This window comes from Lissotriton vulgaris, chromosome 7 (genome assembly GCF_964263255.1).
Source record: "Lissotriton vulgaris chromosome 7, aLisVul1.2, whole genome shotgun sequence".
Classification (NCBI taxonomy): Eukaryota; Metazoa; Chordata; class Amphibia; order Caudata; family Salamandridae; genus Lissotriton; species Lissotriton vulgaris.
Window position 1 is genome coordinate 1,763,818,146 of NC_141695.1, and position 124,465 is coordinate 1,763,942,610.

Consider the following 124,465-nt stretch of genomic DNA (forward strand, 5'->3'; position numbering starts at 1 on the left):
CAGGGTCACACTCATTCACCCACCACTTCATCCCTGGTGGCTAGCCCTAGTCACAAGCGAAAGAAAAAGAGTTGCGTCACAACTCGGAATCATTCCAAGTTTAATGAGTCAGCTCAAACTGACCCTTACCCCATCTGTGTAGAGGGAGGCCCATCCCCAGTAAGTAGTTACTAACTGAGCTTAATATATTTCTGATTAAGAGTCGTGACCCCATTCTGGCGAGGCTCTCCCACTTCATGGCAGGGTGTGGGAGATTCTGACTCATATAAGTTTGGGGAGGGGGTCGCAACAGGAGCAGAGCCTACCGGTGATACAGCAAAGGTCCACTAACCTTATCCATCCTGTCAAAGATCCCAACATCAGAGGTGAGCCCGGTGTGATGGTTCCTCTCTGAATTGTCCTGGTTTGGAGAGCTTGACAGAGGCTTCCGTGGTATAGTAGCCCGTCCCCCCTGTGCAGTCTCAAGTAAACTGGACAGTTTACATACACTGCCCCGCTCCATTAATCCTGGTGCTGTGCTCAATCTACTGCAGACTCCCTATGTTGCCATGCTGGGCAATGTTACTCTCCGGTCCACCCTCTTTGGTAAAAACGTCATCAAACTCAAAGACACGCTGGTGCACTGGCTAAAGTTTCATACTCACCGAGGCTGGGGGTCTGTGGAATCTGTCAATATGACCCGTAGAGTGAGTTGGGTGGACTCTGGCAGCAAACTATGGTCAGTGGATTGTGTGATGGTTCATTTTAACAATCCCCGGATTGTGGCAGATCTACTGTCAGACCTACCCCACTGAAGATATGTGACCTACCCAGTATAATTGCACTCCCCTTGGGATATTTCTATAGGCCTGAGAGGGTTGGTGGACTCCTGGTGTCTCAGGTCACGGTGGGCTGGACTCCCCGACTGAGCTCCCGGCTGGCTTCTAGGCACTCCCCTCTCTGGTGTGCTACAACCAGATTTGCTCCTCTGAGTGATCTGGAGTCATGCTATTGACTGGGCTCTCATGACCCCCTTTGTTGCCCCCGGCCCTGCCTACGTCTTCAGTAGCCACTCTACAACCTTCAATAGGTTGGACACTCCTGTCATGGAATATTGTAGGACTTTTTTGGTATCTTCCTGAATTATAAACTGTTACCCTCAGATATTAATAAGTATTTTTATCTTATTTTACTAGCTCGAAGAGACATTTGTAAATGTTGGACCAAATGTACCCCCCGACCTTCTTAGCAGGGCCGGCCTTAGGCATGTGCAAGCTGTGCACCTGCACAGGGCCACCAAACCCCAGGGGCCACCACACCAATATATATCCTTAATATATTTATCCTCTGAGGATGGATACATATTTGTGTGGCGGCCCCTGGCAGGGATTTGGCGGCCTCTGGCACAGTTCCACTTCTAAACAGCCTGACCCCCCCCCCCCCCTTTACTGGCCTCTGCGCTCTGCCCCACCCGGACCCCCTCTTCCGGGGCCCCCTACCTACACTCCCTGCCCAGGGCCACCATGAACCTAGAGCCGCCCCTGTTCTTAGATTGGGTAAATGCAATCAAATATGTAATGAAATTGGATATAGCTACAAGAAAAGATAATAGTAAGAAGAGGGCCTTTTGGGCACCATGCATAGGTTGGTTGGATAACCTTTAAACTAAATTGGGGGTATGTCTGGGGGTATGTCTGTCCAATGATTATGCTTCTACATGGATTTACTTCATCACTCGGGTCAGTTCTTGGGCCTCACAGATAGAAGAAAGGTACAGACCAACTTTTAGAGATTCTGTGTAAAGTGCAAACCATCAAGATCAGACCGCTTTTGCTGGTGTCAACAAATAGGGGGACAGCAGAGAAAACTAATATAGCTCTCGAAAGATCTAATGGCGTATGAGGACAAAAAAAAACACTGTGTACTCTGCAATGTGTTATTTTGCAAAGTTAAATTTATAACCAAAGTCTGCATACATTACTATGATGCAGCCATAATTCGTCGTCTGTGAGATAAATATAATCAACATAAGAGTACGCATCAGGGTCGATGCTGTCTAACAAAGAGACAACACGTGCGGCAAAAACTCCTGGGCTGTTTTTATAGCCCATGGCTAATCTTTTGAATTGTTTTTGTTTGCCGCTAGAAGTAAAAGCTGTCCATTGACTACTAATAGAGGACAGATTATGACTAAAAAAGCCCTTTGAAATGTCAGGTGTGGTTTTAAACCTTTTTCTCACAATACTGCCAACTAGGGCAGAACTGTGGGTATTCTGTACCGATCATGTCCAACAATGAGAGTTCAAATGCCGATAATCCAAAACTAGGCGGTACGACCCATCAGGTTTGGTTACAGTGAAAAGAGGATTATTCATGGGTGACACACATGTTTCAATCACACCTTGATATTTCAATTGTTCAAGGATTTCTGCAATGGGAGCTTTCGCTTCTCGCCGCATGGGATATTAGGGTTGAGGCTGTGGCATAGACCGTAAAGGTATCTCATTCTGGCTTGAACGTTTATCCCAACCGACCTGAGTACAGTACAACACCGGTGCAAGCATCAGAGCCCACTCTTCTGCAAAGTTATATGCCTGCTCCTTGGGCACTGTGTGTGCGAAACTAGGGAGGATTACCTCCTCCCTTCTTGGAGCGGCCAAAACGGAAGTTGGGGGCCAGTCTGCCTCCACTAACAAAATGTCATATGTAGTGGTCAGATTTTCCCAAAATATCCCTTTTATTTTACGTTGTATGTCACCTTCAATTAAAAGAACTATTTCATATAGTCTGTCAGGGGGAGCCACTCTAGTGTCAGCTATTTCTACTGTGATGAACGTGTCAGTTGCTGGCGCCTTCAGATATGAACGCAGTGCTTGCCGCACTATTGTATCCTCCGCTGCGCTGTCTAGCAGCGTTAGTACCCATGTCAGGTTCCACTATCTCTGGCATACCTTGCGGTTATTGCAGCAACTTTCTTTTTCTGAAACTGAGGGCGTTGACGTGGAAAGTCGTCCTGCTTGCCTTTACCGTCATCCGGGCCGGGCTGCTCACGTCCTTGCGGGGCACCCCGACCTCTGCCACATTCTCCTCCACCGGCTTGTGAGACCCATGTTTCCTGTGAAGAACGGGGAGAACGTTGATCAGGAACCTGAAATCTATCAGGAGACCTAATTCTCGCGCGGTCGTGCAAATCATATGTGCGCTCAGTAGACACTGGTATCGGTGACGCAGGACGTGACCCTTGTTTCTGTTATTGCTTCCCCTGTTTCTTATTTTTCCAATTTTGTTTAGGAAAAACTGGACGGTCGTCTTTAGTAGACTAAGCCGTCTGCATTTGCTGTTGAGCTGCTGTTTTAGCAAAAGGCTAAACACCCAAACTATTGCGGCCAATGGTCTCATAAGCCTCCGCAATAATTTTCGGTAACACTCTGGGTTTATCTACATCGGTGACAATGCGCAAAGCATTAGACACGTGAAAGTTAACCGCATCTCTCTTTACATTTGCAAGGCTGAGATCAGCAACTACGTCAAACACTCCGACAAGCCTCATTCCCAACTCGACAGCCACCTCCGGACCATGCTCATTCTGAACATGCTTGATCACGGTGGGCAGTGCAGACATAGACGGTGTGCCGAAGTACTTCACATATACTGCTGCAAATACTTTACCCCAAATCTCATATTCGGTTACCTCCGGTATCAAGTCTTTCTGCAAACTAATAGTTAGGAACCTGCGTTTCTCAAAAGGAGTAGTATTAGGAAATACTGCCTCCAGTTGGTCAAATTTCTCAGCAAGCCAATAAGGCATATCGTCCTTATTGTGGGGGCACTTGCCCATTACTGAATTAACCATGACAGGACTAATTGACATCCCGGCAGGTCCAACTGGTTGCAACACAACCCCAGGTGCCCCCACCTGGAGGTTGCGAGAAATGTATTGTACAAAAGCCATATGCACCGCAATTAAAGCGGTATGTAGTTGACGTAAGTCATCTATGGGGGCTTGTAGATAGCGTGGATGTGGTGTGAACCCAGCCAAGACTGGACAAGTGGCCCCAGGGATAGACAAAGGGCCTAACTGGACTGTAGTCATGGTGTGGGGGAGGGCAGATTAAACCAAATATGATGCTGCCATGCCGAAATCGGAATCTCTTGTGTCCTATATGGTGTATAATTCGCAGGTATTTCAGTGGGAGTGTAGGAATGGAATGTTTCATCTTCCGCATTAATTGCAGGAAACGTAACCTAAGAGTAGAAAAGCTCAAAGGGGAACGCTGCATCGGCACTCACCACAAAAATTACTGGCATACCATTATCAGGCACTCCAAACTGCGTCAGATGACGCCGGAGCGCTGCGCGACTATGAGAAGCTATAACAACATCACCCATAAGGACATAGAAAAAAAAACAAGTTATATAAATTGTAACACCCGATTGGTAGTAATTCAAACTGTGAACCTTTTTAAATCTCAAGCTTGAATGAACCCATAACACAATCATATAGGTAGGTTAATCCGTCACTTCTGTTAACCGGAAACAGAAGTGAGGGTATTGTGGACTAGTATAAGCACTACTAAAGTGTCTCGAAAACTAGACCAAACATTAGGTGCGCCATGTTGCGGGGATTCTGTTCATGCACAGAACTAAGCGCAGGAAACCAGGGCCTCAGTGAATTGTGGTGTACCTAAAACCCACCTCAGTACCCAGTACCCCTATCCAACTAGCATCAGTGTCTCATTCATTCTCCGTACTACAGCACAGCTACCAATGATTAGACAACCCAGAACAAGCGACTTAGTAAACTCTCAGGAATCAACTCTTTTGTTTTTATTCTCATACAAGTCCACAACGTGAGTAATCAGAGACACAGTAAAGTTTAAGATGTTTATTTTAACTACGTGCTCTAAGATGCAGTATGTTGGATAACGTAAGCAGTTTCAAATGATTAGAAATAAAACAATCAGCATTGTTACCATTCCATAAACACAAAGGGAGAAATCATGTTATAATGAAAGTGGAAACAGGTCTTATAGTGCCTTATGTACCACCCTCCCCCGGCTATGAGCTAGATTTTATAATAATAGAAGATCTCTAGGTTTAAACGGGGAACCCCATACCTCCAAGATCAGATGAGGTGAGTCACATCACAGGTTCAGCACTGCTCTCCGTAGATGGAAAGGTTTTCTCCAAGTCCCAGAATCATGCATGCAATACAATATTTAAGGGACCCGAGTTTCAGTAATTTGCATCTGTGTGCGTGTTGCGTCTAGAGCGTGGGCTGATCAACCTGAATCAACAGCATACATTGTGATTGTTATTTGACCTTTGAGACTTCTGCACACAGTGTACAGATTGAGGTCGCGGTGTAAGTCTAGGGATGTGAAAAACAGACCGTTCTCATGTGAAGAAAAGCAAGCAGTTTAACTTACAACAACAGATACATGTAGTGTGTGCAAAAGCGGCAAAATGGTGTTTAAACTTCTAATATACTTACGCTAACTTAGCAATGTGTGCAAGCAGAACTGTGTCTTCACCACAGGATACTTGTATTAGAGAATCCAAAGTGAAGTTTTTTGTGCACTTTAACTGTGAACTACAGTGACGAGAGCTAAGGCAGAGAGTGAGAGGAAGAGAGGTGGAAGTGAAAGAAGAAGAAAAGAAAAGAGTGTAAAAAGGGAAATCGAAATAAGATAAGAAGACGAAGAAAGGTAGAACAGAAACCAAATAAATGAAGGAAGTTACAACAGGCATTTAGCCACAAAAAGTATAATACAGAGGATCTATCTTCTCATTATGTCGGGCAAGTACTATTTAGCAAGGATTAGTACACAGCTTATTAGGTATTAAACGGGGTTCAGGTGAAATTTGACTGAGGTTTTTAAATAGAAACCTTACTCCCGGTGCTGGTTAAGAATTAATTAGGACAATAATCTTTTTAAAAAACAGTATTGTATGTTTCCCGTAGAGGTCATCCTGGCAGTTCATCATATAATCATGTGCTTGTGGAAGGTACATTCCGCATGCATATTATTTAAATGAGAACATTTCATTGTGCGCCTCAATTCCCTCATTTTAGACTTGACATGCCTGTCACCATGGACACAAACAATCCAATGTATAACACCTGTGTTAGATACTGGGGTTCATGAAAGACTGCCTTCATTCTTAGCAGGGCCTTGTAGACCATGGAACTAACACCCAGGGCCACAATGTGATCTTTTAATATTTATTATTTGCAGACTTCTTTACACACGTTTAATCTACTCGACATGTTCACATTCAGGCAGTATCAGCCTGACAATTATGGCAATGAAATGTTCTGCAAACCGCGGTTAGAGCATGAGACACCCCCCTTCCTCCAGCCATTGGTTACCGGGGAGGGGAGCCCCCCGGAACCATCGAGCGGCTGCTCCTCGCGGTGCGCGCACGCGTGGTTTTCTCCTACATCTAACGTAAGACTGCTCGGCCACACTAGAGAGGTAAGACCGGAGCTTTTATCGCCCTTGCCATTTTAATATACGGCACTTCCAGACGTGCAAACTAACCCTCGACTCTGTCTGTGTATATTCTGTGAGTCACAGCTAAGAACGGAAGTGGAGTGATTTTCTTCTCTTTTAGCCTTGTACTTGAAAGGCGACAAGGTTAGTATCTTTTGCTCTTCATCAGTGTAAGCGCACGCTGCAGAAGCAACGCTCATCATCCCTACGACTAAGGATGTTTTCTCAGAGTCCATGTCTGCGCAAATGCGCCCTCTGCCTCCACCGAACCTTCCTAGATACGAGGGAGGGTCACCCCCCCCCCCCTCATACTGCAGGGAGCGCTAAGGTCTCCTGACAATGGGATTCCTTATTTTTAACCTCCCCCCCCTTTTTTAAACTTGTTCGTTTCCATGATAGAATATTCAGTATGCCGCAGAATACCTTCTCTGCGTTGTGTTTATCTGCACCACGTTTACTTCTGGGCGCTTTCACCCCCCCTGACGTAGCCTATGTTTCTTCTCTCCTCAGACTCTTCTTTTGAATTTACAATTACCGACACTGGGAGATTGTTTCCCCATGTGGTGCCAGACTGCTAATTGAAGTGAGTATACTCTTTGGACTTTCCTATTCCTTGGGAAACTCTCCACCTTGACATGTACATTCACACATCATGTCTTCTCTCCAGTACTCACCAGGAGCCCCATGAGTGCCCATTGAGGAGCGAACGTTGCGCGATGTTCCCGACCCAAAGAGGTGCAAATCATCCCTACCTACTTTCCTCACCACGCCTAAATGATTTTTATCAGGTACTGAACCTTATTACTTAGCCGTAGGTGCTCTCTTGCCCTGATGACGACCCCGTTGTGAGGAACCCACTCACCCTCCTTTCTGCTGGGGCCGAAACATAGGCGGTCCCATCAAACGCCCACACGCTCATAGCAAAAAGGTATCAATTGAAAATGTACCTATGAGCAATGTGTACATATAGGAACCAACTGACTGTATTTAGGCTGGAAAGGTCAATCTGTATATATTGTGTATTGTATTTTGTCACAAACACCTTTACCCTGTCCCTCACACGTCAACTCACTACCACTGCCCTAATTTCCCTTTTTGCTTCTTACACCTATGAGCACTGTTAATAGTAATGGATAGCGACACATTAATGCCTTGACTCTTAATAACATTTAATGCTGGTTTTATATTGAAGTTACATTTCCGTTCTTGAATTTACTTTTGCATTTATCAGTGGCAGGGCCGGACTGAGACCAGCAACCAGCCCTGGCAGGTTGCTTCTCCACCGGCCCTGATAACGGAGGGGAGGGGGTTGTTAACCGCAAAGCACTGCTACCGCTTTTCTTACAGAGGGCCGATTTTACAAAACCGGCACTCTGTAAGAAAAGCAGCCCCCTGCGGCCACAAAACCGGCCCCCACCCCTCCAGCCCACCGGGGAAATGCCCGGTGCCCGCAAATGCCAGTCCGGCCCTGATCAGTGGTGATCTGTTTGCTGTTGTTTTGTATATTTTTTTGACTTATACTAAATATTTGACAACCTCGACCAATCTCTTAAACGTACTGTACTATTGACCCAGGCCGGGTAGCTTCTACATGGGCATAGCCCTGCAGAAACTCAACAAGATTTATCCAAACACAGAGCAAATAAAGCACCGTTTTTTCTGACCTTGTAGGAAATGTTCTGTCTAAATCCCAGCAGAAGAACCGAGTAATAAAATATGTACAGACTATTTCTAAAATAAATGTATAGCACAAAAACAAGCCTCTTTAACCAAAAGGTTGTGGAGAAGTGTGGCTCAGTGGTTAGAGGCGGCAGACCCGGAGGCTGAGAGCGGCCGTGGACCAGGGTTCGATTCCTGACGCGGCAGGGTCTCGGGCTCAAAATTCCACGGACTCGATAATTCTCGCGCCGGTGCCTACTCAACTCACGGGGTCACACTCTGCGACTCTGGGCAATAGCTTGTTTAATCTCCACTACGGCCCCTCGCGGCGGGATGCCTGGCTTTCACCTTGTGGATACCCTGCCGGGGTATCTCACAAGGGAATACCAGGATGGGTTCCCTAAGCAAGCGCCCTGAGACCTTCGGGTGATTTGTGCGCTATATAAGTCAAATTACATTACATTACATTACAAAGGCAGCAGACTACCTTTAAGAAATACACAGCAGGGGTATTCTATGTATCAGTGAGGGTTGTGCATAGTATCAGCCGTGGGATCTATTCAAAGAATCAGAGCGGGTTGTGCATATTGTCAGCCATAGGACGTATTTAACCCTTTCTATGCTGATGACGGAACCGCTCCGTCATCAGCTTCGGTGGCGCTGTGCTGATGACGGAGCGGTTCTGTTCTGTCATGGCCTGGCCGCCGCGCCTGAGCGGTGCTCATTTTGCGCCTGCGCGCGCGTTCTATTGAGCGGGCGGGGCCATGACGGAACCGCTCCGTCATGAGCACAGCCCAACCACGGCTGATGACGGAGCGGTTCCATCACCAGCATGCAGCCGCCGCGCGGCCGCCCGGCACCGCCCCCTTAACGTTGCGGCGGAATAGCCGCCACAGCAATGCAGTTAATGTATCAGAGAGGCTGACACCTAGGGAAACTGCCTAAACAACGATTTTTCAACAACTAGTGGCCTTAACAACGACTCATCAACAACGATCCGGAACTGAACCAAGACCTCCTCTACAACTACTTCATTAAACAACAAGGGGCATTAACAACGACTCTGACCTATAAACACAAACAAAAATGTAGTTAATTTAAAACTCACTTTGAATGAACACTATTTTTAATGAACAATCTTGAACAGAGAGACAGTTTTAATTTTCCTTGTGATGACAGTAGATGACTCTGTAGGATTGTTTTCAACGAATATTGTTATGCTGACGTGTATTTTATTTAAATCGATTTCTGGCATTTTGCACTTTTTTACTCAGATTCTATAACTCAGTGATCAGAAATAAACTAAGTTGATGTGGCCCGCTGCATCAAACAGCTACTGGAATATATATTAATACTTTAAGAACAGACCACCCGGCACTCCCGCTTTCTTTATCTGATTCTAGCAGGCTCTTTTTTTATACTAAGATCGCACTTTTTGTGGGTTTCCTTGCTTTCTTTCTCTCTTTTCTAGCATTATTTCTGCAGCTCTAGAAATGCCTACTGTACGAGTATTTTCATGTTTGATGACAACATCCTAAAACAGCGCTGCCCAGTTCGCAAAGTGAAAATATATTTTCTGTAATCAAACGTCAATAGCAGCAATATTTTTCTTTAATTTAAGTCTGGAGATTAATGGTTAGTAGCATTGTAGAAAATGTAATTAAAATCTGAGGTAAGCGTCTACGTGCAAATATTAGTATTATAAAAAGAAAAACACTGTAAGAGTGGCATTTTCAAAGATAGCAGGTTTTCATTTCCAACAGTTTAAAAAAGGGTTTACTGAAAGCGAGCGTTGGACTGTAGCAGGGCAGAATAGTGAACTGGGCCACCTGTCATTCAAGCAGCATATATTGTTTTGTAGATTTACATAGCATGGTAGATTCGGTTTGTACGTCAACAAATAATTTTTTTTATGGTTCAGTAAGTCGTGGTTGAATACTTAGTGGTAAGGATTTGGTCGTTGATTAGCATTTGTGGTTTAATCAAACAACCTCATACATAGTATCAACCGTAGGATCTATTCAACGTATCAGAGAGGGTCACGCATAGTATCAGCCGTAGGATCAATTCAACGTATCAGAGAGGGTCACACATAGCATCAGCTGTAGGATCAATTCAATGTATCAGAGAGGGTCACACATAGTATCAGCCGTAGGATCAATTCAATGTATCAGAGAGGGTCACACATAGTATCAGCCGTAGGATCAATTCAACGTATCAGAGAGGGTCACACATAGTATCAGTCGTAGGATCAATTCAATGTATCAGAGAGGGTCGTACATAGTATCAGCCGTAGGATCTATTCAACGTCTCAGAGAGGGTCGTACATAGTATCAGCCGTAGGATCAATTAATCGTATCAGAAAGGGTCACGCATAGTATCAGCCGTAGGATCAATTCAACGTATCAGAGAGGGTCGTATATAGTATCAGTCGTAGGATCAATTCAATGTATCAGAGAGGGTCGTACATAGTATCAGCCGTAGGATCTATTCAACGTCTCAGAGAGGGTCGTACATAGTATCAGCCGTAGGATCAATTAATCGTATCAGAAAGGGTCACGCATAGTATCAGCCGTAGGATCAATTAATCGTATCAGAAAGGGTCACGCATAGTATCAGCCATAGGATCTATTCAATGTATCAGAGAGAGTCACGCATAGTGTCAGCCATAGAAGGAATGCAATGTATCAGGGGGTGATGCATAGTACGAAGTATTCCGTTCATCAGAGAGGATCAGGTGCACACATGTGGAATTCTGTTCTGGGGCCTGTGAGGAAGAAACAAAAGACAGCATGAAGACACTTCTCAGACTAATTTTAGGGTAAGTCAGGAGCTTAGTTAACAACATTATACAGCTTGTTCTTTAACAATTAATTTACCCATTTTGTGATAGGAGGGCCCAACTACTCTTTAAACACCATACCCCTGAAAGGCTTTAAATCTATTTAATAGAATTCTTAACTTTGTGTTCTTGTAGGCTGAGTGGAAAATAGGAGGAGTATAATAATCGAGACACCGTTCCATGTCTTCAGACTCTACTGTTCCATAGTGTGTGTAACTGAACCTGTGTAATTAGACTACTTGTTCTCCAGGCGAAATTCCCCCTTCCCTGGAGTTTGAAAGGACTCTGGGGCATATTAGCAACAAAAAGCGATAATTATCGCTAAATGAGCTTAGCGATTTTGTTTTTATCGCCGCGCATTGCCGGATTTTATCCAGAGATAAGGTGCTATTAGCAACGTTTATCTCAAATGCGATAAATTATCCGGCGATAGCGGCTCAATGTATGAATATCGCTGGAAATCCATTGATATTCAGACATTATCGCCAATAGGGTCTTAACCTGAATATCCACCTCTCATAGGATATACAGATTAAGAACTGGTGTGAGCAGGCGTTCGGTTTTGGCGATATTCGTGCTTAGCGTGAATTTTTCAGTCGCTTCACCTGCGTTGATAATAGGCGACGTTAGCGACTGCTTTCAGGCATGTCATTAGCGATAAATATTGCTGACATGCAAAGCAGGCCCCAAACCGGTCCCTATCGCCTACAAGCTGTCGCTAACTCCTGTTAGCGACAGCTTGCTAATAGGGCGATATTATTATCGCCGCTTTAGCGGGAAAAAGTCCCGCTAAAGCAACAATAATGCCCTTGTCTGCAACCTGAATGTTCTCAATGATTTAACTTTTTTGTGCCACATACATCTGCTTTGTTCAAATTTTTATTTTGTCCGGTTTTATTGGGATCTCATTCTGAATAAAACTCCTGAAGGTGTCTATATTTCCCTCCATTAAAGGTTAAGGTCCTTAGATGGCTATAAAAATGATAAGACAACCTGTGCCCATCAGGACCCTCACCAGGTGATAGCTTCTTCGCACAGTCAGTGAGAGGTAAAACCCTCTGAAGCCTGAAGCTGTTGCATTTTCCTGCTTCCAGCAGTTCCTGCTCTTGCATACAGGAAGACCACACAGATGGTCCCCCGGCAGTGCTCACTTTCAAGAAGTTATCTGTTTATTAAAACCATCATAAGCGCCTTTATCTTCCATCCTCAAATTCCAAATTCTTGCTACAGATACTAGGGGCAGCTCCTTTCAGCCTTTACTATCAGTTTCTGCTATAATTTACTTATTTCCTTGCAGACAGGATGACTTTGTGTGGTTTAGAAAAACATTACTGCACGCAAGTTTCCAAATGAGGTTTTCTCTTATGGTTTAAACAATGGGTTATGCATGATTTTTTCTTATGCCTGTAATGTTGGGTATAGTAGGCAAATGAATATATTTTCTATAGTATACATACTCTACACATGCATAGGATCTTATCCTAAATATTGATGACAAATATTTTCCTCATTGTAGTCAGTGGTGTAACAATGGTGGGTGGTCACCCTGCAAGGCACCCTCAGGGCCCCCATGCCCAGCCCCCTCTACCCATTGTTCAAGTTCCTAACCACTGCAAGCTAAGCCTGTGAATCAATAGTCATTTCTGTGGTGACAAAATCATCTTCAAGGAGACCAACATGCAGAGAGGCAGAGGGCATACCAGAAGCAGTGCCCTGTGTTATTAATATACACAATGGGAGTTGTGGGGGTGACTGTCAGTGTCCCTGGCATCATATAACTTGAATAAATGCAACCCTTGAGAAGAGAGTCTTTAGGGGGTTGCAAGGGATGTACTGATGACCATGCAATCCATTCAACAAGATGGGAAGAGTAAACTCACCGACTGACTATTGTTTTACAGCATCCGACAACTCGGTGTTGTCATCATCACTGTCTTCATCACTAAATTAAAACTGGATTTCACTTCTTTTCTTCCTATTTTCAATTTCCTTGCTCTGTATTGTAATTTTACTTGGTATAATGCTGCCCACATGAAACTGGAGCAGAAACTCTGTTTGATGGCATGACATAGGAGCGAGGCTGCTCACAGGCACTAAAAACCGATGTTCAGCTAAGCCTGCCCTAAGCTCCCTACACTGGCTCCCAATCCATGAGAGAATCAACTTGAAATCACTCTGTATTACACATAAAATTCTACAAGACGAGGGCCCCCGATCCTGCGATCCCTGATCAAACCATACAAAGCCAACAGGAATCTTAGATCCGACCACCTTTCTCTAGCAAACGTCCCCAAAGTCAAAAGGGCGCAGTCAGGGGGACGCTCATTCTCGTACAACGCCTCCAAACTCTGGAATTCCCTTCCCCTCAACATTCGCAGGGAAAACGACCTATTAAAATTCGTAAGCTCCTGAAAACATGGATGTTCCCCTAGGTCCCTCCTGCTCCTGAGATATGTCTATGAGTCCAGCGCTGGGACGCCCCCGGGTAGCTATGCGCTCTATAAATCCAATTCCAATTCCAATCCCAGCTACCAGTTCAACAATGTTTGTGATCCTGGGAAAAATGAAGGGACCTCCCTGTACATTGGTTTCATTCTCTCTGATACTGGTGATGCCAAAGGTGATTCATGTTGAGGCACTTCGGGCATAAATACCAGTCTCCTTCCAGGAAAAGGGGCAGAGTTTGGGCCTCTTTTGAAAATATTTGGAGAACATGGGGCCAGATCATGATTTTTACAACACAGGGCTTGATTTGGATCTTGGCAGACGGGTTGGAGATGGATATCTGGTCCACGAAATAAAAATCCCACAATATCCGATGGGATTTATATTCAGACGGACGGGATCCGCCACCGTTGTGACAGAGTAACCCGTCCGCCTGGATCTAAGTCAGACCCATAGTTTTTCTATACAATCAACTAGTAATGCATAGGCTTTCCAGATTATTCTGAGAGGGAAGACATTGAACAAAATTGTAAATTGATACCTGTATAGCGCACTACTCACCGCAAGGGTCTCAAGGCACTTGTACGAATACCGCTGTGGAACCCGTCCAGGCTTTCCCTGTGAGGCGTCCACTCCTGGGCACCCCCAAGGTGGAGGCCAGGCATCCTTAGCGTTGGGGGGGCCGTTGTGGAGATTAAGCAAGATATTGCCTAGAGTTGCAGAGTGGGACTCCATGATTGGAATAGGCACCGAGGCGAGAATTATCAGGTCCAAGGAATTTTGAGCCCAAGACCCGCCGAGGCGGGGAATTGAACCCTGGTCCAGGGCTAGACCTCTGCATCAGGGTCTGCCGCTCTAACCATTGAGCCACACTTCATTGAACATTAAAGGCCCAATGTAGGTAATCTCGATTTACCTACTCTTAAATACCGAATCATACTGATTCGGTATTTAAGAGTAGGTAAATGGGATGTAGGTAATTTCACTTTCAAGGCCCATAGGAATCAATGCCAATTACCGAATCGGTAAATACCGATTAGGTAAAATTACCGAATTTGCAAGGGGGACAGGGTGTCACTTTGACACCCTGTTGCACCCCTCAATTGTGCATGGGTGCACATGTTGCTGACATACATGCCCTTAGAGCATGTATGTCTGCAACATGGCACATTTTTTAAAGCAAAAAAAATGTTTTTTGAAGGGTTTTCATTATTTACCACCAACTTCTAGTTGGTGGTAAATAACGAATTCTTAACCCTTGTAGCACTGATTACAGTTCTACCTACATGTTAAATTACAGAATCGGTAATTTTACCGATTCAGTATTTTAAAGAATCGGAAAAATTACAGATTCGGTAAAATTACAGATTCTATAATTTAACATGCCCCTACATCTTATTTTCCAAATACTGGTCGGTAAAGGCCGAAATTACCGAAGTTCGGCCGTTTCCGACCGGTATTTGCCTACCTACATCGGGCCCTTAGTTACTTGAGTATCTGCCATGTACCCCAAACCATTACTTTTCAGCATCAGCAAATCATTGAAGTGCACATGAAGCACTTGGATTTATCATTTTTTCACGCAACGCAGCAATACAACTTGCTGTGCCGCGCTGCGTGAAAGTTGAGAGGGCAGGAATGCCCCATATCTTTCAAATTATGGTACATTCCTGTCCTCTGCTCTGACTGGCGCACTCAGTGCATCCTAGCATCGAAGCAGGCACGTTAGTGCTGCGGTGCAAGGATGCCTATGCTCTGTTGCAGGCAGGATTGTTTTTTCTGTAGAAAGCACAAAGGCTTTTTTTGACCACTTTCTGAGTGTCTTGCAGAATGCAGCATGCTTAGAATGAGGAAACAAGGAGGAGAAATTAAGATATTTCTCCTCGTTGCACCTCCCCTGTGAAGGGGTTGTGTTTTGATGCATTCCTAAGTTTAGCAGTCTTCCTAAATCTGGGAATGCGGCAAGATCCATAGGTGGGTGCGTGAGAACCAGCCATGTAACGCGGTTGTATTCCCGAGTTAGGCTCCTGTGGCGAAGCAGCTTATTTCTCTCATTGTCCCCAAGAAGATAGAGATGACATTTGACGTAGAATGAAAATAGACTGTGTACATGATGTTCAGGGCAATGTGATAATGTTGTGTGAAGCTAGATGTGTAAACAAGTTTAGATTCAGGGAAAGTAATCCAACATTGTCGCACATACAAATATGCTGAAAAGGTCACAGCTAGAAATTTTATTTGTGGGGAATAATAGGAAGTACACAACAATGCCAGATCCTATGGAGTAATAGAAAGTACACAACAATGCCAGATCCTATGGAGTAATCGAAAGTACACAACAATGCCAGATCCTATGGAGTAATAGAAAGTACACAACAATGCCAGATCCTATGGAGTAATAGAAAGTACACAACAATGCCAGATCCTATGGAGTAATAGAAGGTACACAACAATGCCAGATCCTATGGATTAATAGGAAGTACACAACAATGCCAGATCCTCTGGATTAATAGGAAGTACACAACAATGCCAGATCCTATGGAGTAATACGAAGTGCACAACAATGCCAGATCCTATGGAGTAATACAAAGTACACAACAATGCCAGATCCTCTGGATTAATAGGAAGTACACAACAATGCCAGATCCTATGGAGTAATACAAAGTACACAACAATGCCAGATCCTCTGGATTAATAGGAAGTACACAACAATGCCAGATCCTATGGAGTAATAGAAGGTACACAACAATGCCAGATCCTATGGATTAATAGGAAGTACACAACAATGCCAGATCCTCTGGATTAATAGGAAGTACACAATAATGCCAGATCCTATGGATTAATAGGAAGTGCACAACAATGCCAGATCCTATGGAGTAATAGAAGGTACACAACAATGCCAGATCCTATGGATTAATAGGAAGTACACAACAATGCCAGATCCTATGGAGTAATACGAAGTGCACAACAATGCCAGATCCTATGGAGTAATACAAAGTACACAACAATGCCAGATCCTCTGGATTAATAGGAAGTGCACAACAATGCCAGATCCTATGGATTAATAGGAAGTGCACAACAATGCCAGATCCTATGGAGTAATACAAAGGACACAACAATGCCAGATCCTATGGATTAATAGGAAGTGCACAACAATGCCAGATCCTATGGAGTAATACGAAGTGCACAACAATGCCAGATCCTATGGAGTAATACAAAGTACACAACAATGCCAGATCCTCTGGATTAATAGGAAGTACACAACAATGCCAGATCCTATGGAGTAATAGAAGGTACACAACAATGCCAGATCCTATGGATTAATAGGAAGTACACAACAATGCCAGATCCTCTGGATTAATAGGAAGTGCACAACAATGCCAGATCCTATGGATTAATAGGAAGTGCACAACAATGCCAGATCCTATGGAGTCATACGAAGTGCACAACAATGCCAGATCCTATGGAGTAATACAAAGTACACAACAATGCCAGATCCTCTGGATTAATAGGAAGTACACAACAATGCCAGATCCTATGGAGTATTAGGAAGTGCACAACAATGCCAGATCCTATGGAGTATTAGGAAGTGCACAACAATGCCAGATCCTCTGGATTAATAGAAAGTACACAACAATGCCAGATCCTATGGATTAATAGGAAGTGCACAACAATGCCAGATCCTATGGATTAATAGGAAGTACACAACAATGCCAGATCCTATGGATTAATAGGAAGTGCACAACAATTCCAGATCCTATGGATTAATAGGAAGTGCACAACAATGCCAGATCCTATGGATTAATAGGAAGTACACAACAATGCCAGATCCTATGGAGTATTAGGAAGTGCACAACAATGCCAGATCCTATGGAGTAATACGAAGTGCACACCAATGCCAGATCCTATGGAGTAATACGAAGTGCACAACAATGCCAGATCCTATGGAGTAATACGAAGTGCACAACAATGCCAGATCCTATGGAGTAATACAAAGTACACAACAATGCCAGATCCTATGGATTAATAGGAAGTACACAACAATGCCAGATCCTATGGAGTATTAGGAAGTGCACAACAATGCCAGATCCTATGGAGTAATACGAAGTACACAACAATGCCAGATCCTATGGATTAATAGGAAGTACACAACAATGCCAGATCCTATGGAGTATTAGGAAGTGCACAACAATGCCAGATCCTATGGAGTAATATGAAGTGCACAACAATGCCAGATCCTATGGAGTAATACGAAGTGCACAACAATGCCAGATCCTATGGAGTAATACAAAGTACACAACAACGCTTTACCCGGAAAGAGTCATGCAAGGCAGTGACTTGAGATGTCTTGCGTTTCTCCAGGTTATTAAGCCACGCAGGAACATGCAAGGTGGCCTGGAGTGACGTGGGACATCTCATTTAGGATTGAAGGGACCCTGCATCGCCTTGAATAGAGCAGGGGCGATGCAAAACCTGGATAAATCCGTTCCTGGATGCCTAAATGACAATTAATCATGGTGCTCATTACCATGTGTCTGATGTTAAAATAAGTGCCACATGAGAAGCTGTTCCTGATGCGGTGTGTTCATTACTGTTGTTTTGCCAGTTGTGACCTCATCAAAATGCCTTTAGGAAACAAGATACCATGAGACAAAATAATGTATATTCCTATTTCTCACATTTTCCAGGGTGCCGCTCAGATATCTTGAGGTGCTGATAATAACATCACACCCTAAGTGCAAACCGCCTGTCTGGGGTTTGGCCTGATAAAGGAAGGGGTTTCCAATCTGCCAGGGGTGTTCCTAAAACAAGCCTGCAGTATGCATTGTTTAAGGATTGTTATCAGTCCACCCTTGTGCAACTTTTTTACATGTTAAACCAGAGATTTATACCTCAGAGTTCTTTATAATGCTGTGATACTCGCATAACACTAATAAAAGCACACATTTCCACGCAAAGTTCCACACTGCAACGGTGTGCACGACATGCACTAGGCAAAGGTCAAATCAATTTGCCCCCCCAAAATAAATAAATCACAGACAGAGTTTTATTCTCTTGGTTTCCAATATCTTTTATTCTTTAACCTTACCTCTCAGATTTTACCTCCTGCCTTCCTTTGAGTGCATCAAAGTATGCAAAGCATCAAATGTTAAAGTCAGCTAACACTAAAAAATGTGGTGCATATAAACATAAAGTGACTACCTTGGTGGGAATATGAGCTTTTTATTGTTTTACCTTAAAAAATGTGATAGGAAGACGGGTGGATACACTTTACAACTCGACTCTCAGTTTTCTTTTTTTTTTAGTTTAAAATAAAAAATTAAAAAAAGTTGAGGATAAGTTATTGTTACGAACTCTATGCCACTTCAACCCACTCTACTCTATCACAATACACAAGAATACTTTACAACACTCCACTCGACAACACTCCACTTCATGCTTAAACACATTTTTTATAAAAACAATAATTATATCAATAAAATTAAATAAAAGTTAAAGAATAATTATAGTTATCAATCATTCAATCAGTATTTGTAAAGCGCAGCACTGTCACCCCTGGGAGGTATCTGGGCACTGGGATGCGAGGTATCCATCAAAAAGTCAGGACTTGGGCTTCTTTCTGAAGTCTGCCGGGGAGTGTGCTGTTTGGAGGTGGAGGAGCAGGTCGTTCCAGGTCTTGGCAGCAATGTAGGTGAAGGTGCGGCCCCTGCTGCAGCTGTGAACAATGTGGTGGGTGGTCAAAAGAGCTAGTGAGGGAGAGCGCAAGTGTCTTGCAGGTAGATAGAAGTGGAGTCGGTGGTTGATGTAAGACGGTCCTTGACCGTGTAGGGCTTTGTAGGCATGCATGAGGATCTTGAACTGGCATCTCTTCTGTAAGGAGAGCCAGTGGAGATTTCCGAGATGGCTTGTGAGTTGGGTGCATTTGTAAAGGTCCAGTATGAGTCTGGCTGCAGCATTCTGTATGGTCTGTAGACTCCTGAGGAGCCAGGTAGAGATTCCGGCATAAAGTGTGTTGCCGTAGTCAGGCGGCTAGTGGCGAGGCCCTGAGTGAGGTTCTTTCTGATGTTGACTGGAATCCATCTGAAGATTCTGCAGAGCGTGCAGAGGGTGTGAAAGTAGGAGGAGGCCACTGCATTGACTTGGTCTTTCCTGGTCAGTTCAGTGTCGAGGATGCTGCCTAGATTTTGTGCATAATCTGTTGGCCTGGGTGTAGGATGGGTTCCGCTGGCCATCCGCTGTGGTTCCATAAGGATGTGTTGTTCCTGAAGATCAGCACATCTGTCTCATCAGAGCTGAGCTTGAGGCAATTGGCTCTCATACAGTTGGCTACATTGGTCATGGCATTGCATACGTTTGTTCTGGTGGTGGATGGGTCTTTGGTGAACAGGTGGATAAGTTGAGTGGCGTCTGCATAGGAAATTATGTTGAGGCCGTGGGATCTGGCAAATGTCTGCTAAGGGTGTCATGTAGCTGTTGAACAAGGTGGTGCTGAGGGATGATCCTTGGGGTATGCTGCTTACAATTCTCTTGGGTTCATACGAGAAGGGAGGCAACCAGACGCTCTGTGTTCATCCAGTAAGGAATGAGGCAATCTGCTTGAGGGCCTTTTGCTGTATGCCGATGTTGCAGAGTCTGTTGAGGAGGTGTGGTCGGATGTGATGTCAAATGCAGCCGAGAGGTTAAGGAGGATCAGATCTACAGTCTTCCCATTGTTTAGAAGGGTTCTGATGTCCTCTGTGGTAGCGTTCAGCGCAGTCTCTGAACTGTGGTTGGATCGAATCCTGATTGGGAGGTGTCAAGCAGGTAGTTTTGTTTCAGGTATCCAGTGAGCTGTTGGCCTTTTTGAGTACTTTGTCATGGTAACGGAGCAAGGAGATTGTTCCATAATATTTGAGTTTTCTGGGGTCAAAGCACGATTTCTTTAGGAGGGGTCTGACCTCTGAGTGTTTCCAGCTACCGGTGAAGGCTGATGTGGTGATGAAGGTGTTGATGATGCTGGTGATTTCCTTGCTGATTTGATTGGTTCTGAGGTTGAAATGTCAATTGCAACAGGGGTCAGTGGGTGCCCGAGAGTGGATGGATGACATGATGGCCATTGTGGTCTGTGCGGTCAGTGGAGACCATGTGGTGATCGTTTGGCTGGAGTGCGCTGGTTGGCCGAGACTGTTGATGTTGAGCACAGTGGGTTGGGCGTCAAAGTTGTTGGTGACGATCTTGCTGTGGTAGTCCGAGAGGGTGTAGGAGAGTTCTTGAGAGGGGTGTATTGTGTTCTATGTGGCTGCTGGGTTAGAGAATTTCTTAATTATTTTGTATAGTTATTTCATGGTGTAGGCTGCTGTATCGATGCAGGCTGTGATGGCTGCTCTCTTGGCTTCCTTGATGCTCAGGTGGCTCTGGTGGCTCTGTCGCAGGGGTTTCTGGAGGAGTACCATCATTTCTCAAGTCAGTAGCAGTTGGGCTTAGTGGTTCCGACCTCTGAGGTGTAACAGTTGGTTTGTTTTGAGATTTTGGTGTTTTTTGCTGGCTGTGTCGGGGTGACTCTTTTGATGCATTTGGTGATCCACGCAGAGAAGTTCTGAGTGGCCTGTTCTAGATCTGATGAGACATCAGGTTGGGTGTCGCAGAGGGCCTAACTCCACTGTGTCTCTGTTACCTTACGCCAGCTGCGGTGGGAGCTGTGATGCTTGCTGATGGTGTGCTGAGCACCGCAGGTGAAGTGAACAATAGCGTGGTCAGGCCAGATGAGTTCTGTGATATGGCTGAATTTGACTCTGTCTCTGAAGGTGGAGATGGGATTGAGTGTGTGCCTAACTTTGTGTGTGGGTTCAGTGACCAGTTGGGTGAGGCCAATGTTGTTCAGGTTCTCCAGTAGGGTGGTAGATTTAGCGCTGTTGGGCTCATCAATATAGAAATTGAGGTAGCTGAGTAGGACACAGTGGTAGTCGTTGGCTAGGGGGCGAAGAGGTTGGAAAGGGCATTGCAGAAAGCTGGTCAAGGTCCCGGGTGTCTGTATACGAGGGTGCCTCGTATTGTTGTCTTGGCATTGGTCTGTAGTTGGAAGTTGAGGTAATCTATGAGAGGTGTGTGGTCTCACTTTGGTGGCAATGAATCGGATGGTTTACTTGAAGATAATGGCAATGCCTCCACCGTGTTTGTTAGTGCAGTCGCAGTGTATCATCTTGTAGCAGTCAATCAATCAATCAATCAATCACAGACATTTATATAGCGCACTACTTACCCGGAGGGTCTCAAGGCGCTAGGGGGGGGGAGTGCTGCTACTGCTCGAATAGCCAGGTCTTGAGCTTCTTCCTGAAGGAGAGGTGGTCTTGGGTCAGGCGCAGGTCGGTCGGTAAGGAGTTCCAGGTCTTGGCGGCCAGGTAGGAGAAGGACCTTCCTCCTGTTGTCGTTCTCTGGATGCGGGGGACGGTGGCGAGGGCGTGGCTGGCTGAATGGAGTTGTCGTTTGGGAACGTGGAAATTGATGCGGTTGTTGAGGTAGCTGGGTCCTTGATCGTGTAGGGCTTTGTGTGCGTGGGTGAGGAGGCGGAAGGTGATTCTTTGCTGACGGGGAGCCAATGCAGGCCTCTCAGATGTCCGGAGATGTGGCTGTGTCGTGGGATGTCGAGGATGAGTCTGGCTGAGGCGTTCTGGATCCGCTGGAGTCTCTTCTGGAGCTTGGCGGTGGTTCCGGCGTAGAGGGCGTTGCCGTAGTCCAGTCGGCTGGTGACGAGGGCCTGGGTGACCATCTTCCTTGTCTCGGTGGGGATCCATCGGAAGATCTTCCGTAGCATGCGTAGGATGTTGAAGCATGACGAGGAGACGGCGTTGACTTGTCTGGTCATGGTGAGGGAGGAGTCCAAGATGAAGCCCAGGTTGCATGCGTGGTCTGTCGGTTTGGGTGCGCTGCCCAGGGCGGGGGGCCACCAGGAGTCGTCCCAGGCGGAGGGCGAGGAGCCCAGGATGAGGACTTCCGTCTTGTCTGAGTTCAGTTTCAGGCGGCTGGTCGTCATCCACTCGGCTACGTCTTTCATCCCTTCGCGAAGGTTGGCTCTGGCGGTGGCGGGGTCGTTGGTCAGGGAGAGGATCAGCTGGGTGTCGTCAGCGTAGGAGATGATGTTCAGGTTGTGTTGGCGTGCGATGGCCGCGAGGGGGCTCATGTAGACGTTGAAGAGGGTGGGGCTCAGCGAGGATCCTTGAGGGACGCCGCAGATGACTTCGGTGGCCTCTGACTTGTATGGTGGTAGGCGGACTCTCTGAGTTCTTCCGTCGAGGAAGGAGATGATCCAATCCAGTGCCTTCTCCTGGATTCCGACGTTGCTGAGACGCTGCACAAGGGTGCGGTGGCAGACAGTGTCAAAAGCTGCAGAGAGGTCTAGGAGGATGAGGGCCGCTGTTTCTCCGTTGTCCATCAGGGCTCGGATGTCATCGGTGGCAGCGATGAGGGCGGTCTCGGTGCTGTGGTTGGCTCTGAAGCTGGACTGTGAGGGGTCGAGGGATCCATTCGTCTCGAGGAAGGCGGCCAGCTGCTTGTTGACGGTCTTCTCGATGACTTTGGCTGGGAACGGGAGGAGCGAGATGGGGCGGTAATTCTTGAGTTCGGTGGGGTCAGCTGTAGGTTTCTTGAGTAGGGCGCTGAGTTCGGCGTGCTTCCAGCTCTCCGGGAAGGTGGCGGTGTCGAAGGAGGTGTTGATGATGTCCCGCAGGTGGGGTGCGATGACCGCGTCGGCTTTGTTGAAGATGTGGTGGGGGCAGGGGTCGGTCGGAGATCCGGGTTGGATGGAGTTCATCATGTGGATGGTGTCTTCGGTGCTGATCGGAGTCCAGGTGCGGAGGGTGGTGGTGGGGGGCGGAGGTTCGGTTGTGGCGTGCGTCGGTTGAGTGCTGAAGCTGTTGTGTATTTCCGCGATCTTGTTGTGGAAGTAGGAGGCGAGGGAGTTGCAGAGGTCTTGCGATGGGGTGATGTCGTTGTTTCCGGCGTTGGGGTTGGAGAGCTCTTTCACGATGTTGAAGAGTTCCTTGCTATTGTGTGCGTTGTTGTCTAGCCGGTCCTTGAATGTAGTTTTCTTGGTGGCGCGGATCAGTTGGTGGTGCTTCCGGGTGGCAAGCTTGAGGGCGGTCATGTTGTCCGGTGTTGGTTCCCTTCTCCAGGCTTTCTCGAGGGCTCGGCAGTTCTTCTTGGAGCTCTTGAGTTCGTCGGTGAACCAAGGGGCCTTCTTGCTGCCGGGTCTGTAAGGCGGGGTCCTCAGTGGGGCGAGTTCGTCCGCGCAGTTGTTGATCCACTTCGTGAGGTTGTCGGCGGCCTGGCTGGGGTTCGCTGAGCTGGCGGGGGGGTGCTGGCTCAGGGAAGCAGCGAGCTGGTCGGCTGTGATCTTGTTCCAGCTTCTTCGAGCAACCGGGTGCTGGTGGTGGTGGATCGTCGTTCTTCTGAAGGTGAAGTGGACGCAGCTGTGGTCCGTCCAGTGGAGTCCAGTGGCGTGGCTGAAGGCGATGTCTTTGCTGGATGAGAAGACGGCGTCGAGTGTGTGTCCGGCGAGGTGGGTGGGGGTGGATACCAGCTGCTTGAGTCCGAGGTTGGCGAGGTTGTCGAGCAGGGTGATGGTGTTGCGGTCGTTGTTGTTCTCCAGGTGGAAGGTGAGGTCCCCCAGGAGGATGTAGTCGGCGGAGGGGAGGGCATGCGGGCTGACGAAGTCGGCGATGTCCTCGCTGAATTGTGTGCGTGGTCCCGGGGGTCGGTAGATCAGGGTGCCTCTGAGGTTGGTCCTTGGGTCGGTGCGGATCTGGAAGTGTAGGTGTTCGGCGGTTTTCAGGGTGTCGTCGGCGTTGGTCGTGGTTTGAGGAGATTGCCATGGCCTATTTGAAGAGAGATCGGACTATGTGCATTGGAGAAGTTTGGGGTTGACCTTGGCCTTTAAGCGAGGTGTGGTGCGGGATCTTGTGTAGATTGGTGATCTTGTATTGCATGAGAAACAGCAATGGCAGCAGGTGAAGGGTCCTTTGGTTGCTTGTGGGGAGGCGGTGCAGACGTTGTTGTTTCGGTGTGTGAGGTCTAGGTTCAGGAGCTCCTCGGAAGTGTAGTGGAGGGTGACAGGAGGGTCAAGGCTTCTGGTGCTGGGCTCGATCCAGGCACCGACAGACATGCCTTTTGCCTGCTGTGCAGCTGTACTGCGGCCTCCATTAAGTAGGTCCTGGGGGGAGGGCCACGTTCTGGTTGGCAGAAGAAGGGAAATGGCAGAAGGAGTAAAACGGTGGGAAGAATGAAGAAATGAGCAGAAAAAGGCAAAATAGAGCAGAAAAAGGCAAACTAGAGTGTAGAAAAACAGAGCACAGAAAAACAAGCAGAAAAAGCAGCAGAAAATAAAATAGAAGGCAAGAAACAAGCAGACGAGGTTCAAGCATAGGGCAAGTGGAGGGTAGCAGGTCTACAAGGCAGTAGTGGACTGCCGAAGAGCTGGACGGGAGTACTGTTGCAGAAGGAGCTGGCATGAGGATCTGCTCCTTAATTTATTATTTAAAACATAATTTAATATAACTTAATTTACTATTTCTAAGCAAAATATACCTAACATACACAAACATAAGAAATTCAAATGTTTTGGTTGCAAGTTAAAGTTAATTTGCACCCCGCCCAAACAGTACCATACTTCACAGACCTCTGTACCCAGTGTTGTGAATTCACTGGTCAGACTACAGTCTTCTAATGAAAGCCACAAGTGCCCAAATTTTAATATTCTCATAAGCACACTGCCCATCAGGGAGTTCTGTCCCCAGTGTGAGGCTGGTTCTGAGCCTTACTCAGTGCTGAGCCACTGAAGGGTGAACCAGTAACTTACAGTCTCTGTACGTCCTTTCTCTGACCCTCAGTGGATGCATTACGAGGCAGGTTGCAGTGTCCTTATTGTTGGAGGCTGCTTCTGCTTTGCCTCCTGCCTCTCCCTCAGTTATAGCCACTGATGTAAAGATGAACATTAGAGTCAGAGGCTGCCCCTAAGGTAAGTCTTCAGGACATACGTACAGAACATTGTCAGAGGATGGGGATAGCCATTCTGCTCCGTCTGTAAATTTTAATCCCCAAATCCAGTATCCCAAAGCCCACACATCTTAAGCAAAAGAGCATGCACACATCTGTGCACCATAGTGCAAAGGTTGTCTGGTGCACTAGGCAGCTTTTAAGAGCTTCAGTGCAGAGGAGGACAGCAGTAGTAGGCCATTTTAAATTATTTGTTTGGTTGGTCTGTTGCGCTGCGCTAAAAATAATATATCTACCCTCACCCCCCGCCCCCGAGTATTCTATCGCCTCAGTCATTCGTGCAATGCTGGACTTTTTTATGGCTTTTCTATGTGGCTGAAGGTAGTACAGATATTGCAGTGAGGAGAAGAATGTGACGTTTCCCATTTCTTACCTTTGCAGGTGGTCGTATGTTGCCTGATCTCCATGCTTTAATGCCTGCAAACAAAAGAGACAGTATTAAGACACCTTCAGAAGATACATGCCTGGATTGTACTGAGATGAGCAGTCTCACTCTGACTTTTGTTTTGAGGCATTTATTTTGCTTGTTTCCTCCGTTCTATTTGCTATATCGTTTCTCTTAAGTTATTGTTATGTTATGTTATTGTATTCCTGAAGTAAATGAGAGAAGGCTTGTATATCACACGTCACTGAATAGGTGTGATTTCAGTGAGTGGATGAACAGTGGACTGGAATCTCCTACGGTCCTTGATCATAGGCTTCTACCAGCATCAGGACAAAGTGAGGACAGACCCTCTGTGTGGATACGGCCCTCTACCTGGTTTATAAAGCCGTTCATTGAGCTCATCTCAAACTCATGACTAGATAACCCTTTGTCTGAGTAGGAGTCCACGCTCTACTACCATACAATGGAGATCCATCTGTTAGCTGGGATACATCTCATTGAAGATGTCATCTTGTGGAACATCTCACCTCTGAACATGCATGAGGTATGGTCCACGCTGTAGTTCCCTACAGCAGAAATCCAAATGTAAGCAGCTTTTAGTGAAGATAGCCATCTTGTGGAACATTTCACATCTAAGTGTACAACTGGTGCAGTCAACACTCTACTCCCCTACAGCAGAGACCCAACTGTAAGGCCGGATGCTTCTCAGGGAAGGTTGTCATATTATTCGACATCTCACCTTTGAGCGCACACTTGGTGCCATTTCTTTGCTAGTTTCCAAAGATCTTAATTCAGGTCTGGTAATATTTAGCCCTACCTATAAACAGTCCCTCTTTTATTCCTACAGGCCGGTAATATTTAGCTCTTCCTATAATCAGTCCTTCTTTTTATTCTGACAGGCCAGTAATATTTAGCTCTGCCTATAAACAGTCCCTCTTTTCATTCCTACAGGCCGGTAATATTTAGCTCTTCCTATAAACAGTCCCTATTTTTTAATTTTTTATTGGTTTCAAAAGTAACAATAAACATTACAGCATATAAGAGGCAGAGCAGACAAGGGAAGACATCGAGGCAGATAGGTACATAAATTCTGCAAATCAAACAGACGTCAGGTGATGCTCGATTTGACCATGGTGTAATGCCAGGCTTGTAGATGTCTCTTGTGATGAGGTACTGAAATTGTATAAGTAAACACCCCAACCAAAATTCCCGCCCCAATCCCCTACCCCTCCCCCTTTCCCACTCCACCCAGTGTGCCAGATCCATGAAACTAACATAGCTGTGATCATATAGCAGAGGGTGCAATCACCCAGATGTGCCTGGGGAGTCATGTGTGTGCTCTGTGAGTCGCAATATGCGGAGGTATCTAGGACATGTGACCTCGTTGAATTCCCTGGATAACAGAGACAGCAATGGAAGCCACACCTTCCGATAAGCAGCCGTGGAATGTGTGAGCGTGGCCTGGATGCGTTCCATTCCCAAAGTAAACCATATTTTATGCAGCCACCCCATGTGAGTGGGCTTGGTGTTGGAACCCCAGAGGGACAGAATGTGCTGTGTAGCAGCCTGCATGGAAATCCCCATCTGGCGGCCTCTGGGGGGTTTTAGGGGGAAAGTGAGTGCGTTGGGCAGACCCAGGATGGTGTATGCAGGGAATCTAGGGATTTCAGTGTCAAATGTTGAGTCTATGTCGGCCAGGACTGTCTTCCAGTATTCCTGGATTTCCTTGCATTCCCAGAGGAGGTGAGTTAAGGTGCCAGTTTCTCCGCATCCTCTCCAGCATAGCGCACTACGTGTGGGGTTACTTTTATGGAGCCGGGCTGGGGTAAGGTGCCAGTGTATAGATAGCTTCGTCACCGCTTCCCTGCTTGCAGTGTTTCGTGTGGTGTGAGAGGCTCTGTAGTACACAGCGCTCCATTCCTTGGGTGATAGGGTCTGCCCCAGTTCCGCCTCCCATCTTTTTTGATAAGCTGTCTTGCCTGGAGGGGCAGGAGGTGTGAGCATCTTGTAAAGTTCTGTGATAAGATGTTTGTCCGATTCCTTTGTTACGAGCCACTTTTCAAAGACCGTCATGGGCCTGCTGACTAGAGGGGCAACGTCTGGGGGTGTGAGCCAGTGCCTAATTTGGAAATATTGAAATAAGTGTGGGGAGGCAACGTCGTAGCCCTGAATTATGTCCGGTAGGGTAAGGAAACCTTGCAAATCAAAGAAATGGCCGGCAGAGAGGCAGCTGACGCCGCGCCATTGCAAGAACGCCCGGGGGTCATTACCAGGCGGAAAGTCAGGATTGTCCAAAATGGGGGTGAGTGGAGAGGGGAAGGTGGTAAGCCCTCTTTTGACCGCCACCGCGTCCCAGATCCGCATGACAGTACGAGTGATGAGGGATCGCAAGAGATAGCGTGGTCTATGTCGCTTTTTATCAACATCACTCGGCGGTGGGCGCCATCTTGAATGAGGAAGGTGAGGTCAGCGCTCTAGTCCCGCCGTCCTCCCGCCCTCCCATTGTATTTAGGTGAGCCCTTCCCAGCGCTCCGTGCCTTACAGATGCTCTCCCTGGTGAGGGGAACTGGGGCTGCGAGCTGCTGAAGAGCTTGGATAATCGCGATTTGAGGCAAATTGATTTTAGCCTTTCCTGCATTATATTTGGAGCGTTTTTATACCTATTTTAAAACTGCCGTATTTTACCTTTGGGGGCTGTAAGATTAAGGGGAATTGAGAATACAGGCACTCTGACACTCCTTACACTTTCTCTTCCCCTCCTTTCAGCCCAGCCGCTTTTTATCAACATCACTCGGCGGTGGGCGCCATCTTGAATGAGGAAGGTGAGGTCAGCGCTCTAGTCGCGCCGTCCTCCCACCCTCCCTCCTTCCCATAAAATGTGCTATCCATCGAGACGGCGCAGCGGGCTGGTGCAGCGGGCGCGCCGGTTGCGCGCCGAAGCCGCGCCTAAGCCAAGCCCGTCTGCGCCCGTCCGCGCCAGGATCGCGCCGGGCGCGGGCCATGCTGCCCTAAACCTCCCAGCTCTCAGGTACGATTCCAACACGCTGCTTTCTATGCGCCCGACAACAGCAAGCCACAATTGTAAAGTTCACCTCCCCACCGACCGCCTCTGGGGCCCGTTCTCCTGCCGTTCATGTAGATGGTCATCCCTGGGACCTACCAGCTCTATTCCTCTCCTTCCTCCCCCACCCCCTCATAAGCTGGTCCCCTTCAATTGCGGACTCATTAATGCCAGATCTCTAGCATGTCATGGACAAGACATCCATGACCTAATTTTATCTCACGACCTTGATGCCTTATTCATCACTGAATCCTGGCTTAACGATGCTTCTAACCCCGACCTGGCAACCGCCCTCCCCCCTGATTTTACCATCCTCAGGCGGGATAGGCCCAGCGGTCGGGGAGGTGGGTTGGCTATCATCGTTAAGAAATTCTTCAGGTGCCACACATTCGACTTGGCCTCTCTCAAGGACTGTGAGAGCATTGGCTTTGTGATCCACATTAACCCCTCCTCCTCCCTTTCAGGAGGACTCGTCTACCGCCCCCCTGGGAACGCCACACCATTCCTGGACTCCCTGGACGAGACTCTGGGATCACTCATGACACACTATCCCACTTTCACCCTCCTCGGTGATTTTAATCTCCATTTGGAATCCTGCACAGACCCCCACACCTCTAACTTCCTACACTCACTTGAGATCTTTGGCCTTTCCCAACGGGTCTCCCACCCTACCCACCGGGCCGGGCACACGTTGGACGGCATTTGCACAAACTTGGCTTCTCTAGATGTCTCTCCCCCGTCACCGCAAATATGGACAGACCATTGTTTTATTCCTTTTCCATCAAGATTAAACCCTTATTGTTACCGCACACCAAATGCCCTCCCACCCCCTTCCCCACCAACTGGAAGAAAGTGGCCGAGCGCATCAAGTTGAACCCCCAGCTCTCTATCCCCCCCCCCGCCTATTGTCGGAGAGGCATCACAAGACTCTAAAAACTTTCATTTGTGGATTGACAGAGTGGTCTCCGCCAACTCCAACTCCACTAACCAAAAATCAGTTCAATGCAAAAGGAAGCCCAATGCCCCCTGGTACACTCAGGCCCTCACCGATTGTCACCTAAAGTGTAGGGTCCTTGAAAGAGAGTGGAGGAAAACTTACGATCCCACTTAGAGATCCATATACATCCTTCAGAGGAAACAATACCTCTCTAATATAAAAAAAGCCAAAAAAGTATTCTTCACCTCAGCTATAGACGAAGCCAAACAGAAACAACAAACTATTTTTAATATAGTAAAGTCCTTCACCCACCCAAAGGCACTGGGACTTGAAATCCCCCCATCACAAACCCTCTGCGACCAAATAGCAGATTTCTTCATTGAAAAAATCAACAACATTCATAAGGATTTCCCCCCCCCCACCAAATCATACACAAGATACCGTCACTACTATACCTTCTTTGAATAATTTTACAACAGTTTCCCTGTCACAAACACAAAAGGACATTATGACCACGGATTCCTGCCCCCGATCATTCTACACTACCTTATTGAGGTCGTCAACCCGTCAATCAATGCCATTGTTAACAAATCCCTTAACTCAGGCATTGTCCCCGCTGAATGGAAGAAGGCCATAGTTAAGCCCCTCATGAAAAAACAAAATAAATCCCCAACTGATCTATCCAACATGCGCCCTATCTCCCTACTCCCAGCACTAGGCAAAATCACCGAGCAGTTAGTTCACGAGGAACAAAAAATTTTTGTGGAAAATAATCGCATCTTGCACCCACAGCAATCTGGCTTCCGCCCGGGCCATTCCACAGAAACCGCACTGATCGAACTATCGGACACCATTAAGTTCTCGCAGGATGAGGGAAGACAGGCTTTTCTCATCCTGCTCGACTTAACCGCGGCCTTCGACACCATCTCACATGCCATTCTCATCAATAGAATGCGTGAGATTGGTGTGTCGGGTACCGCTTTGGCCTGGATAACATCGTTTCTATCCAATCGATCACAAACTGTTTCTTTAGGCCCCTTTCTTTCCGGCGAAAGACCCACCATTTCAGGTGTGCCCCAGGGGTCCATACTGAGTCCTCTCTTTTTTAATATATATATGGCCCCCCTCCTCACGCTGATCGAATCTCACGGGATCCTCGTGACTTCCTATGCTGACGACACTCAGCTTGTCGTCACCATTGACAAAATACACCCTGACGCTGCCCTGAGATTTCAAAATTGCCTTTCCCAAGTCTTTTCCTGCCTCAACCTGAATCATCTTAAATGTAACAGCGCCAAAAACGAAATAATACCCTTAGGCAAAGGCATCCTCTTCTCCCCTAAAGACTGGTGGCCTCAAAACTCCGAAGCACCACCGAGTGCGGTCTCCTCAGCCCGCAATCTTGGAGTTCAATTTGACTCGTCCCTTAGCTTCGACGAGCATGTGCGCATTACTGCAGGGTGCTGTTTTAGCTTGATCAGACAGCTAAAGAAATTTTTTGACTTCCTTCCCATCTCAGCCAGGAAATCAGTCGTGGTGGCTCTCATCCTTTCCCGGCTGGATTATTGTAATGGCCTCCTGGCAGGTATAAAGAAATCTTCCCTCAAGAAACTGCAAAGTGTTCAACACGCAGCGGCCAGGCTTGTCCTTAAACTCCCCTGAAGGTCCTCGGCCTCTGCAGCCCTTAACACTCTTCATTGGCTGCCCCTCCACAAAAGAATTCTCTTCAAGCTTCTCGTCACGGTCTTCAAATCCACCAGGAACACTGGCCCTTCTTACCTGACTAAGCGCTTCCTGCGTTACATTCCATCTCGTTGCCTGAGGTCGTCAGGAGCCAATTTAGTTACTGTACCTCAAATAAAATTAAAAACAAAAGGTGGAAAGACCTTCTCATTTCTGGCTTCCAAGGCATGGAATTGTCTCCCCTCCAACCTTAGGCATGCCCCCTCAGAAAGCCTTTTTAGGAAACTTCTGAAGACCTGGATTTTCTCTCAGTCTGACTCATCGGTCCTCGCAGCCATCTGATCCTCGCTTTCCATTGCTGGTTTTCTGTTTGCTCAGCGCCAAGATGCTCCTTCCGGAGCGATAGTCGCGCTATACAAATTTCAATAAATATCAAAAATATGTCGTCGGGACATGAATGGAATCTTCCAAAAGGATGTGCGAGCCATTGCTCTATCCTGAAAAAGTCAGCGTTTCTCGGACTCTGGTCTGAACCATTCCACCAGGTATCGAAGCTGAGCTGCCTGAAAGTATTGGATAAGGTTGGGGCCTCCCTCGTCTGCGCTTCTAAAGGACAATCGTTTGTGTAAGCGCGCTCTCTTGCCCCCCCATATGAAATGGTGGAAGGCCACCTGTAGAGTTGCGATGGTACCAGCCGGTGGGAGCACTGGGAGAGTCTGAAAAATGTACAGTATTTTAGGCAGGGCTAACATTTTCACTGCCGTGATGCGTCCCAGCAGAGAGAGAGGCTGCTTGGACCAGCGTGTGAGGTCTGACTGGATCTGGGAGGAGAGGGCTGCATAATTGAGAGTCAGCGTAGAGCCTGTGGACGCGGTGAGAGTTACGCAAACAGTCCCTCTTTTTATTCCTACAGGCTGGTAATATTTAGCTCTTCCGATAATCAGTCCCTCTTTTTATTGTGACAGGCCGGTAATATTTAGCTCTTCCTATAAACAGTCCCACTTTTTATTGCTACAGGCCGGTAATATTTAGGTCTTCCTATAATTAGTCCCTCTTTTTATGCCTACAAGCCGGTAATATTTAGCTCTTCCTATAAACAGTCCCTCTTTTATTCCTACAGGCCGGTAATATTTAGCTCCTCCTATGAACAGTCCCTCTTTTTATTCCTACAGGCCGGTAATATTTAGCTCTTCCAATAAACAGTCCCTCTTTTATTCCTATAGGCCGGTAATATTTAGCTCTGCCGATAAACAGTCCCTCTTTTTATTCCTACAGGCCGGTAATATTTAGCTCTGCCTATAAACAGTCCCTCTTTTTATTCCTACATGCCGGTAATATTTAGCTCTGCTTATAAACAGTCCCTCTTTTTATTCCTACAGGCCGGTAATATTTAGCTCTTCCTATAACCAGTCCCTCTTTTTATTCCTACAGGCCGGTAATATTTAGCTCTTCCTATAATCAGTCCCTCTTTTTATTCTGACAGGCCGGTAATATTTAGCTCTTTCTATAAACAGTCCCTATTTTTATTCCTACAGGCTGGTAATCTTTAGCTGTTTCTACAAACAGTCCCTCTTTTTATTCCTACAGGCAGGTAATATTTAGCTCTTCCTAGAAACAGTCCTTCTTTTTATTCCTGCAGGCCGGTAATATTTAGCTCCTCCTATAAACAGTCCCTCTTTTTATTCCTACAGGCAGGTAATATTTAGCTCTTCATATAAACAGTCCCTCTTTTTATTCCTCCAGGCTGGTAATATTTAGCTCTGCCTATAATCAGTCCTTCTTTTTATTCTGACAGGCCAGTAATATTTAGCTCTGCCTATAAACAGTCCCTCTTTTTATTCCTACCGGCCGGTAATATTTAGCTCTTCCAATAAACAGTCCCTCTTTTTATTCTGACAAGCCAGTAATATTTAGCTCTTCCTATAAACAGTCCCTCTTTGTATTCCTACAGGCCGGTATTATTTAGCTCTTCCTATAAACAGTCCCTCGTTTTATTCCTACAGGCCGGTAATATTAAGCTCTTCCTATAAACAGTCCTTCTTTTTATTCCTACAGGCTGGTAATATTTGGCTCTTCCTATAATCAGTCCCTCTTTTTATTCTGACATGCCGGTAATATTTAGCTCTTCCAATAAACAGTCCCTATTTTTATTCCTACAGGCTGGTAATCTTTAGCTGTTCCTACAAACAGTCCCTCTTTTTATTCCTACAGGCAGGTAATATTTAGCTCTTCCTATACACAGTCCTTTTTATTGCTACAGACCAGTAATATTTAGCTCCTCCTATAAACAGTCCCTCTTTTTATTCCTACAGACCGGTAATATTTAGCTCCTCCTATAAACAGTCCCTCTTTTTATTCCTACAGGCAGGTAATATTTAGCTCTTCCTATAAACAGCCCCTCTTTTTATTCCTCCAGGCTGGTAATAGTTAGCTCTGCCTATAAACAGTCCCTCTTTTTATTCCTGCAGACCGGTAATATTTAGCTCCTCCTATAAACAGTCCCTCTTTTTATTCCTACAGGCAGGTAATCTTTAGCTCTTCCATTAAACAGTCTCTTTTTTTATTCCTCCAGGCTGGTAATATTTAGCTCTGCCTATAAACAGTCCCTCTTTTTATTCTGACAAGCCGGTAATATTTAGCTCTTCCTAAAACAGTCCCTCTTTTTATTCCTACAGGCAGGTAATATTTAGCTCTTCCTATAAACAGCCCCTCTTTTTGTTCCTCCAGGCTGGTAATATTTAGCTCTGCCTATAAGCAGTCCCTCTTTTTATTCTGACAAGCCAGTAATATTTAGCTCTTCCTGTAAACAGTCCGTCTTTTTATTCCTTCAGGCCGGTAATATTTAGCCCTTCCTATAAACGGTCCCTCTTTTTATTCTGACAAGCCGGTAGTATTTAGCTCTTCCTATAAACAGTCCCTCTTTTTATTCCTACAGGCTGGTAATCTATAGCTCTGCCTATAAACAGTGCCTCTTTTTATTTGGACAAGCCGGTAATATTTAGCTCTTCTTATAAACAGTCCCTCTTTTTATTCCTACGGGCAGGTAATATTTAGCTCTTCCTATAAACAGTCCCTCTTTTTATTCCTCCAGGCTGTTAATATTTAGCTCTTCTATAAACAGTCCCTCTTTTTATTCTGACAAGCCGGTAATATTTAGCTCTTCCTATAAACAGTCCCTCTTTTTATGCCTACAGGCTGGTAATATTTAGCTCTTCCTATAAACAGTCCCTCTTTTTTTATTCCTCCAGGCTGGTAATATTTGGCTCTGCCTATAAACAGTCCCTCTTTTTATTCTGACAAGCCGGTAATATTTAGCTCTTCTGATAAACAGTCCCTCTTTTTATTCTGACAAGCCGGTAATATTTAACTCTGCCTATAAACAGTCTGTCTTTTTATTCCTTCAGGCTGGTAATATTTAGCTCTTCCTATAAACAGACCCACTTTTTATTCCTACAGGCCGGTCATTTTTAGCTCTGCTTATAAACAGTCCCTATTTTTATTCCTACAGGCCGGTAATATTTAGCTCTTCCTATAAAAAGCCCCTCTTTTTATTCCTACAGGCTGGTAATATTTAGCTCTGCCTATAAACAGACCCTCTTTTTATTCTGACAAGCTGGTAATATTGAGCTCTTCCTAAAAACAGTCCCTCTTTTTATTCCTACAGGCCGGTAATATTTAGCTCTTCCTATAAAGGGTCTCTCTTTTTATTCCTACAGGCTGGTAATATTTAGCTCTGCCTATAAACAGTCCCTCTTTTTATTGCTACAGGCTGGTAATATTTAGCTCTGCCTAAAAACAATCCCTCTTTTTATTCCTACAGGCCGGTAATATTTAGCTCTTCCTATACAGGGTCTCTCTTTTTATTCCTACAGGCTGGTAATATTTAGCCCTGCCTATAAACAGTCCCTCTTTTTATTGCTACAGGCTGGTAATATTTAGCTCTTCCTATAAACGGTCTCTCTTTTTATTACTACAGCACCGAAAGGCCTTTGGATAGTTAATTAAAAAACATTGTGGGCACAAGCTTGTCAGCCAGAACATTACATTTTCTAAAACTATTCTCTAGTCTATAAGGGAGAGTATCTTATCATGTCAGTTCATGAGATTCTGTTTTGTAAGCTTAGAAATCCATGACAGAGTAATCGAGATTCCAGGCCTTATTAATCACCCACTGGATTGAGTTGCAGTTACAGAGGTGACTTACCATGTAAGTGTGGTCTGCATCAGGGGACTGCAGCTGTGGGGAAAAAGATGAGAAGTGGTCACCAGGTGACTAGATGAAGAGAGAACAGCCATACCCCACCCCTGGTCACCAGGTGACTAGATGAAGAGAGAACAGCCATACCCCACCTCCGGTCACCAGGTGAATAGATGAAGAGAGAACAGCCAAACCCCACCTCTGGTCATCAGGTGACTAGATGAAGCGAGAGCAGCCAAACCCCACCTCTGGTCACCAGGTGACTAGTGAAAGAGAGAACAGCCATACCCCACCTCTGGTCATCAGGTGACTAGATGAAGCGAGAGCAGCCATACCCCACCTCTGGTCACCAGGTGACTAGATGAAGAGAGAGCAGCCATACCCCACCTCTGGTCACCAGGTGACTAGATGAAGAGAGAGCAGCCATACCCCACCTCTGGTCACCAGGTGACTAGATGAAGAGAGAGCAGCCATACCCCACCTCTGGTCATCAGGTGACTAGATGAAGAGAGAGCAGCCATACCCCACCCCTGGTCACCAGGTGACTAGATGAAGAGAGAGCAGCCATGCCCCACCGCTGGTCACCAGGTGACTAGATGAAGAGAGAACAGCCATACCCCACCCCTGGTCACCAGGTGACTAGATGAAGAGAGAGCAGCCATACCCCACCCCTGGTCACCAGGTGACTAGATGAAGAGAGAGCAGCCATACCCCACCTCTGGTCACCAGGTGACTAGATGAAGCGAGAGCAGCCATACCCCACCTCTGGTCACCAGGTGACTAGATGAAGAGAGAGCAGCCATACCCCACCCCTGGTCACCAGGTGACTAGATGAAGAGAGAGCAGCCATGCCCCACCTCTGGTCACCAGGTGACTAGATGAAGAGAGAACAGCCATACCCCACCCCTGGTCACCGGGTGACTAGATGAAGAGAGAGCAGCCATACCCCACCCCTGGTCACCAGGTGACTAGATGAAGAGAGAGCAGACATACCCCACCTCCGGTCACCAGGTGACTAGATGAAGAGAGAGCAGCCATACCCCACCCCTGGTCACCAGGTGACTAGATGAAGCGAGAGCAGCCATACCCCACCTCCGGTCACCGGGTGACTAGATGAAGCGAGCGCAGCCATACCCCACCCCTGGTCACCAGGTGACTAGATGAAGAGAGAGCAGCCATACCCCACCTCTGGTCACCAGGTGACTAGATGAAGAGAGAGAAGCCATACCCCACCCCTGGTCACCAGGTGACTAGATGAAGTGAGAGCAACCATACCACACCCCTGGCCACCAGGTGACTAGATGAAGAGAAAGCAGCCATACCCCACCTCTGATCACCAGGTGACTAGATGAAGCAAGAGCAGCCATACCCCACCCCTGGTCACCTGATGACTAGATGAAGAGAGAGCAGCCATACCCCACCTCTGGTCACCAGGTGACTAGATGAAGGGAGAGCAGCCATACCCCACCCCTGGTCAACAGGTGATTAGATGAAGTGAGAGCAGCCATACCCCACCTCTGGTCACCAGGTGCCTAGATGAAGAGAGAGCAGCCATACCCCACCTCTAGTCACCAGATGACTAGATGAAGCGAGAGCAGCCATACCCCACCTCTGGTCACCAGATGACTAGATGAAGAGAGAGCAGCCATACCCCACCCCTGGTCACCAGGTGACTAGATGAAGCGAGAGCAGCCATACCCCACCTCTGGTCACCAGGTGACTAGATGAAGCGAGCGCAGCCATACCCCACCCCTGGTCATCAGGTGACTAGATGAAGAGAGAGCAGCCATACCCCACCCCTGGTCACCAGGTGATTAGATGAAGAGAGAGCAGCCATACCCCACCCCTGGCCACCAGGTGACTAGATGAAGAGAAAGCAGCCATACCCCACCTCTGATCACCAGGTGACTAGATGAAGCAAGAGCAGCCATACCCCACCTCTAGTCACCAGATGACTAGATGAAGCGAGAGCAGCCATACCCCACCTCTGGTCACCAGGTGACTAGATGAAGAGAGAGCAGCCATACCCCACGCCTGGCCACCAGGTGACTAGATGAAGAGAAAGCAGCCATACCCCACCTCTGATCACCAGGTGACTAGATGAAGCAAGAGCAGCCATACCCCACCTCTAGTCACCAGATGACTAGATGAAGCGAGAGCAGCCATACCCCACCTCTGGTCACCAGGTGACTAGATGAACAGAGAGCAGCCATACCCCACCTCTGGTCACCAGGTGACTAGATGAAGTGAGCGCAGCCATACCCCACCCCTGGTCACCAGGTGACTAGATGAAGAGAGAGCAGCCATAACCCACCTCTGGTCACCAGATGACTAGATAAAGAGAGAGCAGCCATACTCCACCTCCGGTCGCCAGGTGACTAGATAAAGAGAAAGCAGCCATACCCCACCTCCGGTCACCAGGTGACTAGATGAAGAGAGAGCAGCCATACCCCACCTCTGATCACCAGGTGACCAGATAAAGAGAGAGCAGCCATGCTCCACCTCCGGTCACCAGGTGACTAGATGAAGAGAGAGCAGACATACCCCACCTCTGGTCACCAGGTGACTAGATGAAGCGAGAGCAGCCATACTCCACCTCTGGTCACCAGGTGACTAGATGAAGAGAGAGCAGACATACCCCACCTCTGGTCACCAGGTGACTAGATGAAGAGAGAGCAGCCATACCCCACCCCTGGTCACCAGGTGACTAGATGAAGCGAGAACAGCCATACCCCACCTCCGGTCACCAGGTGACTAGATGAAGCGAGCGCAGCCATACCCCACCCCTGGTCACCAGGTGACTAGATGAAGAGAGAGTAGCCATACCCCACCCCTGGTCACCAGGTGACTAGATTAAGAGAGAGCAGCCATACCCCACCCCTGGTCACCAGGTGACTAGATGAAGAGAAAGCAGCCATACCGCACCTCCGGTCACCAGGTGACTAGATGAAGAGAGAGCAGCCATACCCCACCCCTGTCACCATATGACTAGATGAAGAGAGAGCAGCCATACCCCACCCCTGGTCACCAGGTGACTAGATGAAGCAAGAGCAGCCATACCCCACCTCTGGTCACCAGGTGACTAGATGAAGAGAAAGCAGCCATACCGCACCTCCGGTCACCAGGTGACTAGATGAAGAGAGAGCAGCCATACCCCACCCCTGTCACCATATGACTAGATGAAGAGAGAGCAGCCATACCCCACCTCTAGTTACCAGGTGACTAGATGAAGCGAGAGCAGCCATACCCCACCTCTAGTTACCTTGTGACTAGATGAAGCAAGAGCAGCCATACCCCACCTCTGGTCACCAGGTGACTAGATGAAGCGAGAGCAGCCATACCCCACCTCTGGTCACAGGTGACTAGATGAAGAGAGAGCAGCCATACCCCACCTCTGGTCACCAGGTGACTAGATGAAGGGAGAGCAGCCATACCCCACCTCTGGTCACAGGTGACTAGATGAAGAGAGAGCAGCCACACCCCACCTCTGGTCACCAGGTGACTAGATGAAGAGAGAGCAGCCATACCCCACCTCTGGTCACAGGTGACTAGATGAAGAGAGAGCAGCCATACCCCACCTCTGGTCACCAGGTGACTAGATGAAGAGAGAGCAGCCATACCCCACCTCTGGTCACCAGGTGACTAGATGAAGAGAGAGCAGCCATACCCCACCTCTGGTCACAGGTGACTAGATGAAGAGAGAGCAGCCATACCCCACCTCTGGTCACAGGTGACTAGATGAAGAGAGAGCAGCCACACCCCACCTCTGGTCACCAGGTGACTAGATGAAGAGAGAGCAGCCATACCCCACCTCTGGTCACAGGTGACTAGATGAAGAGAGAGCAGCCATACCCCACCTCTGGTCACCAGGTGACTAGATGAAGAGAGAGCAGCCATACCCCACCTCTGGTCACAGGTGACTAGATGAAGAGAGAGCAGCCATACCCCACCTCTGGTCACAGGTGACTAGATGAAGAGAGAGCAGCCATACCCCACCTCTGGTCACAGGTGACTAGATGAAGAGAGAGGAGCCATACCCCACCTCTGGTCACAGGTGACTAGATGAAGAGAGAGGAGCCATACCCCACCTCTGGTCACCAGGTGACTAGATGAAGAGAGAGGAGCCATACCCCACCTCTGGTCACCAGGTGACTAGATGAAGAGAGAGCAGTCATACCCCACCTTTGGTGACCAGGTGACAAGACATAGAGGAAGAGCAGCCATGCCCCACCTCTGGTCACCTGGCTGGCACGAGAGGTGAGCACAGAGTAGAAACTCTTCCTGGTCTTAGTTAAGAGACCCACAAACATCTCATTTTTGTTCAGCACTGAGTCCAGACTCATCCCAGATCTGTGAGATGATTCCTACACAACAAGAGATACTGTTGGCTCACAAATAACCAAGTTGCATTTTTATCAGCAAGTGAAATTAATGTTCTTAACAGATTAAAGACACAATTACCAAAGTCCTGACTTCCCAAGTCATAAAGAGTGGAGAGTTCTAGTAAATCTAAATGCTAAATTTAAATTAACACTACAAGGTGAGGGAATATACTGGAAACGTGTAGAAGATGTCTTGCTTCTTATTCTTTCAGGATAGTATCACACTACTAGAATATCTTCCAATTTTAATCCCCAGACAGGTCCATATTCCTTCATCACACGCATGTCCTCGCTTATATGATGCACACTTCCTCGTTCATGCGTGTGTGAACACTCTCCTTTCTTTTTTCACCAGAAAACCACCAATGCAGTAGGAAGTAGGCATACACACATCAGCTAACTCTGGACACCGAACAGCATCTCCCACTGAACATTTCATTATGGGACATCTTTCCTGCAATGATTATAATTCTCTTTCTAAATCTGAACACGATTGACAGGCCCCAACAAAGCTTTATTCTTTCAAGATGCTTCATCTCAACAGCAACGCCCCCAGACCAGGACAACATACATCTTAGAACCATCCAAATACAATTCATAGAAACATGTCACATGGTCAAATGAACAACATTGAATCACAGAAATGTACCTTCCTGTTAAAGTGCTCTTCTAGACAAGCAACAGAACTCAGACCATCCACCTCAATGAACCCAACAAACTCAACAAAATGGTGGAGCCATTGGAACACCAGTCTATGGAGAAAGCACTCCACAAATCTCTTTAACAGGGAGAAGCTCATTATAATTTCAAATTAGCAAACACAATCCATAAAGTAGATGTTTAACGAATACTAACTATAGGCAACCACATACATAACATCCAATTGACGAAAATTCAAAAACTCTACAAGCCCTTGCCAAGGTTAGGAAAGCATAATAGTGCTAGCCCACTACTAATAAAAACTTGTTTATAGGTAGCCTTTCACACCGCATTTCTACTGCTTCATTTCACTGTAAATATCAAGTGTTACCATTGATGCTCCCATGGGACCTGGGTCAGAAATATGTATTTTCAAGCTCAACTCTCTCCCAAAGTAAGCTGGAAAGATGCTTTAGTCTACCGTCCGCCTGGACCAAAAAATTCTTCAGTCAAAGCCAACTGGAATATACTGTGCCCCATGTGCTTGCAGCAAAACAGTACCTCTTGTTGTGAGACTTCAGTTACCGTGGGGAAGATTTCTTTAATTCAGAGACTAGTCAACTATTTTCCAACATAGCAACACTTGGGGGCAGATTTAAAAAGCCTCTTATTCCACATTCGTGCTGCCGTTGCATCACTTTTGTGACGCAACGGCCGCGCAAAGCCAGCGCCATGCTGCGGGGTATTTACAACATGATGCATATAGGGAGATGCGTCACGTTGTAATTCCCTGCACCACATATGGGCGTTCCGCTGCAGGAACGCCTCGGAAAAGTGACTCAGTCAAATATTTCACTCAGTCACTTTTACGGCCATGCTGCGTCAAAAACCTGTGCCTGCTTGAAGCAGGCCTAAGGATTGACGCAGCATGTTAGGCATAGGGGCACCCGAGCCTTGCTGGTGCTGCGTCACGCTTGCGACTCCAGCAATCCGCTGCCTTTCCGCCGGGGGATGCGACACACATCTGCCCATCCATTAGGCGCCACAAGGAACAGACTGGGGATTCCGGGCACCGGGCAATCACTCGGTAGGCTGGATGGTGTAGAGGCAGCTACTAAAACCTTGGTTACAGACTATACATATATATATATAGGTTTATTATAATGCACTCACTGCAGGCTGTGCTCGGTTTCCTTTCTCCACGTTCTCATAGTTTACTGCAGGTTCATAGATGAATCTACGGTTACCACCACGGGTCGCACCTGAAATAAGAGACCACATTATATCGCACCTGCTTTTTCACTGCTTTAAACTTTAAAATGGGACTTTGAAAAGACTCTTACCATTTGCTTTCTTTGCGCGTCTCTCATAGAAGAGAATCACACCAAGGACAGCGACAACAGAACCGAGGAGCATCCCTGAAGCCACCGCCAAGGTGACCCGCCAACAAGAACAGGAGGCATCCGAAGCAGGAGGAGCCCCTGAAGCAGAGAGACAACCTGTGAGTGTCAGGCTTGTCCGAAACTTGGCAGATGCAGTTAAACGTAGAAAAAAGAAGAATAGAAAAAGGAGTAGAGACAAAAAGGTCTAAGAGATTCTTTAAACACACCAGTATTTTGGAATAAAGGTTCTGAGCTGGTTATCGTCACTCCTCAACAGCAGTATATAATTTGTCAAATTCTGATTGTTGAAATGGTTTTAGGATTTGCATTATTATGGAAAATGCTTCTGAATAATGAATTAAATAATGTGTCCAATCTGGCAATAATAATCTAACATGAACGCACTTGAAATTAGTTTAACATAATGTATAGCAGAATGTTTATGAATGTACTTTTGTTGCCACATTTTGATGAAAAGTCCATTTTATTTAATATGGATGTTGTTTTCTGCTCATTCTTGTTATTTGCGCCCTCCCAATCCATTCTATATGTGTATCTTTCCCTATGCAGCTTTGCACAAGAAGTCTAAATTATGTCATTGTAAATTTCCTAAAGATGCATGAATTGTGAATGAACTTCGCAGTGTTTCTAACTTTGCAAGTGACCAAGGTCCTTCAGCTGCAGTTTCATTGCTGGGCTTCAACGGGTGCATAGTCTATAGTCCATTACTGGGCTTAGCTCTCTTCCGCTGGTGCATAGTCCATTGTCCATTACTGGGCTTAGCGCGCTTCCACTGGTGCAAAGTCCATTGTCCATTACTGGGTTTAGCGCTCTTCTGCTGGTGCATAGTCCATTGTCCATTACTGTGCTGATCGGTCTTCGCTGGTACATAGTCCATTGTCCATTACTGGGCTGATCGGTCTTCACTGGTGCATAGTCCATTGTCCATTGCTGGGCTCAGCACTCTTCCGCTGGTACATAGTTTATTGTTCATTACTTGTTTTAGCACTCTTCCGCTGGTGCATAGTCCATTGTCCATTACTGTGCTGATCGGTCTTCGCTGGTACATAGTCCATTGTCCATTACTAGGCTGATCGGTCTTCACTGGTGCATAGTCCATTGTCCATTGCTGGGCTCAGCACTCTTCCGCTGGTACATAGTTTATTGTTCATTACTTGTTTTAGCACTCTTCCGCTGGTGCATAGTCCATTGTCCATTACTGTGCTCAGCACTCTCCCACTGGTTCATAGTCCATTGCCCATTACTGGCCTTAGCCTCTCCCACTGGTGCATAGTCCATTTTCCATTACTGGGTTTAGCGCTCTTCCACTGGTGCATAGTCCATCGTCCATTTCCGGGCTCAGAGCTCTTTCGCTGGTGCATAGTCCATTGTCCATTACCGGGCTTAGCGCTCTTCCACTGGTGCAAAGTTAATTATCCAATTACTGGGCGAAGCTCTCTTCCACTGGTGCATAGTCCATTATCCATTACTTGTCTTAGCTCTCTTCCACTGGTGCAAAGTCCATTGTCCATTACTGGGCTAGGCGCTCTTCCATTGGTGCATAGTTCATAGTCCATACTGGGCTTAGCGCTCTTCTACTGGTGCATAGTCCTTTGCCCATTACTTGTCTTAGCTCTCTTCCACTGGCGCATAGTCCTTTGTCCATTACTTGTCTTAGCTCTCTTCCATTGGTGCATAGTTTATTGTCCATTACTGCGCTCAGCGCTCTTCCGCTGGTGCATAGTCTATTGTCCATTACTTGTCTTAGCTCTCTTCCACTGGTGCATAGTCCATTGTCCATTACTGGGCTTGGCGCTCTTCCATTGGTGCATAGTCCACTGTCCATTACTGGACTTAGCGCTCCTCTACTGGGGCATAGTCCATTGTCCATTACTGTGCTCAGCACTCTCCCACTGGTTCATAGTCCATTGCCCATTACTGGCCTTAGCCTCTCCCACTGGTGCATAGTCCATTGTCCATTACTGGGTTTAGCGTTCTTCCACTGGTGCATAGTCCATTGTCCATTTCCGGGCTCAGAGCTCTTTCGCTGGTGCATAGTCCATTGTCCATTACCGGGCTTAGCGCTCTTCCACTGGTGCAAAGTTAATTATCCAATTACTGGGCGAAGCGCTCTTCCACTGGTGCATAGTCCATTATCCATTACTTGTCTTAGCTCTCTTCCACTGGTGCATAGTCTATTGTCCATTACTGGGCTTGGCGCTCTTCCATTGGTGCATAGTTCATAGTCCATTACTGGGCTTAGCGCTCTTCTACTGGTGCATAGTCCTTTGTCCATTACTTGTCTTAGCTCTCTTCCACTGGCGCATAGTCCTTTGTCCATTACTTGTCTTAGCTCTCTTCCATTGGTGCATAGTTTATTGTCCATTACTGCGCTCAGCGCTCTTCCGCTGGTGCATAGTCTATTGTCCATTACTTGTCTTAGCTCTCTTCCACTGGTGCATACTCCATTGTCCATTACTGGGCTTGGCGCTCTTCCACTGGTGCATAGTCCACTGTCCATTACTGGACTTAGCGCTCCTCTACTGGGGCATAGTCCATGACCATTACTGGGCTTAGCGCTCTTCTGCTGGTGCATGGTCCATTGTCTATTACTTGTCTTAGCTCTCTTCCACTGGTGCATAGTCCATTGTCCATTACTGGGCTTGGCGCTCTTCCATTGGTGCATAGTTCATAGACCATTACTGGGCTTAGCGTTCTTCTACTGGTGCATAGCACTTTGTCCATTACTTGTCTTAGCTCTCTACCACTGGTGCATAGTCCTTTGTCCATTACTTGTCTTAGCTCTCTTCCATTGGTGCATAGTTTATTATCCATTACTGAGCTTAGGGCTCTTCCACTGGTACATAGTCCATTGTCCATTACTTGTCTTAGCGCTCTTCCACTGGTGCCTAGTCCATTACCATTACTGGGCTTAGCGCTCTTCCTCTGGTGCATAGTACAATGTCCATTACTGGGCTTAGCGCTCTTCCATTGGTGCATAGTTTATTGTGCATTACTGGGCTAAGCGCTCTTCCACTGATGCATAGTCCATTGTCCATTACTGGGTTCAGCGCTCTTCCACTGGTGCATAGTATATTGTCCATTACTGGGCTTAGCTCTATTCTGCTGGTGCATAGTTCATTGTCCATTACTGGGTTTAGCACTCTTCCACTGGTGCATAGTCCGTTGTCCATTACTGGGTTCAGCGCTCTTCCACTGGTGCATAGTCAATTGTCCATTACTGGGCTTAGCTCTCTTCTGCTGGTGCATAGTTCATTGTCCATTACTGGGCTTAGCTCTCTTCTGCAGGTGCATAGTTCATTGTCCATTACTGGGCTCAGCGCTCTTCTACTGGTGCATAGTCCATTGTCCATTACTGGGCTCAGCGCTCTTCCACTGGTGCATAGTTTTGACAGTACCATTATTGGACGATGCAATATAGTTCAAATGAATATTCTTCTTAAATTTCTTTATCTTTTTAGTGCAATTACTTTTCGGTTCCCGGATTCATTTTTTAGGCACCGCAAAGTTACCATTGGTAGTTTTATTTGGGGTTACAGGCAGGCAAGATGAGCAAACTTATAAATCTCCCATCTAATTCAATTCTCAGACCGTAAGTTGCATTTTCGGGCTGCGTTTGCAGGGCGCTTGTGCAGTTTATTAATCCTGGCAGACCCTGACCAAGGGAAGAATATAAGCCTTTTTTATACCTGCTGGGGGCCCCTAATTACTTCAAGAGGGTTCGCTTTAAGGCTGTGAAGGATGGTATTCGTATCAATGGCAGGAAATCTGTAATAAATGTTCAATTGCCTTTTTAAATGAAGAAACGCTGCTGTTGTATAATACTTTAATCCTAGTAGTGTTTCAAGATCCAATCGGAAAGGCCTGGGTGCGATATGGGGTTCAGAATATTCGACAGGTGTACGACTTAAATGGCTTCTGCTCATTTACCGGATTACAGGCTAACTATGGGCTCCCTAATCACTTAAAAAAAATATTTAGAAGCGAGGGACTACTTTTTGACAGCATCTAAATACCTGATTCATCTGGAAGGAACAGAGTTGTAGCGGCATCTTTATAAAGCAAGTAGATTGATAAGTTTGGTATATCAGGTCCTTTGTCAGTATGTAACTGAGGACAATGTGCTATTGGATTGAAAATGGAGACGGCTACTGGGGTCTGATGTTTACACGGATCAGACCACTCTATCAATCAGAACCTGCAACAATTCAAGACTATTTGTCTTCTATATTACACACCAGAAAGAATCTCTACATGGGGAGCCAATGTTTCTGGGGATACAACTAGGAGCAAAAAATGTAGGCAGATTTCTGCAGTTATGGTACATATGTTCACTGTATGTCCTTCCCGACAGGACTTTTGCACTGATGTAACCAAATTAATGTTGCACTGTCTAGGCCTCCAGGTTTCATTATCACCTAAAGAGATTTTGGTGGGATTTCAGTTTGAGGATGATGGTGGTAACAATGCCCTACGACAGTAATGATAGTCTTTGCCCGGTTATGTGTAGCTTGGGTTTGGGTCTCTGATGCCAAAGGCAGTGAAATGTTGGGCTCTTTTGAGACAAATCTATGAGTTAAAGTTGGCTCTTGACAAAGCTAGAGATCCTTCCTTACTGAGGAAACTCGATAAAATTTGAGCGGGTCTCAGCTGCGATTGATCAAATTATAATTTGATTGATGTTCTTTTCTTCGGATGACCATCAGGGTCAGGCCTAGCATTATTTATCTATGTTTTTTCTTTCTTTCTTTCTTCTTTTTTCATCTGTATGCATATTTTGTTCATTGAGCATTATATACTGAACATTTCCAACTTGAAAAATAGTAAAATATTATGTTAACAAAAAAGGTTTTTACAGTACCTCTTCTGGAGTAAAAACCCATCCCCCCTCCTGTGACGGGCCACCGCTGAGTCTCTGAGCCATATGACTTGGGTGATGCTATCTCTTATCAGCCCTCCCATACTAAAATTGTTTCCTGGAACTTAGCTGCCTTAGTGGCCAAACATTTGTGCCCCAACTGGGACTTGTTTGTTGAAAAAACACACAAAAGGGAGTGCCTCAAGAATCCAACAATTGCATTGTAGAGTTTCTTCTCTTTGCTTCGTCTCGCCTCCTTTCATCAATACACATAGTTCAATGGTGTCTATATCAATGTATTCTTCTCCAATATCAAAATAACATGGGAGCCACACTATGAAGTCTCAAACAATTCTCCTTATTATTCTTCAATACATCAAAGAACAGCCCGGCCAATATGTTTCGTCCTCTGAGAGGACTTCATCAGGGTTAATGTATTTCTGTTAAGCAATGTCACATCGAAGCCTACGTGTAAAATGGATCAGTTCTCCATGACATTCTTGGAATACTAGTACTGCTCATTTATTGTTCAAAGGTTAATACCAGGTGACCATATATAAATATCACAGCTTAATGTCCACACCCCATGGGTTCTGTAAGCTCTGACTGGATAATCCGACAGACCACCACCATCACTGACCTTTTTCTGGATTTCTTGAAGGCAATACTAAAACCCAAGGAAATTGAAGTCATCAAGAGTGTTGGCCATAAGGCTGGAAAAGAGATATTTATACTTAGCAATAAATATGCTAACCAGATGGCAAAATACTGTGCATTGCAAGAAGAGACAGTTGTCCAGGAGGTTGAAGATGAAGAATTGAGAATAAATTTGGTTCAAAATGCTGAAAATGTAAGTTGTTTCTTTAGGAGCGCAACCAGACTTCATTAAGTGAACTGAGAGATCTTCAAGAAGATGGTCCAGATAATGACGAAAAATGGGAAAGATTGGGTTTCAAGAAATATTAAAATTATATGTTTTTAAATGCTCAGACAAAATACATCTCGCCAACTCTATGCTGTAGCTAATGTTCAAATATTTCCACAATGGGTCTCATGTAGAAAGAAATAGTGTAGTCGGAATATTAAAAAAGTATTTAAAAATGTCAAAATTCAGAGAGGTTTGTTTATGCTGTTTGACTTGTAAGTTTAATAATCAGGGGAAAATGACCAAGGTATTGATGAGTCGTATTGGCAATTCAGAAGGCCCATTTATAAGTCTTCAAGCAGATTAGATTGAGATGCTAAATTACAATGGAATTGAATACACCGTTGTAGTTGTCTGCTTGTTCTCTCAGTATGTTGAAGCATGCCTCACCTGGAGATCAGATAGCGTTACATTTGTCAAATGATTATTGAAGGAGTTAATTCCTGGATTTGGCCTTCCAAATTCTAGTAAAACAGACCATGAGACACATTTAAAAATGAGCCTTTGGAAATCATATGTGAAGAAAATGAAAGAAGTAAAAAAGTTCCACTATAGTTATCAACCACATTCTTCTGCAGTACGGGAGAGGACCAATGGTACTTTCAAGAATACGCTGGCAAATATCTGTGTTGTGCCTGAAATGGCCCTAACCCCTTCCTCTTATTTCTATGAACATGACAAATACTCGCCCAATTAAATTATCTTCATCTTAGATCTTAGAATACGGCAAAGGTCTGGCTGATATCCAGGGTGGGCAGAGTACGTGGAGTGGCACTCTGCGGAGTTCCACAGAGTTAAAGAAAAAGCTCTGTAGAACTCTGCTCTGCTCCACCTTCCCAAATCACAATCACAATTTAAAAAAAGGGGAAAAACACTTACCTGCTCTCTGGCATCTCTGGCTGCCTTCCTCCTTGCCATGGTCTCTCCTCCTGACCGCCATCCTCATTGCCGGTCTTGCGAATACGCTGTTCACACAAGACATTCAAAGTAGGGGTTTGCAGCAAGGACAGCGGTGAGGAGGAGAGACCACGGCAAGGAGGAGGGCAGCCCGGAGATGCCAGTGAGCAGGCAAGTGGTTTTATTTTCAGTTAGGGCTGTGGCACAGGGGCTAACTCCGCTCCGCCACGGAGTCAGAGGTTTGCCTATCTGCATATCCAACAGAGTGTGGAGTTGGCAAAACTTTTCAAACTCCGCTGGCGGAGCTGAGTTCGCAGCCCGGGCTTACTGATATGAAGAAACATAGACTATCCAGTGCCATGACATCAATCCAAACACAAAAAGAACAGATGACGGACAGAATGCTGAATAAATGTAAATGTAAATGTAAATGTAAATGTGTCTATACTTGTAAAGCGCACTGCCGCCCCATCTCGGGGCATCCTGGCGCTGTATACCGCAGTGGAACCCATCCTGGCTTTCCCTGTGAGATGCCCCCTCCAGGGCACCCCCAAGGTGAAGCCAGGCATCCCAGCGCTGTTGGGGCCGTTGTGGAGATTAAGCAAGCTATTGCCCAGAGTTGCAGAGTGGGACCCATGATTAGAGTAGGCACCGAGGCAAGAATTATGGAGTCCGCGGCCGGGCCTCCGCTTCTAACCATTGAGCCACACTTCTCAAACGTTCATCCCCAGTTACAGATCTGGGTTAAATCCTTCATTTATTTACTCAACCAACCATTTCAGTTTGGACCCAGCCATTTGCAAATCAGTCTTGACCCTGTTCCACATGGGAACAGTACAGCCCGAACTGATAGGCCAGGTCCTACCCGGACTAGCATCAAACATCCTGTGACCGGTTTTGGGGTATAACCCCTAATCAGCCAGGCTAGCTTGAACCCAGTGGCATGGAGAGCACCGGACCCACGTCTGGGCATACCCTTCCCAGTTAGGGTGACAAATGCAGAAAGAACAGATGACGGGTGGAATGCTGAACAAATCAAATTTTCACCCCAATCGAGGATCTAGGTTAAATCCATCATTTTTTTTGTGCACCGCGCCATTCCTGTTCGGATCCAGTCAGATGCAAATCATCTTGCCCCTACTCCACATGGTAACAGTCCATCCTAAACTGCCAGGCAAGTTCCTCCCTTGACCAGAAGCAATCATCCTGCGACAGCTTTGAGAATATCACCCCTCATCAGCCAGGCTAGTTTGAATCCGGTGGTGTAGCGCACATTGGACCCACGTCTGGTCATACCCTTCTTACTTAGAGCACAAATGCAAAACAAATTTATGATGGACGGAATGCTGAACAAATCAAACATTCACCCCAGTCACAGATCTGTGTTAAATCCTTGTTAAAGCATGACTCCATTGGCATGGAGAGCACTGGACCCACGTCGGGTCACACCCGTCCCACTCGGGGTGACAAAGGCAAATAGAACAATTGATGAACAGAATGTGGAGCAGGGTTAATTCTGTTTTGCATTGGCTGGGTCTAAACTTGGGTGGCATGGTGAGCAAAAGAATGATGGCTTTAACTCAGATCTCTTGACTTGGGCAAATGTTTGATTTATTCAGCATTCCATCCATCAAACTATTATCATCTTTGATTGCTGCAAAGGTCTGACTGATATTCTGAAATCTGTCTCCCATCAGGTGAATGTGGCAATAGATGAAACATAGACTATACACTGCTACAACCTCCATCCAGGGGATGGGTCAGAGATACTTGTGTCAAGTACCCAGCTGCATTTCCAATATGGCCTGGCAACAATTCTCTGGTGCATGGATCATTGTTCAAATAAAGTTTCACATTGTGGTGTCTATTTCTAGACAGCAACAGCGTAGAAGCTGCTGCAGGATATATTAAAAGTAGGTTAATGCTAAGTAGTTTATTATTACATACTGTGTTCTGATTTGCATAACATGAGTTATCTCTAGATATCCAGACTGAATTTTCAGGCTTTGGTTATTAACCCCTAGCATGCCGAGGGCGTAATGGTTACGTCCTCTGCTGGTTATGACCTCGGCTGCAGGGCTGCTGTGCCAAGTACATAACCATTGCGTACTCGGCACAGCAGTCAGAAAGTCCTCTGCTGTAATCAGCAGAGGGATTTCTTTTTTTTTCTTTCTGCCTCTGGAGTTGGGGAAGAACTTCCCCAGCTGCCTGAGGCATTTTTTTTTTGTTTTAGTGTAGACAGCGCGTAAAAAGAAGTCATTTTAAAAAATACCCTCTAATTCACATGCTAATATGGCTACCCACAAATTCAGAGATGTGCAAATAACCACTGCTTCTAAACTCCATATCTTGTTCCCATTCCGGAAATTCATAGGTTTCCTTGATACCTATTTTTCACTCTTTATATTTTACCAAATGAATTGACTCTACACCAGGTACACAATGAAAATCCATTTCAAGGTGCAGCACAGTTATCAGCTCTGGGTACCTCGGGTTCTCAGTGAACCTACAAGCCCGACATATCCCCACAACCAGAAGGGTACTGCAGACGTAACAGTATAGTGCTCTCAAAAATATATATATATATATAGCAACGTTAGAAGAAGTAGCAGGCACAAATGGCAGTTTTTTCAACTCAATTTCAATATTTTTTATTTCAACTGTTACTTTCTATAGGAAAATATTGAAGTTATGTTATGTTATGTTATATGGATATTTATTGCGCGCACAATTACTCATGAGTATCCTGGCGCGAAGCATAACCACAGAGAAGTCGAGAGCTGAACAACAGAACATAACAACTTTAATAGGCTATATTAAAAAGATGTGTCTTAAGGAGCTTCTTAAAGCGGCCAAGGTCTCTGGTGTCCCTGAGAGTAAATGGGAGGGAATTCCAGAGGTCAGCTACAGAAATAACCCCTTGCTAAATTCAAAATGGTATCTTCTTTTCAGAAATGTATATCTTTCCAGGATTCATTATTGGTTTTATACCCATTTCTACCACTAACTGGAAAGAGGTTGAAAGCACAAATAATATGACAAATAGGCTACGTCTCAGTAAAATGCCACAACTGTGTACAAAATGCTCCCTATTCCTGAAAGCTGGGACGATGGTGATTTCAGCACCACAAACCCTTCACTGGAAAAAAAACAGATGCTGTCTTCTGCAACACTTTTTTACCATTATTCTCACAAAAAAAACTTAGCTGTATTTTGCCTAATTTGTCAGTCCTCTCCAGGGGAATCCACAAACCCTGGGTACCTTTAGACTTCTTAGGATGTTGGAAGAAAAGGGCTCACATTTGGCTTTGTAGGAGGCTGGCTTAGTATATGGTGCTCACTTATGTAAAATTCAGACAACACTCTTGGTGATGTTAGTGGTCTTAGACAACCTTGAGAGCTCTCTAAGCGGTAGCTGTGGAGAGCAGCCCCGAGGCTTAGTCCAGAAGGAGTGTAAAGTAGCATGTTTTACCAGAACATAATCTTATCAGTATATATTAAATGAAAAAGAACAACAAAGTGTATTTATAAAAATTGGTACTTATTATAAGACATTCTCTAATCCATACAAGTATCTCCTACACAGAGATATGCACAATGTACACAATACTGTGCAAATAAAACACGTTAGAAGCACGAATACACAGTGGTTGCCAGAGGGAGAACAAACCATATACTAAAATAGTGGGATGCGATCCACAACTCAAGTAAAGACTATAACCAGAAGACATATACGTGCTGGGGACCCAAGAAACCACCCAAGGTAAGTAACCAGGAACCCGACGGAGGCCGTGTACAGAATGGGATCACAACCGCTTGCTCAATTCAAGTAAATGGGTACGTTGCAGTTGCATCTTCAAAGAAGAAGTACCCTTCCCAGTGGACCTTGATGAAACCCTGTGGAAGACAGAAGATTGGAGAGCTGCCCCACCAGTGGATACCCTAGGAGCCAGTATACCTACATCAGGGAAGCCGGCTGCATAGGTGCGAAGTGGCGTCGGAAACCGCTGTTGAACGCAATGGAGGACTTCAGGAAGATGCAGCTGGCGAAGAAGGTGAAGGTGTCCGGTGAAACCTAAAGGAGAAGTGTGGCTCACTGGTTAGAGCAGGCAGACCCTGAAGCAGAGGTCAGACCCGGGACCAGGGTTCGATTCCCGACGCGGCAGGGTGTTGAGCTCAAATGTCCTCGGGCTTGATAATTCTCGCTTCGGTGCCTGACCTAATCATGGGTTCACACTATGCAACTCTGGGCATTAAGCTTGCTTAATCTCCACAACGGCCCCCCGCGGCGGGATGCCTGGCTTTCACCTTGGGGATGCCCTGTAGGGGCTATCTCACAGGGAAAAACCAGGACGGGTTCCCAAGGCAAGCGCGGAGATACCCCTTCGGGGGTCGATTCTGGCGCTATATAAGAAATGCAATAAAGGTGGATTTAAGATGAGCAGTACCTGTAAGCAGAGGGGATTAAGTCTATGCCACTCAGTAGTGACCAGTAGGTATGAAAGTCAAATGCCCACTGATGTCGGGTGTTGCAGGAGAGTTGACGGTGACCATGGAGCTGCAGCTATGTGGACCAGGCAATGCTGTGGAAGACCAGGAGCTGTTCACAAGCTGACACCGTCAGATGTCTAGAGTTGAGGGGTTAGTGTCCGTCTGGTGCACAAACAAGCCTTGGCAACTGCCAACAATGTGGCAAGCGAAAAGAGTGCAGTGTTAGGATCAGCAAGGCCCACGTCACTCCCACTGGAGTCAAAGAAGACCCTCAAGAGGGCCCGCAGGCTGGAGACACTAGAGTCGCAAGAAGACCTCAAGAAGTTCACCAAAGATGCAGGTCCACAATACAAGAGATATGGTAAGGAGGAATATCTTGGTCATAGGAGATGATTGAGGTTGAGGCTTCTTGGAGCCCGAAGATCTCTGAGGAAGAGAGCCAACAAGCTTTTGCAATGGCAAGTTGACGTGGTGCAGATGCGTTCTGTTCCTGAGGTTACGACGAGGGATACTGGCCTCAAACTCAGTGAGAAGATAGTGCAGGCCTCGAGGGAGTTGAAGAACCACCACCTGTGTTGCTGAGCCTTTCAGAGTCCGTGGGAGCCCAGAATCAGCAGACTGGTCAGCTCTGTTTCCGTGCCTGCAGATGCAGGGAAGTGACTCCTTCACTTCAAGGGAGATTCCTTCAGGTGTCTTGGATGTCCACAGGCCTTGGGAGGATCCTGTTTGAAGCACAGGCACAGATTCTGCAGCAGACGAGCAGGACTACGAGGCCAGGAGCAGCAGTAGTCTTCCGAGTTACAGTCTTGGTGCCCAGAGCAAAGTCCAGTGATGTCCAGAATGCCCAGACGGTTGAAGCAAAAGTGGTGTCAGATTTGAATCTTGTCCCACGACACATCTAGGGACCCACCTACAGGCAAGCCCTTAAGTACCCTAAGGAAAGGTTTGGGACATTTCAGGGGTCCCTCCCAGAGGAGGGGCTGTACAGTGGGGAGGGCACTCCCATGTCCTTTGTCCAGTTTCACACCAGAGTGGGAGGCAACGGCTCTCTGAACTGGTTTGAACTGGAGTATGCAAGGAGGGCACCGCATGTGCTCTTCAAGCAGTCTTTGTGGTGCTGACTAGCATCCCCATCCTGCCCCAACACACTAAACCCCATCTGGGAGGTGGTCACACCTCCATTCGACAGGATATCTATTGTTCTGCCTTCCCCTGCTCAAGCTTGGCTCAGCAGCAGAAGGAGAAGGGCAGAAACTTGTCTCTGGTCGCTGTCTGGTTCTGGAAGACTGGTACCGGGATCACTGAGGGCCTCATGGAGGATCTTTACAGTGCCTGAAATCATAAATCCCACACAGTTAACCGTGTGGGAGGTATGATTCCAACATGTTTGATACCAAACATGACAAGGTTCATTAAAGCCAGTTTAGAGATGGTCATCACGTAATGACGCATGGCCCCTCTATATATCGAAGTGGCTTATGCACTTACAACCCGGGAGCACGGACTATGAAGGTTTTAGTGTTGTCCCGCTCATGAAGGGGCATCCTCATACTTAGAACCGATTACCCTGCCTTCAGGCTTGAAAGGCCTGCTTTAGGGGAGACTTATAGGTATTAAGTACAGTGACCTTAGATATAGGGAAACCTATATCTGCCGTAAGTGGTGCTAGCACCAGCTTACACAGGCTGCAATGGCAGCCCTGTAGTCACAGTTTGAGTGGTCTCTCATGGGTGGTATAATACATGCTTCAGCCCATGGGGGACCCCTGGGGTACCTATGCCCTGCGTACCTCGTTACCATATACTAGGGACTTATAAGGATACACCAGTGACCAATCTGGGATGTATCTATGTACTCACCATAACTAATTTAGGGGAGATAGCACATGGACGGTGGTTCTGATTAGCAGGGTCAAAGTCAGACTAGTCAGAAACAGCATAACACCAGGCGGAAGTGGGGGTAACCATAAAAGCAGAGTCTACTTTCCTACAGACATGGATACCTTATATGGACTAAAAGGTATGTTTTTTGAGGTGAGCCAGAAGACGTTCCTGTCTAGTAGGGGCTATGTCTATTTATTGGGAGGCCTTTCCTTTTCTGCCGGAGATGCTGTTAGTTTCCTTTGTGATTATATCAATTATAATGAGATGACTTTCCTTTTCTACCAAGGACTCTGTCCTCTCCACTTATAATTTAGCTGTTCACTTGGGACTTAGAATAATTGAATTTCTGACTATGTAATATGCATTTGTGACTTCACAGCATATTTTGCATTACTCTGTACCCCTTTGGTTTTGGATTTTTGTTATAAAACCCTTTAACTATTCCTGATCTAGAACTCAGTTACTGAATGTTCCTAGTTAATTATTTATACTCAGCTAAACTAATGTTAGGTCTGATAATGAGGATGGTGTTCTTTACTGATCGAGCGAGGATTGAAGTGGAACCGCTCATGGTAAAATTTGGGGTGATCTGAATTTCAGAGTGCCTAACCTTTGGGATTTGGGGTTCTGCTCCCCATACTAAAAGGTCCATTTCAGTGCTTGTCTGTCACCAAAGGATAAAGGAAATTCATGCTTCACCCATGTCAATCACCTATAATCTGCAACACGTAACCCTTGTTACACAAGAAATTCACACCAAACTTCACTCTGACCTACCTCTCTCTGGAATAGAGACGATCATCGGGGTGGAAGTCCGAATGTTATTTCCTCCAGCTTCAGGTGCTAAAAAGCAATCAGAAATTCAATCTACGAATCCTTTGAGCACTTAATTGTGAAGTGCATCACCAGGCCCTCTGATTTCTTATCCTTGGAAACTATTTCCCTGTTCCACAAAAACCATTCCTTCTTTCCATCACTCATTTGTGACCCAAATAAAGGTTCTACCTCTATCCAAACTAACAGTTCTGATTAACATCTGCAACAGTTGTGTCAATGACATACTGAAAACCTTCCTCAAGAAGTAATCCTATATAAGGAGTCTTTAAAGTTCAGGTGTATGGTATGTCACACAATGAAGACACAATGGGTCCCATCACCAATCATCTACTGTGGCAGCACCAGCTTCCGCAAGACGGTGTCATTATCTGCTCACCTGGGAAATTAATGTTTTTAAAAAAAAACATATTTCTTCATCCACTTATTCAAATTGTCCCCAAGTCAAACTTTCATCATAAGAGAACTTGTCCTGGATTGAAGTGACTATAGGTATGAATTTACTGCCCTTCTCCCTAGAAAAATCTCAATGACAGACTAGAGTTTGGCCTAATAAGCCAAACTCTGGTGAGACAATCCACGTTTCTAAAATGTCTATTTTCATTTTATCCATCAGATTCTGACTCTCTTGTCAACTCGTGTAGGCAAGAAATAATAAATAAAGACTATGCTAGTGCTTGGAGATCCTATTTAACGGAGAGTCCAACCACTTTTAAGTTCCTTTCTTTGGAACACTTGGATAGAAACAACATTGTTTTGAAGCAGATGTTAAATCAATCAACTATTTTTTTAATCGTTTTTATTGGATAAGGAGGAATTTGCAAAAAAATAAGCATTCTTGGTCGGTTATTACTGGTATCATAAAACCGAGCCCCAACCCTACTTAACTTCCCATTAAAAAACGGTTTTAAGGGATAGATATCTCATGTCAAAATTTGGTCGCTATCAAACAAAGGATGGGACTCCGAGATGGGTACAACATTGGCAAACAAAATTGCAGATTCTGCGGTTGTGTCAATAAAATGCTATTGCATATTGTATATATTTTCCTTAGGTTGCGACAAGAGAGGCAAACATTGTTAAAATCCATTTTTAAGGCAATAGGAGTAAGAACATACAACCAAGCAATTATTTTGTGCCTCTGAGGGCATACCACCACTTTAACAACCCATTTTGTTAAGTTCATCCTTATAGCTGAGAAGGAACTGACCCAGGCTGATGTTTTGTCTGTGTTACAGGAATAATAAATGGTTATATTAATAAGCTTGTTTGTGTATTAGTATTGCTATTGCACCGATGTAAGATGGGTGTCAGTTAAGGTAAAATCTTACTGTTGTAATTAGTAATGTTCATTACGACCAGATATTAAAGTTAGCCAATCTATGTTATGTTATGTTATGTTAAATTAATTTTATATAGCGCACAGCTACCCTACAAGAGTTTCCCAGCGCTAAACCTGACAGAAGAAAAAAGAATAAAAGAAATTGGAAATACAGTTCACAGTGAATTAAATAACCAAGTTTTTAAAAGTTTACGAAAATTCATATATGAAGTTTCATTTTTAATTGCAATGGGAATAGAGTTCCATATGGACAACCTCCCATTCTTTTGAGTTTAATTGTGGGCACCAAGAATTTTTCCTGAGTAAGCGAGGGGGTGTTGAAGGGTGTACTAGAGTTTGCAAATATTTAGGAGCAGTGCCGGCTTTAATTGTATGCATATAATTCATGGCCTTAAACTTCACACAGTTTTCAGCGCGGAGATACTCCCTTGGGAGTTTATTCAAGCGCTCTACAAACCCGCAAATTAAATTTCAACCATAAGCCAATGAAGATTGCACAAAGCACTGGAAGTGGAATACGTTTTAGAGAGCTGGCAGCAGAGTTTTGTACCACTTGTAGTTTGCGTGTGACCTCCTTATTTGATCCCAAATAAAGGATGTTTTTCGCAGTCCATTCTAGATGTCACAAGCGCCTGGACTACGGTTTTCTGAGTGGAAACCGGAAGCATCCAAATCATTTTTTTGAACCATTTTGAAACGGTGAAACAGGTGGCTGCCACCTTTACTGCCTGCTGCTTCATACATAATTTGTCATCAATGAGGACTCCCAAGTTGTGAACATAATCAGTGGCTGAGGAGGATCACCCATTTCACACGGCCAATGCGGAGAGCCCCAAATATTTTTACTTTTACACAAAATAAGGGTCTCAACTTTTTCGCCGTTTAGCTTATGAATATTAGCTTGCATCCAAGATGCAATGTTCCTTAGACCATTCTGAAGAACTGAAGGTCCAGGGGTCTTTTCCGTAGAAAGGGAAAAGATGAGCTGGGTATCGTCAGCATAAAAGAAAAGGCACAACCCCGCCTCCTCTGCTATTGTTGCCAAAGGTTTAACATACAGATTAAATAGAGGAGGGCTTAGGATAGAGCCTTGGGGTACCCCATAAGAAGAAGAGTGAATTTTAGAAGTGGCTCTAGATGAGAAAACTTGAAAAGTTTTTTTAGCTAGAAAAGATGAAAGCCAGCCAAGTGCTGAGCCAGTAATGTCAAAGGATTGCAAGGATTTAATTAACACAGCATGGGACACCGTGTCAAATGCAGTGCTCAGGTCGAGCAATATAAGGGCCACGGTGTCCCCAGAGTCCAGTCTCTGTCGTAACATTTCAGATACTCCAAGCAGAGTTGTCTCGGTGGAAGAAGTGGGTACAACATAGGCAAACAAAATAACCTTGTTGCTCTATTGGTATTGCTATTGCACCGGTGTAAGATAGGTGCCAGTTAAGGTAAAACCTTACAGTTGTAATTACTAAAGTTCATTACGACCACATATTAAAGTTGGTCGATCTACCTAAAATTAGTCAAATAATTCTAATCTTAACTTGCGCCTTTAAAATAAAATTGCAAGAACAAAGGCACGTAGGCATTTTAAACTTTTTAATGATAGTTATTTGAATTTATCAATGAGTCCTCCAATGGATAGTTTCCGAAATGTGTTCTGAAACATAGGTTATCTTCCATATGATCCTAATAAAAAGCTGTTAAGCTTTGAGTGGAGACATGAAGGCACTTTATTGATTAAGAAATTATTTATTATTATTAAATGTGAAGTCTTTGTCAAGTACAACTCGTTCTAAGAGATTGCACAAAGGCACTTTAATTACAGGGCTGGGCCAGGCGGCTAAGATTGAACGCATGGAAGTTTTTATTATTAATGTATAGAGTGGTTACATAATGAAATGGACGAAATATTACTTTTATGACGTTTTATGGGATTTCAATAGTCCAGTACGGTATGTCATCCCTGAATTATCTTGAAATTGGTAATGAATCTGTTAAAATATTCTTTTTGACGACTCTGTTTTAAGACTTGTTGCTTTTATTCTCCATGATTGTAGTGATTTTTAATAATTGGTCAATAGAGACTTACATACGACTGATGCACAAAGTGTTTACCATATTCACTGTTGTGGTTTCGGGCATGTTTTTCTCTGATTTTAAAATCTCACTCTACTATGTTATGCTCTCTTCAGATTCTGAAATCCTCCAGCGAATCCTCCTCTTGTCAGTCAGCCCAGGTCTCCCTCCTCTCTGGCAGATGACTACCACAAAGCATCAGACAATGCACTTGAATATCTAATAAAGAATGAAGTATTGAAGAGAAACAAAGTGACACATGAGACCTTATCTGTGATCATTTCCGGAATCACAAAATCCTCGCCACCCCTCATCAATGACCTGAGAGTAACAAATGTTGAGGAGAGACCGTCCTTCTCCACCTTAATCTAGTGCATTTAATATCATTATTCAGAAAGAAATCCTTCAATAGTTACAAACTTCTGAATTTAAAAAGATTGATATTATGTCTAAAATGTTGAGACATTACATTCAGTGGGGTAAATAAACTTTGTCAAATTGTCACTTATTTCAAACAGTCAAAACACTTTTACTACATTACATTTGCCTTTTAATTGCCCACTTTAAGCATTAACACTCCAAATTTTCAATACAATTCTAAATTATCCTATGAAATATATGGCAAAGGAATATATAGTGTATGTATTTATGCAACACGTTTCTACCCAAGAGACATTGGAGAGTTGTCAATTAAGGCGTTTGACATGTACTTTCGGTTAGTTCCATCTTGTACATACCGATTACGTATATTTTGTCCCATCCACATAACATAACGGTATTACACAGGTGACCTTTAACCCAGTAGCTTACTTCTGTCTCTCCAACATCGAGCTCTTGGTACCATATCTTAATCCCTGTACCTGACGTACACAAAACATGTCCCCAAGCACAGTAGATTTATTCTGTACAGGGGTCACCACCTTTTTCATTCATGGCCAACAGCCAGCTGCATATGCTCATGTTTGTTTAGAAAATGATTAGCAGAAGATTAGTGAATGTTTTCAACACATATTGATTCTAGAAAACCCCAAATTGACCACTTTAGTATAAAAGACTCTCACTCCCACTTATCGAGAGAGGAAGAATTCTTTTCAGACTGGACCGAGACTCTGCAGGCTGATCCTTCGACAGGCAGAGATATGACATCCCGTGCGGGGTGCCATCCTCGATGCAGAGATGGGGTCCTTCATTCAGAACCATCAGGTGAGGATTTAGCACTTCCCCGGGGAATTCTTGGCTCCATTAGGTTCCATTAGGACATGTCCTAGCACTTATACATATATACTTCACCTACACCTCTTGGCTAGGCACGGTTAGGTAGGATACGCATCCTAGGAGTACGGTAAGGCTATTGTTTTCTGTAATATATTTTTATTCATCTTATTAGTATTATGGTAGAAATGTATCTACTTTTTACGATATTGGTTTTAGTGATTACGTTTATCTGCTCCTGTCTTTTGATTGTCGCAGCTAACATATTTCATACTAGACTGTTGCTTGACCAATAAACCATTCCAATCGTCATTCTATGTGTTCTGAGAAAAGTAAGCACGAGTGACTGAGCAAAAGATATCTTATTGTTTCCACTGTATCTGAGGAATCAGGGTTGTCATGTTCACTGGTTGCCAGAGACTACCTACCACATTATATAGTACAGGGGGGGGTAGTGGCACTGTAGAGCTAGCAGGTCTAACGGCTGACTCATCCTGTGGGGGTGTCCAGAGTCTGTATTCACAACAAGCCCTCAGTTTAGGTCAACCAAAATGTGAAGGTCCTGGGGGGTCCTACGAACTACTTGACACGTTAGGGCGGAGAACCTTGGAGAATAATTATTTAAGATTATGTACACAGTTTTGCTGTTTCTACATTTTCATTTAACAAATTGATAGAGTCACTTTTCTTTTTTGAGTTTTGGAAGGTCACTGAAATCCAGCTATAGTTTTAAACCCCTATATGAGCTAAGAGGGAAGTTATATTTTTAAATACATTAGAGGTGATAATAAAGGGCAGTCAGGCTCTAAACCATGTGTTAACTGATTAATTTAACCAATTAAGATCAAGCCTTTCTCTGAACCAAATAGGGTCTAGTATTTTTCAAATGAAGATAATTCATTATCTTCATGCTGCAGTTTATTTATAGAAAGATGATGTAATATTTGACTGGAGGCCGGATAAAGAATGTGAAGGAGGGCTTTATTTAGCCGAACATGAAGCAAAAAGGGCCTCCAAGCAATGGTAGGCTGGTGGCTGTTTTGTAACCAAAACACACATGCACTACTGGGAGGTGACTGAAACTTAGTCAGTCACCAAAGGATAAATGAAATTCATGCTTCATGCATGACAATCACCTATAATCTGCAACACACAACCCTTGTTACACAAGAAATTCACACCAAATTTCACTCTGACCTACCTCTCTCTGGAATAGAGACGATCATCGGGGAGGAGGTCTGGATGTTATTTCCACCAGCTTCAGGAGCTACAAAGCAATCAGAAAATTCAATCTATGAATCCTTTGACCCCTTCATTGTGAAGTGCATCACCAGGCCCTCTGATTTCTTATCCTTGGAAGCAATTTCCATGCTCCACAAAAAACATTCCTTCTTTCCATCACTCATTTTTGGTCCAACTAAAGTTTCTAGCCTCTATCCAACCTAACAGTTCGGATTAACATCTGCAACAGTTGTGTCAATGACATATTGAAAACCTTCCTCAACAAGTAATCATCAATAAGGAGTCTTTAAAGTTCAGGTGTATGGTTTGTCACACAAGGAAGTCACAATGGGTCCCATCACCAATCATCTACTGTGGCAGCGCCAGCTTCCGCAAGGAGTTGTCATTGTCTGCTCACCTGGGAAATTAATGTTTTTTTTTTAAATACATAATTGTTCAAATTGTCCCCACAGCAAACTTTCATCATTAGAGAACTTGTCCTGGATTGTTACCAAGTGACTTTAGGTATGAATTTACTGCCCGTCTCTCTAAAACAATTTCAATGACAGACTAGCGTTTGGCCTAAAGAGCCAAACTCTGGAGAGACAATCCACATTTCTAAAAAGTCTATTTTCGTTTTATCTATCAGATTCTGACTCTCTTGTCAACTCGTGTTGCCAAGAAATAATAAATAAAGACTATGCTAGTGTTTGGAGATCCTATTTAACGGAGAGTCCAACCACTTTTAAGTTCCCATCTTTGGAACACTTGGATAGAAACAACAATGTTTTAAAGCAGATGTTAAATCAATCAACTTTTTTTAATCGCTTTTATTGGATAAGGAGGCGATTGCAAAAATTAGCATGCTTGGTTGGTTAATTGATGGTATAATAAAACCGAGCCCCAACCTTATTTAACCTTCCATTTAAAACTGGTTTTAAGGGATAGATATCTTATGTTAAGATTTGGCTGCTATCAAACAAAGGATGGGACTCCGAGATGGGAACAACATTGGCAAACACAACATTTCAGATTATGTGGTTGTGTCAATGAAACGCTATTGCATATTGTATGTATTTGCTCTAGATTGCGACAAGAGAGGCAAACACTGTTAAAATCAATTTTTAAGGAAATAGGAGTAAGAACGTACCGCAAAGCAATTATATTGTGTCTCTTAGGGAATATCTCTTGGGGAATATCTCCGCTTTAACAACCCATTTTGTTAAGTTCATCCTTATAGCTGAGAAGAAACTGACCCAGGCTGATGTTTTACCTGTGTTACAGTAATAATAAATGGTTGTATTATTAGCCTTGTTGTTGTATTAGTATTGATATTGCACTGGTGTAAGATGGGTGTCAGTTAAGGTTAAAACCCTACTGTTTGTAATTAGTAAAGTTCATTATGACCAGATATTAAAGTTGGCGATATACCCAAAATGAGTCAATTTCAATTCAATTCAAGAATCTTTATTCGGTGATTAAAAAACACCATAAAAGCACACATACATATACATAGATAAAAAAGCATTAAATATTAATCAAGATCCTTGTACATAGATAATACAATAAAAATGCCAACATACAGGGACGTGAATTTAGAATAAAGAGTCCCAAGTCTTTCATTCCTCTCCCCTCGTCATCCTTAGTCGGACCGCAACCTTGATAAAGTTCATAACACAGCACAAGGTTAGCGGGTCAGAAGCTTTTTGCAAAAAGACTAGTGCATCCCTGGCGTGTTCCTGTTGGGCTTTTTTTAAGATATTTACTAGGAATCTGCGCCTGGGCATAGAGAAATAAGGACAAAGCAAGATAAAATGAAGGGAGTCCTGCGGAGACCGATTGTCGCAGCCGCAGGGTCCCTTCTGCTCAATTGACGTGGTGAAGCCAACATAAAGGGAAGTAAGTTCAGTCTAAAGCGACACATGAGAAATCTATCCTGTGTATTATGCACAAGATACAGATAGGGCTCCATACCCTCCACACTCTTCACCAGATTATAAGCCCTCACAGTCTTTTTCTCTCCTTCAGCCACAGCACGGCATTGGGTTTTCCGCTCTAGAAAAATTTCCCCTACTTGTTTCTTATGCTGTGCTGAAATGGTTGTGGGGTTCCTGAAGAGGTTTCCAAACCCTAGATCCTCAAGAGTGTTTCTCACATATTTAAGCCAGGGGATGCGCATACAGTGAGTCCTACCTAAGCAGTCCATTAAAATTTCTCTGCTTAAGTGCGCATCTGGATTTACCCAGATTTTTAGCCAGGCCACGATTGGCCTAAGTTTTAACAGATCATCCAGGTATGGCCTCCCCAGCTCCCTATGAACTATGAATCCAGCAGTACTGGGTGGTGCCCTCAGGATAGATTTCAGGTATCTGTTTTCTTCCTGTTCAATTCTGGTGGTGTTCACAAAGCCCCAAACTTCTGCCCCGTAGCTTACTTTGGAGCATGTTATGGAGCCGTACAAGTTCATCACCTGTTCCAGACTCCATCTGCCCACCCTCCTGCCATATCCAGCTATTGCCCCATTAGAGGCGATCATTTTACTACAACGTTCTGCCACCAGGGAGTTAAATTGAAGAGCACCATCAACGGTTACTCCAAGATAGGAGAACGTTTTAACCTCCTCTAAACAATGAGTACCTATTGTGTAAGAGAATTTAGAGGAAGGTTTTTTGCCTGCCAGGAGCACGTATGATTTGTCTAGGTTGACAGATAGATCCAGGTTACTCATGAACTTAACGAACCCGTCTATCAGGGTTTGTAGGCTTCGGGGTGTGCGTGCAAGCAAAACCGCGTCATCTGCATAAAGCAGGACAGGGATATGCCGCGTCCCGACCCTTGGGGAGTCTGCCTTTAGACCCAAAAGAAACTGCTCCAGGTTATTAATGTAAAGGGAGAACAAAAAAGGGGCAAGAATACAACCTTGTCTGACTCCACTTTTACATGGAAAAGAGTCAGACAATCCACCCTCCCTGTTAAATCTAACCTTGGCCGTAGTGTCGCTATGCAGTTCTCTCAATATGGTGATTAAACCACTCTCAATCCCCATGCCTGACATCATGTCCCACAACTTCCCTCTATTGACGTGATCGAATGCTGCTGCCAGGTCCATGAATCCCATATAAATGGGTTCATCACTGGCCAGAGTGTATTTGGCAGTCAGCATATATAGGTTCAGGCATTGGTTACTAGTGGACCTCCCTGACCTGAACCCATATTGAGTGTCCGAGAAGATGTTATTCTCTTCGGTCCACTCGGACAGTCTGTTCAGAATTGCCCTTCCCAGAAGTTTAGCCGATACGTCAATCAGGGAAATAGGCCGATAGCACTTAGGGTCGTCCTTGTTGCCCTTTTTGAAGATTGGCACAATGATCGCTTTAGACCATGATGGAGGGAGACCGCAGGTGATGGCAGTGTTTATAACCCTAGTCATCAGTGGGGCCCATAATTCTATATTACTAAGAAACAGGTCTGGGGGAATTCCGTCCGGACCCGGGGCTTTGTTCTTAGTTAGACTCTCCATCCCTGCCTTGATCTCCATAAGAGTAAATGCTACCGGGGGAACCTGACTTGGGGTTGCTGATGGCTCTGCGTGGGTGCCCGGCTCATGATTATACAAACTCCTAAAGTGGGTAACCAACTGCTCCGGGAGGATGTTAGCCCCTATCTCCGGAGAATCATTTTCTTGAAAGGTCGGTTTATTAATGATTCTCCAAAACCCCGCTAGGTCCTTTCTTTCCCCTGCCTCTCTCAGATCTGCCCATGCTTCTGCCTGCAGGGTGAGTTTCCTCCTTTTGGTCTCTTTTTTATATTTTTCTCTGCACGCCCTAATTTTTTGTGGATCCCGTGGTTTTGACTTAAGAGAGCATTTCAATTCCCTCGGTGCCTTAGAACATTCTTTATCAAACCACCGGGGATTTACCTGGTTACATGTGGGCACACTGGACCTTAGTAGTCCATCGATCAGGTTAGCAATATGATCGAACGCTTCTAGTAACCTTGGTCCCTGGACTTCCAGATCCAAACAATCATTAATGGCCAGTAAACCCTTGTCGCTCAAATTTTTATAAAACTTTACCCCATCTATTTTGGACCATTTCAATCTCCTGCCTTGATCGATAACCCTCTCCTCAATTAAACGATGGACATTAGTTCCAGTACCCACCCTATACGAGAGCGTTAAAACAAGCGGATTATGGTCACTGAAGCTGTTCCAGTCTATCCCTACACTGATTACTTTGTTGACCAGGGATCTCGAAACCACAATATAATCTATAATAGATGAGCAGCCCCTGCCCTTAAAAGTTGGTGGGAGCGTACCATCCGGCTGTGGGTCTATCATATTAATGGTGTGCTCTAGGTCGTACTTAAGCCGAAGCAACCTAAGAGCCAACCCAGTGGGCGAGTGAGAGAAATGCGGCCCCTTTTCAATTGGGCATTGTGCCCAGTCTGTATTTGCTTTGACCAATGCCGGGCAGAGGTGACAATTAAAGTCCCCCACCAAAAGCAGCCCGTGAGACGGCCCCTTATTCTGGGATGTGATTTCTTGTCCTAACCTATGATCGAGTTAAGTTAATACAGGGGTATGGTTATTTGCCAACTCAGTGTTATAGATGTTAAAGACAGAGAATCTTAACCCCTTTCCGTGGAACCGAACTACCTGGATCCCGTGTGAGATCCAGTCTGGGAAGGACCAGGTACCTGGGAGGTCTAAATCTACATAGATGGACAAACCGCCCATTGCTCTCCCTGAGCTGGATTTTCGGGCGGGAACAAAAAAGCACTTGTACCCCTGAAGGTAGTAATTATTCTCCACAACCCATGTCTCCTGTACACATATGATGTGAAATTTTCTAATGAAGTCAACCCATTCCTTGTTGTTAAATTTGCCCGCTATGCCTGCTACGTTCCAGGAGATGAGTCTCACACCCTCTCCACTCCATTCTGCACCCCCCTGGACCCTTGATCTTGTTTCCTGCATTGACACTTGCATTGCCCGCCCGTGTCCCCCTCCTGTACTATCTATGACTAATGCCTTAGATTCAACAAACTTGGGTTCCCCCACATCAGCCGCTAAGGTTTGCTGAGCATTAGAACTTTGCTCCTCCAACACCTCTACCAGAGCTCCCTTTTCTGTGCAACCCTGGGGGGCATTATCTGTTTGTCAATCGACCCCCTCTAGATCGTTCAGACAATTGAACCGGTTGTAGGTGTAAAAGGGTTGTTCTGGTCGGCCAAATAACGGCCTAGGGTTAAAGGCCTGGTGTCTCCCCCTCCTCCCAACCCTCTCCCAGCTGTCATGAATTTGGGGTGGCTGAAATGGGACTGGGGCAATGGGAAAAAAGAACGACACATGGAGGGTTTGGATGGTGGATTCCCTAGATCTATTTTTCCCTTGACATATATAGGACACCGTTCCTTTGTCCCTAAAGCTCACCAATATACAATCCCCTATAATGGATTTGTGTGTTCTCCCGACCATTGGTACCCTTCTTACCATTATGATTTCATTATTAAAATGGGTCGGGAGGGGTCTATTTATGTTTAACCACTTAATTACCCTACTTTTCAGGGCACAAAAGTCCTCAGTTTCACCTTCCCCAAGTGGGGGGACACCCGCCATGACTACAGTGAAATCGTTAGTCTCTGGGGGTAAATTAGGTCTACGTGGTCTCAGGGTGAGCTTCATTAAAGGGGTCGGGGTGGTATTATCTACCAGCTGTGCCGGGGGTACAGATCCTGGCGGAGGGTTGGGCATATTGGCGTTAAGGGGTTTAGTTGTTGCAGGCTTTACCCTTAATGGTTGTTGCGAGGCCGCCGCATTCGCGGCTTGTGGAGGGACTGAGTTCAAAACACTAGTTGCCGACTGTTGAGGGGCTACAGTGGGGGGAGTAGATTCTAGTTGCCTTCCCTGTCGACCAGCTGGAGTTTTCAGACTACCTAATGTGGCCTCCAAAATGGTTAGTCTGATCTCAATCTTTTTTATACTTTCGCTGATCGGTAATAATAGAGACCTTAGCAGGAATTCTAGGTTTCCAAGCGGGACAACAGACAGGGGAATATTAGCAATACTGGCTCCTGTATCTTTTATCGTAACAGGAGCTAAATCCTCATGAGCAATGGGTTTAGGGTGTGAATCAGCCGATGATTTCTCTACTAATACAGGGGTTTTTATAAACTTCCCAAAGTCCGAATGGGGAACCTTGGGTTTGTTCCTTCCTTGAGCTCCGTTCGATTTCCTCCTGCGTTTATTGGGAGGGGGTCCAAAAGCTACTTGTGTGGTGACTGGCTTAGATTTAGCTTTCCTGGTCTTGAGGGCTGGGGGGGGTTGGGAAACTAAATCAATGGTCACCCTGGTAGGGCTAGGACTGATAGCTGGGGCTGTACTCATGACTGCAACTGGTGAAATATTAGTGCAATCCATCAGCAGAAGTGGGACATCATCAATTCGGGACAGCTCCTCCCTGGGTGTAATGGGTTGTTCTCCAAGGGGGGTATTTTTCAAGTTGTCTATTGAGCGTCTCCGTTCTGCCCTTAACTTGGACAGATTACACTCTGTATCCCCCTCCCCCACTGCCCGGGAGAAATAATTCTCTAGGGTCCTATTTTTTACTCCTCCCGGCTTCAATGGGGTACTCTCCCTTGCCGGGGACGGCATGATAATCGTAATGAGTTGTACTAGGCGGGGGGCTTTAACAGTACAATGAGTCCAGGGGTCGAATGCACGACCCAAGAGGGTAGGCCCTGCCCGGCCTACTTCGGCCTAGGACGGCCTTGGACGGTCCCGCCCTTGTCCCGGGCTTCTCCCGGCGCCCTCCCGCGCTGCTGAACACTCAGCTGGTGATATACTGGCGGAAGAGAAAGGGGAGGAGCCTACGGGGGGAATGTCCCAGCTATTGGCTATATGGGGTTATAGGCAATCCTGGGATTTAAAGTCCGTGGGCAGTAACAGGTCAACAGGCGTCCTTGCGAGTCCCAGGGCAAATGGGAATCCCAGCAGAATATGAGGCAGGTGGGGCTGGGCGGGGCGGTCAGGGAGAGCGGGCCAGCTGGAATCGGCCTGGGCAACCCGGGACTCCTGGAAAACTGAGTCCGGGTTGCTGCTCGCAGCCCTGTCACACACTCACCGCCCAACACAAGCAGCAGCCTCGGTAAGCTCCCTCCTGCGACGCTGGGCCCGCGGAGCGGGTTCCGCTAGCTGTAGCAAAGAGGTCCGTGGGCAGCAACAGGTCAACAGGCGTCCTTGAGAGTCAAATAATTCTAATCTTAACTCACTCCTTTAAAAAAACAAATATGTCAGAACAAAGGCACGTAGGCTTTTTAAACGTTTTCATGATATTTATTTGAATTTATCAATGAGTCCTCCAATAGATAGTTTCCGAAATGTGTTTTGAAAAATAGATTTCCTTTCATATGATCCTAATAAAATGCTGTTAAGCTTTGAGTGGAGACACAGAGGCACTTTATAGATACAGGTATTATTCATTATTATATTTGATGTCCGTATCAAGTATAGCTTGTTCGAAGGGATTTCACAAAGGCACTTTAATTAAGATTGAACGCATGGAAGTTTTTATTATTAATATATAGAGTGGTTACATAATAAAATGGACGAAATATTACTTTTATGATGTTTTATGTGATTTCAATAGTCCAGTACGGTATGTCATCCCTGAATTATCTTGAAATTGGTAATGAATCTGTTAAAATATTCTTTTTGACGACTCTGTTTTAAGACTTGTTGCTTTTATTCTCCATGATTGTAGTGATTTTTAATAAGTGGTCAATAGAGACTTACATACGACTGATGCACAAAGTGTTTACCATATTCACTGTTGTGGTTTCGGGCATGTTTTTCTCTGATTTTAAAATCTCACTCTACCATTTAATGCTCTCTTCAGATTCTGAAATCCTCCAGCGAATCCTCCTCTTGTCAGTCAGCCCAGGTCTCCCTCCTCTCTGGCAGATGACTACTACAAAGCATCAGACAATGCACTTGAATATCTAATAAAGAATGAAGTATTGAAGAGAAACAAAGTGACACATGAGACCTTATCTGTGATCATTTCCGGAATAACAAAATCCTCGCCACTCCTCATCAATGACCTGAGAATAACAAATATTGTGGAGAGACAGTTCCTCTCCGCCTTAATCTAGTGTATTTAATATCATTATTCAGAAAGAAACCCATCAATAGTTACAAACATCTGAATTTAAAAAGATTGGTATTATGTCTAAAATGTGGAGACATTACATACAGTGGGGTAAATAAACTTTGTCATATTATCACTAATTTCAAACAGTCAAAACACTTTTACTAAATTACATTTGCCTTTTAATTGCCCACTCTAAGCATTAACCATCCAAATTTTGAATCCAATTCTAAATTATCCTATTAAATATATGGTGAAGGAATATATAGAGTATGTATTTATGCAACACATTTCTACCCAAGAGTAATGGAGAGTTGTCGACTAAGGCGTTTGTCATGTCCCTTAGGTTACTTCCATCATGTACACACCGATAATGTACATTTCGTCCCATCCACAGGACATAACAGTATTACACAGGTGACCTTTAACCCAGTAGCTTACTTCTGTCTCTCCAACATCGGGCTCATGGTACCATATCTTAATCTCTGTACCTGGCGTACAAGAAACATGTCCCCAAGCACAGTAGATTTATTCCGTACAAGGGTCACCACCTTTTTCATTCATGGCCATAGTCAGCTGCATTTGATCATGTTTGTTTAGAAAAGGATTAGCAGAGGATTAGTGAATGTTTTCAACACATATCGATTCTAGAATAACCCCAAAGTGACCACTTTAGTATAAAAGACTCTCGCTTCCCCTTATCGAGACAGAGGAAGAATTCTTTTCAGACTGGACCGAGACTCTGCAGGCTGATCCTTCGACAGGCAGAGATATGACATCCCTTGCTGGGTGCCATCCTCAATGCAGAGACGGGGTCCTTCATTCAGAACCATCAGGTGAGAGGTTAGCACTTCCCCAGGGAATTCTTGGCTCTATTAGGTTCCATTAGGACATATCCTAGCACTTATACATATATGCTTCACCTACACCTCTAGGCTAAGCACGGTTAAGTAGGATACGCATCGTAGGAGTACACCAATGCTATTGTTTTATGTAATATATTTGCATTGCAAATGCTTGTTATAATATTGGTACTAGCGATTACGTTTGTCTGCTCCTGTCTTTTGATTGTCGCAGCTAACATGTTTCATACTAGACTGACGCTTGACCAATAAATACTTTTTGAAACCATTCCAATCGTCATTCTATGTATTCTGAGAAAAGCGAGCATGAGTGACTGAGCGAAAGATACCATATTGTTTCCACGATACCTGAGGGATGAGGGTTGTCATGTTCAGTGGTTGCCAGAAACTACCTACCACACTGTATAGTGCAGAGGGGTGGTAGTGGCAATGTAGAGCTAGGAGGTCTAACGGCTGACTCATCCTGTGGGGGTGTTCAGAGTCTGTATTCGCAACAAGCCCTCAGTTTAGGTCATTCAAAACTTTCGGTTCCTGTAGGGTCCTAGGAACTACATGACACGTTAGGGCATAATACCTTGGAGAACAAATTATTTAAGATTATGTACACAGTTCTGCTGTTTCTACATTTTCATTTAACAAACAGTCACTTTTCTTTTTTGCGTTTTTGCAGGCCACTGAAATACAGCTATGGTTTTAAACCCCTATGTGAGCTAAGAGGGAAGTAATGTTTTTAAATGCATTGGAGGTGAAAATAAAGGGCAGTCAGGCTCTAAACCATGTGTTAACTGATTAATTTAACCAATTAAAATCAAGTCTTATTCAGGACCAAGTAGGGTCAAGTATTTTTCTAATGAAGATAATTCATTATCTTCATGCTGTAGTTTATTTATAGAAAGATAATGTAATATTTGGCCGAAGGCCGGATAAAGAATGTGGAGGGCTTCATTTATCCAGGCTTGAAGGCAAAAGGGCCTCCAAGCAATGGTAGGCTGGTGGCCATTTTGTAACCAAAAACGAATGATGCACTACTGGGAGGTGACTGAAACTTACTCCAGAATCCTTCCATGATGAAGTCTGACCATCCTTGTTCTCAGAATGTCTCGCAAAGGGGGCTACTTGAGGATATGATGTCAGATATCTCCATGGTGAACCCCTGGAGATTACTCCTGCCCACAACTTGGGACTACACTTACACTTCCTGTTATCCCCACCCTTGTGGCACATGTCCTTGACACCGCCATACCAACAGGGGTTTCAGATCACAATACCAGTCACCTCTAGCGCGATCTGGGTGTGTTGAAACCACCACTGAGTCAATGGAGAATGAACCTGTCTCACTGCAAATTGCCTGATGACAACTACACTCCCAACGCGAGGTATTTTTGGAACATAATAAAGAGTCAATTGTTTCCCCTAATAACATTTGGGCCGCAAGAAAGGGAACTGTAAGGGGATATCATCTGGGACACATCCCATAGGAAACAAGAGGCCTCCAAGAAACTAGAAATAATTGATAATGGTATAATGATACACTTTCATAAGCGAAAAAAATCTTGTCACTATTATCAAATTAGCCAATTATGAACCCACCAGCAACCCTGACTCAGAAATACATGATCAAGAAGGCTCTGCAACCTAGTCCTGAGGTTACTGATTAACAGGTCACAGGTGGGGTGACACGTAGCTGGCAGACAAAGCACAAACAGTGAACCCAGGTCCATCCCCCAGATAATCACAGCAACACCACAGTGGTCCAGGGAACTTGGCCCCAATAAAGCACATATGGCCAGAGGGGTGCGCACAATCCCAAAACACCATAAAGGCAGATGCCACATGGAGTTAGGTACACAAGCCAATCAGGACACAGCTCACACAGTACACGCAGTGATGAAGCGCCCCTCATGCTGGATGTCTGGACACATTACCCGCTGGCCCACATTGTGTCCAGCCAAGGTTGAAGCCCACCTACATTTGTTATCAAGGGCCCTATTTATGACCCAACAGACACAGCCCCTATCTTTTAACAAGCAAGGATCGCCAGAAGCAATTCTATGATACCCAATAACGGTATAAAGACTCGCTCAGTTTGATGGTACTTTGAGATAGTCCTCAGACTTGCTTCAGTAACTGTGCTCCTGGTCGAAATGTTTAATTAAACCAACTGTTCCTGTTTTGCCAAAAAACTTCTTCTCTTTAGTTTTTTCAAGGTAAATTCAGATTTGAGCAACGTGGCACAAAGATAAAATGGCCACCTGAATGTTCCACAAACAACATTCGACGCACATCCACAAGGCCAAGCGGCCACACCAGCTGAGGAAAATTAACACCAAACGAAGTTGATTGTCATCTAAATCATCGTTGACAAGTTCCTCAATATCAGCATCAAGTGAAAGTAAAGATGATGGCTGTGCAATGTTGATGTTTACCTCAGAGAAACATGCTTGTGTGGGACTAGTCGCATGTGAAGAAATGCACAAGTGAAGAAAGAAAAGAAAAAAAAAAAAAATACAATGGATTATCTCTATTGCCCCAACTTATGCCATTGAGAACTAAAATATATACATCGGCTGCCTTGACACCCTTAGAAAGTCAAGGATCATTTGAAGCTACGATAAAACACAAGAATACCCAAGTGCAGGCTCCCATTCATGAACTTCCAGGTACGGCGTCCAGTGCCTGTTTACTCAGCTCCAGGACAGCTGCTGATATGGGACTGATAGCATGAATGCTCACTAAGTTTACAGTTACATATAAAGGAGGATTTCTGTCCTATTGCTCAGGGATACAGACGAGTGCATTTCATTTGCAGAAGGCCGTTGAAAAAGAACTTGAGTCAATACTCAGACATGATATCATTGAACGTTCCGCTGGTCCGACGCCATGGGTTTCTCTCATAGCGGTAATGCCCAAAAAAGGCAGTGAAGGAGCTGTAGGCTTCTGCCTTGACGTATTTCATGAACAAGGCAATCTAGGTCAGCACTTTGCTGAAACGATAACACAATTAAATAGTGCGACGGTCTTCTCTAGCCTGATGTAAATAAGGGATATCATCAGATGCTCGAGGAGAATTACAAGGACATTACACCCTTTTCTGCACCTATCAGTCTGTTCTGATATAAAAGACTGCGTTTTCGTGTGTCATCAGCCACAGAGCTCTTCCAAGACATCATTCGATGTATCATACAGCCTGTCGTAAATGCTTTCAATTATAGTGATGACATATTGGTTTTCGGAGCTACACAGAAGGAACACGATAAAGCTCTCACTCAAGTATGTCTTTTACTTGCAGATGCAGGTTTTACTTTGAATGCCGATAAATGTGAGTTCCGTAAAACAAGTTAAAATTCTTTGGTCATATCTTTTCTGATGGGGGCGATCCAGTTAGAGTAAAATGAGAGTCTCTGTAATGTAATCTCTCTGGGATCAATGATTGAGCAACTGCGTGTCCAATAATTGTTGACATTTGATTCTATTTTTTTTATCTGGTGTGGGATTTTTCTTGTGTGGTCGTGTGCTGCATAAATACTTTTCATATTGTTTCTGAGGTAGGTCGGCCTCTTATGTACCAACCTACCCAGGGTTAAGCACAGGGTAATTTAGTGACTTTTTTGTGGTTCACCCTGCAAGGGACTCTGGCTATTGCTTGATCAGGGCTCCCACCCTCGTCAACCAACAACACAATTTCTCACAGGCACCAACCAGGTTTGTTTGTCCCCTAAGATATTAGCAAGGTGAGGTAGATCTTCCATGGTGGGGACCTTGATGTGCGCCTGAGAGTCCTCGGCACTTGGGTGGTACGCTGTGCCGGAAATCTGTAAGGGCTAAACAGGGCTTTAGGAAGAGTGGGGCCTTAAGGGACCCCTTGTGAGAGAGACTGAGTAAGAGTAATATGTCTGCGTGAACAATTTAGGAATGATCGCTCTTTTAGGGTTTCAAGAGGAGATACAATCTTCTATGCTTTTCAAGCCAATGCCAAGCGGAGGAGAATAGCGAGTATATAGGTTTAACTCACTAATACATACATCATCGACTTAGTGCTACCGGTAAAGCCCCACCCTCTTTAACATCTACATGGCCCTTCTCGCGACCATTGTAAGAAACCACGGACTCAACATCATCCCTTACGCCGACGACACCGAGCTGATCCTTTCCCTCACCAACAAACCTACAACAGCCAGAACCAACTTCCACAGCAGGATGAAGGCCATGGCCACCTGGGCGAAAGATAACGGCCTCAAGCTCAACTCGTACAAGACCAAAGTACTCATCCTAGGACTCTATCCCTGAGCCTGGTACAAACTCTTGGTGGCCTGCTGCCCTGGTACCACCCCCCTCCCACCACTACGGACCATGCACGCAACCTCGGCATCATACTGGACTTCTTACTCTCAATGAACCGCCAGATCAACACCATATCCTCATCCTCTTTCCACACGCTTCGCGTACTCCGAAAGACATTCAGATGCATCACCATCAGACTAGAATACGGCAACACACTCTATGCCGGCATCACCCCGAAACAGATCAGGAAACTTCAGAACATCCAAAGCGCTGCAACCAGACTCCACTGGCTCCCAGTCATTAAGAGAATCACCTTCAATCCTCACATATGCCTACAACACTCTCTATGACGCAGGACCAGCATATCTGAACCACCATCTATCTTTCCAAGCACCCGCCAGACAGCTTTGCTCCGCCCAACTTGCCCTGGCCTGTGTCCCACGGATCCGCAAGGCCAGACACAGTGTAAGGTCCTTCTCCTACCTCACCACCAAGACCTGGAACACTGTGCCTCTCCACCTCAGCCAATCACCCTCACTGGCCATATTTAGGAAGGATCTCAAGACCTTGAACACTGTGCCTCTCCACCTCAGCCAATCACCCTCGCTGGCCATATTCAGGAATGATCTCAAGGCCTGGAACACTGTGCCTCTCCACCTCAGCCAATCACCCTCGCTGGCCATATTCAGGAGGGATCTCAAGACCTGGAACACTGTGCCTCCCCACCTCAGTCAATCACCCTCGCTGGCCATATTCAGGAAGGATCTCAAGACCTGGAACACTGTGCCTCTCAACCTCAGTCAATCTCCTACGCGCACCATATTCAGGAAGGGTCTCAAGACCTGGAATACTGTGCCTCTCCACCTCAGTCAATCCCCTTCGCTGGCCATATTCAGGCAGGATCTCAAGACCTGGAACACAGTGCCTCTCCACCTCAGTCAATCACCCTCGCTGACCATATTCAGGAAGGATCTCAAGGCCTGGAACACTGTGCTTCTCCACCTCAGTCAATCACCGACGCTGACCATATTCAGGAAGGATCGCAAGACCCGGAACACTGTGCTTCTCCACCTCAGTCAATCACCGACGCTGACCATATTCAGGAAGGATCTCAAGACCTGGAACACTGTGCCTCTCAACCTCAGTCAATCTCCTACACGCACCATATTCAGGAAGGGTCTCAAGACCTGGAACACTGTGCCTCTCCACCTCAGTCAACCACCGACGCTGACCATATTCAGGAAGGATCTTAAGACCCGGAACACTGTGCCTCCCCCCCTCAGTCAATCCCCCCGCTGACCATATTCAGGAAGTATCTCAAGGCCTGGAATACTGTGCCTCTCCACCTCAGTCAATCCCCCTCGCTGGCCATATTCAGGAAGGATCTCAAGGCCTGGAACACTGTGCTTCTCCACCTCAGTCAATCACCGACGCTGACCATATTCAGGAAGGATCGCAAGACCCGGAACACTGTGCCTCCCCCCCTCAGTCAATCCCCCCCGCTGACCATATTCAGGAAGTATCTCAAGGCCTGGAATACTGTGCCTCTCCACCTCAGTCAATCCCCCTCGCTGGCCATATTCAGGAAGGATCTCAAGGCCTGGAACACTGTGCTTCTCCACCTCAGTCAATCACCCTCGCTGGCCATATTCAGGAAGGATCTCAAGACATGGAACACTGTGCCTCTCAACCTCAGTCAATCTCCTACGCGCACCATATTCAGGAAGGGTCTCAAGACCTGGAACACTGTGCCTCTCCACCTCAGTCAACCACCGACGCTGACCATATTCAGGAAGGATCTCTAGACCTGGAACACTGTGCCTCTCCACCTCAGTCAATCACCGACGCTGACCATATTCAGGAAGGATCTTAAGGCCCGGAACACTGTGCCTCCCCACCTCAGTCAATTCCCCCCCGCTGACCATATTCAGGAAGGAACTCAAGACCCGGAACACTGTGCCTCTCCACCTCAGCCAATCACCCTCGCTGACCATATTCAGGAAGGATCTCAAGACCTGGAACACTGTGCCTCTCCACCTCAACCAATCACCCTCGCTGACCATATTCAGGAAGGATCTCAAGACCTGGAACACTGTGCCTCTCCACCTCAGTCAATCACCCTCGTTTACCATATTCAGGAAAGAACTCAAGACCTGGAACACTGTGCCTCTCCACCTCAACCAATCACCCTCGCTGACCATATTCAGGAAGGATCTCAAGACCTGGAACACTGTGCCTCTCCACCTCAACCAATCACCCTCGCTGACCATATTCAGGAAGGATCTCAAGACCTGGAACACTGTGCCTCTCCACCTCAGTCAATCACCCTCGCGGACCATATTCAGGAAGGATCTCAAGACCTGGAACACTGTGCCTCTCCACCTCAGTCAATCACCCTCGCGGACCATATTCAGGAAGGATCTCAAGACCTGGAACACTGTGCCTCTCCACCTCAACCAATCACCCTCGCTGACCATATTCAGGAAGGATCTCAAGACCTGGAACACTGTGCCTCTCCACCTCAGTCAATCACCCTCGTTTACCATATTCAGGAAAGAACTCAAGACCTGGAACACTGTGCCTCTCCACCTCAACCAATCACCCTCGCTGACCATATTCAGGAAGGATCTCAAGACCTGGAACACTGTGCCTCTCCACCTCAACCAATCACCCTCGCTGACCATATTCAGGAAGGATCTCAAGACCTGGAACACTGTGCCTCTCCACCTCAGTCAATCACCCTCGCGGACCATATTCAGGAAGGATCTCAAGACCTGGAACACTGTGCCTCTCCACCTCAGTCAATCACCCTCGCGGACCATATTCAGGAAGGATCTCAAGACCTGGAACACTGTGCCTCTCAACCTCAACCAATCACCCTTGCTGACCATATTCAGGAAGGATCTCAAGACCTGGAACACTGTGCCTCTCCACCTCAACCAATCACCCTCGCTGACCATATTCAGGAAGGATCTCAAGACCTGGAACACTGTGCCTCTCCACCTCAGTCAATCACCCTCGTTTACCATATTCAGGAAAGAACTCAAGACCTGGAACACTGTGCCTCTCCACCTCAACCAATCACCCTCGCTGACCATATTCAGGAAGGATCTCAAGACCTGGAACACTGTGCCTCTCCACCTCAACCAATCACCCTCGCTGACCATATTCAGGAAGGATCTCAAGACCTGGAACACTGTGCCTCTCCACCTCAGTCAATCACCCTCGCGGACCATATTCAGGAAGGATCTCAAGACCTGGAACACTGTGCCTCTCCACCTCAGTCAATCACCCTCGCGGACCATATTCAGGAAGGATCTCAAGACCTGGAACACTGTGCCTCTCAACCTCAACCAATCACCCTCGCTGACCATATTCAGGAAGGATCTCAAGACCTGGAACACTGTGCCTCTCCACCTCAACCAATCACCCTCGCTGACCATATTCAGGAAGGATCTCAAGACCTGGAACACTGTGCCTCTCCACCTCAGTCAATCACCCTCGTTTACCATATTCAGGAAAGAACTCAAGACCTGGAACACTGTGCCTCTCCACCTCAACCAATCACCCTCGCTGACCATATTCAGGAAGGATCTCAAGACCTGGAACACTGTGCCTCTCCACCTCAACCAATCACCCTCGCTGACCATATTCAGGAAGGATCTCAAGACCTGGAACACTGTGCCTCTCCACCTCAGTCAATCACCCTCGCGGACCATATTCAGGAAGGATCTCAAGACCTGGAACACTGTGCCTCTCCACCTCAGTCAATCACCCTCGCGGACCATATTCAGGAAGGATCTCAAGACCTGGAACACTGTGCCTCTCAACCTCAACCAATCACCCTCGCTGACCATATTCAGGAAGGATCTCAAGGCCTGGAACACTGTGCCTCTCCACCTCAGTCAATCACCCTCGTTTACCATATTCAGGAAAGAACTCAAGACCTGGAACACTGTGCCTCTCCACCTCAACCAATCACCCTCGCTGACCATATTCAGGAAGGATCTCAAGACCTGGAACACTGTGCCTCTCCACCTCAACCAATCACCCTCGCTGACCATATTCAGGAAGGATCTCAAGACCTGGAACACTGTGCCTCTCCACCTCAGTCAATCACCCTCGCGGACCATATTCAGGAAGGATCTCAAGACCTGGAACACTGTGCCTCTCCACCTCAGTCAATCACCCTCGCGGACCATATTCAGGAAGGATCTCAAGACCTGGAACACTGTGCCTCTCAACCTCAACCAATCACCCTCGCTGACCATATTCAGGAAGGATCTCAAGACCTGGAACACTGTGCCTCTCCACCTCAACCAATCACCCTCGCTGACCATATTCAGGAAGGATCTCAAGACCTGGAACACTGTGCCTCTCCACCTCAGTCAATCACCCTCGTTTACCATATTCAGGAAAGAACTCAAGACCTGGAACACTGTGCCTCTCCACCTCAACCAATCACCCTCGCTGACCATATTCAGGAAGGATCTCAAGACCTGGAACACTGTGCCTCTCCACCTCAACCAATCACCCTCGCTGACCATATTCAGGAAGGATCTCAAGACCTGGAACACTGTGCCTCTCCACCTCAGTCAATCACCCTCGCGGACCATATTCAGGAAGGATCTCAAGACCTGGAACACTGTGCCTCTCCACCTCAGTCAATCACCCTCGCGGACCATATTCAGGAAGGATCTCAAGACCTGGAACACTGTGCCTCTCAACCTCAACCAATCACCCTCGCTGACCATATTCAGGAAGGATCTCAAGGCCTGGAACACTGTGCCTCTCCACCTCAGTCAATCACCCTCGTTTACCATATTCAGGAAAGAACTCAAGACCTGGAACACTGTGCCTCTCCACCTCAACCAATCACCCTCGCTGACCATATTCAGGAAGGATCTCAAGACCTGGAACACTGTGCCTCTCCACCTCAACCAATCACCCTCGCTGACCATATTCAGGAAGGATCTCAAGACCTGGAACACTGTGCCTCTCCACCTCAGTCAATCACCCTCGCGGACCATATTCAGGAAGGATCTCAAGACCTGGAACACTGTGCCTCTCCACCTCAGTCAATCACCCTCGCGGACCATATTCAGGAAGGATCTCAAGACCTGGAACACTGTGCCTCTCAACCTCAACCAATCACCCTCGCTGACCATATTCAGGAAGGATCTCAAGGCCTGGAACACTGTGCCTCTCCACCTTAGTCAATCACCCTCGCTGGCCATATTCAGGAAGGATCTCAAGGCCTGAAACACTGTGCCTCTCCACCTCAGTGAATCTACCTCGCTGACCATATTCAGGAAGTATCTCAAGGCCTGGAATACTGTGCCTCTCCACCTCAGTCAATCACCCTCGCGGACCATATTCAGAAGGGATGTCAAGGCCTGGAACACTGTGCCTCTCAACCTCAGTCAATCGCCCTCGCTGGCCATATTCAGGAAGGATCTCAAGACCTGGAACACTGTGCCTCTCCACCTCAACCAATCACCCTCGCTGACCATATTCAGGAAGGATCTCAAGACCTGGAACACTGTGCCTCTCCACCTCAGTCAATCACCCTCGCGGACCATATTCAGGAAGGATCTCAAGACCTGGAACACTGTGCCTCTCCACCTCAGTCAATCACCCTCGCTGGCCATATTCAGGAAGGATCTCAAGGCCTGGAACACTGTGGCTCTCCACCTCAGTCAATCACCCTCGCTGACCATATTCAGGAAGGATCTCAAGACCTGGAACACTGTGCTTCTCCACCTCAGTCAATCACCCTCGCAGGCCATATTCAGGAAGGATCTCAAGACCTGGAACACTGTGCCTCTCCACCTCAGTCAATCACCCTCACTGGCCATATTCAGGAAGGATCTCAAGGCCTGGAACACTGAGCCTCTCCACCTCAGTCAATCACCGATGCTGACCATATTCAGGAAGGATCTCAAGACCTGGAACACTGTGCCTCTCCACCTCAGTCAATCACCCTCGCTGGCCATATTCAGGAAGGATCTCAAGGCCTGGAACACTGTGGCTCTCCACCTCAGTCAATCACCCTCGCTGACCATATTCAGGAAGGATCTCAAGACCTGGAACACTGTGCCTCTCCACCTCAGTCAATCACCCTCGCAGGCCATATTCAGGAAGGATCTCAAGACCTGGAACACTGTGCCTCTCCACCTCAGTCAATCACCGATGCTGACCATATTCAGGAAGGATCTCAAGGCCTGGAACACTGTGGCTCTCCACCTCAGTCAATCACCCTCGCTGACCATATTCAGGAAGGATCTCAAGACCTGGAACACTGTGCCTCTCCACCTCCGTCAATCACCCTCGCTGACCATATTCATGAGAGATCTCAAGGCCTGAAACACTGTGCCTCTCCACTTCAGTCAATCACCCTCGCTGACCATATTCATGAAGGATCTCAAGACCTGGAACACTGTGCCTCCACCTCAGTCAATCGCCCGCGCTGTCCATATTCAGGAAGGATCTCAAGGCCTGGAACACTGTGCCTCTCCACCTTAGTCAATCACCCTCGCTGGCCATATTCAGGAAGGATCTCAAGGCCTGAAACACTGTGCCTCTCCACCTCAGTGAATCTACCTCGCTGACCATATTCAGGAAGTATCTCAAGGCCTGGAATACTGTGCCTCTCCACCTCAGTCAATCACCCTCGCGGACCATATTCAGAAGGGATGTCAAGGCCTGGAACACTGTGCCTCTCAACCTCAGTCAATCGCCCTCGCTGGCCATATTCAGGAAGGATCTCAAGACCTGGAACACTGTGCCTCTCCACCTCAACCAATCACCCTCGCTGACCATATTCAGGAAGGATCTCAAGACATGGAACACTGTGCCTCTCCACCTCAACCAATCACCCTCGCTGACCATATTCAGGAAGGATCTCAAGACCTGGAACACTGTGCCTCTCCACCTCAGTCAATCACCCTCGCGGACCATATTCAGGAAGGATCTCAAGACCTGGAACACTGTGCCTCTCCACCTCAGTCAATCACCCTCGCTGGCCATATTCAGGAAGGATCTCAAGGCCTGGAACACTGTGGCTCTCCACCTCAGTCAATCACCCTCGCTGACCATATTCAGGAAGGATCTCAAGACCTGGAACACTGTGCTTCTCCACCTCAGTCAATCACCCTCGCAGGCCATATTCAGGAAGGATCTCAAGACCTGGAACACTGTGCCTCTCCACCTCAGTCAATCACCCTCACTGGCCATATTCAGGAAGGATCTCAAGGCCTGGAACACTGAGCCTCTCCACCTCAGTCAATCACCGATGCTGACCATATTCAGGAAGGATCTCAAGACCTGGAACACTGTGCCTCTCCACCTCAGTCAATCACCCTCGCTGGCCATATTCAGGAAGGATCTCAAGGCCTGGAACACTGTGGCTCTCCACCTCAGTCAATCACCCTCGCTGACCATATTCAGGAAGGATCTCAAGACCTGGAACACTGTGCCTCTCCACCTCAGTCAATCACCCTCGCAGGCCATATTCAGGAAGGATCTCAAGACCTGGAACACTGTGCCTCTCCACCTCAGTCAATCACCGATGCTGACCATATTCAGGAAGGATCTCAAGGCCTGGAACACTGTGGCTCTCCACCTCAGTCAATCACCCTCGCTGACCATATTCAGGAAGGATCTCAAGACCTGGAACACTGTGCCTCTCCACCTCCGTCAATCACCCTCGCTGACCATATTCATGAGAGATCTCAAGGCCTGAAACACTGTGCCTCTCCACTTCAGTCAATCACCCTCGCAGACCATATTCAGGAAGGATCTCAAGACCTGGAACACTGTGCCTCTCCACCTCCGTCAATCACCCTCGCTGACCATATTCATGAGAGATCTCAAGGCCTGAAACACTGTGCCTCTCCACTTCAGTCAATCACCCTCGCAGACCATATTCAGGAAGGATCTCAAGACCTGGAACACTGTGCCTCTCCACCTCAGTCAATCGCCCGCGCTGACCATATTCAGGAAGGATCTCAAGGCCTGGAACACTGTGCCTCTCCACCTCAGTCAATCACCCTCGCTGGCCATATTCAGGAGGGATCTCAGGGCCTGGAACACTGTGCCTCTCCACCTCAGTCAATCACCCTCGCTGGCCATATTCAGGAGGGATCTCAGGGCCTGGAACACTGTGCCTCTCCACCTCAGTCAATCACCCTCGCTGGCCATATTCAGGAAGGATCTCAAGGCCTGAAACACTGTGCCTCCCCCCCTCAGTCAATCGCCCCCGCTGGCCATATTCATGAAGGATCTCAAGACCTGGAACACTGTGGCTCTCAACCTCAGTCAATCACCCTCGCTGGCCATATTCAGGAGGGATCTCAGGGCCTGGAACACTGTGCCTCTCCACCTCAGTCAATCACCCTCGCTGGCCATATTCAGGAAGGATCTCAAGGCCTGAAACACTGTGCCTCCCCCCCTCAGTCAATCCCCCCCGCTGGCCATATTCATGAAGGATCTCAAGACCTGGAACACTGTGGCTCTCAACCTCAGTCAATCACCCTCGCTGGCCATATTCAGGAGGGATCTCAGGGCCTGGAACACTGTGCCTCTCCACCTCAGTCAATCACCCTCGCTGGCCATATTCAGGAAGGATCTCAAGGCCTGAAACACTGTGCCTCCCCCCCTCAGTCAATCCCCCCCGCTGGCCATATTCATGAAGGATCTCAAGACCTGGAACACTGTGGCTCTCAACCTCAGTCAATCACCCTCGCTGACCATATTCAGGAAGGATCTCAAGGCCTGGCTCTTTGATTGAACCTCCATGCCCAGATGGATCAGCAGCCCCCCCCCCCCCCCCCCCTCCTCAGCGCCTTGAGACCCTTACGGGTGAGTAGCCATGCTATATGAATTCCTGATTGAATCCACACAAACCAGTTCTCCTGAGCAGTAACTTTCAATCTTTAGTGCAGGTCGTTCCATGTTACAATGTGGGGTTTATATAATATTGAAGGAACCAAAGCTAAATGTGTTATTTAAATCAAATGCGTCTCTGCTTCCTACACATTGCCCATAATGTGCCTCATTTTAGGGTGTGTTGGTTCCTGCAGACACACAAAGATGCTGATGCGTCTGGAAGAGAGGCTGTGACCTGTCAATCACTGGTTCAGACTCAATGACGTGTCACGGCTGCTTGTTGCACAATAGACTTTGCTCCATCCTCATTGGCTGCTCAAAGCCACTGGACTGAAGCAAACCATGCCTTTTGCCAATGCCAGGTACCACACCTTCACTCTTCTCAGACAACACGGAGCCTCGGACAGGTCTACATGGCTACAGGCAGTGACAGTGAAATGCTGGCCCTGGTGGCCCCTGCCTGCCATCTTCAAGTCCTGGCAGGACTCAGCAGAACCTCTGGTGGTCCCTGACGGGAACCAGCCCCGATCGGGAGGTCTCTGGAGTGGAGCTTCGAGGCCACTTATGAATATGAAACAGATATTATGATCAGTCGGAGTAGAAAGACGAGTCTGAAACACGTCCTGCATGGGCCACTAAGTAAACAGGAGACAGCCCGGCGTGAACCCCCGGGTGGCCGACCTTGGAAGTGGAAAAGTAGGGTAAAGTTCCAGCCTTACCTCCACATCCTGTGACTCTGGGAACTCTGATAAACTTACATCCTTAAATAAATGTGCAATGTAATCTGGCCCTGTTGGAACACGCAGCAATGCCGTTGGGCCAGGAGTGCCCTACATAAAACTGAAAAAAGAATCTAAAAATACACATTTAGCATTAATTCGCTCTCAAATACTTAGTTGAAGGAACCACAAATTCTTCCAATAATTCTCTCTCATTCACTCAGATGAAATGACTCAAAACTCCTCCATTAGGTATGTTTTAAATGTTGTCAAGGTTTGTAGAACACTCTTGGAAATGCACAATATTAACTTGGGGTGGGGGCGTCATTCTTCAAAATGTCTATTATCATTTTAAAAGTACCTTCTGCCTAGTTCCTGGCCTTCAGCAACTTTCAGACATTAATTAAATTGTCAAGAGAAGTCCAGTGATTGATCGTCTTTTTGGAAAAAGACGGAGGTTTGTCTAGTGGAACCCTCCAGTTATGAGCTCACTGTTCTTTGTTGGGATTTAAACTTATAAACGTCACGTAACAATAGGGGCCTCTGACAGAAGCAGAAATACACGGGCCTGTTTCCATTATATGCGCTTTGTGATCTGTAGGGTACACGTGCTTTGCAGCAGGCACATTAACCCTCTGCGCTACCTTATGACAACGTTAAACAAAACACCGATCTCTGCAGCAGACCCATCAATCACCAAAGTTATCTGGACACTTTTATTGTTGCCGTAATTTTGCTGTACTTGCAAACACACATACCCATTCGACCCCACCCCAAAAGTCAGCGCCTGGTGCGGAGGCTCCAACCGCACCGCCCTAGTGCTGGCCCTGCTACAATCACCGTGGCCTGAGAAGTGCAAGTGTCCGAGGGTCACACAAGACCCGAGCTCTGGGAGTAAGACAAGTGTCCGAGGGTCACACAAGACCCCGAGCTCCTGAAGTAAGACAAGTGTCCGAGGGTCACACAAGACCCCGAGCTCCTGGGGTAAGACAAGTGTCCGAGGGTCACACAAGACCCCGAGCTCCAGGAGTGAGACAAGTGTCCGAGGGTCACACAAGACCCCGAGCTCCTGGAGTAAGACAAGTGTCCGAGGGTCACACAAGACCCCGAGCTCCTGGGGTAAGACAAGTGTCTGAGGGTCACACAAGACCCCGAGCTCCAGGAGTGAGACAAGTGTCCGAGGGTCACACAAGACCCCGAGCTCCTGGAGTAAGACAAGTGTCCGAGGGTCACACAAGACCCCGAGCTCCTGGGGTAAGACAAGTGTCCGAGGGTCACACAAGACCCCGAGCTCCAGGAGTGAGACAAGTGTCCGAGGGTCACACAAGACCCCGAGCTCCTGGAGTAAGACAAGTGTCCGAGGGTCACACAAGACCCCGAGCTCCTGGGGTAAGACAAGTGTCTGAGGGTCACACAAGACCCCGAGCTCCAGGAGTGAGACAAGTGTCCGAGGGTCACACAAGACCCCGAGCTCCTGGAGTAAGACAAGTGTCCGAGGGTCACACAAGACCCCGAGCTCCTGGAGTAAGACAAGTGTCCGAGGGTCACACAAGACCTGAGCTCCTGAAGTAAGATAAGTGTCCGAGGGTCACACAAGACCCCGAGCTCTGGGAGTAAGACAAGTGTCCGAGGGTCACACAAGACCCCGAGCTCCTGGAGTAAGACAAGTGTCCGAGGGTCACACAAGACCCCGAGCTCCTGGGGTAAGACAATTGTCTGAGGGTCACACAAGACCCCGAGCTCCAGGAGTGAGACAAGTGTCCGAGGGTCACACAAGACCCCGAGCTCCTGGAGTAAGACAAGTGTCCGAGGGTCACACAAGACCCCGAGCTCCTGGGGTAAGACAAGTGTCTGAGGGTCACACAAGACCCCGAGGTCCAGGAGTGAGACAAGTGTCCGAGGGTCACACAAGACCCCGAGCTCCTGGAGTAAGACAAGTGTCCGAGGGTCACACAAGACCCCGAGCTCCTGGGGTAAGACAAGTGTCTGAGGGTCACACAAGACCCCGAGCTCCTGGAGTAAGACAAGTGTCCGAGGGTCACACAAGACCCCGAGCTCCTGGAGTAAGACAAGTGTCCGAGGGTCACACAAGACCTGAGCTCCTGAAGTAAGATAAGTGTCCGAGGGTCACACAAGACCCCGAGCTCTGGGAGTAAGACAAGTGTCCGAGGGTCACACAAGACCCCGAGCTCCTGGAGTAAGACAAGTGTCCGAGGGTCACACAAGACCCCGAGCTCCTGGGGTAAGACAATTGTCTGAGGGTCACACAAGACCCCGAGCTCCAGGAGTGAGACAAGTGTCCGAGGGTCACACAAGACCCCGAGCTCCTGGAGTAAGACAAGTGTCCGAGGGTCACACAAGACCCCGAGCTCCTGGGGTAAGACAAGTGTCTGAGGGTCACACAAGACCCCGAGCTCCTGGAGTAAGACAAGTGTCCGAGGGTCACACAAGACCCCGAGCTCCTGGGGTAAGACAAGTGTCTGAGGGTCACACAAGACCCCGAGCTCCAGGAGTGAGACAAGTGTCCGAGGGTCACACAAGACCCCGAGCTCCTGGAGTAAGACAAGTGTCCGAGGGTCACACAAGACCCCGAGCTCCTGGGGTAAGACAAGTGTCTGAGGGTCACACAAGACCCCGAGCTCCAGGAGTGAGACAAGTGTCCGAGGGTCACACAAGACCCCGAGCTCCTGGAGTAAGACAAGTGTCCGAGGGTCACACAAGACCCCGAGCTCCTGGAGTAAGACAAGTGTCTGAGGGTCACACAAGACCCCGAGCTCCAGGAGTGAGACAAGTGTCCGAGGGTCACACAAGACCCCGAGCTCCTGGGGTAAGACAAGTGTCCGAGGGTCACGCAAGACCCCAAACTCCAGGAGTGAGAAAAGTGTCCGAGGATCACACAAGACCCCGAGCTCCAGGAGTGAGACAAGTGTCCGAGGGTCACAATAGACCCCGAGCTCCTGGAGTAAGACAAGTGTTCGAGGGTCACACAAGACCCCGAGCTCCTGGAGTGAGACAAGTTTCAGAGGATCACACATGACCCAGAGCTCCTGGAGTGAGACAAGTGTTGGAGGGTCACACAAGACCCCGAGCTCCTGGAGTGAGACAAGTGTCCAAGCGTCACGCAGGACCCCGAGCTCCAGGAGTGAGACAAGTGTCCGAAGGTTACACAAAAACCTGAGCTCCTGGAGTAAGACAAGTGTCCGAGGATTACACAAGACCTCGAGCTCCTGGAGTAAGACAAGTGTCCGGGGGTCACACACAAGACCCCGAGCTCCTGGAGTAAGACAAGTGTCCAAGCGTCACGCAGGACCCCGAGCTCCAGGAGTGAGACAAGTGTCTGAGGGTCACACAAGCACCGAGCTCTTGGAGTAAGACAAGTGTCCGAGGGTCACACAAGACCCTGAGCTCCTGGAGTAAGACAAGTGTCCAAGCGTCACGCAGGACCCCGAGCTCCAGGAGTGAGACAAGTGTCTGAGGGTCACACAAGCACCGAGCTCTTGGAGTAAGACAAGTGTCCGAGGGTCACACAAGCACCGAGCTCCTGGAGTAAGACAAGTGTCCGGGGGTCACACACAAGACCCCGAGCTCCTGGAGTAAGACAAGTGTCCGAGTGTCACACAAGACCCCGAGCTCCTGGAGTGAGACAAGTGTCCGAGGATCACACACAAGACCCCAAGCTCCTGGAGTAAAACAAGTGTCCGAGGGTCACACAAGACCCCGGGCTCCTGGAGTAAGACAAGTGTCCGAGGGTCACACAAGACCCAGAGCTCCAGGAGTAAGACAAGTGTCCGAGGGTCACACAAGACCCCGAACTCCTGGAGTAAGACAAGTGTCCGAGGGTCACACAAGACCCTGAGCTCCTGGAGTAAGACAAGTGTCCAAGTGTCCGAGGGTCACACAAGACCCTGAGCTCCTGGAGTGAGACAAGTGTCCGAAGGTCACACAAGACCCTGAGCTCCAGGACTAAGACAAGTGTCCGAGGGTCGCACAAGATCCTGAGCTCCTGGAGTAAGACAAGTGTCCAAGTGTCCGAGGGTCACACAAGACCCTGAGCTCCTGGAGTGAGACAAGTGTCCGAAGGTCACACAAGACCGAGCTCCTGGATTAAGACAAGTGTCCGAGGGTCACACAAGACCCCGCGCTCCTGGAGTAAGACAAGTGTTCGAGGGTCACACAAGACCCCAAGCTCCTGGAGTGAGACAATTGTCCAAGGGTCACACACAAGACCCCGAGCTCCTGGAGTAAGACAAGTGTCCGAGCGTCACACTAGACCCCGAGCTCCTGTTGTAAGGCAAGTGTCCAAGGGCCACGCAAGACCCCGAGCTCCTGGAGTAAGACAAGTGTCCGAGGGTCACACAAGACCCCGAGCTCTTGGAGTGAGACAAGTGTCCAAGGGTCACACAAGACCCCGAGCTCCTGGAGTAAAACAAGTGTCCGAGGGTCACACAAGACCCCGGGCTCCTGGAGTAAGACAAGTGTCCGAGGGTCACACAAGACCCCAAGCTCCTGGAGTGAGACAAGTATCCGAGGGTCACACACAAGACCCCAAGCTCCTGGAGTAAAACAAGTGTCCGAGGGTCACACAAGACCCCGGGATCCTGGAGTAAGACAAGTGTCCGAGGGTCACACAAGACCCCGAGCTCCAGGAGTAAGACAAGTGTCCGAGGGTCTCACAAGACCCTGAGCTCCATTAGTAAGACAAGTGTCCGAGGGTCGCACAAGACCCTGAGCTCCTGGAGTAAGACAAGTGTCCAAGTGTCACACAAGACCCCGAGCTCCAGGAGTAAGACAAGTGTCCGAGGGTCTCACAAGACCCTGAGCTCCATTAGTAAGACAAGTGTCCGAGGGTCACACAAGACCCTGAGCTCCTGGAGTGAGACAAGTGTCCGAAGGTCACACAAGACCCTAGCTCCTGGACTAACACAAGTGTCCGAGGGTCACACAAGACCCCGCGCTCCTGGAGTAAGACAAGTGTCCGAGGGTCACACAAGACCCCGAGCTCCTGGAGTGAGACAATTGTCCAAGGGTCACACACAAGACCCTGAGCTCCTGAAATAAGACAAGTGTCCGAGGGTCACACAAACCCCAAGCTCCTGGAGTAAGACAAGTGTCCGAGGGTCACACAAGACCCCGAGCTCCTGGAGTAAGACAAGTGTCCGAGCATCACACTAGACCCAAAGCTCCTGTTGTAAGGCAAGTGTCCAAGGGCAACGCAAGACCCCGAGCTCCTGGAGTAAGACAAGTGTCCGAGGGTCACACAAGACCCCGAGCTCCTGGAGTAAGACAAGTGTCCGAGGGTCACACAAGACCCCGAGCTCCTGGAGTAAGACAAGTGTGTGCAGGTGGCCGTGACAAGACAGGTGTAACCGACCTTACCGTGCACTCTGAGCTGTGCTGTGGCCTCCTGTATCCTACCCATCTCCCGGGCTCACAATCACCACTGACTGAGAAGTGCAAGTCTCGAGGGTCACACAAGACCCCGAGCTCCGGGAGTAAGACAAGTGTACGAGGGTCACACAAGAACCCGAGCTCCTGGAGTGAGACAAGTGCCCGAGGGTCACACAAGACCCCGAGATCCTGCAGTGAGACAAGTGCCCGAGGGTCACACAAGACCCCGAGCTCCTGGAGTGAGACAAGTGTCCGAGGGTCACACAAGACCCCGAGCTCATTGAGTAAGACAACTGTTCGCAGGTGGCAGTGACAGGACAGGTGTGACCAACCTTACCGTGCACTCTGAGCTGTGCTGTGGCCTCCTGCCCCCTCCCCGGGTTCATGTACATTTGCACAGTGTAGTTTCCGGTGTAATTCGTCTGCACATCTGTGATCCGCAGAGACCCGTCCAGGAGCAGTGCCTCTCGGCCGGTGGATTCAAAGCCATAGAAAGGAGGATCGCTGCCAAAGAGACTGAGGATGACGTTATCTCTGTGTGTCCTTCCGCCTCTGAACCAGATAACACCTTCTAAACGCCCCTCGTACCGCACAGACAGGGTGACGTTGTCTCCCACCGCCACGGTCACCACATCTGGAGTGATTGACAGCTGCGCTGCTGTGCACTGGAACAATGACGTCACCCAGACTGACGTCACCCAGGCTGAAAGAAAACACAGAAGAGAAACAACATTAGAGGCGCTGCGGCTGAACCCCAAAAACAACAGACACCAGTGGGTGCGAAGAGACAAAGGCGACTGTAACTAGACTAATGGATTACACAAAAGCATCACAATATCAGCACAGAGCTACACCTTCTACACTTGAAGTCCTATACAAATTATTTTAAATAAATACGCAATTATTCAACTAATTCGAGAAAAAGTACCTGACAAAATATACATAATTGTTCCCCAGTTAATTTCATAATCCTATGCCAGGGTTACCGTATAATACAAAATATTTTTTAAAAAAAGTTTAATCAAGCTCCCGAAAACTCAGCCTATGTCCTGCTCTCACAGAGATTGTGGTTTAAACAAGGGTCTTGTTTCTTCACCCTACTCTTTGTTAACTCAGTAACCTTGACCAGTCTCCCATCAGCCCACACGCGGCTCTTTCTCCACAAACCTTGGCAGCATCACTGACCCGAGACCCCTAATGTCCATTACAAAGGCTTCAGGATTTTAACCCGATCAACCTTTGCTTCTGGACAGACACAAGGGGTGACTCTCGAGTCAGCTGTAGGGTCACAGAGGTGGCCACACCTACTATGAAAGACGCGTCACTCCCGCCACCAGCCCTGATGGCAGATATTGGCAATAACAGGGGTCTGCATCTCATCAATTCCCGCCTCGAAGCCGCCTCACTGGACTGTATCAATAAATCTGTGGGTTTGGAGATCTGAGGGTCTCTGGAACAGAGTGAGCTGCCTGTAGGTTCTTACCACATGTTGATTCAACATGCACAAAATAATGATATACTTCAATTGATTTCTTTAGTCACCATTAGATTCAATCCACTATGGTTAATATTGAACAGAACATGATAGATATAATAGCCCAAATTATCGATTGGTACAGGAAAACACACATAAAACCAATACGTCTCACCAAAGTCCAAGAGACTTTCTTATTTAATATATTTTTTGAAAAAAGCAAATATAAAATACAAATATTTACAAATGGGGTTTCACTATCGGTTTGTGTGCACAGAAAAGAGTGAAAGTAAGTGCTCGTGTGAATAATCAAGAAGATCTGAGAAAGAAAATAGGATTATTGATATGAAAAAACAAGTGAGCCTGCCCTAACTCAATAGCTCGCAAAAAATGTAACTCTTTCTTGCTGGCACGTGGTTGGATAGTCCTCCGTATTCCTTGATTTGCACAAGAGACAAAGGGAAAGGGAGGGGGGAGGGGGGCAGGAACATGTAGGTGCAGGCTCCAAGGAGATCGAATCCGTCATGGGGCACTGTTGAATAACGAAGCGGGGAGCATTTGTGGTAGCAGCTTACCAAGGCGTGCACACGTGCTCTTCGCTCTACATAAAGTCGACAATACTGTTATACAATTGAAATATTACCTCCTTGGTTACTGATACTATTCACCCAAAGGCCCGTGACGTGTGTCTACAACTTTATCCTGATATCGGAATCTTGATATTGGCATCTTTACTACTTTATTGGTCAGCTTTCTTGTCTACGTCATTGCGTCGCTTCAAGATCTACCAACATCTTTGCCCTGACGAAGCTCCCAAGGTTGGGGAGCGAAACGCGTTAGCTGTCCTAAAAATGAAAAAATAAAGGAAAATATATTTTTTGATACAACGTGGTCCTGTTTTACTTCACGCTTGGTGCTGCCTCCATTCTTTCTCTAAAGGCTCCAAGGAGAATTGTCGACGTTTCGACCCAAAACAGAAAACTGGGTAACTGGATTCCTCAGGGGCGGGTCTTCATCAGGACGGGGCAAAGGAGGGGGGGGATGGTTTGTCAATGTGCACGCAGGTAAAGTAACCCCAATGTCAGTGGGCACCCTTCAATGGTGTGCCTCTCGTGCAACGTTAATCTGCACCCATAAGGTTTATCACCGTGCTGAGGTTAGCACCACGAGACGTCCCTTGATAGCGTTCCAGCCGTAGATAAAGTTTTTACTCTAATCAATTTCAGGACCGCGAAACATCAGTTCTCTTTCGTTTACACGCAGTCAATGGCTCCGTACTGCCTCAATTGAGGCAGTACTGAGCCATTGACAAACCATTGACAAACCATTCCCCCCCCCCCTCCTTTGCCCTATCCTGATGAAGACCTGCCCCTGAGGAATCCAGTTACCCAGTTTTCTATTTTGGGTTGAAACGTCGACAATTCTCCTTGGAGCCTGCACCTACATGTTCCTGCCCCCCTCCCCCTCCCTTTCCCTTTGTCTCTTGTGGAAATCAAGGAATACGGAGGACTATCCAACCACGTGCCAGCAAGAAAGAGTTACATTTTTTGCGAGCTATTGAGATAGGGCAGGCTCACTTGTTTTTTCATATCAATAATCCTATTTTCTTTCACAGATCTTCTTGATCATTTCCACGAGCACTTACTTTCACTCTTTTCTGTGCACACTAACCAATAGTGAAACCCCATTTGTAAATATTTGTATTTTATATTTGCTTTTTTCAAAAAATATATTAAATAAGAAAGTCTCTTGGACTTTGGTGAGACGTATTGGTTTTATGTGTGTTTTCCTGTACCAATTGATAATTTGGGCTATTATATCTATCATGTTCTGTTCTATATTAACCATTATGGATGGAATCTAATGGTGACTAAAGAAATCAATTGAAGTATATCATTATTTTGTGCATGTCGAATCAATGTCTAGGACCAACTGTTGACTATAATACTTGATACCCAGGTCCTTTGACTATAATTGGGTTACCCCCTTTTTTATAATAACCTCACCACATGTTGGGCACATTTACTAAACTTTCACGCCCTGCAGCGCCACAAGCAACGCTTCTGCGCTGCGTGAGAGGGAGGGAGCAGAAATACGCACTATTTACAAAGATATGGATCATTCCAGCTCTCTCCTTGCACTGGTGCACAGTGTGCTCCCTAGCGCCAACGCAGGCACCCTTGCACAATACCTTCCTGCACATAAATAATCATTTGAGACCTCGTCCTCTGTCTGTGTGCGCTGCAGAGCGCGGCTCAAGTGGAAACAGAAAACAACGAGGAGAAATAAACACATTTGTCCTCGTTACGGTCATTTTCACACATTCCCAGGTTTGCTCATCATTGTAAATCTGGGAATGTACCACCATCCATGGGTGGACGCAGGGCAACGCTCTACCATGAAATGCCTCCCAAGTGGAAATGTATTATAACTCAGCGCATGTAATTCCATTGCATTACATTTCTTTACAAAGCTGTGTGATGGCACAAATCGCCCCTTGAGCGGCTTTGCAAATCTTACTGTTGACTTTACGTTGTCCTTGTGTCACCTTTCGTGACCATCCAAGCTTAGTTACTTAAGGAGAGCTGAGGAGGATCGAACAGCCACTCATCTCTCGGCCCACCCACAGCTTGTACATCCCATTGGTGGAGGGACATGCATGTCACGCAGGCTGCTTGCCCATTGGACGAGAACAATGTCTATCCTATAGTGGGTTCAACCCCTTTTGATGAACGTGGTTCTGAGGCTAGCTTGAGTTAGCCTGACATTATCCTGTCAAAAGCAGAGAGTTGTTTATCATTAAATGTTATTGATCCGTGGATTCTCATTGGTTGTAGAGTTCATTCCAAATACTTTTAATCTCTTCCTGTGAGAATCGCAGCAGAAACATCCGAAAGAAGGAAGGACGCCCACTGCTCGCTGGAGCTTTGAATGTGAAAAGGAAGTGAATTCTGTAATTTAGGACCTTGCGATGAAAAGAGCATCACACAAGAGGAGGAGAAGGAAGGATGGTTCTCAGCAGCACAACTGAAGATGAGGGAGATGGCAATACACACTTTCAAGACACAAAGGTGAGGAGTACAAACCACACAAGAGACCAAGGGAGGTTCTCCACTCCCACCAGGCCCCTTACACGTCTGAGAGATCATAGCAAGGCTCGACTCACATTCAGGAATACCTTCAAAAGTAAGAATTCTGAAGGTTGGGCAAGAGATAGGGGGGCGCCTGGGAGATCAATCAATCAATCAATTGATCATCAGTAGATTTGTAAAGCGCTTCTTGTCCCCAATGAGGGTATCCAGGCGGAGATCACCGAAGAGGAATGAGGGAGGCTATCAAGGACCGATAGACAGAGAAACCAAAGGCAGAGGGTTTATCTGATGAATCTTATAAAATATGTGGTGAAGTTATGGCCTGAGTGCTGGCTAAGAGTTTCAAGAATCTGTTGACTATGGGAAAGAGTGTGAGTTCTATAGGGCAGTTATGGTGCAGAGAAAGAATATTGTGGAAGAAATATCGAACTGCACAAATATTGTGGTAATAATATTGTGGTAAAAATATCGTGGGTCAGGAATATTGACAGAAAAATCCTCGTGGTCAAGAATATCGATTTTAGGTAAGTAATATCGATTTACATTTTATTTATTTATTTTAAGAGTTTTATATAGCGCTGGCTAGACCCGGAGGTATCAGAGCGCTTTACATGAAGTTCCACAAAATTACATCAGTTACAATTTACATCAGTTGCTAGACAAACATTACAAGAGCATGGAAGACAAGATAAGTGAAAGTGTAGAGGGGAATGGGATAAGGGTAAAGGGCTAGGAGGGAGATATGGCGGAGAGACAAAGGAAAGTCTGCACAAAGTCCAGCTGGGTAAGTGACGGTCGGGGGGGAAGTCCCAGAACCCATCTCTTCTATAGCAATCAGGTAGCTCCACCGAGCATTGGCCAAATAGCTAGGTCTCAATGGGAAAACATTTAAAGAAAATAGAGGACAAAATAAATGGAGCATAGAGGGGTACTGGTGTAGAGTAAAGGAGTAGGAGGGAGCATATGACAAAGAGACGCAGGAAAATCTGCCCAATGTCCAGTTGGGTAGATGACGGCCGAGGAAGAAAGTTCACAGTCCATCTCCTCTTTAGCTACCAGGTAGCTCCACCGGGCGTCGGACAGAAAACTAGGTCTCCACGGTCACAAGTAACAGACAAACATTTAAGGAGCATAGAAGACTAGGAAATGGAGTGAGGGAAGGGTAAGGGGTAGGGTAAAAAGGGGTAGGAGGGAGATACGACAGAGAGATGAAGGGAAAGTCTGCCCAAGGTCCAGCGGGTAGGTGAGGGCACAAATATCATGGTAAAAATTTTGTGGGTCAGGAATATCAACAGAAAAATCCTTGTGGTCAAGAATATCGATTTTAGGTAAGTAATATCGATTAAAAAAAATATAAAAGTGTTTGAAATCGTTTGTAAAAATATAGGAGGTCATTACGATGGCGGAAGGCCCGCTACAGCCAGCCGTGCGGTGGCGGGCCCTGCCTGCCAGATTAGGATGGTGGGGGGAATCCTCAGTGCAGCGTGGTGGTCGCAAAGACCACCCACCACTGTTCCACAAGGCGGTCCTTTTCTGGAGAGGGCTCTGTCCACACATCAGTCTCCCTGATCTTCACCTTTCTCCCAGTTCATCTCCTTGTGGATCAAGGTCTCATGAAGGTCATGCAGAGAGATGAAGGTCTCTCAGATACCAGGGCACAGGGCCCCGGATGGAGGTCATGGACAGTAAACAACTCTCACCCTGGAGATTAGGAGGCATTAGATCACCTTATAACAATGGTTCACGAGTAGTTCACAATTAGGAACAATAGTGCACATCTTGTAACAGTAGTGCACTAACTGTAGGAACACTCACCCTGTGTTAGTCCGTCCCCTCTTTAATTCCCAACCTATGTGCTTGGAAGACTTCTCAAGGTCTTTTAAGTGCATTATACAAAAAATGGAAGAACATATTAAAGACCAATTCAGAAACACGCCTGCCTCTTTTATCTCCCTGCTTACGTCAAGCTTACGTCATTCATGGAAGACATGGCTTTCCACAATCTAAGATTTTGAAGCCACAAACATAGCAAATAGTAATGATGTGAGGTCAGTGTCCTCTGTCTCTAAATGACACAATGTGTGACCCTGGGAATCTCCTGTGTGCAGAAACTACAGGCACCGGTCATAGAGTCTCACTGTGAGTTGCCTCACCTGTGTGGATCCAGCCCCAGCCGCCATGAACTCGTCCACTCGGCCTCCAGCTCTTCAGTGAAATCACCATTGTGCGTCAAACACCACGAGCTGAGCTCACACTTGAGCTGGAAGAAGACTTGAGTGTGCAGAACCCGCCCTGGGTCCTCACTCCCCTGTCTGCAGCGATAGAACTGCTGAACCTTTCACAATCCGATCCTTTCACAATCCTGGGTGCAGTGAGAGTGTCCCTCGCACCCTGTGTACTTTCTTTTCTGCAGAGACAGGACTCCTGAGCCTTCCACAATCTGATCCTTTCCTGTGTGCAGTGAGAGTGCCTGCTCTTGCCCTGTCTCCAGACAGTCTCCTCCAGCCCTCTGCTGCAGGGATGCCTCCTCCCCTCTCACCAGCTGTGGACACCCAGGGTCTGGGGTCAGAGTTGGTCACTCTTCTGCAGAAAACTTCTCTTCTGCTTGGGTTTATTTTACCACCATAGTCAGTTCCTTTTCTCTAGCAGGAAACGGTTCCCACGCCTTTGGTTATATTTTTAACTTTGCAAGCCTGCTATCTCAGAAAGGACATGGAGACCCTGTATCCTAGAACCAGAAAGATTTTGCATCGAGTTTGCATCGCTCATCTAACACAGACCTGAAGCAAAATCCAGCTTGGTCTTCACAAACCAATTCAAATGGTGATTTGTTTTGGTTTGTAACCAAAAGTAATTCCGGCCAATACTCTGCCTTGCTTTACTCTAATTTAGGGAAGCTTAGACCGAATGGTCCATGGCCATTCGTGTGCATCCACCCATGCATTGTGTCGCAGGCTCATAAACTTGTAGAGATGTAGTTGGCATAATTTTGGGCCTCGCTTCGATGTGTTTGTGGCCCATGGATTTCTGCTGGGTCATACTAAAATGCCCAGGAGACACACCATATGTCCACGCAAACCCTCTGTGACAGGATCCTCATCCGGAATGTCCTGGGGATGCTCTTGGTCGTAAATGACACCTGATGCATTATTACTTGGTGCTGGGGGGGGTGGACATCGCATTCCTCCAGGAAACTCTTTCGCAGGGAGATACTCACATGGATCTGTGCGGGGGTCCACTTCCTCTGCCCGTCCTAGCTCAGTGACCATGAAGGGCCATGCGTACTGCTGGCTGGCACCCTTGCAGAGACCTTTCGAGCTGGGCAGCATCTATGCCCCCCAATATCAATCAGACCGCATTCCTGGAATCCTTGGCACCGCACTTAAGTATATCCTTGCCAGCTTCTAGGATACTGGGATGTGATTTCAATTGTGTGGCATGTATATCATTAAACAGATCATCCCTCCACTAATTGACTGCCCCATCTGGAAACAGCCGCCCCCACCTTCCATGAATGGTTGGTGGTTCCACCATGGCCTGAAGCTGGTGCATTTGTTTTACTCGCCAGTGCATGCCTTCTATGTGCAACTGGATGGGATCTCAGCATCTCCAGCAGTCACAGACCAGGCTACGCAGTCAGAATATCTGGGCCGTAATTATATATAACCCGCTCATGTTGTGCTTGCACTGGGGAGATGGCAGACCCCGATCTCTACATGGCAACTCTGACCGGAATTCCTGTCTGTCGCAGTATTCCATGGCTCCCTATGGGAACTGTTTAGTAAATATTTCCCTCATATTCAGGGCTCAGTGCTGATAGCAGTGTTCTGGGAGGCATTTAAGGTGGTGATTAGGGGCCGGTGTATGGCCATACAACCTGGAGTATGCAAAAATCTAGAGTCTCTAGCTGAATACCCTGGAGACTAGGATGCAAGCCCTAGAGGTTGCATCTCTGCTAGACTCCACCTGTCTCCCGGAACTCCTCAGTACGAGCATCAATCAATCAATCAATCAACGTTTATAAAGCGCAGTTACTCACCCGTTAGGGTCTCAGGGTGCTGGGGGGGAATGTGGCGTGTGCCGGTGAGGTGGATTAAAAAAAACAAGTCTTCAGTTCCTTCGTGAAGCTGGGAAGGGAGGTGGTTTGAGGTGGATGGGTAGTGCGTTCCAGGCGTTGGCTGCGAGATATGAGAAGGAGCGTCCTCCTGTTCTGGTTTTCCTGATGCGGGGTACTTCTGCGAGAGAGAGAGAGCTGGGCTGAATGTAGGGCACTGTGGGGAATGTGGAGGTTTAGTCGCTGGTTCAGATAGGCTGGTCCGGTGTTGTGGAGGACTTTGTGTGCATGGGTGAGGACCTTGAAAGTGATTCTTTTCTCTATGGGGAGCCAGTGCAGTGTATGTAGGTGTTGCGAAACGTGGCAGTGTTGGGGTGGGGTGAGGATTAGTCTGGTGGTGGTGTTCTGGATGTTTTGCAATTTGGTGGTGAGTTTGTTGTTGATTCCGGTGTAGAGTGCGTTGCCATAGTCCAGTCTGCTGGTGATGAGGGCGTGTGTGTCGGTCTTTCTATGTTTGAGGGGTAGCCATTTGAAGGTCTTGCGTAGGAGGCGGAGGGTGTGGAAGCAGGTGGAGGTGACTAAGTTGATCTGATGGTTCATTCTGAGGTCGGGGTCCTGGATGATTCCATGGTTGCGGGCTTGGTTGGCGGGGGGGGACAGGTTTCCGAGGGTGGGAGGCTACCAGGAGTTGCTCCATGCGTTGGGTTGAGGACCAATGATGAGTACTTCTGTATTGTCTTTGTTGAGTTGAAGGCAGCTGTCTCTCACCCAGTCGGCGACTGCTTTCATGCCTTCGTAAAAGTTATGTCTGGCCTGTCGGGTTCATTGGAGAGGGAGAGGATAAGTTGGGTGTCGTCGGCATAGGAGATGATGTTTATCCCGTAGCTTCTGACGATGGAGACTGGCGGGCCATGTAGACGTTGAACAGCATGGAGCTGAGGGAGGATCCCTGGGGCACTCTGCAGGTGGTGGGTTTGGGATCTGCGAGGAAGGGGGAGAGTCTCACTCGTTGTGTTCTGCATCTCACTAGGACAACAATATGTCATCTGGATATTTTCTTCTACAAAGAACATGTATCTAGATCACATGCGGTGGAGGCAAGTTTGGGAGGATGTTGTCATTACTAGTCTACACAGACCGATAGTTACCAGTCACAAACACACTACGAACAGCATATGATATGTTGCTACATACTCAATCCAACATTAACCGGGAGGTTGTGCCCTACTATGCTTTGTGTGGGGCTCGGTTTTCTGCCAGGGACAAAATTTATTTATTGATAAAGTTTTATATAGTGCTAGCTAGACACATGGGTATCAGAGCGCTTTACATACACAAAGGAAAATAAAAAATTGCATTACATCGGAGGACACGAGGATGCATAAAGATATAGGCAAAGTCATGGCGTTTATGATCCAAAATACAGACCTATGATTCACGCTCTCAAGCAGACCTGCACAAAAACAATGCCCATTACTAAGAAGGTCACCACGCCTAGCTCCTCAAGAACTTGACAGATTGGCTGATGCTGGAGAAACTATGATTAAGGGGTTCCTGGCGGGGTGACCCTGCCTCACCTCTCAGATGTAGCCCAGTGGGACCTTGGCCAATTGACTTCAGAGCCTGAGATCAGGGGAGTCATTAAGTAAATAGCATCAGGGAAATCCCCTGGGTGGATGGGCTGCCTGGGGAATTTTACGATTTGTTCTGCTCACCTCTGGTACCCCAACAGTTGACTCTATACGTTACGTTCAAAAAGCTTTATTCGAGGAATATACTCATAAAAGCACGAACATACATACATTTAAGATACATCCATAAAATTCCTTATTTATACATACTTTTAAAACATTTATACATACATAAACAATAAAAAATCCTTGATGTACATTTACACTGCGATCACTTAATACCCTAGTTAATAGGAAGTGCCCTTGACTCTATATAATGTGGTGTGGGAGACGGGTGCCCTAACACCAACCTGTTGAGAAGCACTGTTGATTGCTTTGTTGGAGCCCGAGAAAGACCCAGTGGACACCTCTTCATATTGCCCCCTGTCAATGCTCACATTAGATTACAAAATCCTTAGCAAAGTCCTCGCTACTCGCCTACAACCCCATATATACTTCTTGATCCACGAGGATCAGAATGGCTTTATTCTGCTTCGCAACACCTCTCTGAACATCCAGCATCCAGAGTGTTGAAGGAGACACAGCCCCAAAGACGGTGGGTCTATCAGTGGGTTTGCGTAAGGCCTTTGGTACCTTACAGTGGAGAAACATACAAAACATTATGACCTTTATGACCATGGCCCAGAGTGAGCCAAATGGGTAACACTGCTTTATGAGGGAGCCCGAGACTGGTAAAAACAGGGCAAACATCTTGTACCCCATCGAGATTCACAAAGTCAGAGATCCTGGGTCTGTGGTCAGAGTTGGTCACTCTTCTGCAGAAAACTTCAGCGTAGGTTTATTTCACCATCAAAGTCAGTTCCTCTTCTCTAGCAGGAAATGGTTGCCATGTCTTTGATATGTTTTAACTTTGCAAGCCTGCTACCTCAGACAGGACATGGAGACACTGTAGCCCTGATCCTGCTGTTGTCATTGGCCGTAGAGCTGTTTGCTGGAGCAGTTTGGCAGCAGGGGAGGGGCCTATGTATATGGATTCATGACGGAGAACATGACATCTCGCTATACATGTGCGACATGCTCCTGTTCTTTATGAGGGGGAACATGACATCTCGCTATACATGGGCGGCATGCTCCTATTCTTCTGCATCTCTGCACAAGGGGGTGCCCTGGGGGGTCTCGTTGCTCAAATGTCTGGGAGAAGCGACAGGCTTATGTACCAGCTGGGAGAAGTCCTGTGTCTTCCCAGTTAGGGAGATCACCGCAGTCCCACCCCAGGGATCCATGAGATCACTGCAGTCCCACTCAAGGGGATCCACGAGATTACCACAGTCCCACCCCAGGGATCCACAAGATCACCAAAGTCCCACCTGAGGGGATCCATGTGTGTGCCACAGTCCCACCCAGGGGATCCATGAGATCACTGCAGCCCCATATGAGGGGATCCACAAGATCACCATAGTCCCATCTGCGGGGCTCCACATGATTACCGCAGTCCCACCCCCAGGGGATCCACGAGATCACCACAGTCTCACACATGGGGATCCACAAGACCACCACAGTCCCACTTGTGGGGATCCACAAGATCACCACAGTCCCACCTGAGGGGATCAACTTTATCACCACGGTCCCACCCAGGGGGATCCACAAGAACACCGCAGCCCCACCCATGGGGATCCACAAGATCACTGCACTCCCACCCATGGGGATCCACAAAATCACTGCAGTCCCACCACAGGGGATCCGCGAGATCACTGCAATCCCACCCAGGGGGATCCATGAGAACACCACAGTCCCACCCATGGGGATCCACGAGATCAGTGCACTCCCACCCGTGGGGATCCACAAGATCACCACAGTCCCACCTGTGGGGATCCACAAGATCACCACAGTCCCACCCCAGGGGATGCACAATATCACCGCAGTCCCACCCCAGGGGATGCACAAGATCACTGCAGCCCCACATGGGGGGATCCACTCGATCACCTCAGGCCCATATGAGGAGATCCAGGAGATCACCACAGTCCCACCCCAGGGGATCCACGTAATTAGCTGCCGTGGGAGCCCTGAACGTTCCCTGATCTTGGGGTCCAAGTATTCTTTAAGGACACGCACAGCGGGAGGGTAATCTTGGGGGTGCGCTCAGATCCCTATGAGCGAAAGTGGTATTCTGACGCACACTGAGCCTCCCTTTTGATGGCACGAGTATCGCTTACAAACATGATGATCCTGCCCAGACTGCTTTATTATTTTGTAAATCCCCCAATGGAAACCCCAGTCTTGGTTTTGTTCTCTAGACACCTTGTTGTGGTAATCAATTTGGGATGGCATGATTTCAGGGCATAGCTTTGCACTATTCAGCACCGACACTGGAAGGTGGACTGCGGGTCAGTTACCGTGAGCTGTGCCACATAGCAGGAGGAACACAATGGCTGGCGGACAGTGCCACATAGCAGCACAAACACCATGGCTGGCGGACAGTGCCACATAGCAGCACAAACACCATGGCTGGAGGACAGTGCCACATAGCAGCACAAACACCATGGCTGGCGGACAGTGCCACATAGCAGCACAAACACCATGGCTGGCGGACAGTGCCACATAGCAGCACAAACACCATGGCTGGAGGACAGTGCCAGATAGCAGCACAAACACCATGGCTGGCGGACAGTGCCACATAGCAGCACAAACACCATGGGTGGCAGACAGTGCCACAAAGCAGCACACACACCATGGCTGGCGGACAGTGCCACATAGCAGCACACACACCATGGCTGGCAGACAGTGCCACGTAGCAGCACACACACCATGGCTGGCGGACAGTGCCACATAGCAGCACACACACCATGGCTGACGGACAGTGCCACATAGCAGCACAAACACCATGGCTGGCGGACAGTGCCACATAGCAGCACACACAACATGGCTGGCAGACAGTGCCACGTAGCAGCACACACACCATGGCTGGCGGACAGTGCCACATAGCAGCACACACACCATGGCTGACGGACAGTGCCACATAGCAGCACAAACACCATGGCTGGCGGACAGTGCCATATAGCAGCACACACACCATGGCTGGCGGACAGTGCCACATAACAGCACAAACACCATGGCTGGCGGACAGTGCCACATAGCAGCACACACACCATGGGTGGCGGACAGTGCCACTTAGCAGCACACACACCATGGCTGGCGGACAGTGCCACAAAGCAGCACAAACACCATGGCTGGCGGACAATGCCACATAGCAGCCCAAATACCATGGCTGGCGGACAGTGCCACACAGCAGCACACACACCTTGGCTGGCGGACTGTGCCACATAGCAGCACAAACACCATGGCTGGTGGACAGTGCCACATAGCAGCAAACACACCATGGCTGGCGGACAGTGCCACATAGCAGCACACACACAATGGCTGGCGGACAGTGCCACATAGCAGCACACACACCATGGCTGGCAGACAGTGCCACGTAGCAGCACACACACCATGGCTGGCGGACAGTGCCACATAGCAGCACACACACCATGGCTGACGGACAGTGCCACATAGCAGCACAAACACCATGGCTGGCGGACAGTGCCATATAGCAGCACACACACCATGGCTGGCGGACAGTGCCACATAACAGCACAAACACCATGGCTGGCGGACAGTGCCACATAGCAGCACACACACCATGGGTGGCGGACAGTGCCACTTAGCAGCACACACACCATGGCTGGCGGACAGTGCCACAAAGCAGCACAAACACCATGGCTGGCGGACAGTGCCACATAGCAGCCCAAATACCATGGCTGGCGGACAGTGCCACACAGCAGCACACACACCTTGGCTGGCGGACTGTGCCACATAGCAGCACAAACACCATGGCTGGTGGACAGTGCCACATAGCAGCACACACACCATGGCTGGCGGACAGTGCCACATAGCAGCACACACACAATGGCTGGCGGACAGTGCCACATAGCAGCACACACACCATGGCTGGCGGACAGTGCCACATAGCAGCACAAACACCATGGCAGGCGGACAGTGCCACATAGCAGCACACACACCATGGCTGGCGGCCAGCCACAGAGTGGAACTGGGGTCTCTGGTGAAGACCCTGATTGTGGATGGCTGCTGTGGCTCTGGCTGTGGGCATGCCCCACTGGAGGACTGACACCCACACTACTGCAAATCACACCACAATTTTGGGTGCAGTTCCCTGGGGCTGCGCCAGCAGTGCCCCTACTCTCCAGTCCTACCACTGGTGGGCCTGCAAATGCCGCCAGGGGCCTGCTTACAGCCCGCAAGATGCGTGACTAGACTGTGGCGGACAAATACACAGTCAGGGACTGTGATGCAGAGGGTAGATTAAGGGCTCTCGAGGACCTGGGGTGGAAGACAGGCTTCCCACTTCACAGTTCCTTACACATGCACATGTAGTATAGTGATTCACACCCCATGGCAGCAAGGTCAGGCTGACCCAGCCCACTTAAGGTCTTACTCATTATCCTGACTTTTGGAGTGGGCCGCAGGGCGGCCTCCTGGCTCTGTTGATAGGCTCGAGTTTAAATAGTTAACTCCCATGTGTAGAGGCAGCCTAGCTTAGTGTATCAGGTCCATGATCCTTACATCATGAAGATGAGACCCCAATGCAGGGGATGCGTACATTTGTGATGCCTACACTTATCACTGACCAAGCCTGTCTTTGGGGACAGAGCAGAGTATTTATATAAGGAGCCTCAGTTAGAGTTCTGTAAATGAGGGACATCATCTTAAAGGTGGCACATGTCTTGTCCACTCACAGTAAGAGAGTGTTAATGTCTACGGTACTCTAGGTATGACAGATGGGTCATCACCACTTTTTGGCAGATTGCCAAAACTCTGACCTACTGTCCTGGTGGAATTCGATGTAGCAGGTTGTTTTGCCTGTGGGCTTAACATGTGGATTACAGGTTAGTTTTGGATCTAGGTTGATTCATAGGGATTTAGCTGTAGTGATGATTCAGGAGAGATACCAGTGCTGTTCAGGTGATCATTCTATGTCATGGGAGACTCATAACTTGGCGTAAGGGAATGACGAATCCAGGGGCATATTACCAACAAAGTGGCGAAGAGAGGTATTAGCCGCCTTGGCTTAACGCCTCTCTTCACCACTTCGGAAACACTAGGCTGCACCATATTACCAAGGATATGGTGCAGCCTAGCTTTTCCCCCTGTGATGGCGATAAGCTTTACAACTTAACGCCAGCGCAGGCAGGTAAGGTTTGTTTACGTACAGGAAGGTGTTCCTTCCGGTACATAAACAAAGCTTAAATGCCATTTGGTAACTTACATGTGTGCTGCTTCATGCAGTACACATATAAGTTACAAATTGGAATTTTTAAAAAGAGGTTTGTTTATGTACAGGAAGGAACACCTTCCTGTACATAAACAAACCTTGGCATTTTGCTTTTTCCATGTGTGCTGCACAAGGCAGCACACATGGAAAAAGCAAAAACGCGGAGAAATGAAGCATTTCTCCTCGTTTCGCCACCTTAAGAACAGGTCTTTCCTGTTCTTAAATTCGGCGCTGCCACCAATTATCACCTCTCTTGATAGCAGGTGGCAGCGTCGAAGTGAATGGGTGTTGCGGTGGAACGCCCACCGCAACACCCACTGCACGCCCCCTTTCACGATGAGTTTATCGTAAAAGGGGCCCTATTACCAAGGCAGCGTTAAGTCAATTATCGTGGCTTTAAACCACGTTAATTGACTTAACGCTGCCTTGATTATAGGGCGATGCAAATATCGCCGCGTTATCGGCAGAAAAGTGCTGATAACACGGCAATAAGGGGCTTGATAATATGCCCCCCAGTTTTTTTGTGGGTTGAGATTCAATGTAGTGATCTCCATATGAGACTGTACTTTGGAGATGTATGACGTCAGACGGGCTTATTTACAGGCCCATTGCACCGCCGGTGCATCACTTTTATTTTACACATCAGTGGTGCTGAGTGCAGACCCATATCTACAAGGCCATACACACGGCCGGGGACACAGAGGGTAGATTACTTGTAGGAATGGAGTGAGGCAAAGCAGCACAAGTTGCTGTGTTGCCTCACTGTGCATCAAAGATGTGTTTCATTGTGGTGGGTGTTCTCACGCAATACCCATGGATTTTGATGCATTCCCAGATTTACACTGACTTGTAAACCGGGGAATGTGTCAAATGCCTACATCTCCCCAGTGGAGGCATAACGAGGAGAAATACCTGTATGTCTCGTCCTTTTTTCCTCTTTCCATATGTGTTGTATTATGCAGCACACATAGATGGAGAAAAATTAGTCAATTTATTTGTTTGTGTGCAAAAAGGAGCCTCTTCCTGCACAAAAATATTATTCCTCCAAAGCAGGCACCCTTGCACCAAAGTATTTTGTCTAGGGTATCTACTTTTTCCCTCACTGCTGTGAAATAATCCTATACTTCTTCTGATTAGGTGTAAGTTTGCACTGTTATCTATGTGGTATCAGTTATGTATGGGAGAAGCTTGCACTACTGAGATCCAACCTGCATGTGTGTGAGGCACATGTGCATTGACTGCAGTGTATGATAGGTCTGTTCAGGTGTGAGACAAGCTTGAAGTGCTCATACACTTGCTGTACTGGTTCTGGATTTCAGGACAGGTACCAGGGGTGTTGTCAGTGCTGCGTCTGTACATGCAGAGGTATGCACAGACATAGAATGGTTCCTATCTGGTGTGTGTATGTGTGTGTGTGAGTGTGTGTGTGTTTATGTGTGCGTGTGGATGTGTGTGTATATATATGTGTGTGTCTGTGCATGTGTGTGTGCGAGTGTGTGTGTGTATCATTCACTGCTGTAGCCAGTCCCATGCCTGACTGGTGTGGAAGGGATTCTTGTCCTCCAGCTGTCAGTAGTGCATCCAATAGGCATGTGTGTGGAGCTTGCGCCCGTACTGGCACTACTGGCAGTGCCGCGCATGCTCTGCATGTGCCCTTACCTCTTTGGTGTGGAAGATACACACAAGGGCTGCACCCTGGCTGTCAGTAAGGGATGTGTTAAAGAGAGGAACTTACCAGACCCTTTGCAAGGAAATATCGCTTCCTTGTTTTGTTCCTTCCTTGCCTTGTTCTGTGTGTTTGTAAAGCGCACTGTTACCCTGTGAGGAGGAAACCGGAATAGTGGAGAACTGTACCAGAATAACACCCTCTCGCTGCCTTGAAAACGGACTTCAGCAACCACGCTCCTTTCCTGTCTCTCCTCAGGTACTCGGACGCGGGGACGGGGGTGACCCGGAAGTGGATGAGGCAAAATCCGGAAACAGTACGGCGGGACAAATGAGAGGCGACTACAAAGAGGCGGGGGTGGAGAAAACATACACACACGCCGAAGACGGAAGCAGCAGTGTGCAGACGGAGACGGCGAGAGAAGACGCAGGACCCGTAGAGAAGGCAGGAGCCCTAGAAGACTACGCGGACCCGGTACAGGAAGACGCGGGACCCGAGGAGACCGAGACAGCCCACAACCAAGACGTCGATGAAGACAGCTGGTGTGAGGACTGGTGGTGTCTGTTGGATGCTGGAGAGCGGCCGTGACTCTAGGAAGAGTTACGGCGGGGTCGGTGAGTGACATCGGCTCTAGGGAGATTTGGGGTAGCGGGTGGGAAAGGAGACTGGGAGGGATTGTTTAGTTCTGTTATCTTGGTTCTGTTATCGGTGCCAGCCGCGCGTTGTCTAAGTGGTGAAAATACTCGGACCACGACATGCTAGTGCAGCGTGGGCTGGGTAGTGAATCTGTGTACCCCTTGTAAATGCACGGCGCGCTTCTATTTCTTTTCATAACATGCAAACTGTGAGCACTCTTTTCATCCTACCCTAGGCGCTTTAAAATTTTGCTCCCTAGTCCCTACTTCCCTAGCCTAAATCTACCTCGGTATTCACTAGTGTCTGTGTGCTCCGTCACCTTCCTACTGATTATCACAGAACACCAAAGGTGTGGTGAAGGGAAACTCATCCTATCTATTTTGTTACTGCCATTCTCACAGTCCCCTCATTTATTCCCCCTTCTCTTATGAGCCACCGGGGAGACCAACCACGTCCTGAAGACAAGGCGAAGATCACACGAGAACCTTCATCACCCACTACTTCCCCGGAGACATCAGAAGAAGAAGAAAATACCGAAGAACCTTTACCAATCCCTGTCACATCGTCATTTGTTTTCAATAAACCTTCTTCCTTTAAACCACCACTACCGCCTCCACGCCTGTTTATAAAACCCGCCCTCTTACATACCCATGAGGGTATCCTCCTGTTGAGTGTGCGTGCCTAGCAGTACCTCGCAGTGCCTATCAGTGCCCAGCAGTGCCCAGCAGTGCCTCTGGTAGATTGGATACTTGAAAAGCTAGGTCCTCAGCTTCTAGTGGAACTCAAGAAGAGAAGAGGAGGCTCTGATGTGGAGAGGGAGGTCTCAAGAAGAGAGGAGGAGGCTCCGGTGTGGAGTGGGAGGTCTCAAGAAGAGAGGAGGAGGCTCTGATGTGGAGTGGGAGGTCTGAAGAAGAGAGGAGGAGGCTCTGATGTGGAGTGGGAGTTCTCAAGAAGAGAGGAGGAGGCTCTGATGTGGAGTGGGAGGTCTCAAGAAGAGAGGAGGAGGCTCTGATGTGGAGTGGGAGGTCTCAAGAAGAGAGGAGGAGGCTCTGATGTGGAGTGGGATGTCTCAAGAAGAGAGGAGGAGGCTCTGATGTGGAGTGGGAGTTCTCAAAAAGAGAGGAGGAGGCTCTGATGTGGAGTGGGAGGTCTCAAGAAGAGAGGAGGAGGCTCTGATGTGGAGTGGGAGGTCTCAAGAAGAGAGGGGGAGGCTCTGATGTGGAGTGGGAGGTCTCAAGAAGAGAGGAGGAGGCTCCGATGTGGAGTGGGAGGTCTGAAGAAGAGAGGAGGAGGCTCTGATGTGGAGTGGGAGTTCTCAAGAAGAGAGGAGGAGGCTCTGATGTGGAGTGGGAGATCTCAAGAAGAGAGGAGGAGGCTCCGGTGTGGAGTGGGAGGTGTCAAGAAGAGAGGAGGAGGCTCTGATGTGGAGTGGGAGGCCGATCTAAGCATAAAGAGGGATGTAAGTGATCGCCCCTCCTCCAGATCTGGTTCTGTGTATGAGTAGGATGTATGAGAGGAGGAGTCTGCTGGAGTGGAAGGAGAAGCGACTGATCAGGTTAGTGGGTCCTAGAATGTGTGTGTGTGTTTGTGTGTGTGTGAGTGTGTGTGTGTGCATGCGTGCGTGGGTGTGTGTGTGTGTGTGTGTGCGTGTGCATGTGCGTGTGAGTTTGTGCATGCATGTCTGTATGAGTGCATGTGTATGTTTGTGTGTGGGTGTGTGTGTGTACGTGTGTGCGTGTGTCCGTGTGTCTGTGTGTGTGTGTGTGTGGGTGTGTGTGTGGAGAAGGGGTGCGTGCCTCATCTTCAAGGTTAATCATTCTGCAGAGGCAATAATATGGCATGTGGTCCTGATAGTGCACCTGAAAAGAAGGGAGTTGCGAGATGTTTGCAATACCGAGGCAACAGCGTCATAAATCCAAGCACACAGATTTTCAGAAGCTCCCTGTGGTAGTGCTGATGATATAGGACTTCAAAAACGATCATTACATTTGCACATTAAAGGAAAAAAAACAAATAATATCGAATCTCTGTAGGTAGGCAATGACTTAATTCCGAACAAGAATCTGTTTCTGATAGCACACAGAAATATAAACATTGGTGAATAAGTGGTAAATGCAAAGGACAAAAGTCAAATGTACTCGCTAATGGGGCAGGGCCTGGGTGGCCAACATGGTGGACCGGTCTAAAAAGAGCTCGGCGATAACTACAACCATTGGGTCTCAAGCTGGAGCTCTCTGACAGGTCCTGACGGGCTGCTCATGTTTCCTGTGAACGGTGGAGGAGTTAGGTCTGTGAGGAGGGGAGCGGACAGATATGGCAACAGAACTGAGGAGAGCACCTGAGCTGAAGGGGACAAACTTGCAGTCTTTGGGGAAAGAGACACAGAGATTACCCTTCCACCTTGAGGGTGAACTCGGGAGGACACAAAGCGACAAGGAGAGAGTGTGGAGTGGACACCGATAGACAATTTGCGAGGGCTTCAAAGAGAGTGAGTCAGCAGGATGGAGAAGGTGCAGGTAACCGGAAAGCACACCCTGTCTGAAGCATTGACTGCACTGCCTAAAAGGAGACAGGAGAGCTGAGGACTGACAGAGGAGAGTCCCATATTCTTTCTATAGTCGCAGGGCAGGTTTCAGAAGGAACTATTGGCCAAGATGAGCATGAAGGACAAACACAGGATGGTCACTGAGCATTAAATAAGAAACAATGCCCTTGGGAAGTGGTGTAATATACACTTTTCTGGACCCTGGCGAAGTGCACCTGTGGTGAGAAGAGCAGGTCAGTGGACATCGGTCAGTGAAGAAGCGGGTGTTGGGCCCACAGATATTGACCCAGCCGGAGGCACAGTGGGTGTCGGTCAGAGGCTTGCAGGCTTCCTACTGGGGTCCATGGCAGAGGACTGGCAGTGTGCAAGGAGACTTCAAGTTTCCTGTAATAAATGTGAAGTTTGAGTGTTCACGAGAGGGCTAAATACCCCCTCCCTGTATTCAGGAGAGTCTTCAGGGGCAACAGTGACTGGATCCACTGTGGTTTGAGAGACTGAAGAAGTAACAGAGAGTACCTTGCGAAGCACACACATACGACTTGGGGCGGGACCCCAATGGTGTCTGCAGCTGAAGAATGACAAGACTCAGTGGATATTCATTTGCCAGGAGAGTACCTGAGATATGGCTACAACAAGTTATTTGATGGGACAGCTGGAAAAATCTGATCTGGAAATTATTATGGAAAGGATGAAAGACATCACGGCAAAGAATAAATGGGGCACACATTCCATCAGACCAAAACAGACATATTTACTAAAGGTGATGATGACCTACCCTGGACTTTCCAGTAGAACCTCAAGCCAGACAAGTGTTAGTGTGGATGATTACAAACCCTCAACATCCTCAAAAGATATTTTACAAGCTGCTTAGTCCTCACATACCACTCTTAGGACCAAGATTATGAAAGGTGGCCTAGATATTAGTTTCCTGTGCCAAGCCCTCAGGAATTCAGTAGATAGAGCGGATGAGACAGATGTGTGTATCTTGAGCCTAAAGGGCCTAAAGCACTATAAGCAAAGGTACCACAGCTGATGAACACAGTAAAGAACCTGGAAGTATTAGGGAAGGGTGCACAATGATGTGAAATAACCTCTGCTTTGTGGGGCTCCAGGAAGGGATTGAAGCCATGCAGTCAGAGAATTGACTCAGTGAGCTGTGTTGTTCAAAGACTGCATGGCGGACTCCTGTTTGGCCCTAAACAACCCTGCTGGGACTCCCCGTTCTAGGGTGCAATATGTCCATAATCTTTCAAAGCTGCTCTCTGGGGAAGGCGTCGCCATCACGCAAGCAGGTCTTCCTCTCTCCTCAGGGGCGGCATTAGGCATGTGCAAGCTGTGCACCTGCACAGGGCCACCAAACCCCAGGGGCCGCCATGCCAATATATATCCTTAATATAATAATCCTCTGAGGATGGCTACATATTTGCGTGGCGGCCCCAGTGGCAGGGATTTGGCGGCCTCCGCTCTGTTCCACTTCCAAACAACCTGACCCCCCCCCTTCTTCACTGGCCTCCATGCTCCACCCTACCCGGACCCCCTCTTTCGGGGCCCCCTACCTACGCTCCCTGCCCAGGGCCGCCATGAGCCTAGAGCCGCCCCTGCTCCCCTTGCTGCATGGGACGCTGTGGTGGTTGGGGGCTGACTGGCGAATATCTGTTTGGTCCTAAATCACCCTGGTGCAACTCCCAATCCCAGGGTGCAACGAGCCCAAAATCTTTCATAGCTGCTCTCAGGGGGAGGCAGGACCTTCGCTCATATAGCGCTAACTCTCCCCTCACTGTGCGGGATGTGCACAGCTGCGCCTGCGCAAACCCGGGCCAAGTGTGGGCCCATCCTGCATCCATAAGCAACAGGAAGAGGCTGGCAGGGTCACCCGCCTTGGTTCCAGCTTTGGTAAGGAGAGGAGCCTGTCATGAGGAGGGCTTCCCTGATGGCCTGGTTACTTACCATGGACCTTGATGACTCTGGAAGTGGGATTATGTTGTTTATTTTAGTCAGCTCGCTCACCTCGTTGTTATTTTCCTGGCTGTTAATTTAAATCCTTTCATGGCTACATCCTTACCGGCCACTAGTACCGCGCCAGGGTGGGCTGATGTTGTTGTTGCTTACTTTTACTTTTAGAATTATTCACAGCCACTCTTTAGTGATCACAGTCCTGCGCCCCTATATTTGGATGTTCCTAGGGCCCCATGGACACGGCAAAAGGAGATTTCTATTGGGACCTTTTGCCAGGGTAAAAGGATTAATTGGTCCCGAGTGGACCCTCAGTGCCTTAGAGCCTCTCTCTTTGCTAAGTGTGTGCAGGAGTTTCCCACTTGCCTGGATGTAGATGCTGGAGGAAGGGAGATCTTGCAAGCGTTTGATTTCTTTGCCCTGGTCGTTCTTAGTCTATTCACAATAACTACCCCCGCAGTGTGGCCTCCAAAATCCAAAGTGGTTTGCAGGATGTAGGAGGGCTTATAAGCAAGCTCTTGATGCCTGCAAGTCCATGCTGTGGGAGGCAGCCTGGGGGGAGCTATGTCAGGGGTGTGACAGATGGGGCAGTTCAAATATTTGGATAGTGGTCGACAGGCTTTTTTTTGTTGGGGGGTGGATTGTATGTCATCATAACTCTGAACAGCAATGGCTTGACCACTTTGAAGGTGACTACAACTGGGGACGGGGGGGGGGGGGGCACATGTTGAACGACAATATAGCAGCAGAGATTTCAGTCAGTGCGTCTGTGGTTTTCACCCTGGAGGAAGTCACCCAGGGCATCCTAGCACTGACCTGCAATAAGGCACCAGGACCTGAATTCCTCCGGACCTGTTCAGAGCTGATGTGGAGGTTTGGGGGCTTCTGTTGATTCAGGTCCTGAATGCAGCCGCCCCGTTGCCCTCATGGTTTACAGCTGTGATCATGCCAGTCTTTAGGAAGGGGTACAAGGAAAACTCCCAATGCTACCACCCAATCTCATTAATAGACACAGTGGTAAAGGAAATGGGGAAGGTTATTCTAAATAGCCTGCGGGAATGAGCAGAGGAGAATGACATTATGAATGATGCCCAATATAGTTTCAGTTCGGGTAGGTCCACTTCTGATCAATGCCTGAATTTTCACCTTATTATCAATAAATACACAGCTGCCTGGTCCAAATCACTGAATTTAGCTTTCATGGATTTAACGTCTGCGTTTGACAGGGTTAACTGTGCTAAACTCTGGGCCTTGCTCTTTAAGATGGGGGATGACCCTAAACCTGTGGCCTTTTATTCAACCTTCACTCAGAAACCTCTGCCTCAGTGCATTGTTCACAGGGCGCTGCTTGCACCCGATCATTTCCCACTAGTAGTGGTGTCCGTCAAGGATGTGTTCTCGCCTCATTCCTCTTTACTTTATACGTGAACGGGCTGGAGGCTGCTCTCTCTCAGTATTGGTGGACTGTCCTAGGGTTGAGTTAGATCCTTTCCATTCTTATTATACGCTGACGATGCTGTTCTTATGGTCTGCGCGGCTCAGGGTCTGGCTCTACTGCTGACCGGGATTGCCTCATTTATGGGGGACTTGGATTTGTATATACAGTTTTTGAAGTCCTATATTATGGTAGTTGGCCCAAAGTTCACTAGCAGCAAGATTTTTAAGGTGGCTAATCAAAAGCAGGGTGACGTCTCAGCTTTCCCCTACTTTAGGCATTCTATTTGATGCTAAAAATAACTGGAAGCCATTAATTGAGGCAAAAAATTCTGAGCTCATAAAACCATGGGGGCGGCTTCTAGTTTTGCACTTAGGGTAGTTTCCAGGTCACTGAGGGTCCTATTAAAAATCTATCGGGCTAGAATGCGTGTCCCAGTTACAGTATGGGAGTGAGGGCTGGGGGTACATCGACATGAGAACCAGTTCCTACGTCAGGTAGTGCAGGTCCCACATTCCATCCCTGCTTTCTGATTCCAGGCGGAGCTTGTCCTTGGTTATGTGTCAGATATAGTGGTCCTCAGCCCCCAACTGTGCTGGACAAAGCTGTGGACTAGGGAGGAATGAAAACTTAAATGATCGTTTCTCACAGATTGTTTGTCCCTCGATCGGGCGCACATAAACCCATGGTTACCCTGTGTGAACGCTGCTTTTGCCTCTATGGCGACCCCAATGCTCTGTCCTCTCGAGAATTGTTATGTGCAAAAAGGTTATTTCTGGATCGAGCTCTCGTGAATAGGGAGCAGCGTGAGGTGCAGAAATCGTAGGTTCAGGGACATTTGCCCCTGAGGCCCGTTCAGGGTATAGAGCCCTATCTAGGTCAGATCCACTTCCATCAAGAACGGTTCCTCCCGGCCAGGTTCAGTTTTAACTCACTTCATCATCTTTTGTCATCTCCTGGTTCCTGGGCTTTGCCTGATGTTGGGCTGCCCTGCCGCTGCGACAATAAGTCTCCACAGGACACTTTTCATTTTGTGATGTTGTTCAGCTATTTTAGTTGGCCTAGGAAGTTGTTTTTAGTCCTCCTGTTGAAGCCCCTGGATTTCTCCTAAGTAAGGCTGGCCGTGGTCTACCTCCAGGTGCTCCCTCATGAATATGTCATGTTTTCTGTTTTATGCTTCTTTCGAGCTGCCGTGGTGTCCAGAAGATCGTGTCTTAATTAGCTTATGTGCGGACCTGTTTTATTGATTGTCTTTTTTATTGGATACATTTTACTGAGATTATTATATATGTATGAGTTCTGTATTTTTTATGGTTGTTTTTGTCAACCGAATAAAGATTTTATAATGATGATGACTCAGTGAGCTTGTTCCAACAGGACATCTCCCCTCTACATTGGAGGGAGAGTGAGCACATCATGCACTGACACAGAGACACCACTAGGGGCCCCCTACATAACACAGATAGCCAAGACCATCAAGTACAGACTCAGAGATATAATCCTGGCGACAGCCTGCACCCAACATTCAGCCTCAGTTGCATTCAACCAAATGTCCCCAGACAGTAGCTGACAAAATTGTTTGGTGGCATTAAGCAAATACTGTGAGTGCTGGACGAGGGATATATGCTTCTGCACCCATTAAAAGTGAGGCTTATCCTCGCATATGAGTCCATATTTATTGAGTTGCCCGAAGAAGGAAGGAACTGGGGGAAGAACGGAAGACCGCAAGCTTTGTCCAGATCAAATACAAGATCAAAAGCAATGACCGACTCCTCTCTGAAACTGGTGTAAAGTGGGACATCGACATCATAGGAAGTGACCCCGGCTCCAGAAGACTCTAAAAGAACCGGGGGATACTGGTCATTGAGCCAAGGGTAGGTGAGTATGAAGAACGTCACCTTGAAGAGACCTCTACATGAGTACAAACACAAATGAGGCAAAGCAGGGCAGCTGCATGGAATCACCTTGTGCAGAGGATCACCATGGCAACAAGGGTAGGGAATGATCACACACAGGAGACATGTGTCTAAAGCATGCAGACTCACTCTCCTATCTATCAACAGCAGACTGAACTATTAGAAGATGGCTACCAACATCAAGATTCAAAGCCTTTATTTTGCAAAGTGAACATTGTAAATAACACAAATTGATAAATGAGGTGGGACAGGGAGGGGTGCGTGGAAGAAGAGAGAAACATGGAAAAATGGATACAACCTCAAACAGCCATGTGAATACTGATCATTTGAAATCAGGTACTGTCAGAGAAGAGACAAGGAACTGACTCCAAGTACACTTGAATTTGCCTGCACATTGTTTGGTTTTAAAGGATATGTTTTCTAGAGATGCAAGTTCAAACATTTCATATCCATCCCTACTCACCAGTTAAATTTACTACAAACATTTCTTAGAATTGTCCTTTTTCAGGGTTAAGACCATACACCATCCACAGTTTCAATCTAACTGCAAGCCATTGACTTCATCATCATCAAATCTTTATTCGGATATTTATTTATCCATAAAAGCAATTTTAAAATACATGGCATAGAAGACTTCACATAGATATATTATAATAAAGTAATCTAATAAGAAAAATTGTTTATACAGTTATACAATCAACATCTTTATCCATTTTACATCCTGTATTCAGCTGCACATAAATATATAATCTAAAGGCCTAAAAAGCCATTCAGAACCTTTTCATAAATATCTATTTCTTAAAAACAGTGTAACCCGATATATCCCGCACAATTCATGGTACTGTAAGATATAATCTGTATATTTCAAATCATCCAATTCTGTTAGTTGTTTCCTTCTAGCAATAACATGTATAATATACATTGAAGCAGTATACGGAATAATTCACTCTCAAGTGTACATGGCCATTTAAATGCATCCTGGTACAAGCGGGGCTTCTGGGGTAGAAAAAGTGAATGTTTCAGACTACTGATATCTCGGTATAGGCCGCAAAATAACAGGAAATGGACAGTAGATACGCCTGATCGCAGATGTGTCAAAAAGAACCTCTGCTGGGTATATTTCACTAAAGATATATACTTAGGTAGACCCGGCTGAGGCTGAATAGATATATAGCTTGTCACAGAAGATTTACCATTCACACTATTCCCCCTCATGCTCCTCCTGTGGTTATTAAAAACAATGCTACCCCCTTTTGCTAAACTGCAGGATGCTTGCTAGATTGGTGATAGTTACTCCCTCAAAAGGCTCGGTAAGCAATCGATTCACTTAGCTTAACCGAGGGATCTTATAATACTGGTTGGGATTTAAACAATCAAGTATGACATCTTTTGTACATTTCGAGCCGGGCTCGCTCCATATACTGTACCAGCAAGTAATAGAACTCTGATCAATCAAATCTTTTATGAATGGCATATCCAACTCTTTATGAACTTTAAAGGATGAAACAGTTTGGGATACATTCAATATCTTACATAAAAAATGATTTTCCTGAGCCTGGGGTGGTGGGGAGAGCTCTCTTCACGTCCCATACTGCAGCCCCATATTCAGCGGCAGGGATACATTTGCTCCTATATAGTTTAGTCAGATCTCTTCTTTGCTTATTTCCTATTTTTCTAGAGAATCTGTTCAGAGCCTCCATATTTCTGGCTGCTTTGGCTTTTGCATTTCTAGTGTGAAGGCCCCATGTGTGAAAACTGAATGCCAAGGTAAGAGAAACTCTGTACTTCAACCAATGTAACATCCCTTACAGAGTGCAGCCTTTATTAGGATTATCCCTACCACAGATCATAGTGTATGTTTTAAAATAAGTCTTAAATCCCTTTCCTCCATGTATGATGTGAACCCCTCGAACAAGAGCTGCAACCCATTTGCAGTTCATGACATTAGGACTGCATCATCTGCGTACAGGAGCACAGGGCCTTGCGTAGGCTAACTCTAGGGACATCCACTTCTAGCTGTTGTAGCGCCTTATCTACCCCATTAATATATATTGAGAAGAGAAAAGGCACTAGAACGCACCCCTGTCTTATGCTTATAGTTACATTAAAGCTGGGAGTACATTCTCCTCTCAACCCACATCACACTTGTGTAGTCAACATTTGACTTGATAAACAGCATTAAACAAGGTTTAACATCAACATGAGGTCAGTGTCACAAACCATGGTTTACTAACAAGAATTTCCTTCCAGAACCTTTTTACAAACAGACATGAAAACATCATCTGAGATAAATTAGTTTTGTGTCTGCAAAATATCCATCAACTGTCATCAGTGGTAACTCATAGTATTTGAAGCCACACTGCAAACCAATATTTTATTTTGCTTCAGCCTCAGATTACGAACAGAACCATACTTGTTATTTCAGAAAGAAATTACTAACATGAATCTAGTTTGACATATTTCTAGACTTGAATCAGTTCATAGTTTCAACATTGAGTCATTTGAATTTTCTTAGGCAATAAATAATCAAACACATTTTCAAAAAGACAGTAGGTCTCGGCACTAAAACCTGTGGCCTTGACAATGCTTTTTTAGATTAGACAGTCAAAGTGAATGGATTGAAATGCGTGTTGATCGTTGGTTGATCTGAAATAGACTTTGTAAGAGCACATTTGCCTCTTAGTGCCTGGATTCAAGCTGAGGCCCTTCTCCATTCACATCAACCCAAAGCTGACTCTGGTTGCTTTGATGATGGTCACTGTCAGTCAACTCCTTCCTATATTGTATTTCAGGATTCCTTTCCAGTTATGCATCTTCTCATATGGTTCCCTTCCAGTGATTCAGATAGCAGGTCATGGGTAGCGTCACTTGTCTCTCCTCAACAAAGGCCAGTGCTCCTGGTGCTTCACATATCACTGGTACATACCTAGAACTCGTTCGTGCCATGCACTGCTGATTACATCACATATTACATCACTCATAATATTAATAATCCATTTGTAAAGCACGACCAATCAGCCATAAGGGTCTCCAGGCGCTGGGGGCCCTCCGGAGGATTAAGCAAGCTATTGCCCAGAGTCACATGGTGCTGGGCTGATCTGCCACCGGCGTCGGGATCGAACTGTGATTCCCAGATTCCAGCCTCAGTGATTCAAAATATTGTAAATATTTTCAATAAGCTTACTCACCTGTTACAACCACTATGTTAATTTCGATGGAATCATCTTCACATATAGGGGCCGATTATGATCGCGGACGGACTTGCGTCCGTCCGCGATCACTGAGGAGGAGGGAACGTCCGCATGGGCTGTGGCGTTCCCTCCTGTGCAATTAGGATGTGACCGCCACCCTGGCGGTCGCATCCTCTATTTTTAACATTGCGGCGGGTGCGGCTTCAAGCTGCACCCGCAGCAATGTTAAAAATGCAGGTGTTGCATTTGTATGTAGAAAGTGGCAGGCACTGCGCGGTGCCTGCCGCTTTCCGCATACAAATGCAGGGGGGTACCATAGGTACCCCCCATGTGCACCCCCCACCTCCACCCCCCCCTTCACCTAGGGGGCCCGCAACGGGCCCCCGCAGTGAAGTTACACATGCTTTTCCACAGCGGAAAATCCGCCGCGGAAAAGCATGTTTCAGAGCCCATCCTAATCTGGCTGACGGTGTCTGAGAGACACAGTCACCATATTAGAGCTTTTCCGCCGAGGTTGTAAGCCAACCGCGGTGGAAAAGCTGCGGACGGAAACCAGGACCCACCAGCCATCCTAATGTGGCGGTGGGTCTTTGGTGGGTCCGCCGAGGATTTTCCGCATCCTCTGGGCCGGCAGTTGCTTCCGCTGGTCCGGAGAATGCGGAAAATCCTTTATCGTAATAGGCCCCTAAATCTGCTCTGGATGAGGCATTCATTTTAAATCAAACATTTTTACATATTAGGGTCAGATTCACACAAGTGAACTTTCACTTTTGTGTAAGTTTATTTAAGGTTAAGATTGTTTGCTATGCACAAAGGTATTTTACAATTACTTTATTTACGAGGGCAGAGTCTCTACACATAAAAAGATCGTTCTGTCCCTTTTATTTAAATTGGGAGACTCCACACATGTAAAGATTCGACTCGGAAGAAACCTTTGTGGATAGTAAAAAATCGAAAACAAAAGGGCAAGTTATTTTTGAGAGTCAGGCACAAAGGGGCTGATTCACAGGACTAACTTAAGACAAAATCCTAAACTTACTACTTTTGGTATTCACAGAAGGCACTTACTCATTTTGGTATTCACAGAAGATAGGATTTTGACAGACTTAAGATAGACTTAAGACAGAATCCTAACTACTGTTTATACCAAACGTAGTACGTTTAGGACTTTGTCTTAAGTTAGATCTGTGAATCGGGCCCTTAGTGTGATTTCTCGTGTATGGAGAGAAGAGAACACACCAATAAACATGATCCTGAGCCTCACAGGACTGATCAGTCCTGAATACAAGTTCTACTTATTCTGAGGCTTCAAACTACTCATCATCCCACTGGTATTTGCATGCTCTGGCTCCAGGTTCTGCAGGCCCCGCTACATGGAAGCCTGTATCGGTTAATTGCCAGCAGATTCTCCATGATGTCAGTCATTGTATGTGCTTATTGTCTGTTAAAACCCAATTGTCTCCAAGCTGCTGCAGTGTGTACATACAACTACCCAACTAAGAGGCTGCAAGAGTTCATGCGCTGTCAGCGTCTGGACAATATATTAAGTCAAAAATATTGTGTGGACTAAATCTTGTGTCAAGAATATTGAGGATAGATATATTGTGAAGGTAAGTTTCTATGGGTAAGCAAAGTTTGAGTATACGTAACTCCACATATGTGTACAATGAGAATATATATATACATTTTCAAAGTACACAGATGTGGTGTTAAGAATAATAAATCTATACTTACCTATTTGCACTGACTTTCTTGATATTTTGCACATCGATATGTCTGACATATTGAGTCCTCGCAATAGTTTTCGCTTTGATATTCTATCAGCCAACCTCCTCGTTCTAATTTCTGTACTTTGTGAAAAGTCTCCTAGAGAAGTTAGGTGTGTTTCTCTTCTCCCTTATTGCAGGATTCTGCTCAGGATCACAGCTATTCTTGGGACCACAGAACATCAGCAGGTAGAGACTGAGTCACCAGACCACCTTAGTATTTATGAGAAGGAGTCTGAATAGCTATAGTGCCTCACTTGCCCTCCTAACTTTTCCAGAGAAACAAGTGTGATGACACCGCAGAATGAAACACTCACAACCCTCTAAGGGATCGCAGTACCAGGACACACCTTTCACTCTCTCACTTGTACTTGTTCACAACAGGATAAACAAAAGACAAAAAGGAAGTTTATAATATTTATTTAAACTATTGTGCTCTAAGAGGCAGTATTTGGGCCACAATTTGACAACAAAAGCACACTATAATTATCATCAGCATGGTTAACAAATCATATATCATATAAAGTCCTGTCATATTATAAAACAGATTTGCTTAACCCACCCCTTTCTTTTGAAGCTAAATGATTATATATTTTAGATTAGCGGCAGACCCTGTACCTTGGCATTCATAGGTGGATGTTTTACATCTCAGCTGATGCAGCTCTCTTGCTTCGGGATCTTCACTCAGTGTGTGTTTTTATCAGAACCCATGTCCTCGGTTATATGACAAGACATGTGTGCTCACAAACAGCAGCTGCATGCTCTTGTTTTGTCTAAGAGCTAACGTCTGACCACAGAGAATAACAAGGGGCATTGTGGTTTGACCTTGTCTAGTGTGTTCAGACTAAATCCCAGGAAAATAACAACACAAAAACATATGCAGGTTCTGTGTGAAAATTCAATGTGCCACAAAAGCAAGCGTGTTATGTAGTAATGTGTGCAAAGGAAATGAGGCCTACAATGTGTACAACTAAGCAACATAGGGAAAACGACAATGAGCCATGTAGGAAACAGACAACACTCTGGATGTGTCAGGATACTAGCACAATAAAAAGCACTAGATGATATGAATGTAATTCCCCCTTCTTTCAGGATATTACTGAGCTTCAATATTCTATCAGACAACCCCACGTCTACTTTCTGTACTTTGAGAAAAGTCTCATAGAGACGTTAGCTGTGTTTCTCTTCTCTCTCTCCCATTTCCCATTCTTCTAAAATATAACTTTGCTGACAGCAGCAGTGTTAGATACTGTGGTACATGAAAGACTCACAGTCTCAGCAGGGCCGCTAGCAGAACATCTCAACAGAATCCTTTACATGTGTGTTATCGAACAGCAAAGCACACATGTGCGATTGAATAGCAAAGCCTTTCTTCACCCCCTTGTCGAGATTAGAACTTCTGAAGACATGGATATGGAGCAAGTCAAGGCATGCTCCTCACATCTAAGCTTTAAGATGCAGGAAGGAAGGAAAGAAGTTGCTGAGCATACAACAGTATTGCTGTCCTGAGACTCTTACTCTCTCCACACAGCAAAGAGAACCAGACATGGTGGGCCCTCTCGTTCAAGGTGTCACTCTGCATCAGTACTCGCCATGGACCGAGCTTGAATGACTCATCATTCTGCTGCGACTCTTGCAGCTTTGAAACTTACATATGCAGCACTCATCCCTGATAGGTTTTAAGGGGCATATTAGCAACACTTTGCGATAACTATAGCAAAAACGTGCTTAGCGCTCTTTTTCCTAACGCTGGCTATCACCGGTTTTTATCATGGAGATATCACGTTATTAGCAACGCGTATCTCCAAGGCGATGAAAATTCCTGCGACAGCATGGGAACCTCGCTGGTTTTCCAGCGATGTTCCCTGCAAAACGGAGATAACCTTGCTGATACGACCCTGTGGTCATATCAGCAGAAGGGAGCAAGATGAACTGCTATATCGGAAAGCACATAGAGACTACCTAAATAGCTGTAATACAGCAGGAGGACACACTTGGGTGCACGCATCATTGAGGCCAAGAATTCATCCAGGGAACTGTAGAAGATATTAAAGGACTTTACGAACCCGAAGGTGAACAATGTGGCCCCCTCCCCATCCCCCCACACAGGAACTATGTGAGGACTTAGCCAGACACTTTACCAATAAGATTGACCTGATCTATCAGTCCTTCGACACGGCTAGGGCAAATCAAGGAGAGGGAGACGCTCCTAAAGAATCCCTGCCGGAAGTTGGCTATCCCTGTAGGTTGGATTCCTTTGCCGTTACAACTAAAGAGCAAGTAGGAGCCCTACTAAGCCATGTAAAGTCGGGCTCGTCATCTGACCCTGTACCACCGGCGGTGATGTCAATATTTAGCCCTATCCTAGCAGATGCACTTTCAAATATTTGTAACATCTCGCTGGAGACAGCCATATTTCCAAATGAGTGAAAAAGAGCGGGGGTCAAGCCTCTCCTTAAGAAGGCGACAGCGGATCCGTTTGAGCTGCTGAACTACAGACCTATTTCACTCCTCCCCTGTTGTGCGAAGGTTCTGGAAACTCTGGTAAACCAACAGCTTTCCTATTATCTGGAACAAAACCACCTCTTAGATCCCTCTCAGTCTGGTTTCCGTGCATCACATAGCACGGAGGCTGCACTGCTGGAAGTGGTGGATACCATCAGGATGACACCAGACAGAGGGATTCCTGTGATCCTCGTCCTCCTCGATCTGTCAGCACCATTTGATACCATCTCTCATCGGTTGCTGCTGGACAGATTGAGGGGGATTGGGGTGAGGGGTAAAGCTCATGAGTGGATCCAGAGCTTCCTATCGGGACGCATACAGAGCATCCAGTTGGGGTCATACGTATCTCAGACAAAAGGGTTAGACCCTGTTCAATGCCTATGTGACACCTTTGGCTGACATCATCCGAAGCCATGGGTTCGAAACCATCTCCTATGTGGACGACACTCAGCTAATTGTCCCCATCGAGGAAGATATTATGTCAACCCAACGAAAATTTATAAGCTGCATGTCCAGTATCGCCGTCTGGATGAGGAGGAATTTCCTACAACTTAAGTCCTCAAAAACAGAAATTTTGCTTTTTCGGAAAGGCGGAGACAATGTGGTCCCCTGAGTTGAGGCCACCCGAGCTAGGGGAGGCTCCGCTACCCAGGAGATGGGCTAAGAATCTGGGTGTCAGGATAGATGATGAATTATCTATGGAGGAACAGGTTAAGATAGTACCGGCACATGTTTTGGCACAATGAAGATGCTCAGAAAATGTTTTCCCTGGGTCCCTCTGTCGGCGAGGAAAACCCTTGTCCAGTCACTCGTGGTGAGTCGGCTGGACTATGGCAACTCGCAGCTGGTGGGTGCCAGGGAGGACCTACTAATGCGTCTACAGGTAGTGCAGAACACCACAGCCCGACTTGCCCTAAACAAACCGGCACGGACTCCGTCTGCCCCTTTGCTGAACCAGTTACACTGGGTCCTGGGGAGGAAATGAGCTATCTTTAAGATGCTCGTTGTTGTTTTTAAACCATTGCAGGGGAAAGGACCTGTGTACCTCAGTAATAAACTCAGGTGGTATCAACCGGCACGACAATTAAGATCTAGTAATGCCAACCTTC

General features: G+C 46.8%; 1 protein-coding gene across 4 annotated transcripts; it reads right to left on the reverse strand.

The window, feature by feature from the left end:
- Positions 1–7,953: 7,953 nt before the first annotated feature.
- Positions 7,954–97,316, reverse strand: LOC147706611 (uncharacterized). Of its 4 annotated transcripts, XM_086933097.1 has the most exons (9): positions 96,883–97,316; positions 90,501–90,866; positions 61,854–61,919; positions 55,969–56,034; positions 42,078–42,215; positions 41,908–41,996; positions 35,720–35,752; positions 25,823–25,866; positions 7,954–10,902 (listed from the first exon to the last, which is right to left on the reverse strand). In XM_086933097.1, exons 1-9 carry the CDS (start codon positions 96,950–96,952, stop codon positions 10,869–10,871), a joined length of 906 nt encoding a protein of 301 aa, XP_086789223.1. In that variant the 5' UTR covers positions 96,953–97,316; the 3' UTR covers positions 7,954–10,868. The 4 variants fall into 4 exon arrangements, with proteins under 4 accessions (XP_086789223.1, XP_086789225.1, XP_086789224.1 ...); XM_086933099.1 differs by lacking the exon at positions 55,969–56,034 and having other exon boundaries at positions 96,883–97,211; XM_086933098.1 differs by lacking the exon at positions 35,720–35,752 and having other exon boundaries at positions 96,883–97,200.
- Between the last annotated feature and the right edge of the window lie 27,149 nt (positions 97,317–124,465).

Coding starts and splice junctions, on each gene's coding strand:
- LOC147706611 (XM_086933097.1), bottom strand. CDS start 96,952: ATGGTGATTTCACTGAAGAGCTGGAGGCCGAGTGGACGAGTTCATGGC. Junction 35,753..41,907: donor GAAACCGAGCACAGCCTGCA/GTGAGTGCATTA, acceptor TTTTCCCCACAG/CTGCAGTCCCCTGATGCAGA. Junction 10,903..25,822: donor ACATACGACCACCTGCAAAG/GTAAGAAATGGG, acceptor TCTTCCTCACAG/GCCCCAGAACAGAATTCCAC.